General features: G+C 44.9%; 1 protein-coding gene across 1 annotated transcript; it reads left to right on the forward strand.

Moving 5' to 3' along the window:
- The first annotated feature begins 16,036 nt into the window (after positions 1–16,036).
- On the forward strand, positions 16,037–108,530 carry SCN11A (sodium voltage-gated channel alpha subunit 11). The gene is made up of 26 exons (XM_049870798.1): positions 16,037–16,303; positions 19,424–19,542; positions 22,471–22,572; positions 28,825–28,953; positions 31,091–31,185; positions 43,924–44,103; positions 44,879–44,945; positions 50,062–50,203; positions 51,931–52,128; positions 53,476–53,649; positions 57,224–57,353; positions 59,279–59,517; positions 62,618–62,788; positions 65,288–65,653; positions 68,255–68,686; positions 76,093–76,203; positions 76,937–77,051; positions 79,333–79,487; positions 82,428–82,601; positions 86,799–86,900; positions 87,366–87,635; positions 88,235–88,288; positions 91,181–91,322; positions 97,698–97,798; positions 102,466–102,736; positions 107,503–108,530. Exons 1-26 carry the CDS (start codon positions 16,037–16,039, stop codon positions 108,528–108,530), a joined length of 5,334 nt encoding a protein of 1,777 aa, XP_049726755.1.
- The last annotated feature ends 35,649 nt before the right edge of the window (positions 108,531–144,179 follow it).

Below are 144,179 nucleotides of genomic sequence, written 5' to 3' on the forward strand. Positions count from 1 at the left end.
GGGCATATTTTCTGTAGGAGTGACAGGTATAGAAACAAATACACATGTAATATAATCCTAGGCAGTACTATAAAGCCACTATGAGTTGGAATCGACTGGATGGCAAGGGGTTTGGTTTTTTTTTTTCATTTCTTTTCTTTTATAGGCGGTACTCAGTGCTACAGAGGAAAACAAGTCAGGGCAAGGCAATGGAGGATGACAGTGATGCTGGTGTCATTATAAGTATGGGGGTTAGCATTTGGAGAGGATCTGTTTTCAGTGTTTTTCTGCCATTCCCTGGGGAGAGAGAAGAGTGGTGGCCAGGAAGTATAAAGAATAAAGTTCCCTTGATCCAATTTCCCTCCTAAAAGATGAGCTCCTGTGTTTGGTTCCCTAGCCACCCAACCTGCAGACCCCTTGGCAGAAGGAAGACTTTCTTTGGTCACCAAAGATTTACCTTAGAAACCTGAAGTGCAAGTGCTTCACAGGAAAGGGATTCTGTGTGTCCTTAGAACTACGTCCATAGAATCAGCTGCAGCCAGTTCTCCTTGGTTTGCTCACTCAAAGTTTTCCCCAAAATGCGCTGTTCACCTTTGGCTGCTCATACCTTCTGCTGTGGTGTGTATCTCCCCCAGCATTACCCATTAATATCTGCTTATTTATGTGGAAGAAGAATTGATGCATTTGACCATAGTGTTGATGAAGAATATCGAACAAGTCGTAGAAGGAATACAGCCAGAATGCTGCTTAGAAGCAAGGGTGGCGAGACTTCAGTTTGCTTTCCTCGGAGACATCATCAGGAAGAACCAGTTGCTAGAAAAGGACATCATGTTTGGTAAAGTAGAGGGTCAACAAAAATGAGGGAAACTCTCAATGAGATGGGTTGACACAATAGCCACAATGAACTCAAACACACCAACGATCATGAGGATGGTGCAATCTGCTTCTGTAAAAGGTCACCATGAACTGGAGCTGACTTGATGTCAACTAACAACAACAACGATTTATATGGATGCCTTATTGTCAGTGGGCTCAGAGAGCAGTGGTACACGTTAGGAGAACAGAAGACTTGATTATACATCAAGTCATCAGAAACTTAAGATGGTGCCATGCCTATTGTGTGGCTCAGTGCAAGTTCAAGTTGACACTCTTTAGTGTGGTGTTCAAGGTCATGCAAAATATCCTTCAGTTTAGCCTCTTCCTCTGTGGCTGCCCAGTATAGATACTCCATCCTCATGGAGGCACTTGGGACGCTCGACACATGGCCTATGTTTCCAGGCCTGTGCATCCTTGCTCAGGCTTCTCCTGGAAAGCCCATCTCCAGTCTCTGAACATTGAGTTCTTACTCATCCTCTCAGCCTCAACTCAAATCCCACTTCTTGGAAGCCTTCTCAGAAAATGCGTTGCTTCCTGCTCTGTGCTGTGAAGGCTTCTGTCTGTATCTTGTTTGCAGCTCCTTGATACTCTCTTCCTCGGTTTATAGTCCTTTGCCCACTTTTCTTTCCCATACAGTTGACTGCATGCTACTCAAGGTCTCAGGTCTTGTTTTCATATTCCCAGGACCTAGCACAGAGTTCTGCAATGGTAGAAGCTCAGTGTCATCTTTGCTAAGAATAGATGGGAGGTGTCGGTGAAAGCTGATGGCCCTTAACTAGCCAGTGATGCTGAAGCTGGTCTGAGACTGGCAGGGTCTCACTGCCTGCTAGCACCCGAGGGGATCAACATGCTGAGTGGCTCTGGGGCTGTAAATGTAGGGGACACCCTGGTGTTGCAACATGCGGTGTGGCTCTGGGGCTACAAATGTGGGGGACACCCTGGACGTTGCAAGTCACTGTGTTCTGATATTGGCATCCTCTCACTCTGAGGACTCAGCACAGGTGCTCTGCTCTGGTTGTCTCGTGCTCTGCACGTTTGCCTTCCCCATGCTTCCCACAAGAGAGAGGAGTCTGAGGAAAGTCCTGAATGCCAACTTCACACTGCTGGGTGCACTAATCTGGCCTCTGGGGCCTGGATTTCTTTGTCTCTAAATCCTTACACTGGGATTAGTTGCACTTGCCTTGAAGATGGAGCTAGAAGGAGTCTGGAACTTCAGAAGGAAATCCGAATATGACTTAATAGATTTGGAAAATAATATTTACAATGAGTTTTTATTCAAAAGGGCTAGTGCCTTTTAAGATAATGCATTTAGAGGCCTCCTTTACCTTCTCAAATGCACACATGTTGAAAAAGTGTTTATGAACTCTTAAGTACTTTTCCCATTCTTTGGTCTTCTTTTATTCTGAGAGTCATCCTGAAATCAGACAAGAAATTTAGAATTTCTGGTCACCACTTAAGAAAGCCAGGTCAGATAACGTGGTACTAGGCCAGGGATGAATCTTGGATCTGTGGTTTGATTTCCTCTCCATAAGATCATTTCTTCTCCCTGTCGGGCCAGTGGAGGGGGAAAAGCAGACAGGCATTTTCCCTCTTAAAAATTAAAAGAAATGTCAACAGATACTTATGTTTAGTGTTTGCAAAGTGCTTTTTATTATCACATTTGCTCCTTAAGTGTAAGGAGGTTGAACATTATCCCATTTTGGGGGGTAGAAAACTAAGACTCAGAGAAATTAAGTGATTTGTCAGATATCACATAGCTTGTAAATGGTGATGAGACTCAAGTCCAGTTCTTTGGAGTAGTACTCAGTGCCCCTTTGGCAGGACCTTGTCTAAGGCCCATCAGGACCATGGAGAGAGGAAGCAGGACCTTGTCTAAGGCCCATCAGGACCATGGAGAGAGGAAGCAGGACCTTGTCTAAGGCCCATCAGGACCATGGACAGAGGAAGCAGGACCTTGTCTAAGGCCCATCAGGACCATGGAGAGAGGAAGTATGCTGTGATCTTCACCCAACACTCCGCTGAGCACTTTTGCTTCCCTGGAAACGTCCATACTCGTCTTACATCCTTTATCTACGTTGGGCTGTCAGCTGGCCACCTAAGGGTGACGATAGCTGATAGCTCTTAGTGTGACCCTTTCCGGGGATATTTAAAGTCTCAGGCTTGGTGGCCGGTCAGTTGTGGGGTTGCTTTAGTGGCCAAGGCATTTTCTTGGCATCCATTGTGGCCACCACCTAAGCAAGCAGGCTGTTTTCCTGGGCGTGAGCCCCAGTGTTGATAGTGCAAGAGGACGGAGAGGAGGAGGAGCTGCGTGGGTGCCCCACCAGCAATTGTGTGGGCCTCGTCATATGTCTTGGGGTGAGATACCAGACCCTCCGGATAGGCAGCCTGCAGGCTGAGCTGTGTACAACCACAGCCTGACCTTTCAGATCATCTTTTCTTTATTCCCTCACCCACTTGGATGAGGCCAAAGAAAAAAACAACCTGTTTCTTTATTAATGATGCTTTCTGCAGAGTTAGATTAAGCACTGATTAAAGGCAGATGATTGCGAAGTATAAATGTAAGTACTCTCTCAGTCACTTCTCTGGTAACAGGGTTTCCTACGAGGTTCTTTAAAATCACTTTGGCTCCTTTCCCGTTTGCCTTCCTCCACGCTCTCTCCACCCAGCTTCCGAGCCACCCCTCCCAGAAGGACTCAGATTGCCCAGACCAGGAGCTTGGGCTCTGGTGAGACGTGCTCTGTGGAGAACCTCAGGAGGCATTGCTGGGGCAGCTGTCTGGGGTGGCCTTACCCAAGGCAGGTAAGTCCACTGGGCCAAGGGGAGCCTTGCTTTTCAGTTCTTTCAAGGGTTAGACTGCCACTTTGGAACTTGGGGTGTTGTTGTTTTGAACCAGGGTGGAGTAGAGACCTTCTGTAACCATTTCCTGCCCAAATCAGTGGCAGAGACCAGACACACGATACATGGCTCAGGGGATGGGGCATCTCTTTGAGAGGGCATCAGGGCATGGCTGGCAGCCTGATAGGTGCTCCCAACCTTTGGATGTCAGGAGTTGGATCTCTCTAGAAAAGGTGTGCTCTAATCTTGCCTCCATCTGAGGTGTTGGTGTAAGCCCTCCAAATATTTTCTGAATACCCGGTGGCCAATTTACTTAATCATAATTGTTGCGCACAGCCTGTTTTCTGAAGAGCTAGCAAACTAATCTTGGAATTGGCTTCTGATAGAGATCGATTGTGTTAAAGTCTGTTCGTATTTATTTGCTTCTGCTTTTCTTATGAGATCTACGAAGAGAGAGGAGAATATTATTTTTTTGTAACCCACATTAATAAGCATGGCTTATGTGCCACCAAGGTTAAGAAGTTGTTGTTGAGACTACCACCCAAACCAAAGAGAGGGCATCCTGTCAGACATATCTGCCATTGGGCTGTCTGGCTGGGGTGGGGGCGTGGTCATGGTGGGGCAATAGAATGCCTGTGTGCCTGATATATGATTGGGGTGGGGGGTGGAGGCTGATGTCCTGGGTGGCACATCACACACAGTCAGGGTGCCATAGACCCAGCCCAGCTCGAGCTGGAAGCAGTGTGGCTTTCTCCTCCTGACTCCCCTTTGCCCACTTCTTGCGGATGTCTTAGCTTTATGCATAAAGAAGGCGGCTGGTAGGTAGAATTGTATAGAGGCTAAGAGTATGAGGCCTGGAATGGAATTGTTTGGGTTTGAGATTCTCTGGCAGTTGAGTGACCATAGACAAGTTTCTCAATTTCTGTAAACCCCAAAGCCTTCCTTTGTAAAATGCAGACAATGGAAATGGAATTATCAGAGATAATCCATTTAAAGCATTAGGCACAGTGCTTAGCCCATAACTCAATAGCCGGTGACTCTTATTAAGTTCATTTGGACCTTTGGAATTCCAGATTGCACGGACAGATCCATGTCGAATATTCCGGAAGCTCAGTTGCAAGCCTGTTAAGAATTCTCCAGTGGCTTCCTTTATTGGTTCGGGTAAAGCGTGAGGGTCAGGGTGTCCAGTCTGGCTCCCTGAAAGAGACCACCCTCCCTTCCTTGATGGGGATGTAGATAATCATCAAGGAGGAAATATCTGCATGTGTGGGGGACTTCCCACTCAGACTGATGTGAAGTATTCCCCCAGGGAAGCAGTCCATCTGCCATAAAAAGAAGCAGTCCATCTGCCGTACTTGTTAAAAATGCACATTCCTGGACCCCGGAATGTGTGTTTCATTTAATCACAGGTGATTCTGATGTAGGCTGACCAGGAGCCCCACTTGAAGAAAGGCTCCACTCAGCAGGAAGAATCTGAAGTCTTCTGACTTGTACTTTTCTGGAAACTGGAGAGACAATTCTTTCTTTGGATTTAAAAGGTTGTTCTTGGAGCCCAGGGTGAGTTTTGTTTATAAGTAATAGCTTGTTCACTCGACAAACATTTACAGAGTACCCGCTGTGCACTGGGCACCTGATGAGCAGAGGCGGGCCCTTGAGGAGCCCACAGTCTGGTAGGAGAGTTGGGGTGCCAACCAACAATGACATCCTGATGAGCCCCAAGAGGAAAGTTGGCGTGAGTGCTGTGGGAGCCTAAGGGGAGGCTTTTCACAGGAGGAGATGCTTGAGCTGAGTCTGGAAGGATAGTAGAGCCTTGCTGGTTAGAACTAAGGCCTTGGCAATGGGGGAGAAAAGGGAAGCGATCTGAGAGGTGTTTGGGATGAGCAAAGTTGAGGACTTGTTGGTTCTTTCCTATTTGTGGATGGATGGATGGTGGCATCATTAGCCAAGAGGAGAAACCCCAACAAGTTCGAGTAGCTACATTATATTAACCTGACAACTCAAATGGGGGGACTACTCCCAGAGGGCCTCTGCCCATAGATGGAATTGCAATGGAAGCCAGGACAATTCTCAAACCCTAAGGGAAAGCAAGATAACCTCAAACAACCCCAGTCTTACATAATAAAATGAAGATGTCAGAGAAGGCTTACAGTGCCTAGAGAGAAAACTCTAGTCAAGAAGGTATATGGTTAAACTCCTACCCCTTGAGAGGAGGCCACAAATAATTCGTCTTAATTCTAGACGAACATTTCTTTTCATAAATTTCTAAGTTTAGTATTCATCTCATGAGGTTTTCTGAGGATTAAATGAGACAGTGTATTAATACACCTAACATTTGATCTAGAACGGGGTAGATACCATTAAATGAGAGGAGCCCTACGGGGCAGTGGTTAAGAGCTTGGCTGCTAACCTAAAGATCGGCAGGTTGAATCCACCAGCCACTTCTTGGAAACTCTATGGGGCACTCCTACTCTGTCCCGTAGGGTTGCTCTGAGTTGGAATTGACTCCATGGGAATGAGTTTGGTTTTTTTCTTTTGGTTTAGTGGTTCTGTGGTAGAACTTTCACCTTCCATGCAGGAGGCCAGTGCACCTCATGAGTGGGTACCACTCATCCGTCAGGGAGTCTCGAGTGTTGCTATCATGCTAAAAGGTTTCAGCAGAGCTTCCGGAATAAGACAGTCTAGGAAGAAAGGCCTGGAGATCTGCTTCTGAAAATCAGCCGGTGAGAGCCCTATGGATCATAACAGTGCAGTCCCCAGCTGATCGCGAGGTGGCGCGGGACCAGGCAGCCTTTCGTTCTGTCATGCGTGGGGTCTGCGTGAGTCAGGGCCGACTAGACAGCAGCTAGGAACACTACCACTGTAACAACGTTTGTGACATAACATTATGTGACAAGGTCAGGACATAAATTGTAACATGTGACAATGACGACTGTGTAAAAGGTACGCACAAAAAGACTTACTGAAAAGAAATGCATGAAGATGCTAAAACTTGGATGTGTCAGGTGGCTTTGGCTTGTGGGTGATCATTTCCTTGTCTTGTTCTCTAAATTCTGTTTAATGGATGATTCTGTCAGGGCCCTGGCAGGAAACAGATGGAGCATTCAAACCGGGCATTTTTGAGGGATATTTTATTAAAGAGACTTTTTATAAAGGTATGGGCAGAATTTCACAACAGGAAAAAGTGACAGTGAAGCTCTGGGGGCTAGTGAGAGTGGGGTGCCACTACACCCCACATCTGACAGGACGAGGGGAGGGAGGTGCTGCAGAACTGGAGAGAGAGCTGCAGGAAGTGGCCACCTGACAAGAACTAAGGTCCATGGTGGAAGGACACAGCAGTGTTCGGGAAGCGGGGGAAGGAATTCCTGACCTCGCTCTCCTTCTGTTCTCTGGGTCTCCTGCTGAAGCTTCCCATTGGCCAAACCCAACCAGAAACCAGAGTGCAAGGGACCCCAGCAATGGGATCCACGTGGGTCAGCTTCGTGGGCACTGAGCAGGGTGGACAGTTGGGGAAGAGATCTGGAGGGCAGACTGGAGGTGTCCATCAGCACAATGAGGTCATGTAAATTCATAAAAAGAAACAAAAGCCTTTGTGCTACCCTCACTGACTGAACACACACACTCCCTGCTGTCTAAGACCTTTCTCTTCTCCTCCCAGGAAACAAGGCTACTTCCTCTGGACTCCCAGGGCACTCAACACTTACCCATAGAGTAGCCACAAGTGTTGTGTGGCTCCGTCCTCTGTCATTGCTTACTTGATTCCCCACAGGATCGTAAGACCCTGAGGGTTAGCAGGACGCTCTGTATCACTTTGTATACCTAGCACCTAGCACTGTGCCTGGCACATAATAAAACAAACAAAAAACCCAAACCCGTTACTGTTAAGTCAATTCTGACTCCTAGCGACGTCACAGAACAGAGTAGAACTGCCCCATAGGTTTTCGAAGAAGCATCTGTTGGATTCGAACTGCTGACATTTTGGTTAGCAGTCAAAACCTTAACCACTGCACCACCAGGGCCCCTGGCACATACCAGGGCTCAATAAATATTTGAGGAGTGAATGAAGGCACGGGCAATTGGAGTTCAGATCAAAATACCTCCATAAAGCTATAGATCTGAAGTGAGTCCTGTAGCTACTTAACCTTGTCAGTGAATTTCTGAGAAATTTGGGGCCTCTCCTTTGGGAAACGAGGGCCCTGGTCCCTTTCCTAAGTGAATGACTGTTTTGTCTGTTCAGCAGGAGCAGCCTGTGGGATTGCTGGGTATAGCCAATCCTCAGAGGAGCTGGAGCTCCCACCACCTTCCAGTCCAGCCAGTCACCTCGCTGAGGTCTTGTAGAGCCCGCTCATGGCCAGGGGTGTCACTAGGGAAGTGCAGGGGCTGTGGACTATACTGGGTAGCACTGTGTGTGTGTGTGGGGGGGTGACACCAAAATGACTGTCTATAAAATTTATGTGCAGTGTTTCAGCAGAAATTTACTGTTTTTTATAAAAATATCCCTGTAGTTGGTTACAACAAAAACATTTTTCGTAAGCCCAGCTGACATGCATCAATATACCTACAAGGCTAAAACTCTATGTTGATTTACTTTCTGAACCTTCGAATGTGCCCTGGGCAGAGCGGTCATCACCACCCCATTACAATGATGCCTCGAGTCACGTGGTTTCCTCTGCATGCGCTACAGTTGGGCCGTTGTTTTCATTGCACTTGCTGTTTTTCTCGGTTTTCAGAAGAGAATGCTCTTAGCATCTCACACTCTCTAGGACCTCCCCCAAGCTCCCCAGCCTCCTTCCTCCCTGACCTCAGTCTGGGGAGGTGGGTTTTCCATTCTACTCTGTCCTATAGGGTCGCTGTGAATCGGAATTGACTTGACAGCAGTGGAGAGTGGGGGGTGGCTGGGTTCACACAGTGAGAGGATGACCACACGGTCTCCTGACACAGGATGACCCACAGAGGACCGTCTACACAGCTCCAGGCTTTCAAGCAGCCACCAGAGGAGCCCAGAGCTCGTATTCTCTCACTCAGGGACCCCTTTAAGGAATTTTTACTAAGATTTTCCTACAAAAACTACATCCAGGTAGATAAAAGAGCAAGCCCGATGGGATTTGTATATAATCTGCTTGTGCCCACCTGGTTACCATTTTATTAGACTTGATTTATTGAGCTCTTGCTACATGTCGAGTGTTGTCTAGGACTTTGACCTTCTTTATATTATTTGGTAGCCTAGAAAGCCTATTGTCCAAGAGCTTTTCAAGGTAAAACCTTGTTGCTGAAATGGGTATTCTGAACAGTGTCCAATTTTCTGGTGTTTTGGCTACAATACTGTGGTAATTAGTGTTTGTGAGCCTGTATCAATAACTTTTTTGAGAATGAAGTAGTAATTAAAAGAAAAGAAGAAGTGACATAGGGGAATTACAATTTCTGAGTAACGTTAGTACAAAAAACATTCCTAAGGGTTCTGGATCGTCTGATACAGGAGAAGGTCCATGAGGGTGGAGGGTGACACCATGAGTTAGCACACTGGGCGACACCAACCCTAGTGGCCCCACTGCTCATGGCTCTTGGTTTCCTCTTGCTTCTGTAACACAAATACCACAGGTGTGTGGCTTTAAACAACAGAAATTTATTTTCTCACAGTTCTGGGGGCTGGACGTCCAAATCAGGATCTCAGCTGTGTTAACTCCTTCCTTGTCGATAGCCCTAGCATTCCTTGGTTCTTGGGAATCCTCCCATGGCATCTGTCTTCCCCTCTATGTGTGTATGTGTCTACGCTGCTCTTTGCATAACTCGCGAGTGATTAGGGTTAGAACACGCCCTACATTGGTATGGCCTCATCATTAACGCGACAACCCCCGCTGCAGTCGAGTAGATTCCGACTCATAGCACCCTATAGGACAGAGTAGAACTGCCCCATAGAGTTTCCAAGGAGCACCTGGTGGATTCAAGCTGCCAACCTTTTGGGTAGCAGCTGTAGCTCTTAACCACTATGCCACCATGGTTTCCTAACGTAACAGAGAGAACCCTATTTTTAAGCAAGATCACATCCACAGGATTAAGGGTTAGGATTCTAACACGTATTTGGAGGTTGGGCACAAATCAATCCATAACAGTCTCCTAGCTCTGTAATTTCCCCTTGTCAAATCTTAGTTGACATTTCGCTGGCCTCATGATCGAAAATTACAAGTTGAGATTATATTTGTTTCGTTTATGAGTCAAGGATATTTAAAGCCTGTCATTTGTAACTGATATTTTGAGTCAGAGGGTAATTTGAGCCCCTGGAGGATTTTTATTATAAAAGTAGTACGTGCACATAATTCCAATAGCTCAGAAGTAAAAGCTGTTGGAAAGGATGTTGTTGTTGTTAGGTGCCGTCGAGTCAGTTCCAACTCATAGCAATCCCATGCACAACAGAATGAAACACTGCCCGGTCCTGCACCATCCTTACAATCGTTGTTGTGCTTGAGCTCATTGTTGCAGCCACTGTGTCAATCCACCTTGTTGAGGGTCCTCCTGTTTTCCGCTGACCCTGTACTTTTCCAAGCATGATGTCCTTCTCCAGGCACTGATCCCTCGTGACAACATGTCCAAAGTATGCAAGATGCAGTCTTGCCATCCTTGCCTCTAAGGAGCATTCTGGTTGTACTTCTTCTAAGACAGATTCGTTCATTCTTCTGGCAGTCCATGGTATATTCAGTATTCTTCGCCAACACCACTATTCAAAGGCGTCACTTCTTCCGTCTTTCTCATTCATTGTCCAGCTTTCGCATGCATATGATGCGATTGAAAGTACCATGGCTTGGGTCAGGCTCACCTTAGTCTTCAAGGTGACATCTTTGCTTTTGGAAAGAATATAAAATGTCTTCCCCTCCACCTATATCCCCAATCCCACTTTTAACCATTTCAGTTTCTGACTCTTCTGGTCATTGCCTCTCTTATCTAAATCATTCACTTGTATGACTGTTTCTTGATTTATCAAGTCTAAGTAGAAGTTAGCCCTGGTGGTGCTGTGGTTAAAGTGCGCTCAGCTGCTAACCAAATCCATCAGCTGCTTTGCGGAAGAAGGTTATGGCAGTCTCCCTGTAAAACTGCAGCCTAGGAAACCCTATGGGGCGGTTTTACTCTGTCCTGCCGGGACGACGGCAGTGGGTTGAAGTAGAACTTATGCAATCGTTCCTAGGCAAGAGGAAGAATTTAGCCTACGTTCAGAAACCCCTCTCCCCTCCCCAGGCTTCTCCTAGCGTTTGTTACGTGTATATTCTGATTTGGTTATGCATTTGATTGCCTGTATAATTTCAAGTACTGACTTACATGTGAATGGTTTAGTTCATCAACTTCCCACAGAATGTCTCTGCTCTCCAGTGTTTAAGATGAGGAAACTGGTTAGCCTCTGAGCTTCACTACACATTTTCTCGCCAACTCCAGCTTCCAATAAAATTTTATAACATTTGTCACATTTGCGTTGTATTCTGTGGTTATAAAGTCCCTTCTGCTTTGTGCTGGAGCCCTGGTGGCGCAGTGGTTAAGAGCTAGGGCTGCTAACCAAAAGGTCTGCAGCTCAAATCCACCAACCGCTCCTGTGAAACTCTACGGGGCAGTTCTACTCTGTCCTGTAGGGTTGCTATGAGTCAGAATTGAAATGACTCAATGGCAGCAGGTTTCTGCTTTGTCTGTAGGATGATTGTTAAAATTAAAAATTATTAGAAAACCTTTATAATGATTTTGTAGCCACTCTTCTAGTAGGAGTACTGATGGCACAGTGGTTGAAGCATTCAACTTCTGATGGTCGGCAGTTTCAAGCCCCCAGCTGCTCCTTGGGAGAAAGATGTGGAGTCTGCTTCCATAAAGACTTATGACTTTGGAAGCCCCACGGGGCAGTTCTACTCCGTCCTATAGGGTCACTGTGAGTCAGAATCGACTCGGTGAGAGTGGGTTTGGTTTTTTTGGGTTCTTCAAGACCAAGTGCTGTATCTAGACTTAGAGAGAAGGAGATGGACTCTGGTGTCACTGATCTGCTGCTGCATGAAGGAAAACGTTCTAAATGCCAAGGTCAAATGGACCCTCTTTTCTTCTATTCTGATGTCCTTTCAGGCTCTCAAATAATTTAGTTGGCTTCATATGTGGAACATGACTTTCTGAGGAATGTTTTGTTTTGATGGGATTCCTAATTACCTTTCTTTTTATATACTGAGAAATCGGTTTCTTAGTCATATTCTTTGTTACAGAGAATTTACTTTATTCTTAAAGAATTTTTGGCAGGGCCCTCTGACTTCTAATTCTAATTGGACCAATTGCTTGGATGTCTTGGATTCCATGCATCTGACTTTCTTGGATTATCTTTTCATTGTTTGGGAGCACATACTCCAAAAAATTTCTCGGAAAGAGTAATTTAGTGTCTGGAAATTTTCCCTCATACTTGATTATTAGTTAGGTATGGGAATAATTGTGCTAAGCCGATTCAATCCTTCCATCTATATTCTATGCCACACAACCTATTTTCTATACAGAAAGTTTGCAGGACTAAATGTTGTCTGAATAAAGTCACAATAAAGTTTTGAGTCATTAAAAATTTTACCAATTATAGTATCTGCCATATTGATTTGTGTGTGACCTTCATTTTCACATTCCAATTTTCCTGAGTCTAATTTCATTGAAGAAGATTGGGTTCTTCCAACCATTTTTTTTTTTTTTCCACTTAGTAAGAAACTTTTACTGCATGTTGTTTTATGTTGTCAGGTTTATTTGAGTTGATAATCTTTATAAAGTCATCTTTTTTCCTGGGTCGATTTTTTAACTTTTTCTTCAGTTGTTTATCATCTATAACAAATTTTAGTGTGTGCATTTTCAGTCGTTGTCAGTTTTCCTTGGTGTTATTTAGCTTTATCAAGTCTCTTTTCCTCAAAGGAAACCAAAAACTCAGGCAAAGTAGCCCCGGATCAAAATATCCCCATGGTCAAAACAACAAGGTCAGAATGTCCAGCTGCTTCTTTAGCAGTGACATTACTAGGCAGCAGCCTCCCTGGGATCCTTCCTGTAACTTAGCATCAGGCCCAGTGTTTACCACCCAAGATCCTTCTCAGCTCACCCACTGTTACAGGATCAGCTAGCATCCATATGCTACCAGCTACAAAAGCGAGGATGGGGAGTCTTCATCTCATGTACTTTGGACATGTTCAGGAGGGACCAGTCCCTGGAGGAGGACATCATGCTTGATAAAGTAGAAGGTCAGTGAAAAAGAGGAAGACTCTCGATGAGATGGATTGACACAGTAGCTGCAACAATGTGCTCAAACATAGCAGCGATTGTGAGGATGGTACAGGACCGGGCAGTGTTTCATTGTGTTGTACATAGAGTCACTATGACTCGATGGCACCTAACAACAACAACAAATTTTCAATGTCTTTCATAAGCTCTAGAGCCAAATACAGTAGAGTCTCATTACATGCCCATTTCAATTCAATTGTTTATGAGAGAGAGAAGAGAGAACAAAGAGGGAATAATTTAAGTAGTATGGAACACCATCATCCAGTTCTTTCAGTAAAGAGCCTGACCTGAAAAAGGACAGTGAGAATGGTGGCACAATGTGAAGAACACAGACAATGTTGCTGAATTGTACATGTAGAAATGGTTGAGGTGGCGTATGTTTGGTTATGTATATTTTCATCACAATAAAATTAAAAAAAAAAAAAGAGCCTGACCTGAATGAATATGGGATGGAATGTGTGAATCATACTTCGTACATTCCAGGTTTCTATTATTAATGGATGTTTGCAGCTGTTTCTTCTCACTTTGAGTTGTGCTACATCAGCAAGTGAAGATCCCGAAAGCTTGACTCCATCCACGTCATTAAGGTCGACTCTCCTTTGAGGAGGCAGCTCTTCCCCAGTCATCTTTTGAGTGCCTTCCAACCTGAGGGGCTCTTCTTCTGGCACTATGTCAGTGTTCCACTGCTATTCAGAAGGTTTTCACTAGCCAGTTTTTTCAGAAGTAGACTGCTACCTCCTTCTTCCCAGTCTGTCTTAACGTGGAAGCTCTGCTGAAACCTGTCCACCAAGTGTGGCCCTGCTGGTATTTGAGATACCGGTGGCAAAACTTTCAGTATCACAGCAGCATGCAAGCCACCACAGCAGGGCAAACTGACAGACACGTGGTAAGCCTACCCGTTGTCACCAAAGTCAGAGGGATCTTTGAAAATAATAATAATAAAACCTGATAGAGTTACTCCTCTGCGATAATAATAAATTAAAACCACACCCTTCAGCAGCTCTCCATGGTCTTTACCAGGGATTACAGGATCCTACTTGCTCTCCCTCTGTTGACCGGATCCTATCTGGCCACTCCACGAAATCTCCATTCCCAGTAAACAGGACTGGCTGATGGCCACCGTGTTCCTTCTCACCCGAGGAGCTCTATACATGCTGTTTGCTCTCCCTGCAACACTCTAGTGCTCCCTTTTTTTTTCTTGTCTAACTCCTGCTACTCCTTCAAGTCTCAGCTTAGACATTAAAGCTTTGGGAGGCCATCCCTGATCCCCCAAGATGGTGTGCCGCCTCTCCTATGTGCAGACCGAGCACCTCTCCCTATAGTAGCATTTATTCCACTATATTATAATTTCCTGTCTTTTCTCCATCTTTCCCACCACACCAGGGCAGCAGAAATGCGGGACCAGGAGGATGGGGATGACAGCTTCTCACCATTAGGGCCTACTGCTGTGCCTAGAACAGACACTGGGCACGAGTTTGCTGAATGAACAAATCTGTGCTGTGTTGGATTACCCCTGTAATTCCCAGGAGCGGTATGGGAGTTAATCCTAGGGTGGAATTCAGTAAATAAGAAAAGATGAGGGTGCTTGGCATGGGGAATAGAGGCATTCAACCTGAGCACCACTGATTTTCCTTAGAGTCTAGTTTTAACTCTGGGTTCCCTGGGTGGTACAAACAGGTAACATGCTGTCTGCTAACCAAAAGGTTGGAGGTTCGAGTTCACCTGGAGGCACCTTGGAAGGAAGGCCTGGTGATCTATTTCCAAAAAGTCAGCCACTGGAAATCCCATGGAGCACAGTTCTATTCTGACACACACGGGCTCGCCATGAGTGGGAGTTGACTTAAGAGCAGTTGGTTAGTTTTAACTCCGGGCTGTTGAGAAAGTCCTTGCAGAAGGAGCTGTTAGAGATAGGGGCCGAGAGAGTTATTATCCCACAGGAGAGTGACCCTACTAGTTTTGGCAAATCCTTTCTGCTTTCTTGGGGTCTCACTTCTGCCACATCTGGGTTCCAGAAGTAGGAGAGGTGGCACGGGATCATAGGTGGTAATATAAATTTCTGTGCTTGTATTTATGGCTCATTTGTTTTGATTCCAATACATTTTAAGAATTTTGCTGACCAAATGAGAGAAAAGATTGTTGGGGGAATGGTCTGCCTCTACGCCTTCCATACAGGCTGCCTAAGTAAAGGCCTTGGGCCCACAGCATTCTCTGATAAGGAGGCTGGAAATTGGATCACCTTATCTCTCCTAGTTCTTCCTCCTTCCCAGAGAAGTCTTCTTCCTGTTCTGGGCACACAGTAGCCTTCTCTGTCTCTTGCACATGTGGGGGCACCATATGGCACCTGGCCAACCCTACTTCTGTATCTGTTCCTGGTGGGGAGGGAATGGGTCTCTCGTACTACAGCACAAGAGGGGGAGCGTAGGACATCTGCCCTGCACCGGCCACGAGCAGGGTGAGCCCGTTGGCCACGGGAGACCAGTGCCCACTAGTGAAGCTGATCTCCATCTGTCTCCTTTCTTTGTGAGTAAAGTGTTTCCCATGCACTGCTAGAGCGTGTGGGTGTGGCCTTTTCCTGGCGATCCTGAGTGCTGCCTCAACGACAAAGGTTCGCATATTTATAGTCTAGATTTTGCAACCCACTGCTATGGCCACTTGATTCCTCATTCCTTCCCCTCCTGTTCACACAGTGTCCCCTTGTCTCCCATCTGCAGCCCCCACATCAGTAGTTCAGCCGATTCAGCCTTATTGCCTTGCGTGTTGCTTGGGCCTCAGTTTTAAAGACGGGGCTTCCTCTGCCAACTTGTTCCTGAACTCAGCTTCCCACCTATCCCCAGGTACTCTAGGAATAATACCCTGCTTTTTTTTTTTTTTTGGTCTTGGCTGTGCCCGAAGTTCCAGCTATCTACAGTGGCGGTCACCGCTGACCTGTCCCTCAGCAGCGAGCTCCCAAGCCCCCTCATCTCAGTCCCTGCTCCCATAGACTCTGATGGCACTGTCCTTTGAGGGTGGAATCCCAGGGAAGCCTGCATTATTCCTACCTCCTGAAAGCTCTCAGGAGCTGCTGTCTGTCTCTGTCCCAAGGGTAAAGATGGACGACAGGTTCTACACGATCATCTTCCCAGATGAACGGAATTTCCGTCCCTTCACCCCTGACTCTTTGGCTGCAATCAATAAGCGGATCGCCATCGAAAAGGAGAGAAAGAAATCCAAAGATCAGACAGCCACGGAGCCCAAGCCTCGGCCTCAGCTTGACCTAAAGGTCTCCAGGAAGTTGCCCAAGCTGTACGGTGACATTCCCCCCGAGCTCGTAGCGAAGCCCCTGGAAGACTTGGACCCCTACTACAGAAATCATAAGGTACTCCTGTGGGAGGCTGGGTGGTTTGACCATCTAGTTGTAACTAACATTACTAGGTTCTCCAAACATCAATTCCTACCTCTTCTTTGCAATCATACCCTGTCTTTGCCTTCATAGTCCTGAGAACCCTTTTCAACCACCATTTTTCTCTCTGTAATGCATGTTTTGGGGAAGGACATGAGGACAAGGAACATCAGAAAGTGCAGAAGGCACATAGAGGAAACACAAAATGATGTCTGGAAAGAGAACTGGACTAGCAGTCAGAAAAGTTGAGGTGTAGGTCATTTCAAGCGGTTGGCTTTATGACTTTGGGTAAGTCACTTCATTAATCCTCGCTTTCTTAAACTGTAAAATGGGAATAATGCCTGTTTTCCCTACAGCATAGACATGCTAAAGAAGCACTTTATAAATTGTGATGCATTATATTGGTATGCAGGATTAATATCACTGTCCAGGCATACCCATTTCAGCAACAAGATTTTACCTTGAAAAACTCTTGGACAATAGGCTCTCTAGGCTACCAAATAAGGTAATGAAGGTCAAAGTCCTAGACACCTCTTGACACGTAGCAAGAGCTCAATAAATGAAGTCTAATAAAATGGTAACCAGGGGGGCACAAGCAGATTATAGATAAATCCCATGGGGCTTGCTCTTTTATCTACCTGGATGTAGTTTTTGTAGGAAAATCTTAGTAAAATTCCTTAAAAGGGTCCCTGAGTGAGAGAATATGAACTCTGGGCTCCTCTGGTGGCTGCTCGAAAGTCTGGAGCTGTGTAGGCGGTCCTCTGTGGGTCATCCTGTGTCAGGAGACCATGTGGTCATCCTCTGTGTGATCCTAACAGGGAATGGAAAACCTACCTCTCCAGACTGAGGTCAGGGAGAAAGGAGGCTGGGGGACTTGGGGGAGGTCCTAGAGAGTGTTGGATGCTAAGAGCATTCTTTTCTGACACTCATGAAAAACTGACCTCTCAGAGAAAGGTCGTCAGGCTTGTATGTCCTTAAATTGGGGTACTTAGGGATGCCAGCCCAAAAGGGGACCCTGTGTATAGAGGAAAGTGGGGTATAAGTGGGAGGGACAAGCAAAGGGAAAAGAGATGAGGGAGCAAGAGTACTCCTTATGCCACAGAACTCCAGGGGCTTCTTGGAGGCACCGTTGTTGGAGGTGAGTTAACTGCTGGAGGCCTCCGTCTGCCTCAAGGCTGGTTAGGACACCCCCAAGTCAGTCAGCAGCTCGGTGTCGTGCAGGCAGACCTAGCAGAACAGGCTCTGTCCCAGCATGGGTGTATGTCCTAAGACCATCTCTTAGGCTGGGCCCTCCCTTTAGGTCAGAAAACATGGTACTGGTTTTGAGTGTCCACACCCATGATCTCACATGACTGATGCTCCCAACAGTCTCATGGTATATGCGTGGTTGTCTCTAGAGTTCCACTTTACAGGTGAGGAAACTGAAGCCAAGCCAGGCAAAGTGGCTTATGCGTCGGTGGTGGAGCTGGGACTGAGATCCAAGGGCTCTGTCCATAGTCACAGGCCACCACCTCTCCTTAGGGGCTGCCATTTTAGAGATAGCTACAGGGAGATGGAGTGGAGATGTGTCAGCAAGCAGGCACCATGAGCTGCTACCTATCATTTCAATCGTTAAAGCCCTGGCAAGTGTAGTTAAATACACCATTAGTTAAAATATTTAAAGCAGTCAGAAGAAGCATTAATAAAACATCAAAATCAAAGGGCACAGAAGCAGAGCCAGATCACGCCACCTATTAATCTGGGGGTGATTTGTTTGTTCTTTGCTGTAAAATTGTCTCCAAAGGAAGGGCACAGAATCCCCAAGGTGGGTCTTGGGCTCTCGGTTCCTAGCTTTTAAAGAACACTGTGGCCCATTTCGTTTTGTTATGGAGGCAAAGGAAAATATCCTAGTCCACACTTTTCCTTCCAGTCCCCTGGCCACCAGACAGTTGGTTCGGCATGTCACCCAAGGAAGGTTGCTGGTTGGCAGTGGCTGAGAGTCTGGCGCCCCAGTCAAGGCAGCACCCATCCTGCTGTCTCTGGGCTTGGTGATAAGATCTGTCTTTTCTGTCTGAGAGCATGCTGGATTACATGGTCAAGCGGCACCCCCTACAAATCTGAGAGGGGTAGTGAGACAGGAATGACCCTCACTCTGTGAAGGCGTTTGTAACTGATGGCCTGAGGGACAGAGAAGAGGACAAGCAGCCTAGCGTTATGGAGAGAGGGAGGTCTGGGGGTCAGTGTTAGAAGCCTGTGAGTAGTGGGTTGTTGTCTGGGGGATGCTTCACTCCCAGAGCAAGGGGGCGCGACTGGGCACTTTAGGTGGACACCCTGGACCTACCCACCAAAGGCCAAAAGAGTCCTTACTCGTTATGACAAACAAAAGCACCCACGCAGATTTCCAGATGCCTTCTGTAGGGGCAGTATCCCACTCCCCTGCTAGATGGGAACCACTGAGCAGATTTGCCCTGATTTTCATGGGGAGGATGGGATAGCAACTCTGGGAACCTTGATGGCGTCTTGAAGATCCTCGAGGTTAGAGTTGAATGGCAGACTCTTGCCATGTGGAACTGCTCAGACCTGAGGTGTAATAATATGGACTCTGGAGGTCCCGACTATGCTGAGATTCACTACAAAGATTTCACTGGTAATAAAAAAAAATAATAATTTAATCTGCTGAATGTAAATGTTTAACCCCACTTCCATCTCCTCAAATTCTCCTCTAGTCCTTGTCTCCACAGACACGTGCCATAGAGGATACAGAGCCGCAGGAAGGGGCTTGCTCTGCCCTGTTGACGATTCTACACCCCTGCTTCCTGCATTTGCAGGGGCCCTACTCTGCATCTCTGGTGCCTCCAGAGCATCCCATTGGGTGAAGAGTCCACTTACCTTGAGACCCTGAGTGAATCCCAGCTACGTGGGAGGTTGGTTGGCTCCAAAGCAACAGTGTAGGCTGGTCAGAAAGTACTTGGGGCTTCAGAATGCCAGCTCTCCAAGAAGCAGTAGTTTTCACAATCAGCCAAACCGCACCTCTGCCCATGCTTCCCTGACTTTTCTCTAAATGCACTCATGATATTGTCATTCCACTTGTGCGTGTGTGTGTGTGTTTTTTTGCAGACATTTATGGTGTTGAACAAAAAGAGAACCATCTACCGCTTCAGTGCCAAGCATGCCTTGTTCGTTTTTGGACCTTTCAATCCAATCAGAAGTTTAGCCATTAGAGTTTTGATTCATTCATATCCTTTTACTAAGTTGAGCCCCCACGAAAAGTGCATAAGACCCCGGGGTGGAGGCAGGAGTGGCCAAGGGCTTTGTCACAGAGCTGGACCAGGCTGATGGCAGGGGTTCCTGGAGCTGAGGAGAGTAAATCTGCAGAGCTGGAGAGGAGGCTGAGATCTGTCAGCCAGAGAGCAGCAGAGGGCAAAGAGATAATGGGGAAGGCAGACAGATACCCCCTTCCACGGGTGTGGGCTGGCCTGGGCTCTAAGGCTGAGGGCATCTCAGGGCAGTGGGGGGCTCTGGGTGATGCTGCTGCTGAGGCCTTTCTTGGGGAGCAGACAGGGCTGCTTGGGGCAGAATTTGGCAGCTAAAGGAGTTGCTTGGTTAGCATGGGCTCTGCCGTCTCACTGGGTGGGGATTTACCCCAGGAATTCAGGAGCTTTGGCATCGAGTTGCAAAATCAAATTTTTACCCTGTGGCTTGGTTTTACAGCAGGATCTGCACCACCAAGAGGCCCTGAGGGTCGAGTTGAACAACAAAAGCATTAGTCTCCCTCTCTCTCTCTTTTTTGAATGTCTTTCTTTAAGGGATCTGAGCCCTTTTTGGGCACAGCACAGGACCCTGACCACTGGGCTAGGAAATTTCATGGTCCAAATGAGAGGGCCACCACCACCAGGCTGGCACATGGAAACTGCTTTATTTTATAGAGATTTTAGTGAGTAACGAAAGAGGTTCCAGCTGAATTTGATTCGGAGCTGGGGACAGCCCTGTCCTGGGCGGTGGCCCCAGCCTGGGCTCCTCCACAGCAAGTCCGAGTCGAGCGCTCTGAGCTCCCATGCACTCCCGGAGCCTCCTGCGTTTGCTCCTGGTTCTCCTTCTCTGCACACCCAGCCTTGTAAGACCCCGTGTCCCCCACCAGGGTGTAAACAGGATAAGGAGCGGGCCACGGACACCCTGTGTTGTCACAGTCTACCCTGGCCCTTTATGTGGTTGTGTCCAATCGGTCCTTGCTGAATGTGTGGGCGGATGATCAGCTTGCTTCCTGTCCGCATCTCTCCAGAACCTTTCCTCCCCCTTTCACTCCGGGGACACAGCGTTGTTTATGGTTCTCCAGTTCAGTGATCTCTCACGCCTCTGTGTTACTGTTCTCGTTCCCTCTGTCTGGAATGCTCCTGCCACCCTACCTCCACCCCACGTTCCCGTCTGCTCTTCATCTTTCCATGCACCCCCCTTGCCTCTCAGGACCGTGGTCTCTGTCCCCCCCATGCCTGGCCCACCTCCATGCTTGTACGGTTTCCCTGAGGCACTGCGGTGTGTGTACTACAGTTGTTCTTTTCTTACATGTCTGTCTCCTCCACCTCCTGCCACCATCCCTGAGGACAGGGCCCAACTCCTTTCAAAAGAGGAGTCATGTAGGCATGTTCATTGAGTGCAAACAAATTGCTCATCCTTTCAACAAATACGATTGTGTGTCTACTGCTTCACGGTGGGCACTGTGCTAGGTACCAGGGATACAAGGGGGGACCAAGGTATGGCCCCTGCCCTTGGATCCTATGGCTTCAAAGGGAGACAATCAAAAGGCAGGCAGTTTTGTTAGTGAGATGAAGTATGTGGAGAGGCACTGCCATGCTTCGGAGGTATCAGGTATGGCTTCTTGGAGAAACTACACAGTTGCCATTGAGTCAGTTCTGACTCATGGCGACCCCATATTTGTTAGAGTAGAACTGTGCTCCAAAAGGTTTTCAGTGGCTGAATTCTTGGCAGTAGATTACCAGACCTTTCTTTGAGGTGCCTCTGGGTGGACTTGAACCGCCAGCCTTATATGTTAGCAGCCAACCGCAGGTCAGCCATTTGCACCACCCACACATTCTTCTTAGAGAAAGAGACATCTAAGTTGAGACCCAAGCCAAGGCTGTAAACTGGTGACCAGTGAACCACATCTCGCTGGTAGATGTGTTGTGTCAGAACTACAGTGTTTGAAACATTTTTTGAAAATAGTTTGCATTCTGATAAAAGTCCAGATTTCAAGCATTTCTTGAAAAAATGGCACCTCTGGCAAGGCGAGGGCTGCATTCCTGTGCAGCCAACATCAGTGCAGTGGGAGACAGTGGCCTCTATCAGTGGGGACTAGTAGGTTGTGTTTCACATGTCTCCTCACTCTCTTCTGCTCAGCGTCAGTCCCTCTCACCTGTTTGTATTACTTGCCAGACTTCTGAGACGTCTGAGTTTGCGATTTCAGTCTTAAAGCATAAAGACAGGTAGGGATTGTTAACATTTCTGAAGTGTACAAGGGATTAGGGAGAGACTAGGCAGATTTAGACAAGGCGAGGTAAAAAAGATAGTGATTGGTAGAGATGATGAAATGTTGAGAAGGATGTTCAGGAAGAGCTATGGAGGCTGGGTTCCCTAGGAGGATGGCCATGAAGAGCTATGGAAGCTGGATTCCCTAGGAGGATAGTCATGAAGAGCTTGGAGGCTGGGTTCCCTAGAAGCAGAGCCTGAGATGGAGATTCTCGTTCAAGTAATGTAGTGGTGGGGGGGGCAATGCTTGCTGGAAAAGGAAAGAGAGGGAAGCCCAGGCAAAAGGAGGAGCCCCAAAGATGGGCCTCAGCTGGGGTATGCTGTAGCCTGACCCCATGGGGAGCTCCAGAATGTGAATTGCACCCCAGGGGTGTCCTCCCTTGGCACAAAGAGCCAGCATTTGCAAGTCTGAGTCAGTCAGACACATGGGAGGGGGTTTGCAGCCCTCTAGGAGAGGTGATTCCTCTTCACTGAGGACAGTACTCCAGAGAAGGAAGAACTGCGAGCTGTTCTCAGCCAACCTTCCCTGTTAGAGGATGACAAACCTGTGGGAAAGGAGCCCTGGGGGACACTCACAGCCTCCATTACGGTCACTGATGACGCTCACCGTCCAGCGTGTATCTGCCTTAATGGACGCCAGCCACAGTATTTAGCGTGTTCATCATCTGCACGGTCACCGTCAACTGCGTGTTCATGGCCAGCATCCCTGCTAAGCACAACAGTGGCAATGACAGTAACATTCCTGAGTAAGTATGTTTTCTTCACTCGCCTGTCCTGCCTTTTCAAAAAAATACACCTGAAGAATTATGGTTACACTGACAATTTTAGAGACAGCAAAAAAGAAGTCACTCGTAATCCCAATTCCCCAGCACAAATGCTAGCACCAAAAACAACAAAAAAAGACCCGTTGCCATCACATCAATTCTGACTCATAGCAACCCTATAGGGCAGAGTAGAACTGCCCCATAGGGTTTCCAAGGAGCAACTGGTGGATTCAAACTGCCAACCTTTTGGTTAGCAGCCAAGCTCTTAGCCACCACTAGGGCTCCTAAATGCTGACATGGTCGGTTTTATTTTTATTTTTTTACAACCGTCTTTAAACACCTTTTAAAATTATACTTGTAGTAATAACACGTTAAGTTTGGCTTTTAAGTGGTTTTCTTTGTGCTTATGTGGGCTTTATAGGAATTCATTTTTACAGCTGTGTATTTTCTTAGGCGAATAAACCATAATTTACTTAACTGCTCTAGTGTTTTACTACTATAAATAGCATTGCACTAAGCCTCTTTTTGCATAAAGTTATCTTTTAAATTATTATTTTATTAGGATAGACTCTTAGCGATGAGTTTGCTAGGTCAAAAGGTCTAAACATTTTAATGCTTTTGTAATATATATACTGACAAATTATTTCTCACAAAGTTTGTGTCAGTTTACTCTGCCATCAGCAATGTGTTCTAATGACCAGTCATACCATGTGCTTGCCAGGATTACGTTTTTTTTCTTCACTAACTTATGGGGTTAAAATATTTACATTTCCTTAATTTCTTGTTGAGTTGGACTTTTTTGATGCTTATCATTTGTTAGTTACGTATGCCTATTTATATATAGGGTCACTATGAGTAGAAATCAACTCGATGGCATTGGGTTTGGTTTTGTTTTTTGTTTTTTTTTTTGGTTTTATTTATCTAGCCTTAGTGTTTTTCTTTCCTAGTCAGTTTGTGTGAGTTCTTCGTATAATTAAAATATCAACTTTTAGTCTGTGATTTTTAATTGGCTCTTAAGATGTGCAAGTTAATTTTTTAAGCTTGCAGTGTTTCATGTTTTGCTAAGTATTCTCTTATATGTTGTCATAATTTTTCTAATTTGGCATATTTACTGCTTTACTATTTCAGAAATCTATTGAATAATAAACTGAATAAATAATACGAGGCTGTTTATTGAGGTTTAACTCTGAGATAGAAACTGCCACAACTAACATACAGACCACTTCAAACACCCCAGGAAGTTCCTCTGAGCATCTTTGTAGACAATCCTTTGCCCCACTCCCTACCCCAGGCAAACACTGATCTGCTTTTTGTCACTATAAACCAGTTTTGCCTTTTCTAGAATTTAATAGTTATTAAAAAATTTCCCCATGCTTTCTTCCAGTGATTTTATATTTTTTTTAATTTAAAATATTTGATTAATTTGGGATTTATTTTTAAAAAAGGATTTATTAGAATGTGATGAATAGATCTAACTTTATTTTTTCATCCCCAGTGACTCTCCATTTGTGCTATCATTGTTTATTAAATAGTTCATCTTTTCATCACTGATTTAAGATGTTACCTTCCTACTTGGGTTTGTATCTGGACTTTGTCTTTTGTTCCATTTGCCCATATTTTCGTATACCAGAAACAGACTCTTTATCAAGGTTGTCTAACGTTGTAATATCTAGACTGCTACAGATCCCTCTTTGCTCCTCATTTTGAGAGCTTTTATGGCTCTTCTTCTTAGTTTATTTTTCTGCATGAACTTTGTAGTCAGCTTGGTTAGTTTTATTGAAATGGTGATAACATTTCTAAATGAACTAAGAGATAATTTACATCTTCATGAATTTGGAGCTCATAGAGAACATATGTCTTTCATTTGTTAAAAAATTTTTTTTGTATCCTTCAGAATGCTTCAAAGTTTTCTTTATATACATCTTTCACATTTCTTGTTAAATTTGTGTCTGTAGATTTTACTCTTTGCTATTGTAGGTATGGTCTTTTCTTTCATTGTATCTTCTAATTCTTGTTGTTATATGAAAACTATTGTGATGTCCTTGATAAAGTTTGTTGTCAGCATTTGTTTTCTCTCCCTTGATGAGTTGGATGGCTTTCTATTTTTTCCATGTAACATGGGAATGAGACATCCCTTGAAAATTAAATGACAGAGATAGAGAGACAGAGAGAGAATTACCCATTAAATCATTTTATCTGCAAATCTTTTTTGCAGGCTGGGATATAAGAAGTTAGATGGTGGAGTGTGGAGGGATTAGTTTGAATAGCTTCTTTAAATATTTTTTCCCTTGGTAATTGATCTTTTGTTAATTTCAAAAATCCTCTCAATATTTTGCTATATCCTCTTTCTCATTTATAATTTTGTTCATATGTTTTCTTTTTGTGTGTGTCTAGATTTGTCAGGGGCTTGATTTTTTTTTTAATTTTTATTGTGCTTTAAGTGAAAGTTTACAAATCAAGTCAGTCTCTCATACAAAAATTTATATACACCTTACTGTATACTCCTAATTGCTCTCCCCCTAATGAGACAGCACACTCCTTCTTTCCACTCTCTATTTTTGTGTCCATTCGGCTAGTTTCTGACCCCCTCTGCCCTCTCATCTCCCCTCCAGACAGAAGATGCCAACATAGTCTCATGGATCTACTTGATCCAAGAAGCTCATTCTTCACCAGTATCATTTTCTATCCCACAGTCCAGTCCAATCCCTGTCTGAAGAGTTGGCTTTGGGAATGGTTCCTGTCTTGGGCTAACAGAAGGTCTGGGGCCATGACCTCCGGGGTTCTTCTAGTCTCAGTCAGACCATTAAGTCTGGTCTTTTTACAAGAATTTGGGGTCTGCATCCCTCTGCTCTCCTGCTCCCTCAGGGGTTTTCTGTTGTGTTCCCTGTCAGGGCAGACATCGGTTATAGACAGGCACCATCCAGTTCTTCTGGTCTCAGGCTGATGTAGTCTTTGGTTTATGTGGTCCTTTCTGTCTCTTGGGCTCATAATTACCTTGTGTCTTTGGCGTTCTTCATTCTCCTTTGTTCCAGGTGGGTTGAGACCCATTGATGTATATTAGATGGCTGCTTGCTAGCATTTATGACCCCAGACACCAGTCTCCAAAGTGGGATGCAGAATGTTTTCTTAATAGATTTTATTATGCCAATTGACTTAGATGTCCTCAGGGGCTTGATTTTTGTTTTCTAAAATCATCTCTTAAATTCTATTTTAAAATAGAATTTATTTTCTCTTCTAGCTTCCTTTATGCTCTTTATCTTACTTTCATTAGGATGTAATGTTTTCTAAAATATGATTTTAAATGTCTCATTCATTCTCCTTCTGTAAACATTGGAAATATTTATAGAGACAGTAATTATGAGTACAGCTTTGGCACTGTCCCCTAGGTTTTAATAAGTGGCATTTCAATTTTTAATATTTTCTAAATGTCTTTTGTATTCTTGATTTTCCTCCTTCCTTTACTCAGTTCCTTGTAGATTCCTTTTTAAGGATGCTGACATGTAACATTCCTGGTGTTTTATTCAGAAAGTTCCAAGTATTATACTACCTCTCTTGCATTGGTTGCCCTTGTGGATACATATTTCCCTTCGGATTCTCCAGAATTTCAAAGAGACCCATGCAGGTTCAGATAGAGGTAAAAAGCCTCTTGCAGATGGAATGGTTGATCTGATATTTATGCAGTGACTAAGCAGTGGTTCGTCTACTCTGTCTCAGTCTTGAGGGACTTAAGCACACAAGTAATAAAGCCCTTTACCCCAGGGATGTGACAGAGCTGACTGCAAGGTGGTTTGTGTCTCCAACATGGAGTGGGGTTGAGAACTTCCAGACGCTGGAGTAACTGGTCAGGGAATGGACCATGTCATCAGGCTGGGGAAAAAGGGCATTGAGTGAGGTGGGTGCTCCTGGGAAAGATGGGTTGATGACCTGTGGAGACTTTCCTTCTGGAATCTGGGGAATGCTCAGTTTTCATTATGCTTCTTCAGTAAATGTTTTTGTTTTCAGACTGTTCCATAGATTTTTAGAATGGGAATTTGGGAGAGCAGTCTTGTCACTTCCACTTGCTCTACCATCTTCCTAGAAGTATTCTCTGAATCCCAGACTATATCCTTCCTGCTTTATTTGGTTCTAAGGATTTCTGGAACATGGGCTATAGGTCAGACATTGGAAGTTGCCCTTTCTCTGACTGAAAGGTCTGGGCAGGTCCATCTGTCCTTGGAGACAATCCTCCCTCCTTGCTGGGGCCATTGTAGGAAGGGTCCCTCTCTGTTGCTGGGTGGGACCAGGAATCCGGTTAAGGCCAGCCAGCTCTGGGACTGTCCTGGGGAGGGCACAGGACACCACTGGGAACAGAAACCACTCTGGCAGCAACACTAGAGAAAATGGCCTCCCTTTTGGAGAGTTGGCTGTTCGGTGTGGGAGCAGAGTGGGAATGTAGGGGCCACTGCCCATTCTTTATCGCGGCTTCCCTAGGAGGCTTTGTGGCCCATGGAGCAGGACGTGTGGAGGAGACAGAGCCAGGGGAGGGCATTGCTCCTGCAGCAGTGGTTTGCATTGCCCAGCACTTTGCCAGATGCAATGACTTGTCTCCCTCCCTTATAGGAAGCAGTGGCCCAATTAGGAGCTTATTTGCTCTAAGGCCATTTTTACTACTAGAAGACCCATAAGGCAGAGATATGAAAGAACCCTTGTCTCAGCCGTTGGTAGCAGAGAGGCGGTGGGGTGGCAGGGGATATGACTAGGGGGAAGCTGCTGCTCTCCCCAGGGGTGGCATTTGGATGGCTAGAGGCTGCACGAAGGCATTTGGATGGGAGGAGGCTGTTGAGAATGTCCTCTTGAAAGGAGCCATGCGGCAGAATGGCTGAGTCCATGGGCAGTGTTTCTTTATTTTTCTTTGGTTAGAAAGCTTCTAAATGGGGAAATCGATGGCAAGTTATTAGTGCCCAAGAGAATGAATATGAAAGCCCCTTAAGATAGGTGATGAGGTTCTGTTAACCTACCTGGACACCATCCATGGCCCTCATTGGATACCTTAAATATTCTTCAGTTGACAGTGACATGTCCCCCTGGGAGCCCCCACTGAGCTCCCAGTCCCTGTTATGACCTGCCGATGGTCTTGTTCAACTCCATATCAGATGTCATCTGGGCTTCATGTGGAATAGAGAGAATGGGGGGGAGGGGGGCAGGAGATGAGAGACTGAATGGCCAGGCAGAAATGATGGCCAGGGGCGGCCCATCTCATTTGCTTGAGATCTAGAAGAAATTTTGCAAAATACCACAAATCCTCAGTACTGATCTTTTTTCAAAGTACTTATAACTTTATAAATAAACTTGAGTTTAAAAGATGATATTTCATGGCAGACATTGTTTAATCCGGTGCATTTCCATTGGTCACCTAAAAGGTGAGCAGCTCGGAAGAAGACGGAAGCAGGTAGGAGCTCCTGCTTGTGGCAGCCTCATGACCTCATCGGCTCTTGGACTTGGTTACTCTGGGGTTCGCCAAGTTTCTAAGACCGTGGTTTAGCTTTGAGGACTAATAATGGCTGGATAGTCTACCAGAAAATGCCTACGTTTTTTACTCTGAATCAACAGACTGTTTGACCAAATTGATTATTTCTGTCCCCAAAATGGAGCCTGTGTGTGTGTGTGTGTGTGTGTGTGTGTGTGTGTGTAGACCCAATATCTGACAACTTGGGAATTATAATAAGAGAAACAGGGTGTTGTTATTATAATAATTATTGTTTTTTTAGTTGGAGGAGGGGACAAAAAGGAAAATAGAGAAATTGAATAGAGGACAGAACATGATGTAGGTCCCAGAAGAAGTGGAAAGACCCAGCTTTTTGCCTTGTCACTTACTCTCTTCATTGTTCCCTCACCATGGCCTCCTTCTGTACATCAGAGTACCAGCTCTAGAATGGAGTGACGACCTGCACCCCCAGTCCTAGGGCGTCCCTTGTCAGCTGAAACTGGTATCAAGAATATGGCCATAAGGCTAGGCATTGAAAAGGAGCTTTACAAATTTATCCACTGGCCCGCTTCCTCAGAAATTCTAAATACCAGGACTTGCCTGAGGAGCTGGCCTTTCTGAACTTGGGTTTGCTGATGACCAGAATGTTAAATACCACGTTCAAATGGAAGAAAATCTATCTCATCAAGGCCAGACAAGACAGATGGGCTCCTTGCTTTTCTCATCACTTGCCATGCTCTTTCTTGTTCTAAATGATTTTTTTTTTGTAGGTATGTCTTCACTGGGATCTATATTTTTGAAGCTTTGATAAAAATATTGGCAAGAGGCTTTGTTCTGGATGAGTTTTCTTTCCTTCGAGATCCATGGAACTGGCTGGACTCCATTGTCATTGCAACAGCGTAAGAATGTTAAAGATTTTTATTGGAGACACAGGGTGGGAAAGAAGCTCCTTTGCTTCTACCAGGGCACGGTGTCGATCCAGAGTGCTGGAGCCTGGCCAATAATGCCTATAACTCTTAGTGCAGCATTGGCTAGTCCTGAACAGCACCATGCAGCCAATTGGCCAGAGGTCTCCAGGCACACATCTGTTTCCAGGCCAACTCTCATGCGCTTGCTCCCTCAGCTATTCCCTCCCCAAATGCTGGCCTGTTTCAGGCCTGGCTGTGTGAAAGATATAGGGAATGTGACAATGGAAAAGACATAGTTCTCACCCTCTTTCTTAGTTTCCTGTTGCTGCTGTAAGAAAAAGACCACAAACAGGTGGCTTTAAAGAACAGAAATCAATTTTCTCACAGTTCTGGAGGCTAGAAGTCTGGATTCAGGGTGTGGCTCTGGGAGAGGTCCTTCTTTTTCTATCTCAGCATCCCATAGCTGCTGAGAGTCCTTGGCAGCTGTCCCCACCTTGTGTGTGTTTGTGTCTGTTTTGCTCTTTTTATAACTCAGAATTGATTACGTTTAGGACCCACCCTACCCTGGTATGACCTCATTAATGTAAGGAAAGAAAGCCCTATTTCCAAATAGGGTCATGTTACAGGACAGGGGATAGGATTTCTACGTATTTTGGGGGACACAATTCAATGCATAACACCCTCTTAAAGCTCACAGTCCAGAGGGGGAGATACACCACGAATGACTATTACTATATGGCATAAATCTGTTGCTGTTGAGTTGATTCTGACTTATGGTGACTTGGTGTCACAATGGTTCTGTGCTCAGCTGCAAACCGAAAGGTTGGTAGTTCGAACCACTAGTGGCTCCATGGGAGAAAGACCTGGTGATCTGGTCCATGAAGATGACAGCCTAGAAAACCCTATGGGACAGTTCTGCCCAGTCACATGGGGTTGCTATGAGTTGAAATTGACTTGATGGCACCCAGCAACAACAACACTATATGGCATGGTGAGTGCTAGGATAGGGGATACGTATGGATTTGGCTATCAGAACAGGTAGGAAGAACCGAGGAGTCTTAAAAGTCTTTGGCTACTGCAGGGTCACAAGGAGTTTCTCTCATGTTTTCTTCTAGATGCTATCTAGTTTTTGGCTCTTACGTTCAAATCCATGGTCTGTTTTGATTCAGTTGTTGTCTATGGTGTGAGGTAAGGATTGAAGGAGAGGACATCAATTTGGCATCTAAATGATGGACAGAGTCAGCAAGATAAAAGGGGAGAAGGGAGTCCCAGAAAGAAGAAAGACCGTGTTTAACGGTCCCATTGCCATGCAAAGATAATAAACCTAACATTACTTAGTGCAACCCAGGCATCTTGTTAACCCCTTAGCCACCCCAGGTGTCTTGTTAACCCCTTGGCATATGTTTTCATATTTAATATTCACAAAAACTCTTTGAGGTAGGTGCTATTAATTTCAGAGTTTTACATTTGAGGTTCAGCAGCTGGATGCTGTTGTTGCTGAGAGGCAGCATAGTGTAGCGGTAAGAGCGCAGGCCCTGGAGTCAGATCACCAGGGTTCACTTCTGGCCTTGGCTGCCTAGTAGCTTAGAAGACTGTGGAGAAGTGCATTAATACTTGGAACATGGTAACCAGTCAGTAATGTTTGGGTTGGTTTCTGTTATCCATGGGTGTAGCCACAACCAAAAAAAAGACCCAGCTGCTGTTGAGTCGATTCTGACTCATAGTGACCCTATATATAGGACAGAGAAGAACTGCTCCATAGGGTTTTCAAGGAGCAGCTGGTGGATTCGAATTGCTGACCTTCTGGTTAGCAGCCACAACTCTTAACCACTGCACCACCAGCATCCCATAGCCACAATAAAAAAAAATAGCACGAAGTATTTCAAGGAATCCTTATCTATGTCCAACTACAAGGATTAGCTAAGAGCGGGCTCCATGCAGTCCGTAGCAATAAAGAGTGATGTTGCCTGATCCTGAGATTAAGGTGAGTCTGGGAAGGTGGAACTGCAGATTTTGGATTTTGCCTTGATGGACACAGGCCTCAGGATCTTACCTGAAGCCCCGTGACATGCACAATGCAGCTGCAGGACTGAGCAAGCCCAAGCTCTCCCTGTATTTTGTCTTGTAGGTTTGCATCATATTTTCCAGCCACCAAAATCAGTCTTTCATCCTTGCGGACCTTTCGTGTGTTCAGAGCTTTGAAAGCGATTTCAGTGGTTTCAGGTAAGTCACTGTAACTTTCAACGCTGGCTGCTAGCTGGAGAGAATGTCCTTTAATACTTAAAAGTTTAAAATGTCACCATATGAACCCAAAACAAACTTCACTTTGTTCATTTATTTGGTTGTTCAGTGAGTGTTCATTGAGCACCTAATATGTCCAGGCATCATGCTGGCCACTTGAGGTGTGTCAGTGAACAAACAGACCCAGATCCCTGTCCTCATGGAGTTTACATTCTAGGTGGGGATGGGGAGACAGCCACTCATCAATAACCATAATAAATAAGTAAATTATGGTGCATGTTAGAAAGTGATATATGCTACGGAAAAGGAAAAGTAGACAACATAAGGAACACTGGTGGTGCAGTGGTTAAAGCGCTCAACTGCTAACTGAACAGGTCAGTGATTTGGAACCACCAGCGGCTCCACAGGAGAAAGATGTGGCGGTCTGTTTCTGTGGGGTCGCTATGAGTTGGAATTGACTTGACAGCAGTGTGCATGGTTTTTTGGTTTATACAATGTAAGGGCTATTGGAAGTTCCAGGGGTCAGGCGCATTAGGTTGCAGTTTTAAATAGAGTGATCAGGATACATGAGGTTGAGAAGGGGAGAACAGACTTGAGCACAGGAAGCAGTCGCTGCAAGGGCTGAGGAATAGCAAGGGTGCTCGAGCAGAGGGAGCCAGGCGCCAGGGGCTGTGGGAGGACTCAGGTAAAGGGGAGGCTTGCAGGCCCGGGAGGACACGGGCTGCTGTGTGGAGAACAGAATGTAGGGGAGCAAGGGTAGATGGAGGAAGACCAGGTAGGAGGTATGGTGGCTGCTATGGAACTGGTCCACTCAGATCTGCTGCGGAGAGCTTAGTTGACTGGTGGTACCAGCTGGATCCACACGACATTCGCACTCGTGCAAAGGCCACATGTCCCCTGTATGCCAGGGGTAGTAGGGCAGACCCATTCCTGCAGGATGCCAGACCCCTCTAATGGAGATCTGTGGCTCACAGGCTCCCCACCAGCCTACCTGGGACTCTTACACCTGCGCAGTAGTCTGAGACTCTTCCCATTCAATCCCTCTTCTTTCCCTCTTTCCTTTCTCAGATGTCAGATCTGCACTGCAGTCTGAAGCCTCTCCCTGCACACTCCCACTCCCTCCCCTTTATTCCTCGTAGGCATTTCCCCGATAAATCTCTTGCGCATCTAATCCTGTTTGGGTGTCAGCTTCTCAGACAGCCCAGACTGACATAGCAGACTACTGCTATCACCTCAGCAAGAGGTAGCGGTGCTCTCAGATCTGGTGGTAGCAGTAGAGTGGGTGGGAAGTGGTCAGATTCTGCATACATTTGAAGGTAGAAAACCTAAGATTTCCCGATAGATTGATTATACATGTGATGTGAGAGAAAGAGAAGGGTCAAGGATCACTCCAAGGTTTATGGCCCAAGTGGCTGAAAAGATGGAGTCATGACTGAGATGGGGGGACCGGGGAAGGAGCAGGTCTGGGGAGTAAGATTAGAAGCTCGTTTTGGACATGCTGAATTTGAGGTGATTGTTAGATATCCAAGTGAAGTCACTGAGTAGGAATTGGACATATGAGTCCAGGGTTCCAGGGGGCAGTCTGGGATGGAGATGTCAATTTAGAAATCATAAGTCTACAGAAAGTATTTATAAAAACAGTGTGAGGGAGGTGTCTGACCTCCCCCAACCCCACAAGGGGGAAGGAGAACTAAGATCAACAGCGCAAGACTGACTCCCATGAGGTGAAGGCTAGACAGGCCTCCTCTCTCCGCCATCTTTACCAATTCTGACACGAACCGTCCTTCCCATGGCACTCTCTACTTCTCAGCTGGGTTAGATAATTCATTGCAATGGCCACACAGAACTCACAGACCAGACTCACAACTATGGGGTTTATTAGGGAAGCAACAGGTTACAATTCAGGCTCAGGAACACTCAAGGATATAGTTCTTCCAGCAGGACAACCTCCTGCCAGCTGTGCTCACAAGTATGCCTCTCCCTGGCCCTAAGCCTCTGCCCAAAGGCACTCTCTTTCTCTCTGGGAAGCCCACTGCACTGTCTCCTGCTGCCAGGTCTCTGCCGTTGGGTCTCTCCTGCAATGGCTTCTCACCGTCTTCATGGTTACAGCTCCATCTCTCGGTCCCCTGGTTCCAGGAGCTTCTCAGTGCAGGGATCCCAGATCCAAAGGATGTGCTCTTGGCTGTACTTCCTTGGCTGTACTCCCATCTCTGGGGTCACTCATTTCAAGCCCAGCAGGATGGCAAAACTGACCAATCCCTTTGGTGGTCCACTATTACCGTATCTGCACAGTCCCACAGTCCCACCCAATCACTTAGATGGGAATTACAAGACCATGGCTAGAAATGCCACACAAAAGTGATCCATTGCGCAGCAGTATCTAAAGTCACGGAGCCTGATGAGATCACCAAGGAAGTAAGAATAGATGGCAAATGGAAGACATCCAAGGACTGAGCCCCAGGGCACTCCAACATTAAAAGGGAAGTGGAGAAAAGGAGAAGCTAGAAAAGGCGAGCAGGAGCCACAAGTGTGGTCTCCTGGAAGCCAGGTGAGGAAGGTGCTTTATGAATATGCATTCCAGTTTGTCAAAAGAGGTTATTATGGCACATTCGTCTCCTCTGCTTCTCACTTCTTCTTTCTTTCCTTTATTTAAAGAAAAAAATCTTCCCTTTCTGGAAACCACCCATCTTCTCTCTTTCTCTTCCCTCGTGTTCTAGTCTCTTCTATCAAAAGGCTTTGGCAAATCCTGAAAAACCATTGGAATTATTTGCCTCTACCAATTATATAGACTTAAACTCTACCATATTTTCCCAATCCCAAAACTCCAGGCAATTTGGATCCTTTCAAACAGAGGCGGTAGTTTTTTGAAAATCCGGACAATTGTGCATAATGATAAAGAAGCTGTCAGTCAGAGTAGGCTTTATGTAGAATTTATCTCTCTCGTCCTTCTCTTCCTCTTTGCAAGTAGAGTCTCAGTTTCCCAGGTGAATTTAGGAGTTTTCTACGTGATCCAAGTCCTTCATATTTCATACACCTATGATGAGTCGGCATCGACTCGACGGCACAGCGTGATGATATATATTCAGCCAGTCACTTAGCATCAGTGCCTCCTCCTTCATCTCTGAGGAGGTGAACATAGTCTTTTTTGGCTCATGAAACGCACTGAGAATGCTGGATTTTTTTTTTAATTTTATTGTGCTTTAAGTGAAAGTTTACAAATCAAGTCAGTCTCTCACACAAAAACTTATACACGCCTTGCTACATACTCCCAATTACTCTCCCCCTAACGAGACAGCCCGCTCTCTCCCTCCACTCTCTCTTTTGTGTCCATTTCATCAGCTTCTAACCCCCTCTACCTTCTCATCTCCCCTCCAGGCAGGAGATGCCAACATAGTCTCAAGTGTCTACCTGATCCAAGTAGCTCACTCCTCACCAGCATCTCTCTCCAACCCATTGTCCAGTCCAACCCATGCCTGACGGGTTGGCTTCAGGAATGGTTCCTGTCCTGGGCCAACATAAGGTCTGGGGGCCATGACCACAGGGGTCCTTCTAGTCTCAGTCAGACCATTAAGTCTGGTCTTTTTATGAAAATTTGGGGTCTGCACACCAGTGTTCTCCTGCTCCCTCAGGGGTTCTCTGTTGTGTTCCTTGTCAGGGCAGTCATTGGTTGTGGCCGGGCACCATCTAGTTCTTCTGGTCTCAGGATGATGTAGTCTCTGGTTCATGTGGCCCTTTCTGTCTCTTGGGCTCGTAATCGCCTTGCGTCCTTGGTGTTCTTCATTCTCCTTTGATCCAGGTGGGTTGAGACCAACTGATGCATCTTAGATGACTGCTTGCTAGCGTTTAAGACCCCAGACACCACTCTTCAAAGTGGGAGGCAGAATGTTTTCTTAATAGATTTTATTATGCCAATTGACTTAGATATCCCCTGAAACCATGGTCCCCAAACCCCTGCCCCTGCTTCACTGACCTTTGAAGCATTCAGTTTATTCAGGAAACTTCCTTGCTTTTGGTTTAGTCCAATTGTGCTGACCTCCCCTGTATTGTGTGCCGTCTTTCCCTTCACCTAAAGTAGTTCTTATCTACTATCTAATTAGTGAATGCCCCTCTCCCACCTTCCCTCCCTCCCCCTCTTGTAACCACAAAAGAATGTTTTCTTCTCAGTTTAAACTATTTCTCAAGTTCTTGTAATAGTGGTCTTATACAATATTTGTCCTTTTGCAACTGACTAATTTCACTCAGCATAATGCCTTCCAGGTTCCTCCATGTTATGAAATGTTTCACAGATTCCTCACTGTTCTTTATCAATGCGTAGTATTCCATTCTGTGAATATACCATAATTTATTTACCCATTTTTCCGTTGATGGGCACCTTGGTTGCTTCCATGTTTTTGCTATTGTAAACAGTGCTGCAATAAACATGGGTGTGCATATATCTGTTCATGTAAAGGCTCTTATTTCTCTAGGATATATTCCACGGTGTGGGATTGCTGGGTTGTATGGTAGTTCTATTTCTAGCTTTTTAAGGAAGCGCCAAATCGATTTCCAAAGTGGTTGTACCATTTTTCATTCCCACCAGCAGTGTGTAAGTGTACCAGTCTCTCCACAGCCTCTGCAACATTCATTATTTTGTATTTTTTGGATTAATGCCAGCCTTGTTGGAGTGAGATGGAATCGCATTATAGTTTCGATTTGCATTTCTCTAATGGCTAATAATTGAGAGCGTTTCCTCATGTATCTGTTAGCCGCCTGAATATCTTCTTTAGCGAAGTGCCTGTTCATATCCTTTCCCCATTTTTAATTGGTTTGTTTGTCTTTTTGTGGTTGGGTTTTAGCAGAATCATGTAGATTTTAGAGATCAGGCGCTGGTCAGAGATGTCGTAGCTGAAAATTTTTTCCCAGTCTGTAGGTGGTCTTTTTACTCTTCTGGTGAAGTCTTTAGATGAGCATAGGTGTTAGGTGTTTGATTTTTAGGAGCTCCCAGTTATCTGGTTTCTCTTTGGCATTTTTAGTAATGTTTCGTATTCTGTTTATGCCATGTATTAGGGCTCATAACGTTGTTCGTATTTTTTCTTCCATAATCTTTGTCATTTTAGCCTTTATGTTTAGGTCTTTGATCCACTTGGAGTTAGTTTTTGTGCATGGTGTGAGGTATGGGTCCTGTTTCATTTTTTTGCAAATGGATATCCAGTTATGCCAGCACCATTTGTTAAAAAGGCTATCTTTTCCCCAATTAACTGACACTGGGCCTTTGTCAAATATCAGCTGCTCATATGTGGATGGATTTGTATCTGGATTCTCAGTTCTGTTCCATTGGTCTATGTATCTGTTGTTGTACCAGTACCAGGCTGTTTTGACTACTGTGGTGGTATAATAGGTTCTAAAATAAAGTAGAGTGAGGCCGCCCACTTTCTTCTTTTTCAGTAATGCTTTACTTGTCTGGGGCTTCTTTCCCATCCATATGAAGTTGGTGATTTGTTTCTCCATCACATTAAAAAATGTCAGAATTTGCATTGGAAGTGCATTGTATATATAGATGGCTTTTGGTAGAATAGACAGTTTTACAATGTTAAGTCTTCCTATCCATGAGCAAGGTATGTTTTTCCACTTATGTAGGTCCCTTTTGGTTTCTTGTAGTAGTACCTTGCAGTTTTCTTTGTATAGGTCTTTTATGTCTCTGGTTACATTTGTTCCTAAGTATTTTATCTTGTTGGGGGCTACTGTGAATGGTATTGATATGGTGATTTCCTCTTGGATGTTCTTTTTGTTGATGTAGAGGAATCCAACCGATTTTTGTATGTTTATTTTGTACCCGGATACTCTGCTTAACTCTTCTATTAGTTTCAGTAGTTTTCTTGAGGATTCCTTAGGGTTTTCTGTGTATAAGACCATGTTGTCTGCAAATAGAGATACTTTTACTTCTTTCTTGCCATCCTGGATGCTCTTTATTTCTTTATCTACCCTAATTGTTCTGGCTAGGACCTCCAGCACAAAGTTGAATAAGAGCGGTGACAAAGGGCATCCTTGTCTGGTTCCCGTTCTCAAGGGAAATGCTTTCAGGCTCGCTCCATTTAGGATGATGTTGGCTGTTGGCTTTCTATAAATGCCCTTTATTATGTTCAGGAATTTTCCTTCTATTCCCATTTTCCTGAGAGTTTTTATCATGAATGGGTATTGAACCTTGTCAAATGCCTTTTCTGCTTCAATTGATAAAATCATGTGGTTCTTGTCTTTTGTTTTATTTATATGGTGGATTACATTAGTTGTTTTTCTAATATTGAACCATCCTTGCATACCTGGTATAAATCCCACTTGGTCATGGTGGATTATTTTTTTGATATGTTGTTAAATTCTATTGGCTAGAATTTTGTTGAGGATTTTTGCATCTATGTTCATGAGGGATATAGGTCTGTAATCTTTTTTTCTGCTATCTTTAGCTGGTTTTGGTATCATGGATATGCTGGCTTCATAGGATGATTTGGGGAGTATTCCATCCTTCTCTATGCTTTGAAATACCTTTAGTAGTAGTGTTGGCTCTTCTCTGAAAGTTTGGTAGAACTCTGCAGTGAAGCTGTCTGGGCCTGGGCTTTTTTTTGTTGGGAGGTTTTTGATTACCTTTCAATCTCTTTTTTTTGTTATGGGTCTGTTTAGTTGTTCTACCTCTGTTTGTGTTAGTTTAGGTAGGTAGTGTGTTTCTAGGAATTCATCCATTTCTTCTAGATTTTCAAATTTGTTAGAGTACAGTTTTTCATAGTAATCTGATATGATTCTTTTAATTTCAGTTCGGTCTGTTGTGTTATGGCCCCTCTTGTCTCTTATTCAGGTTATTTGTTTCCTTTCCTGTATTTCTTTAGTCAGTCTGGCCAATGGTTTATCAACTTTGTTAATTTTTTCAGAGAACCAGGTTTTAGCCTTGTTAACTCTTTCAATAGTTTTTCTGTTCTCTAATTCATTTAATTCTGCTCTAATTTTTATTATTTGTTTTCTTCTGGTGCCTGACAGTTTCTTTTGTTGCTCTGTTTCTATTTTTTCAAGTTGTAGGGACAGTTCTTTGATTTTGGCTCTTTCTTCTTTATGTATGTGTGCATTTATTGATATAAATTGACCTCTGCGCACTGCTTTTGCTGTGTCCCAAAGGTTTTAATAGGAAGTGTTTTCAGTCTCATTGCATTCTATGAATTTCTTTATTCCCTCCTTAATGTCTTCTATAACTCAGTCTTTTTTGGGCAGGGAATTGCTCAGTTTCCAAATATTTGATTTCTTTTCCCTGGTTTTTCTGTTACTGATTCTTACTTTTGTGGCCTTATGGTCTGAGAAGATGCTTTGTAATATTGCAATGTTTTGGATTCTGCAAAGGCTTGTTTTATGACCTAATATGTGATCTATTCTAGAGAATGTTCCATGTGCAGTAGAAAAGAAAGTATACTTTGCAGCTGTTGGGTGGAGTGTTCTGTATAAGTCTATAAGGTCAACTTGGTTGATTGTAGCAATTAGATCTTCCGTGTCTCTATTGAGCTTCTTATTGGACGTCCTATCCTTCACCAAAAGTGGTGTGCTGAAGTCTCCTACTATAATTGTGGAGGTGTCCATCTCACTTTTCAATTCTGTTAAAGTTTGTTTTATGGATCTTCCAGCCCTGTCATTGGATGCATAAAAATTTAATATGGTTATATCTTCCTGGTAAACTGTCCCTTTAATCATTATGTAGTGTCCTTCTTTATTCTTTGTGGTGGATTTAACTTTAAAGTCTATTTTGTCAGAAATTAATATTCCCACTCCTGCTCTTTTTTGATTGGTGTTTGCTTGATATATTTTTTTCCATCCTTTGAGTTTTAGTTTATTTGTGTCTCTAAGGTGTGTCTCTTGTAGGCAGCATATAGACGGATTGTGTTTTTTTAATCCAATCTGCAACTCTCTGTCTCTTTATTGGTGCATTTAGTCCATTTACATTCAGCGTAATTATAGATAAGTGTGAGTTTAGTGCTGTCATTTTGATGCTTTTTTTTGTGTGTTGTTGACAATTTCATTTTTCCACTTACTTTTTTGTGCTGGGAAGTTTTTCTTTGTAAATTGTGTGTTCCTCATTTTTGTAGTAGTTGAATTTATTTTTGCTGAGTAATTATGTTTATCTTGGTTTTTATTTTGAAGTATGGAATTGTTAGACCTCTTTGTGGTTACCTTAATATTTACCCCTATTTTTCTAAGTAAAAACCTAACTTGTATCACCCTATATCACCTTGGTTTTCTCTCCATATGGATGATCTATGCCTCCTGTATTTAGTCCCTCTTTTTTGATTCTTGTAACCTTTTACATAATGACATCAATGATTCCCTGTTTTGAGAATTTTTTTTTTAAAAGTTAATCTTATTTTGTTTTTGTGATTTCCCTATCTGAGTTGATATCAGGATGTTTTGTCCTGTGACCTTGTGTTGTGTTGTTATCTGATATTATAGGTTTTCTGACCAAAGAATTTCCTTTAGTAATTCTTGCAGCTTTGGTTTGGTTTTTGCAAATCTCTAAGCTTGTGTTCATCTGTAAATGTCTTAATTTCGCCTTCATATTTCAGAGAGAGTTTTGCTGGATTTTTGATTCTTGGCTGGCAGTTTTTCTTCTTTGTACTCTACATGTCATCCCATTGCCTTCTTGCCTGCATGGTTTCTGCTGAGTAGTCCGAACTTATTCTTATTGATTCTCCTTTATAGGTGACTTTTCATTTATCCCTGGCTGCTTTTAAAATTTTCTCTTTATCTTTGGTTTTGGCAAGTTTGATGATAATATGTCTTGGTGATTTTCTTTTGGGATCTATCTTGTATGGGGTTCAATGAGCATCTTGGATAGATATCCTTTCATCTTTCATGATGCCAGGGAAGTTTTCTGCCAACAGATCTTCAACTATTCTTTCTCTGTATTTTCTGCTATCTCTCCCTGTTCTGGAACTCCAATCACATGCAAATTATTCTTCTTGATAGAGTCCCACATGATTCTTAGGGTTTCTTCATTTTTTTTAATTCTTTTATTAGGTTTTTCTTCAAATATATTGGTGTTAATTGCCTTATGCTCCATCTCCCCAACTCTGCATTCCAATTCCTCGATTCTGGTCCTCTGACTTCCTATTAAGTTGTCTAATTCTGTAATTTTATTGTTAATCCTTTGAATTTCTGAGTGCTGTCTCTCTATGGATTCTTGCAGCTTATTAAATTTTTCAGTATGTTCTTGTATAATCCTTTTGATTTCTTCAAGTGTTTTATCTGTGTGTTCCTTGGCTTTTTCTGTAGATTGCCTTATTTCATTTCTGAGGTCATCCCTGATGTCTTGAAGCATTCTGTATATTAGTTTTTTATATTCTACATCTGGCAATTCCAGGAATGTATCTTCATCTGGGAAAGATTTTGATTCTTTGATTTGGGGGTTTGTAGAAGCAATCATGGTCTGCTTCTTTATGTGATTTGATATTGACTGCTGTCTCTGAGCCATCTATAAGATAATGTAATGATTTATTTTATATTTGCTCACTTAGTCTTATTTTCTTGTTTTGTTTTGTTTCAGTATACCCAGATAGGCTACTAGATTGTGCTAACTTGATTGTTGTAGCCTTTGAATCACTTATGTCCTGTACCAGCTGGCTTGAGCTGTTACCAGGTATATGAGCCTATGAGTCCATTCACTATTCTTGAATAGAATCAGCTCCAGTGTTGTGATAGTGGGTCACCTAGTGTGTGGTGTAGGCGCTCACCTATTAACTTAGAGGAATAGTGGTGATGGTTGTATGTGCCAGTTTCTAGTAGCGGCAGGGGGTCACACTCCAAGGAGGGCAGGATGCTGACAGCCTTCCCCCATGTGCCTGTGAGGTGGGAGTGTCTCTATTCTCTAGAGCACTCTGGTGGGTGGGCTCTGCAGCTGTACCTTAGGCACCCAATGCTTGTACCTCTAAAGATTGGTAAGCGTCACTATCCTCCGACCACTTTAGCAGGTGGCTGAGTGGTGTTGATGGAGCTTCAGCCCTCAATTCCCTGCTGTGGATCAGTGAGGGCTCTGTTTAATAAGTAGAGAGGTATCTGACCTCCAAAACTTGCCTTTCCGCTGCTCAGCTAAAAAATTACAGTCAGATCTCTATTAGAATTGTCTTTGCATTATAATAGCCACCTGGTTCCCTGTAGGGGTGAAAGCCAAAGACTGTGGATCTCTTATGCCTCGATGGAGCTGGTTCTGTATTGTTATTCCAGTTTAGGGAAGTCAGGGAAGGATTTTTCCCCTGATGGCTAAATGTTGCTTTTCTCATGCCAGGAGAATGGGTTAGGAAAAAAAAAAAAAACAAGCCACACATCACTTCACTCTCTGGCTCAGGGAATTCCAATGTTAATGAAGCTGGCTGGGGCAGGGAGGGGAGGGATCAGATAGATAGGACAGAGTAGTGTGGCAGGATAGACAAAGTTACTTATCTTGTTTGGTGAGGACTGTTTTATCTGAGATTCCAGAGGGGTGTGTAGTCTGTGTGTGCTGGCTGGGTCCCCACTGAGATTGCCCCAGAGGGTTAGGGTTGTGTCCCATGCTTGCCCCATCTCAGAAAGCTGTGAACAGCCCCACCCTGCTTAGTCCAAAGCCCAGTGCCATGGTCTCCTGCCTGGGACACTGCACTCCAGGCTCCAAAACCAGTCGCTGCTTCCCTGTGGTTTCTCGTTCCCGTCAGCTGCGTCGGTGTGCAGCCTATGTGCACTGGCTGGGTCCCTGCAGAGATTGCTCCAGGGGGTTAGGGCTGTGTCCCGTGGTTGCCCCGTCTCAGGAAGCTGCCATCAGTCCCACCGCACTTATTCCAAAGCCCAGCTCCAAGATTTCCTGGCTGGGATGCTGTGCTCCAGGCTCTGAAACCAGTTGCTCTTTCCCCATGGTTTCTCATTCCCCTGTTAGCCACATCAGTGTGCAGCCTGTGTGTGCTGGCTGGGTTCCCACCAAGGTTGCTCCAGGGGGTTAGGGCTGCGTCCTGTGCTTGCCCTGTCTCAGGAAGCCGCGATCAGCCCCACCACTCTGGCACCAAGGAATCACAAAAGTTCCAGGCTGTGGCATGGCACGCCGGCTCTGGAAGCAGTTGCTACTTCAGCATGCGGCTTTTCACTCCCCTGTCACTCAGGTCAACTCCTTAGTTCTGGTGAGGGTTCGTAGATTGTGATGTATGTAATTGATTCACTTGTTGTTTCAAGTCTTTGTTGCAAGAGGGATCAGCAGAAGTTTCTACCTAGTCAGCCATCTTGGTCCCACCTCCTGGATGTTTTTTGGAAATAAAGGTGTGAGGTACTGTCTTTTATGGGACTACATAAAAATTATCCAGGAATCATAGCTATCTCCCATCTCAATCTTCTTGCTTTGGAGAAGACCTAATCCTCTTATTATATGTTAAAATGTTGCCTGGATGAGGTTGTAGTAACCTCTGGTTTGGCTGATATTGGAGACTTAGAGAATCTCTTAGCTTGGCCTCAAGGATCTTCCCCAACTGGCATCACACTTTGTGGGAAGCCTTATTTCTTAGTGCACGCAGCTGCTAACCAAAAAGTCAGCAGTTGGAACCCTGTAGCCACTCTGCAAGAGAAAAGGCCTGGTGATTTACTCCCGTAAATATTTCAGCCTAGGAAACCCTATGGGGTTTTGTTCTGTAGGGTCACTATGAGTTGGAATGGACTTGACAGCACACAACAACAACAGCATTTCATTGGACACTGCCATGTAGTCTCATCTCCTCTACCTGCAAGTCTGCCATTCATGGTCTACACCAAGGAGTTGAAATTTTGTCATTTAGTGCCGTCCCACATATTACAATTCATATCTGGGAGCTTATCTCTCCAGCTTTTTTGATGTATGCAGGAGCTGGCTTATTCTGGCTCCCCAGATGATTGTGCACATCTTTCTCCAACTCTGTGTTCAATGATGTCATTGAAATTGACCATAGGGGCTGAGGGTAGAGAGTATTAACCCCAATTCAATTCAGTAAACAGGGACACCTGTAACCCTACAGGTCACAGCTCCTCCCTCTCCCAAAGAGCTGACTGTTAAATATTTTCCAGTTCACCACAAGATTACGTCCTTCTTATTTTGTAATTTGGAAGCTTAACAGTGTGCCATGAACATAGTAGGTGCTTAGCAGATACTTCTTCAATAAACGAAAAAAACAAAACAAAACAAAAAACAACCTATTATCACTGGCAAACTGAGTTTTTATTCCAGGACATCTTCATTATTTGGGTCCAGACAAAATTCCTCATTCTTCCTGCCCACCTACCCCCAATTTAGTTGTGTCTCTTGGAACCTCATGTACCTTGATGGAAGTACAGAATGCTAAATACACTGGTCTCGCTCATCATCTAGTGTGGCCTCACTTGGGTCTTAATGCTGTAGACGACCGCGGCTGTGGAGGTGCCTTCACAGCTGTCATCAAGTTACTCCATATGTCCAGATGGGACACTCCTCACTTGCTCCTCAGAGCAACCCTGCTCCAGGCACAGAGCAAGGAAGAGGGGACTGAGTCTCAGGGTGTTTTACCATTTTGAGGACATCCAGCTTCTAAGGCACAGAGTTGGAATTAGAAGTCAGGGCATCAGAATTTTAGGCCAGGCCGGTTTCCAGTTTCAGCTTCCACCTGACAGCTGTCTGGTAGTTCCCTCCTTGCTTCTTTTCCCCTTGTCCGGCGGTGGTGGTGGTGATGGGGCTTTCACACCTGTCATCCTCCTCAGGTCTAAAGGTCATTGTAGGCGCCTTGCTTCGCTCTGTGAAGAAGCTTGTTGATGTGATGATCCTGACCCTCTTTTGCCTGAGCATCTTTGCCTTGGTTGGTCAGCAGCTCTTCATGGGAAGTCTGAACCAGAAATGCGTCAGAAAGGACTGTCTAAATGGAACTGTTTTTGAAGATAAAGGTAAATACCTCACTTTTCACTCCTTGTTTTCTCGTTGTACATGGTTAACTTCATTTATCCCTACTCATACACTCTGCACATCTGCAAAACAGAGTCTTCTAGGAGCAAGAGATGACTTCATCCATCCAGGGTTCTCATGCAGGCAGAAGAATTTATTACAGTTTCTTCGTTTCATGAGTTTCCATGGAGAATGAAAAGCCCAAAGCCATATCCACAAGGATATTGACAGCTCCCATCCTTCCCTGCCTAGATCTCTGCCCCCCTCTTTGTCATGTTTTGCAGAAGTCTTCAGAATGCCAGGAATTGGCCAAAGGGAACCAGCAACTTCCCAGGCACCTTCATTCAGCATTTTCTCTGAGGATATCACTGTTTTCTGTGCCCCACCCTCTCCACACTGAGGTCAACCCTGCACGTGTCCCAGATCTCATGTGGCTACACTTGGTTTATGTGTGTTTTGATTTATGAGCTTCTCATGAGCTGTATCTGCGTCCACCTACCCCCTGAAGGTGATCCCTGGTTCAGTGTTATGTGTCCAAGAGCAGGGTAGTGGTGGTGGTGATGTCACTGCCTCTTCCTCCCATTTCTCCCTTACTTTGCTCCATCCTCTTTTCTCTTGCCCCTTCCGGAGGCTTAAGACCCGGTTCCTCTCTGGACAACAACTTTGATCACCTTAGAGGATTCAAAACCATCTTTGTCCAGCATAATCTGGCATGTTTGCTATTCTTTTTCCTTTCAGTACTTTTGTATCTGAATGTATGCCTTTTTCTTTTCTCAGGCAATTGTTTTGAAAAGAAAGGTAACTCTGCTGAAGACAAACTGTGTAGCATCTTGGGGGATAACAGGTAAGAGGTTTACACTCTCCATTTGTCTCCCAGTTAGAATACCTCTAGACCTTTCCAAATGACGCAGCACACAGTTTTCATCTAATGATTTGTGGAAGCGGTGATGATAGTTCTCAAACAGTACTGACAGTTTCACGCTTCTTAGCAAACGTAGCCCTGCATTACTAAGTTATTTTTAAGTTAGAGCAGTTATAACGTGAATTCGTAGCTTGTGAGAAACATCCTTAAAACTGAGTAATATTTCAGCTTGATGGAATGGATCAAAGGTGAGAAAAGATTTTGTGATGGAGAGCCCCACAGAGTGCTTGTTTCCTGTTCAGTGGCATGGTCCTGAAATAAGACCACCGGAGCACACTTCTTCTCTTTGCTGATCTGTTGACCGCCACTGCCTCTAATTAAGTACATGGGATATGTGCCCTGATACACATGCACCCCAGATATATGGTAGATATATGGCTTTTGGAGGTTACTCTTCCTTCTTCCAGATGTCAGTGGTCTTTGTCAATTGAGAAATTCAGTTCGATTAAGATTCAGATGAAGTTAATATGCTAGGCACTCTGATGAAATAGACTACACCCATTTCTCAGTAACAACTGGTAATCAGGAGCCTACAGTATGCCAAGCTCTGTGTCATGCCCAGGAAACGCACTGACCAACAAGGCAGCGCCTTCCTGTTGAAACCGATGTCTTGCTGGGAAGATCTAAAAACCCAAACCCACTGCTGTAAAGTTGACTTCGACTCATAGCGACCCTACAGGACAGAGTAGAACTACCTCATAGGGCTTCCAAGGCTGTAATCTTTACAGAAGCAGACTGCCACATCTTTCTCCTGAAGAGCAGCTGATGGGTTCGAACCGCCGACCCTTCAGTTAGCAGCTGAGTGCTTAACCACTGTGCCACTAGAGCTCTTGTTGGGAAGGTAGATGTAGAGTAAATGCTCAAAAGTGAGATGAACGTTCAGGGAGAAGAGACAAAAAAAGGAATGTAACCCTGTCTGGAGACTTAGGGAAGACTGCTCTAATGCCACCAGTGGTGGTCAGAGTTTCAGTTTGGATCAAACTCACAAGACCCTGTAGGCTTTGCTCTAATATGAGGTTTACTGAGCTTTCCAGTATGGTGCCTGACAGGACACTGTGCATACACAGGTGCCTTCTTCTTAACGGGAGACCTAGCAGCTGCCACTATACACTGCCTCTTTGACCCCTTCCCTACAAAGGGCATGCATGGTTACTGTGGACAAACCCGAGGTATGTGCAGGCCACCTAGATATGCAGGGGAGCAGCCTTGGTTTCCAACTGGTCTTTTATGTTGTCTTACTCTCACTAGGAAACCCTGGTGGGGTAGTGGTTAAATGCTATGGCTGCTAACCAAAGGGTCAGCAGTTTGAATCCACCAGGCGCTCCTTGGAAACTCTATGGGGCACTTCTACTCTGTCCTATAGGGTCGCTATGAGTTGGAATCAACTTGATGGCACTGGGTTTGGTTTTTTGGTTTTACTCTTACTAAACCTGTGTGCCAGTCACAGCTTTCTCTGTCTGAGTGTAACTCCAAAGCTCAACAGTTTTATAGTCAACAAACTCCTGGTACCCAACATTCCACATTTATCATAACTCAGTAGTCTCTAAAGACAAGGAACGCTGAGAAGGCAGACCCAAGTTCATCTTCCCAGGCTGGCCTAGGTCTGTTCAGAGACCAGGCTTGGTTTTCACCCCCTGCTAATTGCTTCCTTTCCTGAGGACTCAGTGATGGGTGACCTTACAACTCAGATCTGAAGAATGAGTAGGAGATTTAAATAAGGAAGGAATGGAGGAAATAATTCCAGAGAGAAGGAATAACAAAGGTGAAGGACTGGGAGCATGAGGCATGAAAGGGGTAGTAAGAAGCCCAGTGGCATGTTGGGGAGAGGGCAGGAGAGGAGGCAGGACAGGGAGACAGGTGCTGACCATGCTGGGCCTGGTAGCCCATCATGCTGAGAAATCTGACTTTGATCATAGAGGAAATAGGAACATGGAAAGGATTTAATGCAGGAGAATGACCTGAACAAATCAGACGTTTTAAAGGTTACTATGACTGCTGTGTGCAGAAAGGATGGATGGAGTAGACCAGGAAGCTATTTAGAAGGCTGCGTTCACACAGGTGAGAGTTATGAGGTTTACAGTGGATATGAAGAGAAATGGGGCATGAATTCCAAAGATGTTTAGGAGATAGAAAGAACAGGACTTGTAGACTGAAGAAGGGTGTTGGTGTATGTGTGTGCAAGGGTTTGTGTAAGAGAATTGTGTATGAGAATGTAGAGACATTTGTTTTGTTTCTGGCCAAGCAACTGATGATGCTGTTTGCTGAAGGAGGGGCGGGAGGAAGAGAAACTCCATCACCTGTGTATATCAATGAGAAGGAACACCCAGAGAGGAGATTGGGGCGGGGGGAGGTTTATATTTTTAATGGTGGCCAGGCAATGAGGGAAATGAAGTATGGTGGGTTCATCTCCAAATGAAGTATGATGGAGGATGATGGACCCTGGGATTTCACAGAATTTCATTGAGGCTTGGTGGGAAAAGCAACACATTGGCTGCCCTGCTGCTCAGCCACCCTAAAGCAAAGCCTACCACTAAGTCCACCCAAATCAGCAGACCACCAATCAGCTTGTTAGTACTTCTGATTAAATGTGACTAAACACCCAGACTCATCAAGCATCTGAAGAAAGCCTTTGATTTATGTAATCTGGAGATAAAGAAACAAGGTAGCAGTGGGCAAAACAACAAGAACTCAAAAGAGCCAAAAAAGAGCTTTAACAACTTTAAGATCTTCGGTGGAATTAAAAATGACATTGTGTACATAAAACAAAAATAAGATGCTATGAAAAAGGATCAGAGAGCAAGGAAGATCCATTAGAAATTAGACATGACTATAAAAAATCAGTAATAGAATTAAAAGGGAAAGTTGAAGAAATAGCCCAGGAAATAGAAACAAAAAGACAGAGACAGAAAACATGAGAATTAATATAAATCCATAAATTCCAACAGTTGACTTAGTAGAAATTTCAGAAATAATACAAGAGAATTTCCCTGGGATTAAGGATGTAAGTCCCTTACAGCTCACAAAGTCCCATTACAATGAATGAGAACGCCCACGCCAAGTGCGTTATCATGGCATTTCAAAACCTTGAGGGGAAGAGATCTTGAAATCCTCCAAAGAGAAGAAGAAGGTCACCCACAAAGGAACAAAAATCAAAATGGCCTCAGAACTCTCAACAGCTGCAAAGGATATCAGATAATAGCTGAGCAGTGCCTTCCTATTTCTAAGGAAAAATCATTTTCTTTTAATTTTTTTATTGTACTTTAGGTGAAGGTTTACAGAGCAAACTAGTTTCTCATTAACAAATTAATACACATGTTGTTCTGTAACATTGGTTACCAACCCCACACCATGTCAATGCTCCCCCTTCTCAACGTTGGGGGTTCCCTGTTACCAACTTTCCTGTCCCTTCCTGCCTTCTCATCCCAGCCCTGGGCTAGTATGCCCCTTTAGTCTCATTTTGTTTTATGAGACTATCTAATCTTCGGCTGAAGGGTGCACCTCAGGAGTGACTTCATCACTGAGCTATAAGGATGTCCAGGGGCCATACTCTCAGGGTTTCTCCAGTCTCTGTCAGACCAGTAAGTCTGGTCTTTTTTTTTTTTTTAAGGAAAAAATGGTTTTCAATCCAGAATTCTGTTTCTGACCAAAACATAAATCAACTGTGAAAGTAGAACAAACATATGAAAGATTCCCTAATCTTAAGAGGCTACTTGAAGAAGCTGTTCAGAAAAATGCAGAAGTAAACCAGGGAAGAGCCAAGAAAAAGCATATCCAACCCAGGAGGGCCGTTAACATAGGCCACAGTATTTCTCAGCGAAGAGTCGTACAAGCACCATAGTGACACCAATAGTGATGAAGTGGGATGGGGGAGGAAGAGGTTATTCCATAAGGACCAAACTGGGAAATCAAGTATCAAGTATAAGCACCGTTGTAGAGTCATGGAAGTAAAAGAGCTAAAGGTTGTTGAATTTGGGGTGTGTAAATGACGATTGGAGTCCCTGGGTGGCACAGATGGTAAAGCACTTGACTTCTAACTGTTCAAACCCACCCAGGGGTGCCTTGGAAGACAGGTCTGGCAATCTGCTTCCAAAAGGCCACAGCCTTGAAAACCCTCTGGAGTGTAGCTCTACTCTGAAACACACTAGGTCGCCATGAATTGGAATCAACTTGACAGCAACTAGTTTGTTTTGGGCGGGTTTTAAAAGATAGTGAAAAGAGTGATACAGGACAGTCGCAAGTCTTTTGGTCCCATGTGATTTTGTTAAACCACATATGCATATTACTTTGATATGAAAAGGTATGTATTTAAAACTTACAGAAACACATACCCTTAGTCCACAGATACACTTAATGATATGTGTTTTGGTGTTGTGGGCAAAGACCTACGTGCAGAGATGCTCATTGTCCAAATGTTTGTAAGAGCAAAAGACTGTTAACAACTGAAACCTAGATAGATACTCATTAGAACACCAGTTAAATAGCTCATATGACTGTAAGTCACGAAAGGAAATGAGCCATCTCCATGTATGCGGATATGGAAAGACCCCCAAGCTAGAGTGTCCCATGAAAAAAACAAGGGACTGGAAACTGTTGAAGGCATACTCCCATTTGTGTGTTATAAAAAATATGCATTTGAATATATGCTTCTATGTCCATTGAAAACATCTACAAATGACAAAAGTAACTGCTACTTGTCCCTGGGAGGTGGGTCCGGAGGTCTGGAGAGTGAGAAGGACTTAATATTCATTGTCCACCCATCACTCCCAGTTCTTCACTGTATGACTGCACTTAATTTTTCAATTAAAAACTTGCTGATATGAACTTATTTGTCGATCAATTTGAAAAAGAGCCAATGAGAGCTCACTTTAAGGTCTGGGCTGGAAGTCTTGGTAGATGGGAGAGAGGGAACTGCCTCTCTGAAAACACTCCCTTCACCCAGTGCTTCTTGAGTGAGCCCAGGGCCCTTTGAAGAACCAAAGGGGAAGCTGGGCTGTGGGGAAAATAATTCTCTCTCTCTTCCCTTCTTTCCAATGTCTAGTTCCTGTTCCGAACAATTTACATGCAGCCACACCAAATACAATCCTGACTATGATTATACGAATTTCGACAGCTTTGGCTGGTCTGTTCTTGCCATGTTCCGGCTTATGACCCAAGATTCCTGGGAGAGGCTGTATCGACAGGTCATCTATTTATAATATCTGTCTATCTATCTGGAGCCCTGGGGCGCAGTGCTTAAGAGCTCAGGCTGCTAACCAAAAGCTCGGCAGTCCAAATCCACCAGCAGCTTCTTGGAAACCTTATGGGGGCAGTGCTGCTCTGTCCTGTAGGGTCGCTATGAGTCAGAATGACTTGATGGCAACGGGTTTTGTTTTGGTTTTTTATCTCTCTGTTGTCTACCTACCAGTTACCTGTCTTTTTCTCTATCATTTATTTATCACCTACTTTTATGGATTGAATTATGTCCCCCGAATATATGTGTTGTAAATACTAACCTGTAAATGTGATCCCATTTGGGAATAGAGTTGTCTTTGTTATGTTAAAGAGGCCATATAATTTTAGATATAATATTTATGTTTGGGATATAAAAAGAGCAAATGAGGCATAGAAGCAAGCAAGCACAGATCGGGGGAGAGAGATGCCATCTGGAGATCACCAAAGAACAGAAGAGCAGAAACCAAAAAGAGACAAGGACCTTCCCCCAGAGCCTGCAGAAAGACAGAAAGCCTTCCCCTAGAGACAGCACACTAAATTCAGACTTCTAGCCTCCTGAACTGTAAGAAAATACATTTCTGTTTGTTAAAGCCCCTCACTTGTGGTATTTCTGTTACAGCAGCTGTCTCAGTCATCTAGTGCTGCTTTAACAGAAGTGCCACAGGTCGATGGCTTTAACAATGAGAAGTTTATTCTCTCACAGTCCAGGAGGCTAGAAGTCTGAATTTAGGAAGCCGGCTCCAGGGGAAGGCTTTCTCTCTCTGTCGACTCTGGAGAAATGTCCTTGTCATCCCTTCCCTTGGTCTGGGAGCATCTCTGTGCAGGAACCTCGGGTCCAAGGGACACACTCTGCTCCTGACACTGCTTTCTTGGCGGTATGAGGTCCCCATGTTTCTCTGCTTGTTCCTATCCTTTATATCTCAAAAGAGATTGGCATAAGGTACTTCCTAATCTTGTAGACCTCATCAGTATAACTGCCGCTAATCCATTTTATTACATCATGGTGATAGGATTTACAACATATAGGAAAATCACGTAAAATGGTGGACAATCATGCAATACTGAGAATCGTGGCCCAGGTAAGCTGACTGATATTTTGGGGGGACACAATTTGATCCATGACAGCAGGCGCTGGCTAACTAAGACACCTGCTATCTCTCCTCATCTGTGTCATCCGTTCCCCATGTTTAAGAGCTGTGCCGTTGAATTCTGCTTTAGAAGTTCTGTTAGAAATTCCAAGAAAATCGTTTTAAGTGTGGTATTTGGAAGAAAAGTGCAAAACAACTCTTCCTCCTAGAAATGCTGCCTCTCTGATTCCCTGCCGCCTGAAGCTCCCTCTTTAGAGCTTCTCCCTCGTTAGAGCTTCAGTGCTCATAAAGCACTGTCCTCGAGCTCTCTCCTGTTTAATGCATACACCTGAGGATGTAATATAAAGTCTAAGTTTTTCACATGAACATGTGAGGATGTCTCCCCACTGAGATGCAGGCCACTAGAAGGCCCTGGGTGCCTGCAGGGGCCGCAGACTGCTGGGGTTAGCTGAGCTGTCCTTGTATTACTGCCCAGGACTGCCCCACGGAGGGAACCAGTGCTGGGGGAAGACCAGTTTTCTGCCACTGTATAATCTTTGCTTGAGGCGATGGGCAGTCCTCTGTGGAAGGAAGGCTTCAGACGCAAGCATGTTCTCTGTCCTTTGCAGGTCCTGCACGTCACCGGGTACTTCTCAGTCTTCTTCTTTGTGGTGGTCATCTTCCTGGGCTCTTTCTACCTAATTAACTTAACCCTGGCTGTCGTCACCATGGCTTACGAGGAGCAGAACAGGAATGTAGCTGCTGAGACAGAGGCCAAGGAGAAGCTGTTCCAGGAAGCCCAGAAGCTGTTACAGGAGGAAAAGGAGGTAGGAACACGTGGGGCTGGATTGGGGCTCAAGGCTGCCATGTGAGGCCTGGTTTCAGCACTCTCTCTATGGGTGCCTGTCTTAGGCTGAGTTCTCTACAGAAGCAAAACCAGTGAAATATCCATCTATCTCTAGAGAGATATATATCCAGGAAATGGCTCACACGGTTGTAGAGGCTAGAAAGTCCCAAGTCCGAGGGTCAGGGTGGAGACTTCTCCTGACTCATGTAGCTGCCAGGGCTGATGAACCCAAGATTGGTAGGTGAGACAACAGACCTCTGGCTCACAGGCTGCAGAGGCTGATGAATTCCAGGACTGGCAGGTAAGCTGCTAGTTCAAGTCCCAAGAACCAGAGGTCAGACCAACAGGAGTCAGCTGCAGGATCCAGAGTGAGCAAAAGCCCACTAGCCTTGCTAAAAAGTCCACTTATATTCGATGCAGGCCACATGCCCAAGGAAACTCCTTTCAACTGATTGGCTGCTTACAGCAGATCCCATCATGGAGGTGATCACGTTGTATCAGAGCTCATCATGGAAATGATTACGTCATCATACGACTGTCAAACTACGTCATAACTGTCAAACCACTGAGAATCACAGCCCAGCCAAGCTGACTCATAACCTTAACGATCACAGAACTTTTCTGAGGAATTAAGTCCCTTGTAGGTTGATCACCCTGCTCTGTCTCACAGAGATGTCAAGCACAGGGCTCTTGAGAACAGGAGCCCTGGTTTTGATGCTCTTCTTTGACCTTCTGAAGCCTGGGCCTCCTAGTCCGGTCACTGGGTAGAGGATAATAAAGCTGTCCTAGATGTATTAGTCCAGGCTCAGCTCATCTTTTGTGGAAACCCAGAAATGTTTGTGTTCAGTACCTTTGCTTGAGAGAGTCTGGAAGAGCAGTAATGGCGGCTCTGGAAATGACAGTCCATGACTATCTCTCCCTTCTTGAATCTGCTGTTGTATGTACAGGCCATTCTGATGATTTCTCTGGTGTCTTTACATTTTCTCAACTCAAGTGTCAGGTTTTTAGGGCCGAGGCCATGTTTTACACTCCTTTCCGTTCCCCTTGGATTTGTCTGAGTAAGCCCGCAGCCCGGTATCTTCAGGCACAAAGGTTCACTGAGGGCCCAGCACATGGCAGACGCTGTGCTAAGTGTGCATGACACAGAGATATGAAAGAGTCGCTGCTACTTTTCAGGGCTGCAGTCTCCCCCAGATAAATGCCAGCCTATTCTAATGGTCCGACAGCACCAGGAGAGAGAGCACATGCTTGCTGAGATTGGGGTCGTTGGCAGTGTCTCATGGGGAGGCCTAATCTGCTCACTAATTGGTTTTGTTTACTTTCTAAGGCCCTGGTTGCCATGGGAATTGACAGAAGTTCACTTACTTCCCTTGAAGCATCATCTTTTGCCCCAAAGAAGAGAAAGATATTTGGTAGTAGAAAAAGGAAGCCTTCCTTTTTGAGAGAATCTGGGAAAGACCAGGCTCCAGGATCAGATTCTGATGAAGATTCCAAGAAAAAGGTAAGTCTTTGTCTAAGAGACCAATCATACCACATAGCTGCCTAGGGGGAGAGATCGGCTATTAAACTAGTAAATATAAGTGTATACTTAATACCTAAGTAATTTTTTGGTATTCATCCATTTACACATACTTTCATTCATCTACATAGCTATTCAATCATCTGTTTTTTTAAATTGTGGTGAAGTATATATTGCAAAACATTTGCCATTTCACCCATTCTTACGTGTACAATCACATGACATAAATTACAATCCCTGCGTTGTGCTACAGTCATCATTATCTGTCCCCAAAATTTTCGTCACCCTGACGGAAACTTGATACCCCTTAAGCAATACCTTCCCCATCCTCCCCCTCTAGTCAATTATCCATTCAATCCATTTACTTACAAACATCTCCTGAAGAATATTTACAGTGTTTACTAAGGAGACCTCGGGTGGTGCAAATTGTTAAGAGCTCAGCTACTAACTGAAAGGTTGGCAATTTGAATCCACCCAGAGGCACCTCAGAAGAAAGACTTGGAAATCTGCTTCCAAAAGATCATAGCCATTGAAAACCCTATGGAGCACATTCCTACTCTGACACACATGGGTGCACCCTGAGCCAGAATCCACTCATTGCCAACTGGTGTACCGTGTTTACTATCTGCCTGGCGCTGGGTTGGCACTGGGGATGTATGGAGATGTGTAAGACAGCAGGGTTCCTACTTCACAGAATTTTCAACTAATGAAGAAGACACACTAATACATAGGCAGTTACTGCTCAGCATAGTGACGGTTGTGTTGAGGGCTGTGGGAGAAAGGAGCAGGGGCAGTGTCTTAGTGTGGGTTCTCGCAGAAGTGGACCCTGAAACACTGGAGCTTAAGTAGCTCATTTGGGCAGGGGTCCCAGGAGGCTGATATGTGGAAGACAAGGTGGCCACTTAAAGTGCAGCTTCAACCCAGTTCCCACTGAAGGCGGTTGGAGTTTAGTTCCTCTGGAGTGAGAGCACTGGAGTATTTATACTTGCACTTGTCCTTTGTTGGTTAAAGACTTCTGTGAAACCAGAGACTTCAGTTGTCCTGGCTTGTGTGCACTAGGGCACGGGGAACTCAGGTCACCAAAGAAAGCCCTCAGGCAAGGCCAAGGGAATATGGACAGGACAACCAATAGCACCTGCTTCAGAAAAGGGTTCCCAGAGGAAGCAGTGCTGAAGCTGAAAAGGTAGATTAACCAGGCAAAGGGAACGATGTTGCATGGAGAGAACAGCACGTCAAAAGATCTGGAAGCAAAGGACAGCTGGGAGTGTGAACCATTAGAGGAATCCAGAGGTGATTACCAAAGGCCTTGAGAAGCAAGCTAAGGAATTCTCCCTTTACCCTGAGCACAAGGAAGAAGCAGCGTCGAAATGTTGTTAATCAAGAGTGTTACAACCAGATGTGCGTTTTTGAAAGGCTGTCCTGGGTGCATTGAAGAGAAGACATTGGAGGAGGGCAAGGACGGAAGCAGTAATCCAAATGAGAGTTTGCAGTGACTTAACTCGGGTCAGGGCAGTGAGGATGAAGAAAAATCAACAGATTACAGTCATCTGTAGAAGGTAGGGAGCCCTGCTGGCGCAGTGGTTAAGAGCTCAGCTGCTAACCAAAAGGTTGGCAGTTGGAATCCACCAGCTGCACCTTGGAAACCCAATGGGGCAGTTCTTACACTGTCCCATAGGGTTGTTATGAGTAGGAATCAACTCGACGACTACAGGTTTGGGTTTTTTTTTTTGGTAGAGAAGGTAGAGTCTGACAAATGACTGGATGTGGAAAGTGAGGGTAATGCAGGTTTACGGTTTGGGGTCCCTGGATGGCGCAAACGGTTAATTGCTCAACTGCTTTTCAAAAGGTTGGTGGTTTGAACCCACCCAGAGGTGGTTTGGAGCCCTGGTGGTACAGTGGTTCAGAGCTATGGCTGCTAACCAAAAGATCGGCAGTTTGAATCCACTAGCTGCCCCTTGGAAACCCTATGGTGACCCCATGTGCGTCAGAGTAGAATTCTGCTCCATAGGGTTTTCAATGACTGATTTTTTTTAAGTAGATCACTGGGCCGTTCTTCCGAGGTGCCTCTGGGCGGACTTGAACCACCAATCTTTTGGTTAGCAGCAGAGTATGTTAACCATTTCTGCCACCCAGGGACTATTATCATTGAGGTGGGAGGTGTTTGAACGTGTTTTAATTGTAAAGAAGATACAGGCCAGGAACTCATGGCTGGAGCCACTTTCCTGTCATGGGAGCAGGGAGATGGAGTGAGCAGAAGGTAGGTATGCCTGCCTGGGAATGGGGTGGGGAGATGGAGTGGGGAGAAGACAGGTGTGCACACCTGAGAATGGGGTGGGGAGATGGAGTGAGCAGAAGGTAGGTATGCCCACCTGGGAATAGAGTGGTGAGAGGGAGTGAGGAGAAGACAGGTATGCCCACCTGGGAATGGGGTGGGGAGAGGGAGTCCAGGAGAATTTGCACGAGCAGAGACAGGCCCCATCCATTGCTGTATCCTACTCTCAATGCCGTGGCTGGGCAAGACCTCGTGGTTTAGAGAGTTCATTCCTGTCAGACACAGCGCACTGAAGAGATTGCACATAGAGACATCTTTTAAATTTCTCTTTGTCTGGGAGAACAGCAGGCAGAGACCTGGACAGCTAATATAAAATGTCTTTTCCCTTCCACTAAAGCCCTGTAGGCTGCTTTTAGATTAGCTCATCACAAAGGGGCCCCTCTGGGGCCCTGGCTGGCGAGAACTTTTGGGAAAGACGCCAATATGGACACCTGAGTTCTCTGGTAGCTGAAGGTTTATGTCCTTTCATCTCCAGAGTGTGTAGAACTGTAGCTAACGTTAGGGTCAATAAGCTCTTGGGCAGTATATAGATTTTGTGGTATTTATTTTGACTATTCTTTTTGTTACTGACTGTTTTAAAATCTATTTAGGCAGGCATTTAAGGCACTTCACTGTCTTGATCCCACTCTATCAGTCTAAATTTATCCCCTACTTCTGTGCCTTACAAGCGTTGTTTCCCAATTCATAACCTGAGACCTTGCTCATGAGTTTTTTGTAAAATGTTATTTGCTGTTTGTTGACAATGGGTAATGCATGAGGGAGTAAAATTTCTGTGGGTAGGAAAAAAAAAAAAACACACCTGTTGTCGTCAAGTTGATTCTAACTCATGGTGACCCCATGTGTTACAGAGTTGAACTGCTCCATAGGGTTTTCTTGGTTGTCTTTACAAAAGCAGATCGCCAAATTGCCAGGGCTTTCTTCCTAGGTGCCAGTGGGTGGGTTCAAACTGCCAACCTTTCTGTTAGTAGTTGAATACATTTGTGCTACCCAGGGCTCTAGCAATGTACACACATAAGAAATATGAAGGTTGAACCATATTTCTCTATTGAATACAAAATAAGAAAACTGAGTATTTGGCATTCTGTGGGAATAAAGTAAGTTGACACCCATTGTCAAATATTGAGCATCTTTTTTACTACACATGGTATTGAAACGAAGTGGATTGTGAAGCTTTGAGAAGGGGCAGCCCCTACCCTAGCCGGCCCACCATGCTTTGTCTTACAGCCACGCCTCCTAGAGCAAACCAAACGGCTCTCCCAGAATCTGTCGGTGGACCACTTCGACGAGAACAGAGACCCCTCGCAAAGGCAGAGGGCCCTGAGTGCTGTGAGCATTCTCACCATCACCATTCAGGGTAAGTTCCACCCCTAGTCCAAGGGAAAGCTGAATTCAGTGTCCTTCCATCCTTGCCCCAGGCCCCACAACCGTCTTAGTTATCAAGTGCTGCTGTAACAGAAATACCACAAGTGGATGGCTTTAAAAAACAGAAGCTTATTCTCTCACAGTCTAGTAGACAAGAAGTCAAAATTCAGGGCGTCAGCTCCTGGAGAAGGCTTTCTCTCTCTGTCAGCTCTGGAGGAAGGTCCTTGTCATCAATCTTCTGTGGTCTAGGAGCTTCTCAGTGCAGAGACCCTGGGTCCAAAAGACGAGCTCTTCTCTTGGCACTACTTTTCTGGTGGTATGAGTTCCCCCTGTTTCTTTGCTTGCTTCTCTCTTTTATTTCTCAAAGGAGAGCAGCTTAAGACACTGTCTAATGTTATAGAATGAGTCCTGCCTCATTAACATAACTGCAGCCTATCCCACCTCATTAACATCACAGAGGTAGGATTTACAGCACACAGGAAAATCACATCGTATGATAAAATGATGGACAATCACACAATACCAGGAATCATGACCTAGCCATGTTGACAGATTTTTATGGGGGACACAATTCAATGCATGACGGAAACCACCCACTGTACGTTCCTGCAAAGAGTGGCTTCCAGTGACTCCTTGGAGCATTTAAACAATGAGACTTGGAAGAAGTAGCCCTTCCCTGGGCCAGTGCTTGGATAGTGGTGGGAACTGGCTAGACATCAGACCACTGGGTCCATGAACACAGGCCCTGTTGATCTGGACAGGCCATCATGAGAAGTCTCAGTGACAATGACAGTCCAAGAAGAGAAGACACAGGTAGTTCCAGAAAGTGACAGTTGTCATCAAAGTTAGAATGAGGAATCCGTTAAGAACAGTAGAAAGCTTGTGTAGGTAGGTCTGGAGCACCTGATCGACCTGATTAACAGCATGTAACAGGGACCCAGCTAAGGGTTTTGTGTTCAGGGGCAGAACTCAAGTCCCTGCAAGCATGGGGTCAAATGGGAGCCTTAGCATTTTTGAGCCTAGCTGCATCACCTAGCGGGCTGCGTGAGTCCCGGAAAAGTTTCCAGGGGTGCAGCTGCTTTACAGCCTGAACTCAACCAGCTTAACCAAAAAACCCATTGCTGTCGAGTCAATTCTGACTCATAGTGACTCTATAGGACAGAGAAGAACCGCCCCATAGAGTTTTCAAGGAGCAGCTGGAGGATTCAAACTGCCGACGTTTTGGTTAGCAGCTTGAGCTCTTAACCACTGTGCCACCAGGGCTCCTTAACGAGCTGACAGAGTGCCTTGTTTTGTTTCGGTGGTTAGAGCTGTCCCTGCCCAAATAGCTCTTCTTCCCCTGATCCCAGTAGGAAGCCATCACCATGGTCTGTCTTGAGGAAGCATTACTTGGGGTTGTGTCTAGCTCTGTCACGGGCTCATAGCCAGTCAATGTTGACTTCCCAATCTGTACCCTTAACATTACTTGGACTTGTGTCTAGCTCTCTCATGGGCTCATGGGCTCATAGCTCTCTCATGGGCTCATAGCTAGTTAATATTGACTTTCCCATCCGTACCCTTAACTTTACTTGGGGTTGTGTCTTGCTCTTTCAAGGGCTCATAGCTAGTCAATGTTGACTTCCCAATCTGCACCCTTAACAGTATAACCCAGCCCCTAAAAAAAAAAAAAAAAAAAAAAGATGCTCAATAAAAATGCAAGGATGTGGTTTGTTTGACTGTATCACCTAACAGTTGTATGTGGGAAACCTCTCTCCTGCACTGTGACGGTGGAAAAATCATTCTGGCAGCACAAGTGAGTGCCGTTCTTGACTGATCATGTTGTATCACAAGAAATGCTGGGGCGGAGGGAGAGAGGAATGTACTTGGGCAAACAACTCAGAGATAACCCTTAAGCACTCTTTCATTGTCCTTCCCTAGAACAAGAAAAATCACAGGAGCCTTGCCTTTCATGTGGGGAAAGCCTGGCATCCAAATACCTGGTGTGGGACTGTAGCCCCCAGTGGCTACGTATTAAGAAGGTGCTGAGAACTGTGGTGACGGACCCCTTCACTGAGCTAGCCATCACCATCTGCATCATAGTCAACACTGTCTTCTTGGCCTTGGAGCATCGCAGAATGAAGGAAGACTTTAAGGACATGTTGGCTACAGGCAATAAGGTAAGAGTTTTAAAAATATGAAACATATTTCAAGATTTGAATTACAAGTCTTTCGAAGTGTAAGCATTGTGTGAGTGGCCTAACCTGACCTAGGTCTTTGGCCCCCGTAAACAGAGGAGAGAGAGAAGATGACCTATTATCATTTTATTTTACCCAGTTCATTTTTATTGTTCAGTAATTTTCCACGATGACAGGCCATCCGGACTCTGTGTTGGTCCTCTAATAGGTTAAGGAGTCTCTAGTCATCAAGAGGATGTGGGGTAAACCAGAAACAAGAAGGCGTCTTAGAAGGTCAGTTATCTGGGATAATTAAGAAAATATTAACCATATCAAAGACCCACAGTAATGAGTACCGTGGTCCCCCTGACAACAGTACCAACTGTCGTAAGACAATGTGGCTGCCACTGTTGCTGTTAGTTGCCCTCATTGCTAGGTGCTATTCCCCCTGGGGGAAGTCCTCTGTTCCAAGGGAGAGAAGGGGATATGGAGTGTGGGGCGGGGGCAGGAGGCGGGGCTAAGGGACCCTAGGTTTCAGCTGCTCCTGTGCGTGTCTTATCAGCTGGATCCAGTCTAAGTTAAATTGGAAAAACTTAGGGGAGCAGACTTTTCCAGGACTGCCCACTCTAATGCGTGGTTCCTATGAAAGGCATTTTTCTCAAGGAAAATTAGCCCCAAATGTCAGAAGCAACAAATAATTACCCTCTGGGTGCTCCACCCCGATTAGCTAATGGGTTGATGGGCTAGAGTCTTACCAGAGCGTCTAGACTTTTCTTCTTAAAATTGTGTTTTATTTTTCCCATCTAAAAAGCAATATACACTTTTTTTAATTTAAAAAATAAGGAAATACAAAGAGGGAACTAATTTCTCATTGCCTTATCAATAGAGATGAAAAGACACCACTATGGCTATAATATATATATGTATATATATACATTTTTTTTTTTACATTGAGAATCCAGTGGACCTATTGGATCAGGACTTGGTCCACAAAGCTGCTTCTGTGCCTCAGGTTTAGGATGGTATGCAGCTAGAGATAGGTATCTGACTCCTTGGTACCACATCCCTCCCAGGACGACAAGGATACAGTGGGGCTGAGTGTAGGGCCAGGGTGGTTCTCCCTACAAGGAGTCTGCATCTGAGTTCCCTTCCCCGTACTTCCTTTGGAGAGACGCGCCTTGTGGGTGTGAATGGGTCCATCTAGACTCCATGCTGCACAGTGAACAGGACACACAGGTCCTTCTAACAGACCAGTGTCCTCTGGGCTCCTGGACCAGAGCCTTCAGATATTCCATGCTGAGGTTGCCCCAGGGATGGGCTGACAGAGCCGTTTCACTTGGAGGAGGTTGCTGTGTCTGCAACATCAGCTGAGTCCGCAGACCCCCCCCCCAGCTCTGTGCACCTCTTGGTGGGTGGGACTGTGGCTAAATTCCAGAGAACTTCCAAAGTCATCTCTCTGGACAGAGCTTCCCAGCTGCAAAGGGGAAGTGGGAAATGAGAAAAGCTGCCCTCCCAGGTTGCTCCACTGGCTGGGTGTCTTGGGGTGTTCAGGTGGAGATGCGTTTTGCAGTCAGAAGTCAACGGGGGGTGGGGGGACACTTGCCCCCAGGCACAAACCCCAGGGGGTGCCAGATGAGGCATGGAATGACATCCCAAGGCGCCACAAATGAAAGGCACCTGACTGAGGCAGCTGGACAAGAGGGGGGAGGCGTTTCTGCTGCCGCCAGGGCTCTGTTACTGTTAATGGGGGGGGGGAGGTGGTTAATCATTAATAAAGGAGCCCTGGTGGTGCAGTGTTTAAGCCCTTGGCTGCTACCGGAAAGGTCAGTGGTTCAAAACCACCAGACGCTCCGAGGGAGAAAGATGTGGCAGTCTGCTTCCATAAAGATTTACAGCCTTAGAAGCACTATGGGGTCGCTGTGAGTTGGAATCGACTGGACAGTGGTGGGTTTTTAAATCATTAATGACTTTTTTTTCAGAACTGTAGTGGAAAGTGTTATATCTGACAACATTTTTTGAGGATTTAAGTCTTTTTATATTACCTTATTATTTTCATACTATTGTTTTTTTATTTCTATTTCTGTGTGTGATACAGAATATAATATTTGCTATAAGGAAATATAGCAAATGTTTTATCTTCTGCAAATATATAAAAAAAAGATGATCAATTATTTAATTTTTAATTTGGCTATTATTTATTCAAAATTTTGCAGATTTCTTAACCTTGTATTTACCTAATTATTAAAGACAAAGACGAAACAATGACCATTCATTTGTGCCCGTGGAAGACACATATTTAGCACTTTCGGTAACTCTCTCCCCTTTTCTTTATGCTTTCTTACTTATTTATCTTTTTTGGAGTGATGAACCTTGCATTCTGAGTGAATTCTAAGGGCTATATTCCAACTCACTAATCCCTTTTCAGACATAACCTATCTGGGATTTATCTAATGTATAAAAAAAAAAAAATTTTTTTTTTTTTTTATTGAGTTGCTCAAAGACTTTTTCTGTCCCTGGCAGGGTTTTTATTTCTCTGCTTTGGGCCCCTTATTTTATTTTTTTCTGAGCAAGCTGTTGAGGTTGAAGGAAGGATGATTCCTATTTCGGGATGCGTAGTCCTTGCAGTTGTGGTTAGGTGCACGCCTGGATTCAGGTTCATGGAGGAGGGTGATCTTTAGTTTTCAGGTCTGTCATGCATTCTCCCGGCCACCATTCTGGGGTTTTCACTGGTATTTTATAGAGAATTCAGAGAAGTAATTTCCTGGCACTTCCTACCGCTCTGCCATCTTCCAAGAAGCTAGTTGTGCCCTATTTCAACAGAGTGGGAAATTATATTCATTTTGCATCCTGATGTCTGAGAGCTTGGTGACAGTGGGGTGGGCGTCTTGGGGGGCGGGCAGCCGAGAGAGAAGCGAAGGTGAGGTGGGTTCAGCCCCAGCAGTAAGCGGACTTTTAAAATCGTTGTCTTTCAGGCACATTGTGTCAACCGTGAGGGTACATTCTGTTTCTTTGCACCCTCTCTGATTCTCTCCAACCATTCTTAAAAGTGTGTCCTCAAGGGGAGGTGGCTTCCTTTTTCTCATTCTTCTCTGTCCCACCGTAGGTTTTCAGTGGCATTTTTATAGCAGAAGTGTGCCTCAAAATCATTGCACTCGATCCCTACCACTATTTCCATGGAGGCTGGAACGTTTTTGACTTCGTGGTTGCCCTTCTGAGTCTTGCAGACGTGCTGACCTTTGACAAATCAATACCAGTCTTGCGTTCCTTCAGAGTGGTAAGGCGCTTCCGTATTCCACCGCGGAACTCAGCTGCTCGAATTGAAAAGCGTTTTGAATGAGTTGAATGACTGTCTTGGGCTAAGGTTTAGCTCATCCTACATTAATTCCCAGAACCAAAACTACCTCCCCGTTCCCACCCGGGTCTTCAGTAGCCTTGGGAAGCTCCAGGGAATCCTCTCTTAATGAGTCCCTTCCCCCACCCGGGGGCAGCCCTTTAGGTAAACAGAGTCAAAATTGTGTACTTCTGTGCATGACCCACCAGCACTCTCTCCCCACATGGAGCTCTGAGCCAGGTGGCCTCACACGTGAGCTCACCAAGGTTGCTGAAGTCCACGGATCCCAGGGGTGGGCCAGGTGCTACCAGCAGGTGCCGTCTCAACGAGGTGTCTCCTCAACTGTGCTAGTGCCACCTTCCCTTCATCCTACCAGTCTGGAGGCATTTTGCCAGCCTTGGTGGAGTCCCTGATGTAAGCTGACATGGGGGAAGGCACAAAGATGAAGCAAGCAGTGTCTTTAAGGAGTTTGCAGTCCAGGGGTGGTAGAAGACGGGGCCAGAAATGACCATGAAGCCAAGTAGAGTGTGACAGACCCCACAAGAGGTGTGGCTAGAAATCCATAGAGGAATCACAGCTGAGAGCAGAGCTGGGAAGACACCAAGAGAGCCTTTGCCTTCTTTAAAAGATATTTACTGCTTTTGGGAGGCATGAATAGGATTTTTAACCTAGGACATTTGATCCAGTTACCTAAGTGTACATTTTATACCTGGGGGGTGGTAGCAGATGACACTGTTCAAAGCCAGGCATTATTAGGCTGCTCTGTTAAGGATTTTCAGGGTTGCAAAAATGGCTCAGCACTAGACGACCAACCAAGATGTTGGCGATTCAAACCCACCCAGAGACACCAAAGGTCTGCTGATCTACTTTAGAGAAAAATCAAGCATTGAAAATTCTAGAGAGCACAGTTCTACTCTGCAACATATGGGGTTGCCGTGAGTCAGGACTGACTCGATAGCAATTTTTTTTTTTTAAATTACAGTTTTATTGACACTGCGGTGAGCAGAATTACATTTGGTTTACTGTTGTTTAGGCTCACTACAGCGGGCTCTGCGGCAGAGAACTTTGTGGCGTTGCCTACGCGTGAGACCAGAACCGCAGTTTTCCCTGGCCCGCCCTCACCATCCTCTGAGGTGACGGTGCTGGCCCTTCTCTTTGGGCATAAGTCTTACTGGCTTGCAACACTTTTTTGCCCCCAAATAGTTGATACTTACAGAATCGTGCTTTGGAATGAAACTGTCCATTTACATTGGAAGTTAACATAAGCAATTACCCAGGAAACGGGTTGCTGTGCTCTCCCTAAGGTTATCGTCCCCTAAAAGATCTGCGACGTTCCGTACACAGTTTCTCTTTGGAAAAGCCGTACGTACCCCGAATTGCTGGCTGCCTTTTTTCTCCTGGTACAAAACATCATATGACTTTCATCGTTGTTAGTAAAGTTTAGATTCAAATGTGCAGCCTGTATCATATAATGTAGGAGTTGGCTAGCTTATTCTGTGAAGGGCCAAATAAATATATTTTCGGCTTTACAGGCCATACAGTCTCTGCTACAGCCACTCTGCTCTGTTGCCCTAGTACAAAGGCAACCATACCAAGCAAACAAAAAAACCCCCAAACCTATTGCCATCGAGCAGATTCCAACTCGTAGCAACTTCATGTGTTAAAGAGTACAACTGCTCCATAGGGTTTTCTTGGCTGTAATCTTTATGGAAGCAGATTGTCTTTTTTCTGTGGCACACTGGGTGAGTTCAAACTACCAACCTTTACGTTAGTAGTCGAGCGCAAACCTTTTGCACCACCCAGGGACCTAAAAGCAGCCGTACATATTTGTAAACAGCGGGGTGTGATTGTGCTTCAAACAAGACTTTACTTACGGACACTGGAATTTGAATTTCATATAATTTTCACGTCATGAAATATTTTTTTATTATTCTTTTTCAACCATTAAAAAATATAAAAAGCATTCTTAGCCTCTGGACCATATAAAATCAGGCAGCAGGCCAGATTTGGCCAACGGGTTATAGTCTGGTGACCCCTGGTATATCGTGCAGGGTTCTCTGGCGTTCATTTTATATACTAAACATTTTATGTATTAAACATTTTATGTGCTAAACATTTTATGTACTAAACATTTTATGTACTGAACACTTTATATACTAAACAGTTATGTTCAAGGGTACCATCACTATTCCAAAGTTTTTATCATTTCAAAAAGTTAGAGCAAAATATTTCCATTTTTAAAGCGAAAAGTAGATACAGGTGAGTATTAGATTGGGACAGGGAGTTGGTGACTATGGTCAGGATGAATGTGACCTTGAAAAGATTTTTGGAAGTTGTAGTTGCTTGGTTTGGGAACATGTCATGTGCTTTATAGCTGGGCAGGTGGGATTTGTCCTTGACTGGATTTTCTTCCATTTCCGTTTATTGTTTGTTTTTTTGCAGCTGAGGGTCTTCAAGTTAGCCAAATCCTGGCCAACTTTAAACACGCTGATTAAGATAATTGGGCATTCCGTTGGCGCCCTGGGAAACCTCACCGTTGTCCTGGCCATCGTTGTCTTTATTTTCTCAGTAGTTGGCATGCACCTTTTTGGCGCCCAGTTCAATTCCACGAGGACTAAACAACCGTGTAGCTCCAAAGCGCCCTGTCAACGCCGCTGGCACATGGAGAACTTCTACCATTCCTTCCTGGTGGTGTTCCGTATCCTCTGTGGGGAGTGGATAGAGAGCATGTGGGAGTGCCTGCAGGAGACAGGGACCTACCTGTGCGTCTTCGTCTTCCTGCTGATCATGGTGATAGGGAAGCTTGTGGTGAGTGTCTCAGACAGACAAACAAACAAGTAAAAAACATGTGGAGAAAACAAATGCAGTGGCTTCTTTTGCAGCATTTCAAGAGTGAAAAATATGATTGCAAATGTAATGCCCAAGTAGATACTAAAAATTGCTGCTTGAATTTGGTTTGAGAAGGTAAGATAAGCTTGAGACGAAACCTTCTTGTCAGTTAGTGATCACTGTGACCAATACCCAGTACACAGTCCCCTCCAGAAGGTTATTCTGACAATCATGTCCTCTTTGCCAGGACTTGGCTGAGGTAGGGGCTTCCGGTTTAACCTGGCCAGCAAGGTACAGAGGGATGCCCATGGGGAAAAGTTGGTTAAGGTTTCTTGCTCTTTAAAAAAAAAAAGGAAAAAGAAATGTGAAAGCACTTGTACTTTTACTCCCCTGGACCTTTTTATGACTAACTCTCAGAAGAGCTGTGGGCGTATGTGAAAAGAAGCAGCCTAAGACAAAACCGGCACCAAGGAGGCAGAGTGAAGGGAACAGCCTGCCTTCATGTCAGAATGGACCCCTCTTTAGTTTCAAACTTCTTTTTATCACACATTTTCTCATGGTCTAAGTTGGCTTGAGTCTGTTACTTGCAGCTGGACGCACAGATATTTATAGAGAAGCTAAATGGTCCCTGGGGGCACAAAGGGTTTACGGGTGACTACTAACTGAAAGGTTGGCGTTGGGAACCCACCCGGCGACTCCTCAGAAGAAAGGCCTGGCGGTCTCCTTCGGTGAAGATTTCAGCCGAGGAAACAGTTCTCCTCTGTGACACGTGGGGTCGCCATGACTCAGAATCGACTAGATGGCAACTATGACTCAGAATCGACTAGATGGCAGCCATGACTCAGAATCGACTAGATGGCAACGAGTTTGTTTGTTTTTTAAACTAGGCGTAGACCAGTGAGGATATGAAGAGACAGGAGACACAGGATTCTTGAGCACAAGACCTTCAAAATCAAGTTGGGACTATGGTGTAAATGTAGTTAACCATCTACACGTGATAGCTTTATCCTAACCAGTTGCCATCGAGTCGATCACAGCTCATGGGGACCCCGTGTGTGCCAGAGTAGAACTGCTCCATAGGGGTTTCCATCGCTGATTTTTTGGAAGTAAATGGCCAGATCTCTCTTCGAGGCACCTCTGGGTGGGTTTGAACCACCAACCTTCTGGTTAGCGGTCAAGCGTGTTGACCATTTGTGTCACCCAAAGACACCAGCTTTATCCTAAGTACCTAATAAATGGCTGTTGTGGATTGAATTGTGTCCCCACTGCCACCCCCACCCCCGGTACCTGTAAATGTGGCCTTACTTGGCAATAGGGTCTTTGCAGATGGAATCAAGTTAAGATGAGGTCACAATGGATTAGGGTGAGCCCCAAATCCAATGACAGGCATCCTTATAAGAAGAAAAGACAGACAGACAGACAGATGCACACACACAGGGGAGAAGGTCACGTGAAGATGGAGGCAAAGATTGGAATGACGCGCCTCCCAGCCAACAAGTGCTAAGGATTGCGAGGAACTGCCAGAAGCTAGGAAGAGGCAAGAAAGGATCTTCCCCTAGAACCTTTAGAAGGAGTCCGGCCCTGCCGACGCCTTGAAATCAGACTTCCAGCCTCCAGAACTGTGAGACAGTAAATTCCTGTTGTCTTAAGCTGCTCATTTTGTGGTGCTTTGTTATGGTGGCCCTCGGAAATGAGTGCAGTGGTGTAGACAGCGACACACAAGTCCAGAGGAGCAGGTCATCCCCGACGGGAGGGGAAGGAGCGTGGATAAAGGGTTTTTGGAAAATCTGGTACTTGAGAAGGACTTAGCCAGAGGAGACTGAGAGGAGACCTTAACCTCCAGAGGTGGAAGTTTTCATTGTGAAGCTGAGGAACAGTGACAAGACCCCTTCATGCCCACGAGACCCTTCTGTCTGAAGGCTGGTGAGAGTCACAAACAAAGGAATGTTTCACAAAGGTAATGGAGATGAATTGGAGGCTGCTGGGATAATCTGAATTTCAAGTGGCATGTGATTCAATAGAGGAGTGGCAGATTTGGTCCAACCCTCTCTGCTTGTCCTCAATACCTCACAGAGTTTAGGGCTGCGGGACACACACCACAACATACACCATCCCCCAAATCGTGCAGACAGGAGAGAGGACTACACAGCGACCTTGGATATCAGATTCACATCCCTGTGGAAAATTCCAGCCAAAATTCAAGCTCATGGTCCTGGCCAATCCCCAGGGAATGTACACTTTTGATTTTGCCACATCCCATCCGTTTCTGCTTTCCCGTGGCCAGGGACTGCATGGCCATGTTGCTTATGTGTAGACAAGCTGGATTTGGCTGTTTGTACCCTTTTCACTTTGGTTTTTCTTTCATCTCATCTTGCTGTCTCTATTTCTTCCCCAGTCTTCTCTCTTTTTACTCATTTTATAGATGAGCTTTCACAGTAGACAGAGGACACAGAGCTGTCGTTTGGCTCTGTTTTGGGTCTTGGGAGAAAGTTGTCCTAGAAATCTACAGTATCCTTTCCTTTGCTAACTTTTCCATTCTCCTTGCCGCCCCCCACCCCCCACCGTCCCCACCCTTTTCAGGTGCTCAACCTCTTCATTGCCCTTCTGCTCAATTCCTTCAGCAACGAGGAGAGAGACGGAAACTCGGAAGAAGGGGCCAAAAAAACCAAAGTCCAGCTGGCCCTCTCTCGGTTCCACCAGGCTTTTTGTTTTGTGATGCATACTCTTAGACATTTCTTTTGCCACTGGTGCAGGAGGCCAAACTTACCAAGGCAAAAAGAGCTTATAGGAAGCCCTGCTTCCAGGAGCAAAGACATCATTCCCCTGGTCATAGAGACAAAAATAGGCCCAGAGACCGGGGAGGAGTTTGGTGCACTGACCTCTCCACGAAAGGCCATTGATGATGGATATGAATGGACTCGGCTGGCCCCACTTGCAGAGGAAGAATATGACATCGAATCTCCTGATGAAGATAATGTACACCCTGACACACAACCTGAGACCGCGAAACAGGTAGGGAGGCTCACGTATAGACTTCGAGGTCATACGGAACTGGAGTTACCTTGGGACTGACTGCCTGCCCTGCTCGCAGCACTGTGCTGGGCTAAGAGGGGTATAAGACGTGGTAGCTGCCCGCAATGCCGTCGACATTTGTTTGCCAACCTCACCCTTACGAAATTATCTCTAGGAGGGAGGGCATGGTCGGCAAACAAAGTAGAAGGTGCACAATATTTGCATAAAGTGGTTATCATGGCTCCGCACACATGGTACAGAGAGGAGGTGTCTGAGGAGCTCAGAGGGGGGCAGGATGAGAGTGGGCTGGGGCCACAGGGGAAACATGTCCCCTTGGCTAAGCCTGAAAGAGGTATAGTCTTGATGAAGCGTAGTGTTTGGATTGGCTGAAAGGTGAGGGAGTGCGGTGAGTGAAGGGAACCTAGTTGCCTCCCAGTCAACTCCAATTCATGGTGACCCCAAGTGTGTCAGAGTAGAACTGTGCTCCATAGAGTTTTCAATGGCTGATTTTTTGGAAGTAGATCATCAGGCACTTTCTTCTGCTATGCGAATAGGTGGATTCAAACAGCCAACCTTATAGATTGTAACCAAGCACAAACTGTTTGCACCACCCAGAAGTGAAGGGGATAGCATGCAAAAGGAGACAGTAGTGTGAGCAAACTGTCTCTTCAGGGACCAGTGGTGTGCTCTTGGGTGAGGGGCAGTGGAAGATGAGGGCTGCCAGGGAATGGGGAGGTGATGGACACCCTAAATAAATGACTGGGGACTGGGGACTTGGTTCTGAATGCACCAGGAGCTATTCATGTATGCTCAGCAGAGCAGTGCGTCGATTAGAAACATTTATTTACCTGCCAAAGAGGGTTGTCTCTTTTTTAATAGTAAGTTTTTGTTTTGATATAGTTTGAAAAGTACAGAAAAGCACAAGAAACTCCCCTAAACCCTTTACCCTGATTCAGCGATTGGTAGCATCCTCTGTTGCTCCGTGTCTCTCTGTATCTGTCTGCTAATTCCTATGATTAGATTCAGGTCACGCATTTGGCAGGAACACCAAGAAGTCAAGTGATGCCTTCCCAGGGCATCTTTCAAGCAGATGCAGGACCCTAATTTGTTCCACTCCTGGAGATGTCAACTTTGATCCCTTGGTTAAGGTGGTGTCCCCAGGTTTCTTCACCATAAAGTTACCATTTTCCCTTTTGTAATTAATGAGTATCTTGAAAAAAAATTTTTTTGTGTGGGGAGATGTTGTTTCTCGTCAAACTTTCACCCACAGTTTTAACATCTATTGACAATTTTTGCCTAAAATAATTAATACCATGGCAGTTGTCAAAGGTGGTTTTCTAAATCCCATCACTTCATCCACATTTATTAGTTGGAATCCTGCGGTAAAGTAGAATTTATGTACGCTGGAATGTACACATTTTAAGTGTATTATCTGACGAGTTTTGACACGTAACCTGCATCCGTACAGAGATATAAAAGATTTCCGTCACCTCTTCCCAGACTGCTCCAGGGGGCCACCCCTTTTTTAATTTTTTGCCATAGATTCCTTTTTCGTTTTTGAAAGACTTCATATGAATGGGATACTATATACTATTTCATAGCTGGCCTTTGTTGCTCCCCCAATGTCTGTGAGATTAACCCATGTTACTGACTTGTTCTGTTTATTGCTGAGTAATAACCCTTTATCTGACTGTACCACAGTTTGTTTACCCGTTCTCCTGTCGAGTGACTGTTCCCAGTATTTGGTTATTATGAATAAATTTGCCATGAACATTCTCTGTACAAGGCTTTTTTGGGAGACATATGTTTTCACTTCTCTTGGGTAAATAGCTAGGAGTTGAGTACCTGGGCTCTACAGTAGGTGTGTGTTTAACTTTGTAAAAACAAACAAACTAACAAAACTAACAGTTTTGCGAAGTTGTTGAACCATTTTACGCTCATGTTCGCAATATATTGGTGTTCTCATTGCACCACATTTTACCAGTGATTTTTTTTTTGAGGGGGGGTAAATTTCGGCGTTTCCAGAGAGTGTTTAGTGGTATCTTGTAGTTTTAATGTAAGTGCCGTTAATCACTAATGATGTTCAACTCTTTTCATGTGCTTGTTGGACATTCATACAGCTTCCTTTGTGAAGTGCCAATTCAAGCTTTTTTGCCTATTTTTTTTTAAAGTTGAATTATCTTCTTTATTACTGAGTTGTTCTTTGGATACAAGTCCTTTGTTAGATATATGTACTGAAAATATTTTCTTTCAAACTGTGGCTTGACTATTCATTTTTTTTTAAAGCTGTCTTTTTGGTTTTGATGAACGGAAGTTTTTAATTTTCATGAAATATAATTTATGAACATTTTCTTTTATGGTTTTTGCTTCCCATGGCCTAAGAACTCTGCCTACCCTCAGGTGGCAAAGCTGTCACTCTGTCATCCTTTCTAGAAGTTTCATAGTTTTAGCTCTTATACTTAGGGGTATGATCTACCTCACATTAACTTTTGTGTATGATGTGAAGTAGGGATACGGCTCTTTTTTTTTTTTAATTGTGTTAAATATATAAATAACAACATTTGCAGTTAAGGTTCATTTTTAAACTCAACTTTATTGCTGTATAATTTATATGCAATAAAATGTATCAATTTTAAGAGTACAGCTCAGTTTGAGGAATGAATGCACCCACATACTCACCACCACAAGCTGGAGAGACAGAAACTTCTCTTCCGCACCTTTCTAGCCAATGGCCTTCCCCAGCCACAGCCATGAGCAGCCCTGCTTCTGCTTTCCTTTGCTACAGATCAGATAGGCCTTTTCTAGAGCTTCATGTAAGTGAAATTTTACATTGTGTATTATTTTGTAACAAGCTTCTTTTGCTCAGCATAATTATTTTGAGGTTTATAAGTGTTTTTGCATATATGAATGTCTTAGTTTTCTAGTACCGTTATCAAAGAAATACCACAAATGGATGGCTTTAACAAAGAGAAATTTATTCTCTCACAATCTAGTAGGTTACAAGTCCAAATTCAGGGCGTCAGCTCCAGGGGAAGGCTTTCTCTCTCTGTGGGCTCTGGAGGAAGGTCCTTGCCTCAATCTTCCCCTGGTCGAGGAGCATCTCAGGCGCAGGGACCCCGAGTCCAAAGGGCGTGCACTGCCCCCAGTGCTGCTTTCTTGGTGGTATGAGATCCCCAACTCTCTGCTTGCTTCCCTTTCCTTTTATCTCTTGAGAAATAAAAGGTGGTACAGGCCTCACCCCAGGGAAACTTCCTTTACTGTGAATCAGGGAGGTGACCTGAGTAAGGGTGGTGTTAACAATCCCACCCTAATAATCCTTTCAACATAAAATCACAATCACAAAATGGAGGACAGCCACACATGGCCGAACCAAGTTGATACACACATTTTTAGGGGGACGTAATTCAGTCCATGACCGTGAACATTCACATATAAATACACATTTGTATGAACACATGTTTCTGTTTCTCTTGGGTAAATACCTAGGAGTTTGATTGTTGGATTGTTCCGCAACTCTATGTTTAGCTTGATGTGAAATTGCCAAACCGTCTTCCAGAGTGGATGTAACATGTTGTATTCCCTCGGGCAATGTATGAAAGCTGCATTTGCTCCACACCCTTGACGACCTTTAGTTGTTTCTGCCTTTTTAATTTTAACCACGCGAGTGGGCGTGGAGTGGCATCTCATCATGGCTGTAGTTTTCATCTCTCTGATCAGTAAAGATGGCGCACATTTTTTTCATGTGCCTCTTGGCCGTTCACATACCTTCACTGGTGAATGTCTGTTGTCCATTTTTATTGAGGGATTTGTCTTCTTATTATTGAGTTGTAAGCATTCATTACATATTCTGAATACAAGGCCTTTGTCTGATATGTGTGTTGTACATGTTTTCTACTAGTCTGTAGCTTGCCTTTTTATTTTCTTGGTGGTGTCTTTCAATGCACAATAGTTTTTTATTTCAATGAAGCATAATTTATCAAAATCCCTCCTACGTTTCATGGTTTTATTTCCTTCCTAAGAAACCTTTGTATACCCCAAGACAGAAAAGATTTTCCCATATGTTTTGTTTTAGAATTTCATAGGTTTAACTCTCAGGTTCGAATACATAATTCCTTTCATTTTAATTTCTGTATGTGCTGTGAGTTCCCCGGTAGATACACCCAGTGACTCCAGCACCAAGTATTGAAAGGTCTGTTCTTCTCCCAGTGGATCAATTGGTATCTTTGTCAAAAATCAATCAGCCGTCTATATTCAGGTCTGGTTCTGGACTCTCTTCTGTTTCATGGATCTATCTTTATCAGGCTGTTTTGGCTGTTGTGGGACCTTTGCATTTGCCTATGCATTTTAAAATCAGTTTATCAAATTTTCACAAAAAAGGTGGTATGATCCCACTTACGTGAAATATCTAGAATAGGCAAATACCTAGAGACCAAAGTTAATTAGTGGTTATCAGGGATGGAAAGGAGGAGAAAGAGTCAGTGCTTAGGGGACACTGAGCTTAGAGGTGATGGAAAAATCTGGAAACAGATAGTGGTGACGGCTGTACAACGTGATAGATGTAATTAATGTCACCGAATGGTACATGTAAGAAATGTTGAAATAGCCAACAGTTTCGTTATATATATACTCGACACGATTAAAAAGAAGGCTGCTAGGGTCTTGGTTGGGGTCTCATTGAACGCATGGTCACTTAATAAACAACGGGCAACTTAATGATGTTGTCTTCTGATTCTTGAGAGGCGTCTCTCTCCACTTACGTGGATCTCCTTTAATTTACCTTAGGTAACGCTTTGTAGTTTTCAGTGTACAAGTCTTGACATATTTGGATAAATCTATCCCTAAATAGTTAATGTTTTTATGCTATTGTGTCACTTTTAATTGTCAATTTCCAGATTTTATTATTAGTATATAAAAATGCGGTTAACATTTCTATATTAACCTTATATCCTGCAACTTTGGTAAACTGACATTAATTCTAACAGCTTTTTTTTTTTTTCTGAGATTCCTTAGGATTTTCTGTGTATACAGTTATTCCATCTGTGACTAAAGAAAGTTCTTTCTTTTCGACCTGAATTATTTTTCCCCTGCCTTGTTAGACTGGTTAGGGCCTACGGTATCACACTGAATAGAGTGGTGAGAGTGGGTGTCTTGCCTTGATCCTGATCTTAGGTAGAAATCGTGAAGTCTTCCACCATTAAGTAGGATCTTAGCTGAGGAAGTTTTTTGAGTTTTTTTTTTTTTTTTAATTTTGAATGTATATTGAATTTTCCGAAATAAATTCTCTGCATCTGTTAGACAATCCTGTGGGTTTTTGTTTATTCTGAGTGCTAAATCACCTTTGCTTTCCTTGGATTAGCGTGCTGGCTATGGCATATTCTCCTTTTACACATACCTGGCTGCTTGAGTGTCCTGTTTGGGGAAGTGTCTGTTCATGTCCGTCTTAGTCCTCTGGTGCCGCTATAACAGAAATGCCACAGTGGATGGCCTTTATCCTCTCACAGTTGAGGCAGCTAAAAGTCCCAGTTCAGGGTGCCAGCCCTAGGGGAAGGCTTTCTGTCTCTGTTGGCTCTGGGGAAAGGTCCTTGTCTCCTTTCAGCATCTGTGGGCCTGGTGTTCCTTAGAGATCTCCGTGTGTCTTCACTTAACAGGTTACAAGTCAGGATCAGAAACGACTCAGGATACAGTTCTTTGGTCAGGACGGCTTCTCAGCCATGTCTGCAGACGGGAGTCCCTCTCTCTCTCTCTCTCTGTATTTCTGTCTCACTCAGCCCTCAGCCATCGGCCCTTTGGCCCCTCAGGCCAGCCAGCCCTCTGCTCAGGCAGGTGTTAACAAAGCTCTTTTGCTCTGCCAACAAGTGCCTGGAGGCACCCCACTCAGCCAGCAAGCCTCCTGCCTGAAGGTGCTCAGGTCCCTTGCTCTGTGGGTTGGCACACCCACTGTGCCGACCCCGGCTAGTCTCCTGGTACTGCTGCTGCTAGTTCTCTGTTGCAGCTTCCCCCCATCTTACACTGTCTTCAGTGTTACAGCTCTCTGTCTCCTGGGTCTAGGAGGTTCTCGGTACAGGGACCCGGGGTTCAAAGGATGCCCTTCACTCCTGGCTCTTCTTTTTTGGTGGTGGTGAGGTCCCTTCCTCTCTGCTCACTTCTCTCTCCTTTTATTTCTTGTAGACAAAAGGTGTGATCCAAGCAAGGATGTGACTTGAGTAAGGCCAGTGCTGTGACCTTACTAAAGGGTGTGACTCAGGGTATACCTGCACTAATCCTGCCTCGTTACATAGGGAGGTTGAGGATTTACTTTATTTTTATGTTCTGTTTTGGGTCCATAGAGATGTTTACCTGCTTGTGTATGTGTGTGTGTGTGCCATTGTCTTCTTGTGTGTGTGTGTCATTGTCTACTTGTGTGTTTGTGAGCCATCGTCTACTTGTGTATGTGTGCTGTTGTCTTCTTGGATGTATGTGTGTGTGCCATTGTCTACTTGTGTGTGTGTGTAACTCTATATATTCAAAGTAGAGAAGTGTTCTGAAATCATAGCCTTATGAGTCAAATTCACAGAAACTCTCACAAAGACTGTAGGATGAACCCTCACTTAAGTTGAGACTTAGCACATCCTTCCTGGGTATTCTCAGAGGCCATAAGACCGAATTTCTTTTACATTTTGAATGTAGCAATATATTTTCATATTTTCTTTTAGGTCTTGGAGCCTGGTGGTACAGTGGTTAAGAGCTTGGCTGCTAACCAAAAGATTGGCAGTTCAAATTCACCAGCCTCCTTGGATACTCTATGGGACAATTCTACTCTATCCCACAGGGTTGCTATGAGTCAGAATCGACGCGACGGCAACGGGTTTTTGTTTTATGCCTTTTGGTCTCTCATTTTGCTAAGGAAACCCTTCTGTACTTCAAAGGGTAAAAAATTATTTTCCAAATTTTTTTCTAACACTTTCTCATTTATTTTTATAATATCAAAATATCAAATGATAATGGATTTTATTTTTATTCTATTCTGGCACAGTATTATTTGGAGGAGATAGCTAATTTTATCATTTATTAAATAATTTATTATTTAGCAATTGAAAGGGCACATTTTGAAAATATATCAGATACCCATATGTTTCATGTCTTTTTATCTTCCTCTGATTTATTTGTAAATTTTACACCAGAACCATGCTGTTTTGATTATATGACTTTTCAGTAAGTTTCAGTATCTGTTTCCTGTAGTAGTTTTCCCAGAATGATGTCACAGTAAGTTTTTACAAGAGCAGTTCTAAGAAGTAAAAAGAGAATGGGTTATAACGTCACAGATTACTCTCATGACAAACAAAACTCCAAATAGAATTTAGGCTTTTTCATCACAGGTGAGATGCCCAGGAAGAATATTAACTTTGTTTTGGGCTTCTCTGTGTCAGGCCTATGAACTCCATCAGAAAACCCTGAAGTCTTCCAGCCCAGAAGTTCAAAGCGTGGAAATTGACGTGTTCCCTGAAGATGAGCAGGCGACAGTACACAATCCCCGAAAGGTAACCCCCCAGGGTGTTGTCTGAAGGAACACGTGGTTGATCCACGCGCCTTCTCCGGGATAGCCATTACAGAGAAATGCCGGGATTGATGTGAAGAAAACTGCTGCAAGTGGGTCTTCAGCCAAGGTCTGGGCCAGGGTTCCTCCGCCTCGGTCCCGTGACATTTTGGGCAAGGTAGTTCCTTGCTGCAGTGGCTGCCACATGTGATGTGAAGGCTGTTCAGCAGCATCTGTGGCTTATCAACTAAATGCGAATAGAGCTCCCCTGCTGTGATGATGAAAAAACGTCTCCAGATGGTGTCAAAGTGCACTCGGGCGGCGGGGAGCAAAATCCACCCTGGTTGAGAACTGCTGGTCTAGACAGATCATGCCACGAGTTGGGATAGCTGAAAATTGCAATCCCAGGAAAGTGGCCTTTTCCACATGGCCTGGCTTCTCTACTGGGGTTAGGCAGCCTATCAGGGGTGTGGCTTGTAGGGAAGAAAAGGTGAAGTTATCGTGTCTTCATTTGCCTTTCCTCGGTCAAGGAAGAACAGTTAGAGAATTCTTTGCTGAAGTCAGAGCACTTAGCGAAGGACCCAACAGGGCACTCTTCCCAACACCTCTTGCGCCTAGAAGCCTATGTCTGGCTAGATGTGTCTCTAACAAGCCTAATGATGAAGAATTAGGTACTACCAAGGTGAGAGAGGGTCTTGGTAAATGACTCTGTCCCTTTCCTCTGTTCTGATGTGCAGAAGTCTGATGCTACCAGTGTGCTATCCTACTGTAGCACCATTGATCCAGTAGATCCCTTTAGGTGGCTACCTGAAATGGTTCCCAAAAAGCAACCAGAGAGATGTTTGCCCAAAGGTAAGTGGCAGGATTTCTGTTCTTCACTGAAGCCCTGCAGCTTTGGGAGATGTCTTCTTTCTACTTCTACTGGGGAGAAAAGCAAAGATAGGTCGCTCACAGACTCTTGGGGACCAGTATCAGTTCCAGGAAGAGGCAATTTCAGGAAATTCTTGCTTCAGGTGGGCTCAACCTACATAGTTCACCAACCAGGACAGACACGCTAGAAAACTTTTCTAGGAGTCGCTCTGGGCCAACATGTCTGCCGCTTTGTATAGTCCCAATACATCCTCTGCCAGTATGTAGTTGAGGTTATGTACCAAGAGAACGCCATAGCCCAGGGTTGATGGGAGCCGTTGCTGAGCCTTCAGCTTGTCCCTTAAGATTCTTCTCTGGGAGGCAGGAGAGCACTGCAGTTAAGAATGTCGACTCTGGAGCTATCGACTCTGGAGCTACTGTCTACGCTCCCATTCTGACCTCTCCACTAGCTGTGTGACTTGCTCAAGTTACTTACCCTCTCTGTGCCTTATTTATAAATGGTGATAATAATAGTACCTGCTGCAAAGCACTGTTGTGAGTATTAAATGAGAATATAAATTGCTTTGAAGAGTGTCTGGCACAAAATTAGCAATCAATAAATGCAGCCTTTCCTGACTCTCTAAGTGGATGTAATGGCCCCTTCCCAGCTGTATTCATTATTTCCTGTATTCATTGTAGGGAATTTATTTGTGTCTGTCTCCTCCTCCCGCCCCCATGAGGCTCTTAAAAACAAAGTTAGTGGCTTATCCAGAATTGTATATCTAGTGTGAGCGCCTGGGTGCACAGATGTTAAATGCTCAACTTCTAGTCAAAGCTGTCGAACCCACCTGGAGACATCTTGGAAGATAGACCTGGCACTCTGCTTCTGAAAGGCCACAGCCTTGAAAACCCTATGGACCAGTTCTACTCTGCACACATGGGGTCACCATGAGTCAGAGTCAACTTGATGGCAACTAACAACGACATTTTTAGTGTGAGAATAGGACCTGGCCCAGATTATGGGCTCAACAAATGTTGACAAAGAAATAAATAAATGACTTAACAAATGAGTGAATGAATCTAAAAATTTTAAATTTCTCCATAAGTTTCGGGCTAAACTGGGCCCAGAAAGAACACCAGGAATGGGTTTCAAACTCATATTTTTGGTTGTTTGAAAACCCCATAGCTGCCCACAGGGAACAGAGGCCAGACTAGGGATTTCCAATAGACATGAGCTGGAATCAACTTGACCACAATGGACTTGGGTTTTTGGTTTTATGGTTCTCCTGACTTACATCTGGCCTGGTCCTTGAGGTATGCATAGGATGTCAATAGTGGAGATGGCAAAGAAAGGTGAGCTTTCTAGGAGAAGGGAGGAGTGGGATAAAAGACAGAAAAACAGTGTTTTAGGAAGAATAACCTACTGATGTTTTGAAAGATGGAGGGAGGAAAGGGTCAGAGTGAGAAGACCTCGCTACAGCTTAGGAAGAAGATGAGGAGGAACGGAGTGGAATGTTGTGACCACCATGAAGTAAGGGTCAGCAGGATTTGGGACAGGGGAGGGGGAGACAAGGTGGAAAGGTGATGCGATTCATGCTGAAGACTTGTGTGTTGAGAACAGATGCTCCGCTGTTTGTAAACAAGGCACCAATTGATCAAATTCTTCCATGTACAGCTTGGGTGGTTCACAAAGCCTGTACCTATCCTAGCTCATTCCCTGGAGTTCTTTGGATACTGTCTGTTTACTGTAGCCCCCTCTCCCCGCCCCCAAAAATTGTGACATAATAAGCAGCCACAAAACCTCAGTGGCATGCAATAATAAATGTTTATCGCTCATGTCTCTGTATGACTCAGCTGATCTAGGCTGGTATCTCTGTTGATTCATTCACACATGTGGTGTTGACTGGGGACCAGTTGGTCTAGCCTGGGCTCAACTGAGCAGCTTGGCTCTGCTCCACATCTCTATCATTCTCCTCCTGGAGCCTGTGGGCTAGCCCAGGTTTGCCCTTCTCATGGAGAGAGTGCAAGAGAGCAAGGAGAAACGTGCACGGTCTCGAGGCCTAGGCTCAGAGCTGGCACACTGTGACTTCCAATCCACTCTGTCGACCAAGTCAATGGCTGAGCCCAGATTCAAGTGTTCGGAAAAGAGACACAACTTCTTTAGTGGGAGGGACTGCAAAGTCACATGGCGAGGGTCATGTGTACAGGGAGGGGTGAAGAACTGGGGCTATTAATGGGATTTACCACAGAGACTAACGGTTGTGCCACCGCTGATTCCTCCCAGGCCTGGGTCACTGCTTTCCACGCTGCGGCATGGACAAGGGAAGGCCCCTCTGGGTCACGTGGTGGAAGCTGCGGAAGACCTGCTACCAAATAGTGAAGCACAGCTGGTTTGAGAGCTTTGTTATCTTTGTGATTCTGCTGAGCAGTGGGATGCTGGTAAATGACCGTGGTCTCATGGGGACATTGGGAATCAAGGCAACTGAGGGAGCTGTGTTTGGGCCTGTGGACGTGGGGAGAGCAGGCAGAAGTAGAATCTTTGCTGCTGGTTCCCCTTAGGGGTCAGGGTTTTTCACAATGTCTTCTAGAGTCATGCTCCCCCTGGGGCATCTCTAAGCTGAAGACACTTTCCCTGTGAGGAAGAGCTCCTGGAGTCTGGCCCTTGGGCCCAGGCCTGTCCACCTACCCCTCACTCTTGGAGGATTGCTAGCTATTTTCACTGAATCCTACATGTTTCCTCCTCTAGATCAGAAGTACACCTTCCCTCCCTTTTCCTGAAGGCCATAGTGCTGCTTCCTAAAATGTAAAATGCTAAGGGACAGGGCTCCATGGATGAGATTAGGATATACTAAGTTGCCTTGGCAGTTGCCATCACTCATGTTTCCTTGAGAAAAGGAACAAGGAGATACCATTTTCTGGGCATGACAGAGCCTTCCAGATAGAGGTGAAATCAGAAACCCCAGTGGGGTTGGGAAGTAACTCTGAATGTATCAGTTTCCGTAGGCATACTTTCTGCTCTCTCTCTCTCCTCACCTTTGGTCCTTCTCTATACAACTCCCCCCCCCACCTTCTTCCTTGGGGGACAGTATCTTCTCTCTTGTCACCTACACATCTCTTTCTCTCCCCCTCCCCTTCTATCTTGGTCTCTCCTTAAAATGACCATAATATAGAACTAAACTGTCTAACTCTTTGTCGTATCAAGTGAATGGCGTTCTGGGTTCTCCCTTATTGATTTAGAGTGACGGAGCACTTCACGGTAAGTCACTAGCAAATGGAAGGGACAAGGAAATGCTTTGCTCCCACACACCCTGTCTTTTCTGGTGGTGCTTCACACCTGTGTGACCTGTAGCTGGAAGAAGAGGAGCACATGCTGGGGCCCACCTGGGCCTGTGGTCCCCCTCTGTCCTCGCTGATCCGTTTACTGGAGCACAAATTATTCCTCAAACAAAACTAGCCCAAGGAGCTCCCTCAGTTAATTTTTATTTAACCCTTAGTCTAGGGTGCTGTCTACTCTTATTCAAGTGGTAGAGTTTCTCTCATTTATTTCACAAATGGTAATTGGTGTCTACCAAGCCTCGTGCTAGCCAGTAGAAAACAGCAATGTTGTTAACGGGTCCAGGCACATGCTCCGTGGTGCCATGGAATGGAAACTTACTATCAGAGACTTAACAGAGGGCACACAATCCCCACGTTCTCATCTTCAGAGAGCCAAGTGTAGGCTGAGCAGAGTGGGACTGAAAACAATGCAGAGGACTCCAGAAGGACCCAGTCCCTGTGTCACTATACTATTTACAGAGAAATGGGGACGTGAGACATTGAGTGCCCTTGGCACTGTCTGATGCTGTATGAATGAGCAGCGTCAACATCATTGGGAAGCTTGTCAGAAATGCAGTCTTGGGTCCATTCCAGATTTACTGAGTTAGAATCTGCATTGTAACAAGCTCCCGAGGTGACTTGGAGCTCATTAGGGTTTGGGAAGCCTTGGTCTAAGGAACTACATAATAACAGGAGCTTCTTGGAATAGGAAACAGCCTAGTTATAACATAGGGGCCTCCAAAGCTCAATTGCTGGTATCAGCCTGTTCTTCCATTGAGTTCAGATCTGCTGAGCCAGCTTGTTGCTCAGTTTCCAAAATGAGGGAGGAAATGAGCCTCCAACGCCATTCAGATTTGTCTCTTCCCAAAAGGCAAACAGACAAGCCCTTGACCTCCAGGAGCTTGGAGTCTAGTAGGGAAGACAGATAAAGTCCAGGCAATTATAGACCAGGGTCATAAATGATACACTCAGAGGAGCAGAGGGTGACATGGGGGCAGGTAGGATGGGGACCTAACCCAGTGTTGGTGGAGCAAGGACAGTTTCAAAGAGACAATGTCAGCTAAGTTGAGATCTAAAGGCTGACAAGGAGGTGGCAGAGGAGGAGGTGAAACGCCCACTTTGAAATTGGAAGAGAGACTGTTGAACTCTTTTGCATTCTTTTTTACCAGGGCCTGTGGGGGCTGTGGGATTCCCTTCGTTCCCTACAGCAGGATCAATTTCCTTCCTACAAGTCAGTGCCTTCAGTGTTGGCTCAAATGTCTGAGGCAGGCTGGCAGGGCCCCTTATATCCTTTCTTTCATCCTCAGTGACTCTTTAAAGGCCAGAACATACCGTAGTTATATAGACCCTGCAGAGTTGCACAAACATTTTGGGAGGGGAAAATGTTTGGAAGTAGCATGAAAAGGTTTGCTCTGAGAGCTGGGATGCCTCGTTTTTGTAATCACACTTATAAATGTTTAATATTCAAAGGAACGCACACTGGAAACTCTAGCCCAGAGTTTCCAAACTCTTTTGCATGTCATGGTGTACATATAAAGTGACCATATTTGCTGGGAACATTGCTGTAAATGGATGAGGCTGCTGGTGGTGGAAGACGAGGGTCTTAGGGTTAGCAGGATCTGGAGTGTGGGCTAGAGAGGCTGGACTTGGAATTGTAGGCAACGGAGAACCACTGAATAGAGCCTGTTGGGTTAGTAGGAGGTGAAAGAGAAAGAGTATGCCCCTGGCTGGTTCTGGAAAAATCATAATGTTGGCAAGAGCTGAAAGGATTAGAGAGTCCAGGAAATGGTGTGGTGAGACTGCAGGCAGGAGCTTCTGTATCCAGAGGAGTAGTGCTGAAAACTTGGGGGGCTACAGAAGTGCAGAAATGGGCCTTTCCTTCCCAATTTTCACTCACCCAAGGAATTGATCCCATTGGAAAAGTTCAGCCTTAGCACCTTTTAAGCAAAACCTTAATTACCAAGAAAGATACTAATTGGTTCACACAAGGAAGACAAATAAAAAACAAAGTCAGGAAGAAGGTCTGTACTCAACCCAGCCCAAGTCTATGCTTTATCATTTCAGGTATTTGAAGATATTCATCTTAAGGAACAACCCAAAATTCAAGCATTACTTAATTGTACTGACAGTATTTTCACATACATTTTTATCCTGGAGATGGGTCTGAAATGGGTGGCCTTTGGATTTAGCAAGTATTTCACCAGTGCCTGGTGCTGGCTGGATTTCATCATTGTGATTGTAAGTTTGTCATCTGTGTCCCATGCGGGTGGGGGTGGGGAGTGGGGATCATAGAGGAGCTACTTTTGCTGTGTCTCATATACTCACCCCTTCAGCATATTTTCCTTGCTGTCACTGCATCTTCACAGTGCTTGTAAGTACTTGTCATTTATTCAGCAGCTGCCCAACCTTCCCTGGGTTCTACCATAATATACTGCCCTTCGTGTGCTCATTACCCAGCCCCTTCCATGAGTGGCACTCATCCACTTCACTCCATAAGCACGGCTCGTGTCTGGTATACACCTAGAATACTTTTGAGTACCCTCCATTTTCACCTCTCCTTCAACTTTCCATTTCTTTTCAAGATATCTTAGAGCAGGTCAGGAGCTCACAATTTGGACTGCTCCCCATCTTGACTGTCAAGCAACATAAGAGGATTGTTCACACACATTCTCTCGTTCGGTCTGCATGACAGCATCCCAGATAAGCAGCGTTATACAGCACCTACCACCTTATAGATGAGGAAACCTGAAGCTCAGAGGATTAGCAACTCCTTTCAGGTCACAGAGTTGATAAGTGGTGAAGTCAGGATTCACACCTTAGCCAGAATGATGCTGAGGCTAATAATAGCAGTGTGGTGGTTGTTGCTGTTGTTATTTTTCAGTTGCCATCGAGTTGATTCTGACTCATGGTGACCCCATGTGTTGCAGGGCAGAGCTGCTCCATAGGGTTTTTAAGGCTGTGCCCTTTCAGAAGCACATCTCCAGGCACGTCTTCCAAGGCACCTCTGGGTGGGCTCGATTCACCAACCTTTTGGCTGGTAGTTGAGTACTTAACCATTTGCACCACCCAAAACCAAAACCTGAACCGTCGAGTTGCCGTTGAGTTGATTCCAACTCATACTGACCCTATAGACAGAGGATTTCCAAGGAGTGGCTGGTGGATTCGAACTGCCCGTCTTTTGGTTAGCAGCCTGAACTCTTAACCAGTGTGCTACCCTGGGCTACATTTATTGATGCTTTATGTGTGCCAGGTACTCTGCTGTGTGCTTCACATGCACCATCTCTTTTAGTTATCGCAGCCGTCTTGTGTGGTAGGTACTACTGTTTTTCCCATTTTCAGAGGAAGAAACTAAGTCACAAGAAGCTAAAAAACGTGTTCAAGACTAACCAAGTAGAAGTGGTGGAGAGAGACTCAAACTTAGCAAGTCTCACTCCAGAGCCCTTGATTTTAACATCTACACCCTTTCTAAGGAGCCCTGGTGGCACAGTGGTTAAAGTGCTCAGCTTCTAACCAGATTGATGGTTCAAACCTACCAGCCGCTCAGTGGGAGAAAGATATGGCAGTCTGCTTCCGCGAAGACTTACAGTGGTGGAAGCCCGATGGGGCAGTTCTACTCTGTCCTATAGGGTCAGTATGAATTGGAATCAACTCAATGGCAGTGGGTTTTTTTTTTCTTTTAGTACCCTTTGTACCAGAGATAATTAGTTAGACTTAGTCCCTGCTATGTAAGAAAGTAGATGCAACAGATACAAGAGCAAAAGTCTTGTCATTGGCCAACTCCGCTGAAGAACCATAATGTTATGATGGACACACAGAGGCCATGTGTGGTCTGAAAGGCATCAGTGCCATAGGAGCGCCAACAGGGATCAAAGAAAGGAACAAAAATATCCACATGTTTTTCAGTCCTATCAACCTCCAGAGTACAAGTCACTCTGTACCCATCATCTTATTAGATTACAATAAAAAACCTAAGTTAGGTGGAAAGACGATTGTTACCTCCATTCTAGGGGACTGTGGTTTACTGGAGAAAAGCCCTGGACTTAGGAGACCTAACTTGTCTGCTCTCATTCTGTCAAACCTTAAGCAAAGCATTTCCTCTCTTTTGACATTAGTTTTCACAAATGTAAAAATGAAGATGTGACTATAAATTACCCAAATACAAAATGAAAAGCATAAATACAGCAATAACCATTAAAAATACCAAAACGTTTCAAAACTACAGTCAAAAAAAAAAAGGGCACCAGGCCCAGATGGTTTTACAGACAAGTTAATCTGGATATTTTCCGAATTGTTACAAAGACTAGAAAAAGAGAAGAAGCTTGAAAACTTACTTAATAAGACAAGTATAACCTTGATTTAAAAAAAAATTAATAGAATAAGAAAAGAGAATGGTCAGCCTTTTTTATGAACAAAAATGAAAATCTTAAATAAAATGTTAGAAAATTGAATGCAACCATTTATTTAAAAATACATGAGACTAAGTTGGTTTATCCTAGGAAATCGAAGACTTCTCACCCTGAAGAGTGCAGTAGGGTGGGAAAGAAGCAAAAAAAAAAAAAAAAAAAACCACACCTGTTGTCATATGGCCAATTCCAACTCATAGTGACTCTGTAGAGTGGGAAAGGATGTGGGTGTTTTGTTTTGTTTTTTTAAATAATTTTTATTGTGCTTTAAGTGAAAGTTTACAAATCAAGTCAGTCTCTCACACAAAAACCCATATACACCTTGCTACATACTCCCAATTACTCTCCCCCAATGAGACAGGCCGCTCTCTCCCTCCACTCTCTTTTCGTGTCCATTTCGCCAGCTTCTAACCCCCTCCACCCTCTCATCTCCCCTCCAGGCAGGAGATGCCAACATAGTCTCAAGTATCCACCTGATCCAAGAAGCTCACTCCTCACCAGCATCCCTCTCCAACCCATTGTCCAGTCGAATCCATGTCTGAAGAGTTGGCTTCGGGAATGGTTCCTGTCCTGGGCCAACATAAGTTCTGGGGGCCATGACCACAGGGGTCCTTCTAGTCTCAGTCAGACCATTAAGTCTGGTCTTATGAGAATTTGGGGGTCTGCATCCCAAGAATGTGGGTGTTTTTATGTCTGAATATCTTATGTGCACCTCCCAGTTTGGTGGGACAGGAACTGGGGGATGAGGCTCTAAGTGAAAAAGTGTACAATGACTTTCTAGGAACACTTCTTCCCCACCAGTGACAGCAGTGATTTGGGAAAACTAGAAGAACTGCTAAGATTTGCCATCCTTTTCCCTCTAGCCAGGACCTAGGTAGATGGAGTATTTGTGGAAAACCTGCTTAAATAACTCTTCCAACAAATAACAATATGACAAAATACTTATTTAAAAAGCCAGTATACTATAAAAACCATCAAAATATTTTGAATTGATAATGATTTTAAAAAATTTAATTACAAATTTTAAAATCTTGTTATACTGTCATATTAACTCACTTAATTAACCCTCTTAACTTTCAAAATATTTACTACAATGGAGCTGGAAGAGTTAGTGTGGGATATTTTTAGATAATAATGAACTCTGATGTCAGCTTGTCAGGAGTATCACAATTCACTTCCTGTCCAGATGAGCAACTCCCCTTCCAAGTAGAGCCTCTGATGACTCCCTTTATAACCAATGACAATGGCTGAAGATCTGCAGAAAGTGGTCTTTGACTTAAGCTCAGCATGCTGTTAGATTTCTATTTCGTGTACTTATAGAGCTCTCCAAAACTCAGCCCTGTCTTTCTGGGGAAAAGTATGTTGGGAGAGAAAATTGCATTTAATTCCCCGAAAAGGAGCTATTTGAGTAAGGAGAAGTATTAACAAAGAATTTATTATTTATTGTAAATTTTTATTTTGATATCATTTCAAACTTACAGAAAATTTGCAAGAAATAGTATAAAGAACCCATTATGCTCTTTTTTGGGTATTCACCAATTGTTAACATTTTGCCCCATTTGTTTTGTCTTTTCCTCCCTCTAATTTTTTTCTAAACTAATTGAAATCAAGTTGCAGACATCGTGCCCCTTTGTCCCTGAACATTTCAGTATTTCCTAAGTCCAAGGACATTCTTTCACATAATTGCAGGAATTATCAAAGTTAGGAAATTTAACTTTGCATCAATACCACATTTATTATCACACCTCCCGGTTTTCCTTTAATATATCCATCCTTCCGCCTTTCGTCTTTCATTAAACAAGTCATGGAAATGCAGCATTCTCACCTTTCTGAGCGGTAGCTTTGCCAAACAAGGAGACTAACGGACCCTCCAGCTGCCCTCCCCTTTCCAGCAAGGTCTGACAGGCTAATATCTGGATAGTCCACATGGACACCACACGTTCTGCCTCCTCAGGATCAGGGCTCGGAATCCCCCACCAGCTTCCATAGGCGTGCTGTTAGGTGCAGTACCTGTGGCTTCTCTTCCTCGTAGGTCTCTGTGACCAGCCTCATCGACTTAAAGCCCTTAAAATCCTTCCGTACTCTGCGAGCACTGAGGCCCCTTCGTGCGCTGTCCCAGTTTGAAGGAATGAAGGTATGTTCTTCAGGCAGATAGGAGAAAGCTCAGCTAGCAAAGGAAAGATATTAGCTCCTCTTGGACTTGCATTTCCTTAAATTCCCAAGATTTTCCTGGGCTCCTTCCCACCCAGCTCGATACTTAGAATTTGACAGATGGAGGGAAGTCTAAGTCTATGGTCTCTACCCTAAGAGTTTCGGGGACAGCCAGGATGGGCTCTAGTCCCCCTCAGATCCTAAGGCAGGAGTCCCATACGCCCATCATTAGAGGACACTTCTCAGGTTATCCTCAGCGGCAGCAGAAAGGAAACACTATGGAGAACGTATGAGTCATCGAGCTGAGAGAGGTGGGGAGGGTGTGGAGAACGAAGGCATACCTTGAAGAAATCCAGCCTCACACAGTGGACCCAGCCTGGGGAGGTCAGGAGCTGGGTGACTCCTACACACCTCTTGGAATGTTTTTCTTCCATTTTGTTTCCTTAAGGTGGTGGTCAATGCTCTCATAGGTGCCATACCTGCCATTCTGAATGTTTTGCTTGTCTGCCTCATTTTCTGGCTGATATTTTGTATCCTGGGAGTAAGCTTGTTTTGTGGAAAATTTGAAAGATGCATTAATAAAACAGATATGAACTCAGTTATAGATTATGAAATCATTGCAAACAAAAGCCAGTGTGTCAGTAAAAATTTCTCCTGGGTCAACCTGGACGTGAACTTTGACAATGTGGGAATGGCTTACCTCGCTCTGCTGCAAGTGGTAAGTGTTGTTGGCACATTTTTTACTTAGAAGAACTATAAATCATTTCTCAGCTAATAAAAATAACCCTCATATGGGAGCCATTGCCCTCTAGAATTGCCCCCTACTGAACATCTCCAGGTGATATTCCTTTGAAGGTCTGTATGTCTCACCTTGTCCTACACGGCACCTTGCTCTCCAGAGCTCAGCCAGAGAGGGGTGGAACCTGAGATGCCAGGTCATCCATTAAAAAGGGTTCCCTGTTGAAGTCAGTCCCAGGTCAAACCAGAGTACCCAGGTCTTGGACAGACAGTACAGACACAAGTGACATCAGGGAAGAAGAGACAAGATTTAACCAGGGGAACAAAACAGTCTAAGCATCTCTAACAACTCTCCAAGGTAGAAATTTATTTTGGTTTAAAACTTTTATCTTGTGCAAATGAAGAAGAAAACCCATCCTTGAGCTCCCTTCTCCTGTCCTTTTATTTGGATATTCTGTCCTGAAGGGTGGGGCATTATCTTAAGTATATCTTCCCACTGGGCCTTGCTTGCTTTGCATGGCACGTGTCTGTGGACAGCAAGTGTACAACTACACTCATGTTTCTTTGCTTTTGTTGCAGGCAACATTTAAGGGCTGGACAGATATCATGTATGCAGCTGTTGATTTTAGAGGGGTGAGTTTGCGTTTTACCTACCGTGTGACAAAGCGCTGGGGTCAAATCAGGCACATCATGTCACGGATAGCCCAGAGCTTCCTGCATCCCAGTCCCAGTAGCCAGGGTTCTCCTTCTTGTTTTCCTTGGAACAAGGCACCATGAAGCAACACTGCTCAGTTAAAAAGGTTCTTATGTGTCCGTCAGTGAGAATCTGACACCCCCACTTACCCTAGAGTCTAGTCCTCTTTCACCATGACGACCAAGGAGAAACCACCCATGTAGGTGATGGAGCCAGAAGCAACAGAATCACAGGAGGCTTTGGTTTTCCTCTATCTCACCTCTTCTCCAAATAAGTGGACAGACAGAAGCCAACTTTCAAAGGGCACTTGCCCTTGGCTATGGGAAAACCTTAAGACTGGACTAAATCTGAGCAAGAAAGATCCTCCCATGGCCCAGGATCTCCAGAGACTGAAGGGTTTCTGGTGATTGCCAGCTGTTGAACTCTAGCTAAATAGAAAGTGATCAAGAGTTTACAAAGTTGGAAAAATACTCAGTAATCTCATCCATTTCTATTTCCCAGTTGGTAAAACTGAGAGATAAAGAAAGGGAGTTGCCCAAAGCCATCAAGTGAGCAAATGGTTGAGTCAAGGATGGAATCAGGATTGCTAAGGTTTTTCCTGTGGTAACACGTGTATGTGTTGTTTGAGAATCTGTAGTTGATTTCTGGTGCACAGTAAGTGTTCAATACATGTGAGCTGGCGGCAGGAATAGAGGTGTGTGAATAGTGCTATAGAAGTAGTGGAGATAATTTATTTTAAGACGATTGATGTGCACATTTCCTTTGTCTTTCTGAGTACGTGATTTTCACCCTAGTTTGCCTTAGGCATCCTTGAGGTGGTGATGAGGGGTGGGGAGGAGATCTTACCCAGATGTGTGGGAGAAGAGGTAATTGGCTTAAACATGCTGCCAGAGTGAGTGATGGGTAGGGGAGGTATGTGAAGGGCCCTAGCCCTGATGCCGGTCTTGGGATGTACTCGCTGGTGTATTCTGGCTTCTAGCTTGATGACCTTTGTCTGTGTAGTCACAGAGCATCCCGTTGGTCTTCTCAAATACTGAATCTGTGACTGGTGAAACCACGAACTATTCTCCACCTCAACAACTCCTGGCCTCAAGTAGAGGCTTTTTTTTTTGTTGTTGTTGTTGCCATATCTTCCACATGGTTCCCTGGCACAACAGTGTACTCCCTCTTCTTGGTTTGAGGCCCACCATGGCTATCACTTCCATGTCCAAGGCATGTGGGAACTGAGGGACATTCAAGAGACTAAGCTACGCTAGCCTCCTAACTAAGCCTGCCTGCCTGATAAATCCCAGGCCTTGCCAACACAGCCATCTCCTCCCAGAGAATCAGAAATGGAACACAAACCCCTTTCATACCCTCCATGTTCCCCTCAAATCACTGTAGACCCAGAGTGGGAGAATCAGGACATACTTCTCAGGTCTCCACTCTTCTCCATCCCCTGTTCCTTCTCCCACGGTTCCCTAGGGACAAGTTGGCAGGCTTTTGTCCTCTCCTACCCCTGTCTGAACATCTCAGGTCTCTGCTCTTCTCCATCCCCTGTGCCTTCTCCCACGGTTCTGTAGGGACAAGTTGGCAGGCTTTTGTCTTCTACTCCTATCTGAACCTCTCTGACACAAAACTCTATCCCTTCAAGCTGTCGATATACCAAAGAGGGACACAAAGGAATTTAAACACACCTATATCTCAAGGTGACAACCTAGTTTGCAAGACTATCTTATTTTAACTGTCAGATGCTGAACATTAGTTCTTTCTTTCTGCTACACCATTTCTGTAATAAGCATACCCTTTGCTCAAACAAATGGATACCTCAGGTCAGCTGAGACTAAGATCAGCTACTCTCTAAGGCAAAAGAGAAAAGTGGTATTTTCAAATTCTTACCTTGGTTACACTAGTATATATGATAGGTGTTGAATAGCAAGTATCGTAAATACATTCAACAGATGGCAGATTCATGAACGCTCACAGCTGTATCTTGGAATGAGATCGGGGAAGGAGAAGCGAAATCTTCCCATCACTTTCCCTAAAGTGCATGGAGCTGATGACAGTGTGAAGAGTTTGGACGAGAGGGATCTTAGAGGCTTCTGGCAGCACTTTGAGCTGGGAGAGCTTGATCGTAATAATTCGTATCCATTCTGGAGCTTGATCATTCACTCATTCACTCAATGTGTGTTGAGAATCGAGTTGATTCTGGCTCCTGGCAACCCCATGTTTTACAGAGTAGAACTGAGCTCCACAGAGTTTCCTCGGCTGTGATCTTTATGGGAGCAGATTGCCAGGTCTTGTTTCCTGGTGCCACTCAATAGGTTTGAATAGCCAACCTTTCAGCTAGCAGCAAAGTGCAAACCGTTTGCACCACCCAGGGACCCATGAAGGTATTCTAGGCACTAAGAATTGAACAGGGAACAAGACCCAACTACAGGTTAGGTGGAACAGTGAGAATATGAAGGCTGGGGCAGTTCCTCAGCAACTGGTGTTCAGTCACCTTTGCCTGAGGCGACCTCGCCCTCTCCCTGGTGTCCTCGCCTCCACCTGGCCTCCTTCAGGTGCTTTCCCACACAGAGATCCGAGACACCTTTTCAAGGGACATGTGATTGTGCCACACTCTGTCTCCATTGCTTCAAAGACAAAGCCCAGCCTTCCCATCCCCTGAGAGCCAAGCTAGATGACATGGAAAGACGCCTCCTTCTAGGGGCCGTGCCTGTTGAGGATGGGGGTGGGGGCGTAGTTGAGGCTGCTAAGAAACACTTTGGTCTTCTAGATAAGGCAGTTGGGATGGCTTATATATTTTTCCAGTAATTGTTGTTGTCTCTTATTTTAAAAAATCCTAACAGGATATGCAACAGCCAAAGTTTGAGGAGAATCAATACATGTACCTATACTTCGTAGTTTTTATCATCTTTGGCTCATTCTTCACTCTGAATCTCTTTATTGGTGTTATTATTGACAACTTCAACCAACAACAGAAAAAGATAAGTATACGCGAGTTGTCCTGACTTGGTAATATCATCTCTGCTCTCCAAAGGGCTTGAATGGAGCCTAATTCTGGTCCAGATTTTTTGTGTAAAGCAGCATTTATCAGCTGCCTAAGAACAAAGAGGGAGCCTACCATGTCCTACTGGAGATTCTCAAAGATGAGGCTGAAAGGAACTTGAAAATGCTTGGGTTTTATTAAATCATTGTTCTTTACCCTCTATCTGTCTTACCCTCTTAATCAATAGACATTGTTACTGTCAAGATTAAGCCTGATAGTAATTGAACCTCAATAGGACAACAACCACTAGGATTAATATTTATGACTCTGAGGTCACATTTAGAAAGTGTTTTTCTTTTCAGCTGAACTTTCCGTGGACTTAAATCATTTTATTTCGCGGGAGGTAATTTAAGTGCACATTGTTGTTGTCGTTAGTGCCATAGAGTTGATTTCGACTCATAGCCACCCCATGTGTGCAGAGTTCCTGTTGCCATCGAGTTGATTCCGACTCATGTAGGGTCGCTATGAGTTGGAATATGTGCAGAGTAGAACTGTTTAATAGTCACGTTTTAATAACCTTTCAAGTGTCCTTTGATATCCAGGGTGAAAAGAACATATTCTCCTCTTTCTGCAAACATGTGTCCCGACCCCCAGCACCTAAACCTCAGCAGATCTACAAAACCTACTTGGAAAGATGGTTGGGGAAGAGGCAGGGCTAGGGATAAATTTTTCGTGAGTTATAATTTATTGTTTTTATTAGGTACCGTTGAGTCAACTGCAACTCATAGCGACCCCATGCACAACGGAACGAAACACTGCCCAGTTGCGGGCCATCCTCACAATTGTTATGCTTAAGCCCATTGTTGTAGCCACTGTGTCAATCCATCTCATTGAGGGTCTTCCTCTTCTTCACTGATCCCCTACTTTACCAAGCATGATGTCCTTCTCCAGGGACTGATCCCTCCTGACAACATGTACAAAGTATGTGAGATGCAGTCTCGCCATCATTGCTTCTAAGGAGCATTCTGGTTGTACTTCTTCCAAGACAGATTTATTCATTCTTTTGGCAATCCATAGTATATTCAATATTCTTCTCCAACATCACAATTTCAAAGGCATCAACTCTTCTTCAGTCTTCTTTATTCATGGTCCAACTTTCACACGCATAGGAGGAGATTGAAAACACCATGACTTGGATCAGGAGCACCTTAGTCTTCAACGTGACATCTTTGCTTTTCAACACTTTAAAGAGGTCCTTTGCAGCAGATTTACCAATGCAGTGTGTCTTTTGATTTCTTGTTTGCCGCTTCCATGAGTGTTGATTGTGGATCCAAGTAAACTGAAATCCTTGACCACTTCAATCTTTTCCCTATTTATCATGGTGTTGCTTATTGGTCCCGTTCTGAGGATTTTTGTTTTCTTATATGTTGAGGTGTAATCCATACTGAAGGCTGTGGTCTTTGATCTTCATCACTAAGTGCTTCAAGTCCTCTTCACTTTCAGCAAGCAAGGTTGTGTCATCTGCATAACGCAGGTTGTTGAGGAGTCTTCCTTCAATCCTGATGCCCCGTTCTTCTTCATATAGTCCAGCTCGGAATATTTGCTTAGCATAGAGATTGAATATGTATGGTGAAAGGATACAACCCTGATGAACACTTTTCATGACTTTAAAACACACAGTATTCCCTTGTTCTGTTTGAACGACTGCCTCTTGACCTATGTACAGGTTCCTCATGAGCCCAATTAAGTGTTCTGGAATTCCCATTCTTTGCAATGTTATCCATAATTTGTTATGATCCACACAGTTGAATGCCTTTGCATAGTCAATAAAACACAGGTAAACAGCCTTCTGGTATTCTCTGCTTTCAGCCAGGATCCATCTGACATCAGCAATGATATCCCTGGTTCCACGTCCTCTTCTGAAATCGGCCTGAATTTCTGGCAGTTCCCTGTCGATACACTGCTGCAGCCACTTTTGAATGATCTTCATCAAAATTTTACTTGTGTGTGTGATGTTAATGATATTGTTCGATAATTTCCACATTTGGTGGGATCACTTTTCTTGGGAATAGGCATAAATATAGACCTCTTCCTGTCAGTTGGCCAGGTAGCTGTCTTCCAAATTTCTTGGCATAGACAAATGGGTACTTCCAGTGGTGCATCCGTTTGTTGAAAAATCCCAGTTGGTATCCCGTCAATTCCTGGAGCCTTGTTTTTCACCAATGCCTTCAGTGCAGCTTGGACTTCTTCCTTCAGTGCCTTTGATTCCTGCTTATATGGTACCTCCTATAATGGTTGAACGTTGACCAATTCTTTTTGGTATAGTGACTCTGTATTCCTTCCATCTTCTTTTAATGCTTCCTGAGTCGTTTAATATTTTCCCCATAGAATCCTTCAATGTTGCAACTCAAGGCTTGAATTTTTTCTTCAGTTCTTTCAGCTTGAAAAATGCAGAACGTGTTCTTCCTTTTTGGTTTTCCATCCCCAGCTCTTTGCACATGCCATTATAATACTTTACCTTGTCTTCTTGAGCTGCCCTTTCAAATCTGTTCAACTCTTTTACTTCATCATTTCTTCCATTAGCTTTAGCTACTCAACATTCTAGAGCAACTTTCAGAGTCTCTTCCATTTTGGTCTTTTCCTCCTTTCCTGTCTTTTAAATGACCTCTTGCTTTCTTCATGTCCTTGATGTCATCACACAACTCATCTGGTCTTCGGTCATTAGTGTTCAACACGCCAAATCTATTCTTGAGATGGTCTCTAAATTCAGGTGGGATATACTCAAGGTCGTACTTTGGCTCTCTTGGACTTGTTCTAGTTTTCTTCAGTTTCAACTTGAACTTGCATATGAGCAATTGATGGTCTGTTCCACGGTCAGCCCCGGCCTTGTTCTAACTGATGATTTTGAGCTTTTCCATCAACTCTTCCCACAGAAGTGATCAATTTGATTCTTATGTATTCCATTTGGCAAGGTCCACATGTATAGTCACCATTTACGTTGGTGGAAAAAGATATTTGCAATGACGAAGTTGTTGGTCTTGCAAAATTCTGTAATGCAATTTCTGGCATCATTTATAATAAACATGTTTTATTTTTCTCATTCTGAAATCCATAGGATTTCCTTTGGAAAACAAAGGAAGATACAAAGGAAATTTAAATTACTCACAGACAACCACCACATAAGTCTTTCCTCAATGCCTCTTGTCATTTTGATACTATCCCTTCCAGTTACTTTTTACCCAAATATTTTACCATGTTGGGATTATGCTGTATTTTTAGTTTTGTAGCTTTCTCCCTCCACATCATGAAATCATGTCTAATACAAGAATTTCCAGGGCTGAACTACACCCCATCTTATGGATAAACCACAGTTTATCCTAATCAATCCTCTTTTTGGACATTTAGGTTGTTTCTAAATTTCTTGCTCTTCTAAACAATCATAACCATTTTTGAAACTCCCTCTATGCATCTCTGATTGTTTCTTCAGGGTAAATTCCTAGAATTAGAATATAAAAAATATATATATAAGGCATTAAAAATGTGTTGTCAGCTCACCTTCCAGAAATTCTGTGCTGTGCCCTTTCCTGTAGGCTGTGGGGATGCCTGTTTATTCTGTTCTCATTATTCTGAGTGTTTTAACTTTCATCATCTTTTTTAGTTTGATGGGCACAAGTGTTATCTCATTGTTTTATTTCTCATTTATTTGATCATTTCTGAGGTTAAGCATTTTTGCACAGGTTGATGGCCATCAATATTTCTCCCTTTAAAAATTATCTTTTTATATCCTTTGTGTATTTTTAAACATATTTTTTTACTGTGGTAACAAAACATTTGCCATTTCAACACCTTTTACATGTACAATTCAGGGACATTAATTACGGTCATCATGTCATGTGACCACCACTGTCTGTCACCAGATTTTTCCGTCACCCTTAACAGAAGCTTAGTGCCATTTTTTAAATTGGAATTATCATCATTTTCTTACATGTTTTTATGTAGTTAGTGAGGTTTGTGACTTGCTTCTTAGATTTTTGTAATGATGTTTTTGACTTGTAGACATTTAGAATCAATCAAACTGCCAATCTCGTCCTTTTTGGTGTCTTTTCTTTTGCATTTATATCCTGAAGGTATTTCTCAATCTCAATATCAGGGGACTAAATATTCACCTCTGGTTTTCCTAACTGTTTTATGGCTTTTTTTTTTTTTATTATTATTGGACTCTTGTAATCCGTTTGCAATACACCTCAATACCGACTAGCCTTCTCAGTGTCTGCTGGGAGCGTCATTCACGGCCCTTCTGCGGCTCTCTCACTGCATGACTCAGGAGTGTGTACTTATAGGTCACTCTGTGGATCACCTCTAAGTGTGGATGTCAGCCCTTGAGTTTTTAGATTTAGGCTTACATTTGAAATCACTGTTTTGGTCAGTTCACAGCACACTTTGGTTTGGTTTGGTTTTACTTTTCATTATGGAAGTTTCAAACATGTACAAGAGTGTAGTAGCAGGAGCCTAAAATACCTATCACCCAGCATAACGTTTGTTGACTTCAGAAAGTCTTTGTGACCTCTAAGCCCTTACCCAACACTGACATCAGATTTTTTTATAGAGCAAATTACAGACATCACAGCATTTCTTCTCTAAGTATTTCTTATAAAATATCTCTTTTTAAAACACAACCACAATTCCATTATCACACCTAAAAAAATTCAACACTAATTCATTAATATCATTAAATAATACCCAGTATTCAGATTTCCCAGAGTTTTTATTTTTTTTAATATTTATTTATATTAAAGGTTTTTTGTTTTGTTATTTATTTATTTCATATCAGGATTCAAATAAAGTCCTCTGACTTCACAGCTTCCTTGTTCTTGGGAATGACAAGGTGTCCCAGGATCAGGCAGTTATCTTTCCTATCCCAGATCAGGAATCAGCCATTCTCTGAGGAGTGCGTGCTGGCTTCTTTAGTGGGAAATGCTGTTCCAAGACCACAATCTTGCTCGTCGTTTCTGAGCTTTTCAGTGGACAGAGCTGCTTCATTCAGGATTACGAGGAGACGTATCTGTGGGATTGCAGATACTGATAATTCAAATTCAGGACTAGAAGGTTTTCACTTCATCTCCCCTCCACCTCATCTGTGTCTCCTCTTTTCCACGCTGAGAAATCAGGGCACAGGAGGTGATAGGATTTAAAATTTCCACAATTGCTCATTTTCTTTATCCCACAAAGCACACAAAACAGCCTCAGCACAACAGTATTACAGTCATCATGACGCATACGATTACTGAAAACACTTGTTACCGACACACTGTCAAAACAACCTGGTTAATTCCTGGGGTCCAGACTGGTGATGTCAATTCAAACTCCAAACCTTCATTGAGAAAGGCCTGGGGTCACGAATTATCAGAGGAGTCCAGGTTGAGGCAGACACGTTTCCTCACGGACTTCTGTTCCCAGTGGACGGGGTCTGTTTTCTTTCCGCCGTCGCTGAGAATGCAGCCCTTGAAGAGCTCCAGATTCCTACAGGGACTTCTGCTCCACCCTTCCTTCCATATAAACCCACTGCCTTGGGGCTGACCCCCTTGTGGTTTTTAAAACCCAGGGGTCTAGTTTATAGCCAGTTGCTGTTGAATCAATTCCAACTCATGGCAACCCCTCACGTTGCAGAGTAGAACTGCTCCATAGGGCTTTCAAAGCTCAAATCTTTCAGGAATCTGGTTTATAGAGATTAGCAAATGTCTTTAGGCCAGCCATGGCTTCAGGGCTAATGTACTACTTCGTTTTTATTTTATTTTTCAAATCTTTCTTGTTTTCCAGACCCTGGAGATTTTCCTTCCTTTTGTGCAAGTTCAGCTATACATTTAAAGGAAATTCTGTTTTGTTTTACCCAGTGCTTCTAGATAGTTTGTCCCTGAATTTCCAGAAACTAAAATCCTTGTTCATTTTTTTATTCTCTCAGTATTGAAAACATTTAAAACTTTTTTTTATTTTCCCCTGAGAATGGCTCTGGGCAGGTTTTATGAAATTGTTAGTAATGTTTTACGTATTCATTATTTAGGAGAATTTTATTTGGCGTTTTATGGGACTTTTATCTAAATGTTTGTAAAGATTCCATAAACGTTTGCAAAAAAAAAATTGTAACCTTTGTTTATATTATAAAAAGTGAAGCGTAGCTGATGAGAGTGACCTATTCCTCCCCGTTCTTTAATTTAAACCATTTCCTTCCAGCCCTTCCCTAGAGTTCAGCCTCGTACTCTCCATTCAAATTTCAAGAATCATTAATAAAAATGTAATATAACTTTAAAACAATTTCTAAAAATTCAGAACTCGTCTCCAAAAAAACTATTAATTATCTCTCATATTCTCCATGTACTTAGGTGGCCAAGACATTTTTATGACGGAAGAACAGAAGAAATACTACAATGCAATGAAAAAACTAGGATCCAAAAAACCTCAAAAACCCATTCCAAGGCCTCTGGTGAGAACAATTGAATAATTCTAATTACATACATCATAGACTGATTAAGTGGTTATGAGGAACTTGGGTTTCTGCAAACTCCTTTATTCTTTAAATTCACAGACATTACCTAAAAACTCAATAAAAACCCAAATGTACTGGTAATTCTACATCCTTAGGAAAATAAGACATTCAAATTCAACAGTAAGACCCTGGACAATGGCTTTAATTTGCATTTTAGTGAGCGCACAGTGAGTGCTGAGTATATATTCATTGCAATGATGTGAAAGCAGTTTGTTTGAACTTCATGTTGCCAACACTTAAAATGTATTTGTAATATTTTCACCAGAATTTTGTGGTGTTTGAGATTGACATCATGCCTACTTCTTTGTACTTCACAAGAATTTATGATCAACTTTCTACATCAGGAGTCAGCAAACTTTGTAAAGGACTACATGAAAAGTATTGTAGACTTTGCGGGTTAAGTGGCCTCCTGCCATCATGCTGCAAAAGAAGCCTTATGCAATACATAAATGAATGGACGGGGCTGTGTTCCAATACAATTTTATTTATGGACACTGAGATTTGGATTTCACATAGTCTTCACATATTACAAAGTAATATTCCTCTTTTGAGTTTTTCCCAGCCATTAAAAAATGTGAAGATCATTCTTAGTTCATGGGCTGTACAACAGCAGGAAGTAGGCCAGGTCTGGCCTGCGCGCCTTAGCTAGCTGAGCCCTGCTTTCCATGAGTCCTGCTTCTCCAGGTACTAAGGGCAATGTCAACGTGCCATCCAGTGCTGCTCTGTGCTTGCAGCCCATTTGAGAAGCATTCAGATTACAAAACAGCACCAAGGCACAGTTGATGGCTCTGACAAGGCAGGGAGGGTCGGGGGGGGGGGGCTGAAAAGTCTGTAAAGCAGCAACAAAGGGGAGTTTGAGATTTGACACATGTAGAGGGCTTAGGGATTTTCATTCTAGACGCAAGACCCAACAAGAACCATCAAACAAGATCCAAAAAAAAAAAAAAGATCCAAGGTATGTTTAATTGACTGCTGGATTCCTGCAGTCAGAACAAACCTGGCACATAGTATATTCTCAGCAATTATTTGTTGAATGAAAGAATGTGTTTTAGGCCATGAACAATAGCCCATCCTGGTAGGATAAATGTTTGTATTGCACTAAAGATGTCTGTAAATATCAGGGCAAAGTGTTCAGAATTTATCCTGTATACAGGGGATTTTTGACCAGGAGTTAATGATAAAATTATATTTGGGAATGTTTGATCTACCAGCAGTCTGTGGGACCTCAGTTTACCTAAGTCCAGTCTAGCTTTTAAGTACCACTCTCACTTTCCAGTACTAATTTCACTTTGGAGTTCTTATTTGAACTTGAGTCAACAAAAAAGACAAAGGATTTTTGTTTACTTGTGATCTACACAGCCACTGACTCAATACCAGTTGGTCCTAGGTTAGGAATGAATGATAAGACTCGTGCGATGCAATACGTTCCTTCATGTTTACCAGTTTGGTTCATAAAGGATATGAAGTGAGCAACGTAGCACACAGCCAAACAGAGGCTGCAACATCACAGAGGCAGTTTCCACACCCCTCCACTGCACAAGGCATGCTTGGCAGCAACAGATGAACTTGAAGTTGGCGTGGACTGCTTTGCCACAAGGAAGCTACCACCTCCATTCCTTCCCTGTCTTTTATAACATGTTTGTTGCGTGGCTCATCTGGAGTAGGCGCCAAGCCATAGCCTTCCCAGTGTAGCTACAACCTGCCAATCAAGTTTTTGCAGTGAAAATTCTGATACCCAAGTTCATTGTCACCAGTTAACCCTGTACTGTATCTTAACCTCCTGTATTCCAGAGAGCAGTGCTGGTGAGACGGATCCAGTGTCATTTCCCTGGATGTGTCTGAGTCTGGGCTAAGACTACTCATCAGCTGCTAACCTTTTGCCCTGAACTATACCTCCCCAGAGGTTTTTTAAATCTCTGAAATCTAAATATTATCTTTTGACCTTTGGAGCAAATGACTAGTAATTGCATGGGGGGAGGGGATTCAGCTCTTTTAAGCTTGAGAAGTGATGGTTTTCATTTCCAGCAATAGAGCAGGGGGACTGGAATAATTTCTGATTCCTCCTGAAGCATCCCCACAGGGTGACTTCATTTCTTGATTTAAAAATCATACTGAGATGCAGAAGTCAGCGTACAAGCTGAAGTGGCACAGGCTGACACAGAGTGCTTCTGGATCATCTACCACTTTGGGTAATTTATACTCTTAACCTCCTCCGTTTGTCTAAATATTAAACTAAAGGCGAGGACCTTTATTCTTGCCCCTCATTCTGCTTCCCTGGAGAATAGTCTTAAAACTATCTTTTCTCCTGGGTCTTTTCTGGCTTCTCAGATATATTCCTATATAGGAAATGCTCTGACTTTCGAGTATCTTCTCCAAGCTCCTTGATAAAAGTCTTAGGGCTCCCAGCTCATGGTTTGAGAAACACCCGTTTAAATGGAGTGTCCCTCCAGTGCTGTCCTCACCTCTTTCTTCTCACCACCGGTGCCCTACCTGAGTGGTGTCATTCACTCTCCTGGTTTCCATTCACATCAGTATTGATGCACGGAACTCTGTATCTGTAATCCAGCTTCTGCACCTGAGCTCCAAGCCCACACCTCCACCTGCTCCATGGCCCTTGCATGTCCTGCTGGGGCTCAACATACTCAAGACAGATCTCATCGCCTCCCTCCAAAACTGTTCATCCTCTGGGTTCTCTGGCCAGTAGAATGGCTCCACCAAACAGAAATGAGAGCCTCGGCTTTCATTACATTCAAACAGTCTATGATTCCTCTTGTTCCTACCTCCGTATTAGCTCTTAAATCTATAAGATTTAAATCTATAAGTCTTTCTCTGCTATCACCCCGCAAGCCACCATCATATTTTTCCTGGACTAGCACACAGACCCCTAGGTAATCCCTAGGTTGCCACAACTGATCTTTAGATGTCTTCTACATAGAATCGTGTATGCACACTTTGATTAGATAATGATACAATCTAAAATATACATATATACTAAAACTACCAGTCTATAGTTAAGAACGGTGACACAATTTCAGTATCTGAGTTTGTGTTTAAGAAGTTTTCCACCCAGTGAAGGACGAAGTAGTGTTTCACAGCAGCTAGACTGAAGTAACCGGTAGAATAACTGTGTCATTTCACTGCCTGTGGTAGATCAGGCAAACTGGAGCTAGAACCTGTGCAGAAGCAATCAGCAGATGCTTACTTTGGGACAGTATGGCCGTCTCTGCACAAACCAATATGTAAATTTGCTGTCAGTGATAATAAGAAATAATGAGTTTTTATGTTTCCATTTTTAGTAATCGTTGGATCATAGTCCCATTTATCTAGCTTTATCCTCAAGTGAACAAGAATTAGAAAATAGACATTCAAGAATTGCCTAAATACATAATATAGTTTATAAAGAGAATGTGCTACATTCTGCTTTGGCGAGTAACGTCTGGGGTCTTAAAAGCCTGTGAATGACCATCTAAGATATTCCACTGGTCTCACCCCTTTGGAAGCAAGAGAGAATGAAGAAAACTAAAGACACAAGGGAAAGATAGGTACAAAGGACTAATGGACCACAACTGTCACGGCCCCCACCAGTCTGAGTCCAGTATTACTAGATAGTGCCTGGAAACTACCACTGACTGCTCTGACAGGGATTGGAGCGTCCCAGTCAGAGCTGGAAAAAAAATGTAGAACAAAATTCTAGCTCACGAAAGAAAGAAAGAAAGAAAAAGATCAGGCTTACTGGCCTGACAGAGAAACCCCAAGAGTGTGGCCCCCGGACACCCTTTTAGCTCAGTAATGAGGTCACTCCCAGGGTTCACCCTTCATCCAAAGATTAGACAGGCCCATAAAACAAAATGAGACTAAAGGGGCACACCAGCCCAGGGGCAAGGACTAGAAGGCAGGAGGGGACAGGAAAGCTGGTAACAGGGAACCCAAAATCAAGAAGGGAGAGTGTTGACATGTCATAAGGTTGTTAACCAGTGTCATAAAACAATATTTGTACTATTTCTTGAGAAGCTAGTTTGTTCTGTAAACCTTCATCCAAAGTACAATAAAAAAAAAAAAAAAAAGAGTTGCCTAAATAAGAGTTTTGGTTAATACAAGTTCTGATTATTCTGAACTGGCAAACAAAGCCTTGGAGATGTTAATTTCATTTTGTCCAACATACTTAGGTGAACAGGTATTCTCTGGATTAACATTATTGAAGCCAAATTACAGAAACAGATGAAATATGGAGATCAAGGTTTATCTTTTCTTCTTAAATCCAACGTGAACTACTTTATTTCAGCAAAACGACATTATTCATCTCATCAGAATTATGTTAATAAGAATTTTTTTAATGGAATTAAAGTTGTAAGCCTAAGCAGCTTATAACCAGTTACCTAATTAGGTAATTAGCTACCTAATTAAATTTAAAGGAAAGTATGCAAGACAATACCGGGAATCTATAAGAATTTCTTGTCCTTTAAAAAGTATTTCTGCCTTTTTCAAGAAACTGCTTTAATTGTAAGAGAGAACACATTCTGTCGTATTCATGTGCCTTTTTTTATGTATGTGATTTCATTCTTGCAACTCAAAATAATCTATAATTTCTTTTTTTCCCCCCTCAGAACAAATGCCAAGGTCTTGTGTTCGACCTAGTCACCAGCCAGGTCTTTGACATCCTCATCATAAGTCTCATTGTCCTAAATATGATCAGCATGATGGTGGAATCGGAAGACCAAAGTGATGATGTGGAAAGCATCCTTGAGACTCTCAACCTGGCCTTTGTGGCTATCTTTACAGTGGAGTGTCTCATCAAAATCTTTGCTTTGAGGCAGTACTACTTCACCAACGGCTGGAATTTATTTGATTGTGTGGTCGTGGTTCTTTCTATTGTTAGTAAGTAAAATCACCAACCAGAGGGGCTTTAGACAGAGAGCCAGAAGTAAAGTTCTAAATCACCATGAGTCATCCAAATTTTTCACAAACCCACAAATTTGTGTGTCATGCCATTTCTGAAATAATAGGCAGACATACGAATGCCACTCTCTAGTAGGATGTTGCCAGGAGATGTAGTGTAATTTCTGTTCTCTAGACTGTCTACACAATTGATGTAGAGAGTTAAATCATTTGTGGATAGTTTGAGATAGAAAAAAATTAAAACCAAACCTGTTGCAGTTTGAGTCGATTCTGACTCATAGCGACCCTATAGGACAGAGTGGAACTGCCCCATAGAGTTTCCAAGGAGCAGCTGGTGGATTCGAACTGCATACACCTACAATAAGACCAGTTAATACAACTATTATTCAAATTTACACACAAACCATGAATGCCAAAGATGAAGAAATTGAAGATTTTTACCAACTTCTGCAGCCTGAAATTGATCAAACATGCAATCAAGATGCATTGATAATTACTGATGATTGGAATGCAAAGATTAAAGATAAAGTATCTGTGGGTGGAAAATATGGCCTTGGTGATAGAAACGACATTGGAGATGACATGACAGAATTTTGCAATACCAACGACTTCTTCATTGCAAATAACTTCTTTCAACAACATAAACAGTGAGTATACATGTGGGCTTCATCAGATGGAATACACAGGAATCAAATTGACTACATCTGTGGAAAGAGATGATGGAAAAACTCAATATCATCAGTCAGAACAAGGTCAGGGCCGACCTTGGAATAGACCATCAATTGCTCATGTGCAAGTTCAAGTTGAAGCTGAAAAAAACTAAATCCATGAGAGCAAAAATATGACCTTGAGTATACCCCATCTGAATTTAGAGACCATCTCAAGAATAGATTTGACTCACTGGACACTAATGACCAAAGACTGACAAGTTGTGGGAGGACATCATATATGAAGAAGGCAAGAAGTCATTAAAAAATGAGACAGAAAGAAAACACCAAAATGGATGTCAGAAGAGACTCTGAAAATTGCTTTTGAAAGTAGAGTAGCTAAAGTGAATGGAAGAAATGATGAAGTCAAAGAGCTGAACAGAAGATTTCAAAGGGCAGCTCCAGAAGACCAAGTAAAGTGTTATAATGACATGTGCAGAGACCTGGAGTTAGAAAACCAAAGGTGAGGAACAACGCTCGGCATTTTTCAAGCTGAAAGAACTGAAGGAAAAATTCAAGCCTCCAGTTGCAGTATTGAAGGATTCTGTGGGCGAAATATTAAAAGATGCAGGAAGCATCAAAACAAGATGGAAGGAATACACAGAGTCACTGTACCAAAAAGAATTGATCGATGTTCAACCATTTCAGGAGGTAGCATATGATCAAGAACCAATGGTATTAAGAAGTCCAAGCTGCACTGAAGGCATTGGTGAAAAACAAGGCTCCGGGGATAGACAGAATACCGACTGAGATGTTTCAACAAATGAGTGCAGCACTGGGGGTGCTCACTCGTCTATGCCAAGAAATGTGGAAGACAGCTACCTGGCCAACTGACTGGAAGAGATCCGTATTTGTACCCATTCCAAAGAAAGGTGATCCAAATAGAACGTGGAAACTATCAAGCAAAATTATTAATATCACACACAAGTAAAATTTTGTTGAAGACAATCCGAAAGCGGCTGCAGCAGTATATCAACAGGGAACTGCCAGAAATTAAAGCTGGATTCAGAAGAGGATGTGGAACCAGGGATGTCACTGCCGATGTCAGATGGATCCTGGCTGAAAGTAGTGGATACCAGAAAAATATTTACCTGTGTTTTATTGATTATGCAAAGGCATTGGACTGTGTAGATCATAACAAATTGTGAATAACATTGCAAAGAATGGAAATTCCAGACACTTAACTGTGCTCATAAGGAGCGTGTACGTTGACCAAGGGGTAGTCTTTCAAACATAACGAGGAGATACTGAGTGGTTTAAAGTCAAATAAAGTGTATGTCAGGGTTGTATCCTTTTACCATACTTATTCAATCTGTATGCTGAGCAAATAATCTGAGAAGCTGGACTATATGAAGAGGAACGGGGCATCAGGATTGGAAGAAGACTCATCAACAACCTGTGTTATGTAGAAGACACAGCCTTGCTTGCTTCAAGTGAAGAGGACTTGAAGCACTTACTGATGAAGATCAAAGACCACAGCCTTCAGTATGGATTATACTTCACCATAAAGAAAACAAAAATTCTCACAATTGGACCAATAAGTACCATCATGATAAACAGAGAAAAGATTGAGGTTGTCAAGGATTTCACTTTACTTGGATCCACAATCAACAGCCATGGAAGCAGCAGTCAAGAAATCAAATGATGTATTGCATTGGGCAAATGTGATGCGAAAGACCTCTTTAAAGTGTTAAAAAGCAAAGATGTCACTTTAAGGACCAAGGTGTGCCTGACCTAAGCCATGGTATTTTCAGTTGCCTCATATGCATGCGAAAGCTGGGCAATGAATAAGGAAGACTGAAGAAGAATTGATGCCTTTGAATTATGGTGTTGGTGAAGAATATTGAATATACCATGGACTGCCAGAAGAATGGAAACCCTGATGGTGTCGTGGTTAAGAGCTACGGCTGCTAACCAAAAGGTCGGCAGTTCGAATCCACCAGCTGCTCCTTGGAAACCTATGGGGCAGTTCTACTCTGTCCTGTAGAGTTGCTATGAGTCGGAATTGACTCAATGGCAACGGGTGTGGTTTAGTTTTTTTTGGCCAGAAGAATGAATAAATCTGTCTTGGAAGAAGCACAGCTAGAATGCTTCTTAGAAGCAAGGATGGTGAGACTTCACCTCATGTATTTCGGACATGTTATCAGGAGGGACCAGTCCTTGGTGAAGGACATCATGCTTGGTAAAGTAGAGGGCCGGTGAGAAAGAGGAAGACCCTCAATGAGATGGATTGACACAGTGGCTGCAACAATGGGCTCAAGCATAACAATGACTGAGAGGATGGTTCAGGACCTGGCAGTGTTTCGCTCTGTCTACATAGGGTCCCTGTGAGTTGGAACTGACTCATAGCACACACAGTACAAATATAGCACACATAGTACACAGCAAAGGAGAGTTTAGAGAAAGGACAGATTCCTGTGGGCTGTGTTAGTCAAAGAAGTAATTTTGGAAGAGGTGGGACATAAAGGATGCATCTCCAACAGTGACTGCCAAATTGTCACTTAATCTATTCCACATCTTGCCCGGGTTAGGTGCCCAGTTAACGTATGAATTAAACTTCTTTGATACAATTGAACAGTGAGTGAAGTATCCCATCATCTAGTTCTCTTAAGTCATTAGGTGATGGCAGATGCATTTTGGCTGCCTGCACTACAGTGATCCCTAAATGACCTTAGAGGACGCCCAGGGCAAGAACAAGGCCAAGTCTACACAAGGCAAGCATGTTCCAGACATCCTGTAATATTTGGGCCAAAAATGTGACTTGTTTTAAATCCGTGTATCATTTGCCTGCAGGGCAGGCAATGAAAACTCAAGGTAACATTTTAGGCCAAATATTCAGTTTGAAAAAAACTTCTGCTTGAGATGCCGCTTTGGGTTGTCAACAACAGAGAAAGTAGCTTCCAAGTTGATTATTAAGCTTCTTGAGTTTGGACCTTGGGGATCCCTGAGTTGAGTGTATTTACAGATATTAAGAATCCCTAGTCCAAAACTGAGTGTCCCAACACGCCATGTCCCCTCAGCCCTACCCACATTGAGGCTCTTCTGGCAAATAAGCTGTCCTTGCCTGTGTCAGGGCTGTGTTCAATTCTTCCACTCAAATAAGAACCCATTTATTTTAAAGATCTTTGGAGGTAAAAAAACCAAAAAACAAACCCATTGCCGTCCAGTCGATTCCGACTCCTGGCAACCCTATAGGACAGAATAGAACTGCCCCATAGGGTTTTTCCACCCATAGCCCTAGCTCAAGCCAAACTTGAATATCAGAAATTTCTCCTTTCTCTCTAATCTAAAAGACTCAAACTGTAGTTTATCTGTTTTTCATTCTATATACCGTATTCAGTAAACATAGGAACCTATTATATTTGTTACCCCATCCCAACCCAAACCCACTGACGTCGAGTCAATTCCAACTCATAGCGACCCTATAGGACAGAGCAGAACCGCCCCATAGAATTTCCAAGGAGCGCCTGGTGGATTCGAACTGCTGACCTTTTGGTTAGCAGACGTAGCACTTGACCACTACACCACCAGGGTTTCCTGTTACCCCGTAAGTGGCTTTAAATACCCAGAGTAGATAATGTACATCAAGTGCATGGCATAGCTCACAAAATACCCTTTCACAAACCACTTAAGCTTCCCTTCTGGCCTCTCTTTTCCTTTGTTGTCCTTCTTCAATATTTTAGACATTCTCTGAGTTCCTCTCAGCTCTCACATGACTTTCCACATTCTGAGAACAGGAATTTTCTGTGCAAGGCACAAGTACAGATCAAACACAGTGATTTGTGTGGAAGTGAGCCTTTTTCGTTTAATCTTGGTCTCTTTCACACTCTGAAACTTTGTGGCCTTCAGAAATTATTTTCCAAGTTAAGGCACAGATAGATGTTTTCCCCGATATTAGTAAAGAAAATTCTTAATTTTGTGTATGAATGGCAAAGCACTGAAAAAGCTGGCCTCTTTAGGATTCTGAGACACGAGGGGCAGCCTGGGTCTGAATGCAGTGTGACTACTGGGAACTCACTGACCGTTCTTTCTCCTAAGGTACAATGATTTCTTACTTGAAAAGCAAACAGAACATTCCTTTTCCTCCAACGCTCTTCAGGATTGTCCGCTTGGCTAGAATAGGCCGAATCCTGAGACTTGTTCGAGCAGCACGTGGAATTAGGACTCTTCTTTTTGCTCTGATGATGTCACTTCCTTCTCTGTTCAACATTGGTCTTCTGCTCTTTCTGGTTATGTTTATTTATGCTATTTTTGGTATGAAATATTTTTCCGAAGTGAAACAAGAGTCTGGAATTGACGACATGTTCAACTTCCAAACATTTGTCAGCAGCATGCTGTGTCTCTTCCAGATAACCACATCGGCAGGCTGGGACACCCTCCTCAACCCCATGCTGAAAACAAATGACCCGTGTGACTTCTCCCTGGAGAACTGTTACCTCCCTGCCATAGCCATAGCCTACTTCGTCAGCTACATCATCATCTCTTTTCTCATTGTGGTCAACATGTACATCGCTGTGATTCTAGAGAACTTCAATATAGCCACTGAAGAAAGTGAGGACCCTTTGAGTGAAGATGACTTTGAAATATTCTACGAAGTCTGGGAAAAGTTTGATCCAGAAGCGACACAGTTTATCAGATATTCTGCCCTTTCTGACTTTGCTGATGCCCTGCCTGAGCCTCTGCGTGTGGCAAAACCAAATAGATTTCAATTTCTAGTGATGGACTTACCCATGGTGAGTGGGGATCGTCTGCACTGTATGGATATTCTCTTCGCTTTCACCACTAGGGTGCTTGGTGACTCCGAGGGCCTGGATAGCGTGAAGGCAATGATGGAGGAGAAGTTCATGGAAGCCAACCCTTTCAAGAAGTTATATGAACCCATAGTCACCACCACCAAGAGGAAAGAAGAGGAAAGATGTGCTGCTGTTATTCAAAAGGCCTTTCGAAGGTACATAACGATGACCAGGAGTGCCTTGGAAGACAGGCCTCACCCACCACTCCAGACACTCTGCAATGGAGATTTGTCCAGCTCAGGGGTGACTGAGGGCAAGGTCCACTATGACTGAGCCCCTGGCCTCCACCCTTACCTCACAGGCTCACAGCCTTGCCTCTAGCCTCTAGCTCCAGGGGTCCACAGCTCAGTGTATGAACAAGCAATGGACTCACTGAACTAGCCATTCCATTTTTCCTGGCTAAAGTCAAGAAGTGATATTTCAATGTTCATTTCAAATAAATCTTACAGAGATATAAGATAAAGCTATCTGACTATCAACCACTGGTACTACTTTAATAAGGACGAAGACACTGTAAAGGGTCATTTATGTTAGGATTGAAACACATTTCAAATTATGTCAAAATAAAACCACAAAAAGACAAAACAGCACATTGAAAGTTTTAAATTGTGTTTTTCTGTATGTTTCTAGGTCCATTACCCAATACCTTGGCGTGATGTTTTTACCTGTGCAAGTATGTGGCCCGTCCCATATGGGTCTTTTGCATGTTAAATGAAAATTCAAAAGCTGCTAATAAAGGAATGGTTTATTGCAGACATTTTTAGCAACATTAAATGTTTTATTTCATACTTAAAGGCATGATCTTGAGGTGCCAGTTACTACCTATCTTTTGTCAGCTATAATCTCTGTTATAAATATTTGAAAAATAAATAAATTAAATAAGTTACAGTTTGTAGTTCTCTGAGATAGTACACAAACGACTCTGCTGTTGTTCAGGGGCTGTGTAAGCAGTGGTTTACATGAGGTGCTTTGCTTGGAGCTAAAGGCCGCAGCCAGTGGTGTGCTGATAAGTATTTAACAATCGCCTCTCCAGGGAGGGAAGGAAAGTCCTTTTTGTAGCATTCACTGACCTCCATGGTGTAAGTGGGGCTTTGGTGGCGTAGTGGTTAAGAGCTACGGCTGCTAACCAAAAGTCAGCAGTTCAAATCCACCAGCTGCTCCTTGGAAACCTTACGGGGCTGTTCTACTCTGTCCTACAGAGTCACTATGAGTTGGAATCGACTCGATGGCAACGGGTTTGGTTCTTTCGGTTATGGTGTAAATACTCTCATCATGGCTGATCTCCAGCTACTGACATGGTGTCACTGAACATGGACTTGGGAAAACATGCTGACAATGGGTTCTCACAAGCTGGCCGGAGCCAGTAAAAAAGTCTCACTTGACTTTGTTTAAGATATCTGCGTGGACACCTTGGATGATGACCCCTGGGCCATCGGGTGGGGACGGCATAAGACAAACTGGCTAGCCAGTTACTAGTCACTTGATGAGCCTTAGACTCGGCTCTGGTTGAAGAGCATGAAAGAAATGCACACTTGTGAAAAGCACCCCAGAGAACAGCCCAGGCCTGTCAAGAGGGCTTGTCCCCAGGAGTAGACCCAGGGCTTCCCTAACAACTAGAGGTGTACAGAAGCCAGAGAGGGCAGTGGTGGTACATGGTGGAATTCATGCCTTCCAAGCCAGAGATTTGGGTTCGATTCCTGGCCAATGCAGTTCAAGCACAGCCACCACCTGTCTGTCCGTGGAGGCTGCTCTGACGCTGAACAGGTTTCAGCAGAGCTTCCAGGCTGAGACAGACTAGGAAGAATGGCCCGGCAATCTACTTCTGAAAATCAGCCAATGAAAACCCTGTGGATCACAACAGTTCAATCTTGTTGGGCCTGAATGGAGTTGTTGTGAGTCGCAGGTGACTTGATGGCAGCTAATAACAAAACAGAGGCCAAACAAGGCATTATTGTTGTTGTTAGGTGCCGTCAAGTCAGTTCTGACTCATAGCAACCCTACATACAATAGAATGAAACGCTGCCCGGTCCTGCGCCATCCGCACGATCACTGCTGTGTTTGAGCCCATTGGTGCAGCCACCGTGCCAATTCATCTCGTAGAGGGCCTTCTTTTTCACTGATCCTGTACTTTACCAAGCATGATGTCCTTCTTTAGGGACTGGTCCATTCTGATAACACATCCAAAGTACGTGGAATGAAGTCTCACCATCTTTGCTTCTAAGGAGCATTCTGGCTATACTTGTTCCATGATAGATTTGTTCATTCTTCTGGCAGTTCATGGTATATTCTTTACCAACATCACAATACAAAGGCATTGATCCTCCTTATCATGTCTTCCTTATTCATTATCCAGCTTTCACATGCATATGAGGTGATTGAAATCACCATGGCTTGGGTCAGGCACACCTTAGTCCTCAAAGTGAAATCTTTTTAACACATTAAAAAAGTCTTTTACAGCAGATTTGCCCAATGCAATGCATCGTTTGATTTCTTGACTCTTCCTTCCATTGGTGTTGATTGTGGATCCAAGTAAAATAAAATCCCTAAGGACTTCAATATTTTCTCTGCTTATTGGTCCAGTTGTGAGGATTTTTGTTTTCTTTATGTTGAGGCGTAATCCATACTGAAGGCTGTGGTCTGTGATTTTCATCAGCAAGTGCTTCAAGTCCTCTTCGCTTTCAGCAAGCAATGTTGTGTCAACTGCATAACCCAGGTTGTTAATGTGTCTTCCTCCAATCTTGGTGCTGCGTTCTTCTTCATATAGTCCAGCTTCTCCAATTATTTGCTCAGCATACAGATTAAGTATGGTGAAAGCGTACAACTCGGATGCACACCTTTCCTGACTTTAAACCAGACAGTATCCCCTTGCTCTGTTCCAATGACTTCTGTGCCATGGAGTCAGTTCCCACTCAGTGACCCTATATGACAGAATAGAACTGCCTCATAGGTTTCCTAGGCTGTAATCTTTACAGGGAGGAGCCCTGGTGGTGCAATAGTTAAGTGTTAGCTGATAACTGAAATGTCAGTGGTTTGAACCCACCAGTGGCTCTAAGGGAGAAAAGACTTGGTGATCTGCTCCCATAAAGATTACAGTCTGTCTCATTACGGGGAGAGCAATTAAGAGTATATAGCAAAGTGTATATAAATTTTTGTATGAGAGACTGACTTGAGTTGTAAACTTCCACTTAAAGCACAATAAAAAAAATTTTTTTTAATAATAATTAAAAAGATTTCAGCCTGAAGACACTATAGGGCAGTTCTATTCTGTCGCATAGGATCACTATGAGTTAGAATTGACTTGGTGGCACACCACCACAGCCACAACAGTCTTTACGGCCGAGCTGCTGGTGGGTTTGAACCACTGACCTTTCGGTTAGCAGCCAAGTGCTTTAACCATTGTGCCACCAGGGCTCCTTCTCATGGTTCCTGAATCCAAAAGTCCAAAATCAAGGTGTTGGCAGGGCCACACTCCCTCCAGAGGCTCTAGAGGAGAATTCTTCCTTGCCTTTTCCAGCTTCTGGTAGCTTCTAGTGTCCCTTGGCTCATGGCAGTTAAACATCAGTCTCTGCCTTCATCTTCATGTGGCCATCTTCCCTGTGCATCTATGTCTTCTCCTCCTCCTGTGAGGACGCCAGTCATACTGGGTCAGGACCCACTCCAGTTCACTATGGCCCCATCTTGACTACATCGGCAAGGACCTTGTTTCCAAATAAGGTCACATTCATGAATACTGGGAATTAGGACTTCGACATTTTGTGGGGCCACAATTCAACCCATGACACAGCCTGCAGAAATAACCGTGGAATCCTATACCTCAGACAAGGCTGGGTGTGCCGAAGTGTCCATCAGCAGCATGGAGCTTCTTCGGAGCCCCTGACCCGCCCCACATTCCAGCGGAGGGAAGGACAGCAAAGACCCTGTGACGGGCTGAAATGATCATATTCAAATGTGCACAAGATCTAACCGTGGCTTGATGCATTCTTGTCTGGGGTCTGAGCTTTTTGAGCTTTGTAGGCAGTCTGGTGCTCTGGAGGGATGGCAAAATAAAAGTAATATCATTAGCTAATATTTAGTGGTTGCTGCGTATCGGGCTGGCTGAGCAGTTGCCATGAAGAACCTCACTGGTACCTCACAACAGTCCAGTGAGGAAGGGACACCTTTTTTTTTTTTTTTAATAATTTTTATTGTGCTTTAAGTGAAAGTTTATAAATCAAGTCAGTCTCTCATACAAAAACCCACATACACCTTGCCACACACTCCCAATTACTCTCCCCCTAATGAGACAGCCCGCTCTCCCTCCACTCTCTCTTTTCGTGCCCATTTCACCAGCTTCTAACCCCCTCCACCATCTCATCTCCCCTCCAGGCAGGAGATGCCAACATAGTCTCAAGTGTCCACCTGATCCAAGAAGCTCAGTCCTCACCAGCATCCCTCTCCAACCCATTGTCCAGTCCAATCCATGTCTGAAGAGTTGGCTTTGGGAATCATTAAACTTGAGAAAACTGAGGCTCAGAGAGGTTGATTAAATTGCACAGCTTCACCCACCAAGTGGAGTCAGAGCCTTTGTGCTGTGCTGGAGAAGGGGGAGTCCGTGATCTCAAGATCAGAAACTTCTGAGACAGGGGTCCGCCCTGCAGGGCTGTGAGGGTCTTGTGGAAATGATCAGTTCTAAAGCCATGGTCCAGTTCTGCTTGAGGCATTAGTGATGACGTGTGGCTCCCCTAAAAGATGCCCCCGATTATGAATTTTCGGTGTCTTGTGGAACTCTACCAAGTTTTCTGAAAAAGATGGCTGGCCGTCATTCCAGTAGAGATAGTTACTGACTGGAGAGAGAGAAGGGTCTGGAAGGACATGGTCTTGCTCATTCCAGGCTATCATCTAGGAGCTTAGATGTGATCCGTTCTATGCAGAAGCTTTGTCCCTCCCCACCAACACACACACACACACACACACACACGAACTGTGCACCCCAGACAGTCCCATTTGGCCAGAGCTGGATTCCTGGAGCCACCTCCTGGGGAGAACACAAGATCCGCTTGGCTTCAACAAGACGCTGCACCACTCTCCCTTTGCTAGATCGCTAGGTGGCAGCAAACGCACGGCACGTTCTTTTCTGAGCAAAGCCAGCATCTCTGTGAGCCTGGAACTCAGAGGGCCAGAGGACTGCAGGGAGGAGAGCCAAGGCAGGAAGCCCTGAATTATCCAGACCTAGATGGAAAAAAAAAAAAAAAAATTTTTTTTTTTTTTAGATGGAAACTGGACAGTTCACATTCCTCCAAGGCAGCCGTCACTGCGAAAGGACCAGGGTACCATCAGGAGGCAGACATGTTGGTCTGTGCTCTGCCCTCCTGGGGTCATACTGAATTCCCATGGCTAACAGCCCTTCAAGGACTCAGAGCCAGGCCCCATGTCCTGAGTCTTCTCTCTTCCAGAAATCAACCCCTACTCAATTCAATTAGTAGACATGCCCTTGAGAACCAATGCAGTATAAAAGCCTGTTGCTATTGAGTCGATTCCAACTCCTGGAGACCCCAGGTGTGCTCCACAGGATTTTCAATGGCTGTTTTTTGTTTTTTGTTTTTTTTTTACCAGGCCTTTCTTCTGAGATGCCTCTGTGTGAACTAGACCTTCAACCTTTCAGTTAGCAGCCAAGCGTGTTAGCCATTTGCACCACCCAGAGATACCCCCATGCAGTATACCTTGTGTAAACTGCTACAAACAAAAGACGTGGCCATTAACCGCTACAAACAAAAGACGTGGCCATGAACCTCAAGAGCATATATACCCATTGGGAGGGAGGAGAATCAGATATGTGTTAACGGGATGATAAAACCCATTGCTACCAAGTTAATTCCGACTCAGAGCTGCCCTACGGGACACAGTAGAACCTCCCTATGGGGTTTCCAAGGCTGCAAATCTTTACGGAGCAGGCTGCCACATCTTCCTCCCACAGAGCAGCTGGTGGGTTTGAACTGCTGACCTTCTAGTTAGCAGCCAAGTGCTTTAACCACTGTGCCACCAGGACTCCTTGATCATACACTGCAATATGACTAGTACCATAAATCGGGGCTACACCACTGCTCTGGGGGTATGCATGGAGACAAGCTCACAGGAAAGCCTCACAGGAGAGGGACATCTGAGATGAGCTTGATGGACATGCAGGACTTTGATGGAAGTGATTTGGGGGGTGTTTGAACTGAAGGAGATGGCACAGGCAGCACTGTGGAGGCTAGGATACCATGGAGGCTAGAATACCGTGGAGGCTAGAACACACCAAGGAGGCTAGAACACCATGGAGGCTACAACACACCATAGAGGCTAGAACACCATGGAGGCTACAACACACCATAGAGGCTAGAACACCATGGAGGCTAAAACACCATGAAGACTAGAACACCCCATGGAGACTACAACACCACAGAGGCTAGAACACCATGGAGGCCAGAACACACCATGGAGGCTAGAACACCAGGGAGGCTAAAACACCATGGAGGCTAGAACACACCATGGAGGCTAGAACACCAGGGAGGCTAGAACACTGTGGAAGCTAGAAGACCATGGAGGCTAGAACGCTTTGCTGGAGAAATTCACCATCAACAGGGTGAGACACACAGTGTCCCTCTGCATCCCTTACACTGACAGTCACACAGGAGCCAGGGTACGCCAAGGATGTGTTCCAGGAAAGAATTCCACCCCCTACTCACTTATGTTTTTGCAGGGCAAGGATGAGAGCTCGCCTTATGAACAATCAGGGCTCAGGTTCCTGCTGTCCTGGGGAGATGTTTTGGAATGTCAGCTATTAGCACCCAATGCCTATGGGGAAGTTAAATAATCATATACAGCTCTTCCTGCTCAAGGAGGGGGAGCCACTGGTCCCAAATAGCTTGTTGCCAGGCAACTCAGATAGAATCTCCAGGGTCATTCAGTGGGCAATCCCAGCCCTTGCTTCACAAGGAGTAATCAAAGAGGCAGTGAGAAAATGAGCTGACATTTATTGAGCACTTATTCTAGGCCAGGTAGCCACTTTACCAGCATTAACTCATTTGATCTTCACAATAGACCTATTAGGTAGAAACTATTTTTAACCTTCATTAGACAGATGTGGAAACTGAGGCATGCAGAAGAAATAAGAGGCTTGTTCAAGGCAACATAGCTAATGAGTGACCTTGTCAGGATTCAAATTCAGGCAGCCTGACTCCTCCTAGCTCAAGCATCAACCACTACACTCTGCATTGCCCCACAGATAAAAAGGGGTACACGGTGAAGGTGGAATAAGGTTACAGTGTTTTCTGGGTCGTATTTGTGAACCTCTCACCACCCGTTTCTTCTCTGCAAAGAATGCATGTTTTTAAAGTTCTTATAATGTGGAAATCTGTTTGGGGAAGATGCTGTGTTCCCACTCCAAATTTAACACCCTAAGCCTGCTACCTAAGTATTCTAACGTAGTTCCTACCCTTTTACCATTCTCCCCCTCCTTCTCCAGGAGAACTCTGGTTAGTCCAACTCCACTTAAACCAGGTAGCCAGGGGCAGTAGGACTATCCCCATCCTTTGGAAAACATATTTCTATTAAGACAGACTACAGGTGTGCTAGTAAGATGTAGTGATACCAAGAGGTGTCCTGAGGGTGCGAGTTTAGCCTCCCTTCATCTTCATCAATCCCCAAACCCAGGTCCCTGAATGAGAATACAGGCTGAGTAAAAACATTGTGTCTGCTATGCCAATGCACCTTCAAGTCCCCTTACTCCCTTCCCAGACTCTTCCTGTATTTTAAATCTTCTACATTTTAAAATCATGCCTGGAGCCAAATGACACAGACAGATTATACAGTATTGATTCCTGAGCCCTCGTTAAACTTCCAGATTTTTTTTTTATCATAAATTAATGTTTAAAAAAAAAAGTATGCTTTAAAATACAACACTTAAATTTTCGAATCTAAATGGAGGTCTCAACTACACCTGAATCAGCCATTTTAGCGCTAAAGTTTGAAAGGAGAGGTTTCTGATGTTCCAGGGGAGGGCAGCAGAGCCTCAGGGGATGGCCCACCCATTCTGGGAGGCACATTAAACAAAGGCGTTGCCCTGCCTGTTTCGGAATTGGCAGCTCCAGCTCTGGATAAGAATGTAGAAGAGTATAGAAGACTTGAACAACAGAGTCAACCAACTGCTCTGATATGTATAGAACTCAGCAACAGCAAAATAAACATAATTTCCACGTACACATAGAATGTTTACCAAGATAGGGCCATAAAATTTCTCAGTAAATTTAAAAAATATTCAAATCATAAAAGTATGTTCTTAGATCACAATGGAACTGAATTAGAAATCAGCATAAAAATCCTTAAATACTTGGATACTAAAAACCAACGTCTAAATAACTCATGAGCCAAGGAAGCAATCAAAAGAATAATTAGAAAGCATTTTGAGCTAAATGGAAATAAAAACTGAGCATATCAAAATATGTGGGATACAGCTAAAGCAGTATTTAGAGGAAAATGTACAGCACTAAATGCCTAGGTTAGAAAAAAAGGAAGGTATCCGTGATGGTTAAGATTGTGTGTCAACTTGGCTGGGCCGTGATTCTCAGTGATTACCCCCATGATGGGATCTGCTGTGAGTAGCCAATCAGTTGAAAGGGAGTTTCCTTGGCCATGTGGCCTACATCCGAATATAAGTAGACATTCTGGCTTTTGCCCTCTCTGGATCCTGCAGCTGATGCCTGTTCATCTGACCTCCAGCTCTTGGGACTTGAGCTAGCAGCTTATCTGCCAGTCTTGGGATTCGTTGATCTTCACAGCCTGTGAACAAGAGCCCTGTTCTCTGACCTGCTGATCATGGGTTCACCAGACACTGCAGCTACATGAATCAGGAGAAGCCTCTATCCTGATCCACAGACTTGGGACATTCCAGCCTCTACAATCTCGTGAGCCATTTCCTTGATGTAAATCTCTCTTCTTTGTATATTTATATGCTTTACTGGTTTTGCTTCTCTAAAGGACCCAGCCTAAGACAGTATCAAACCAGTAACCCCTCTGCTTCCACATCAAAAAGCTCGCAAAAGAAGAGTAAAATAAACCCAAAGTAAGTGGAAGAAATGAAATACTTAAGATGAGAGAAATTAATAAAATAGAAGGTAGAAAAAGCATAGAGAAAATCAATGAAACCAAAAACTGACTCTTTGAGAAAAATCAATAAAATTGATAAACCTGTAGCCAGACTAATGAGAAAAAAATGAAAAAATACATAATAACCAAGATCAGGAATGAGAGAGATGATATTGCTACAGATTCTACCAATATTAACAGGACAATAAGGACAAATTTGTGTCAATAAACTCAACAACTTAGATGAAGTAGACGAATTCCTTTAAAGATACAAACTACAAATCACACTCAAGAATAAGTAGGTAACATAAACAGTGCTATACCTATTAAAGAAATTGAATTTGTAGTTACAAATCTTTCCACAGGAAAAATCTCCAGACCCACCACATGGCTTCAGATGGTGAATTCTATCAAATATTTAAGGAAAAAATAATAACAGTTCTGCAAAATCCTTTCAGATAATTGAAGAGGAGAGAATAGACAAAGACGTTTCAAGAAAACTACAAACCAGTATCTGACATCAACACAGATTCAAATATCCTTAGCAAAATTTAGCAAAAAAATCAAGAAACATATAAAAAGAATAATACATCATGACCAAGTGAAGTTTATCCCAGGAACACCTGATTTGTTTAACACTGAAAATTAATACTTGTTGTTAGGTGACGTTGAGTCAGTTCCAACTCATGGGGTCTCCGTGTACTACAGAATGCAACACTGCCCTGTCCTGCGCCATCCTCACCATCGTTTTTATGCCTGAGCCCATTGTTGTAGCCACTGTGTCAATCCATCTCATTGAGAGTCTTCCTCCTTTTCGATGACTCAATGTCCTTCTTCGGCAACTGGTCCCTCCTGACAACATGCCCAAAATACATGAGATGAAGTCTCGCCATCCTTGCTTCTAAGAACCATTCTGGCTGTACTTCTTCCAAGACAGATTTGTTAGTTCTTCTGGCAGCCCATGGTATATTCAATATTCTTCACCAACACCATAATTCAAAGGCATCAATTCTTCTTTAGTCTTCCTTATTCACTGCCCAGCTTTCGCATGCATATGAGGCGATTGCAAATACCATGGCTTAGGTCAGGCGCACCTTGGTCCTCAAAGTGACATCTTTGCTTTTTAACACTTTAAAGAGGTCCTTTGCATCACATTTGCCCAATGCAATACATCGTTTGATTTCTTGACTGCTGCTTCCATGGCTCTTGATTGTGGATACAAGTAAAGTGAAATCCTTGACAACCTCAATCTTTTCTCTGTTTTTCATGATGTTACTTGTTGGTCCAGTTGTGAGGATTTTTGTTTTCTTTATGTTGAGGTGTAATCCATACTGAAGGCTGTAGTCTTTGATATTTATCAGTAAGTACTTCAAGTCCTCTTCACTTCCAGCAAGCAAGGGTGTGCCATTTGCATAATGCAGGTTATTAATGAGTCTTCCTCCAATAGTTCAGCTTCTCAGATTATTTGCTCAGCATACAGATTGAGTAGGTATGATGAAAGGATACAACCATGATGCACACCTTTCTTAATTTTAAACCATGCAGTGTCCCCTTGCTCTGTTCTAATGACTGCCTCTTGGTCTATGTACAGGTTCCTCATGAGCACAATTTAATGGTCTGGAATTCCCATTCTTCTCAATGTTATGCATAATGGGTTCTGATCCATACAGTCAAAAACAAATCAGTGGCTCCCTATAGATGGAGGGTGGAGTGAGATGAGATAAAGGGAGGGGCATGAGGAAACTTTTGGGGATGATGGGTTATGTTCACTCTCCTGATTGTGGCGATGGTTTCACAGGTAAATAATGTATGTCCAACTTTATTAAATTGTGCCTTTTAAATAAGTGCAGTTCATAGTATGTCAAGTGTACCTCAACAAGTCTGTAAAAAAAAGAAGTTCAGTTCTTCAATTTTATCTTAATGAAGGTCTTGATAACCCTCCGGATCCCTTATTTTAGCATGGAAGTCTGAAAAGGAAGGCTGCTGCTCTTCCAGGGAGGAGTGCTGAGCCTTGGGATGCTCCCCCCTGCCCCGCTGCGTGGGGAGATCACCTAGCAAAGCCTGCCTAGGAGTAGGGAGTGGCTGCTCCAGTTTTCAGAAAGAAGTCCTTAGGATAAGTATTAGGATAATGCCCTTATCAGGGAATGACAATGCTCAGAACACTTCGGGACAGAGTCTTGTCCACCCCCTTATGACACAGATAAGAAAAGTCATGCCCAGAGATTGGTAGTGACTTATCCTGGGTCCATCATTGATGGTATGACAGAGTTAGGAACAAAATTGAGTGAGCATGGTCAGGGGAGGGAGGGGTGCTCCCTACGAGCGGGAGCTGAGGTCTGTTTCTTCTCCCCTACCTCCTCAGGGGTCATTCACTGTTACGGATGGAATCGTGTCTCCCAGAAATACGTGCTGGAATTCTAACCCCTATACCTGTGCATGTAAGCCTGTTTGGAAATAGGGTTTTCTTTGCTGTGTTAATGAGGTCATGTCATGTAGGGTGTGTCCGAAACCTAATCACTCCTGAGACATAAAAAGAGCAGATGAGACACATAGAGAGCAAGAAGTACAAACAGGAAAAGGTAGATGCCATGTAGAGGTCACCAAGGAACCCAAGAAAGCTGAGACAAGGATTTCCCCCCAGAGCAGATGGAGACCGAGCCTTCCTACACAGCCAGTGCCCTGAATGTAGACTTCTGGCCTCCCAGTCTGTGAGAAAATAACTTTTTGTGCTTTAAAGCCACCCCCTCGTGGTATTTCTGTTACAGCAGCACTAAGAGACCAAGACAGTTACTGAACAGCTGATGACTGTTTGCATGAGTGGCCTAGCCCCCACAACCCTTCTACCCCACTCCCCAAGTTGGTGAAGGCCAGCTGGCCATGGACACTCTATCCTGCTGCACCCTCTCCTGGGGTCCCAGCCCTCCCCTCCCTCCCAGGAGAGGGCTCCACCCTGCAGCCTGGAGGACAGGCTTTTTGAACCCCAGACGCTACCCCAGGAGGCAGGAAATGCCAGGCACTTTTCCTCTCCCTGCAGACCCGTGTGAGGTCATTCTGCTAAAAGTTTAATGTCTAAAAGTCAATTACACTTAAGAATGCTCTGATGAGCCCAATAGCAGCATTTTCTCGGAGCCGCTGGGGCCTGCTGCTGCTTCCCGCTCCCTCTACACGATGCTGAGAAAACCTCCTTGCTCTTCACAGAGCGGCAGGGCCTGATCTCGGCTTTGTCAATTTGCTGTGTGAACTGGAACAAGGCAGTGACCACTCTGGGCCCAATTCTGACACTGATAAAGTGGGAGGGCTGACTCCAATGCTCTCTTGTCCATACAGCTCCTCATCTCCAGGTGGGCAACAGGACGATTCCCAGAAGAGGGAGAACAGGGAGCACACCCCAGGTTGGAGGTCCATGGGGGGATGGTCAGGGGCAGAAATGCCAGGAAGCAGAGCTACTGGAAAAGAGGGAGAAATTCTAGTTGGATCTCTGCTCATTTGGAGCGTAAACACATTGAAACAGACATACAAAGTGTTACGGATTGAGTTGTGGCCCCTAAGAATACTTGCTATGTATTCTAACCTCTACGCCTGTGTTTATAATTCCATTTGGGAATGGGTTTTTTGTTATGCTAATGACAGGATCAGTGTAGCCTGTGTTTTAAAGTCAGTCTCTTTTGAGATATAAAAAAGATTAAGCCAGCAAGAGAAGCAGAGATGGGGTGAAATAGTTGCCAAGATGCCTGGAGATTTCTAAGGAAGCAGGAAGCAGAAGCTGAAGAGACGAGGACCTTCCCCCAAAGCTGACAGAAAGAGAAAGCCTGAATTCAGACTTCTAGCCTGCTAGGCTGTGAGAAGACACATTTTTGCTTGTTAAAGCCATCCACCTGGGTATTTCCGTCACAGCAGCTCTAGATAACTAAGACAGTTTGGTGCTGAGAAGTAGGGTGCTAATCTACCATACTACAATGTGGAAGTGGCTTAGGAATTGGGTAACGGGTGGAGGCTGGACGAGTTTTAAGGTTCCTAACAGCATGGTTTTTAATAGTAAAAGCCTGGAGCCCTGGTGGCTCTGTGGTTAAGAGCTTGGCTGCTCACCAAAAGGTCACCTGTTTAAACCCACCAGCCACTCCTTGGAAACCCTATGGGACAGTTCTACTCGGTCCTATAGGGTCGTTATGAGTTGGAATTGACTTGACAGGAACGGGTTTGATTTTTTTTGTTTTTTTACTAACCAAAAGGTTGGAGGTTCAAACCCACCCAGTGATGTCATGGAAGAAAGATCTGGTGATCTGATTCCATAAAGAATACGGCCAAAAACACCCTGAGGGCAGCACCACACAGAGCTACCATGAGTCGGAATCAACACAGTGGGTTTCTGGTTGTACCAGTGTGTTCGGCCAAGAACACCCTGGGGGCAGTACCACACAGGGCTGCCATGAGTCGGAATCAACACAGTCGGTTTCTGGTCGCACCAGTGTGTTGGGCCAAAAACACCCTGAGGGCAGCACCACACAGAGCTGCCATGAATCGGAATCAACACAGTGGGTTTCAGGTTGTACCAGGGTGTTGGGCCAAGAACACCCTGGGGGCAGCACCACACACAGCTGCCATGACTTGGAATCAACAGCGGTGGGTTTCTGGTCGTACCAGTGTGTTGGGCCAAGAACACCCTGGGGGCAGCACCACACAGGGCTGCCATGAGTCGGAATCAACACAGTGGGTTTCTGGTCGCACCAGTGTGTAGGGCCAAGAACACCCTGGGGGCAGCACCACACAGGGCTGCCATGAGTCGGAATCAACACAGTGGGTTTCTGGTTGCACCAGTGTGTTGGGCCAAGAACACCCTGGGGGCAGCACCACACAGGGCCGCAATGAGTCGGAATCAACACACTGGGTTTCTGGTTGCACCAGTGTGTTGGGCCAAGAACACCCTGGGGGCAGTACCACACAGGGCTGCCATGAGTCAGAATCAACACACTGGGTTTCTGGTCGCACCAGTGTGTTGGGCCAAGAACACCCTGGGGGCAGCACCACACAGGGCTGCCATGAGTCGGAATCAACACAGTGGGTTTCTGGTTGCACCAGTGTGTTGGGCCACAAACACCCTGGGGGCAGTATCACACAGGGCTGCCATGAGTCGGAATCAACACAGTGGGTTTCTGGTTGTACCAGTGTGTTGGGCCAAGAACACCCTGGGGGCAGCACCACACAGGGCTGCCATGAGTCGGAATCAACACACTGGGTTTTTGGTTGCACCAGTGTGTTGGGCCAAGAACACCCTGGGGGCAGTACCACACAAGGCTGCCATGAGTCGGAATCAACACAGTGGGTTTCTGGTTGCACCAGTGTGTTGGGCCAAGAACACCCTGGGGCAGCACCACACAGGGCTGCCATGAGTCGGAATCAACAGCAGTGGGTTTCTGGTTTCAGCAGTGTGTTGCATCTGAACATTCTCTGGGCCATCAGCCAAAGATCTGGGGAGACTGAGGTGGAGCCCTCACCCTTAGTGAAGGTCTGGACAGAGCCCAGGGGTTGAGGAGTGAATAGAGCAAGGGACAGAAGGGACTGTAAGGGTAAGCCAACGGGGAACTAGGTGGCAGAATAGAAGATTCAGGTCTGAGTGAGTGTGCAAGAAAACAGAAGGGCTATCTTCTAGGTCTGCATCTGCTCTGCAAGGGATCCACCTAGCTCATCAGATGGGATCAAGGTGAGAACCAGAGACAGCCCAGTGCAGCTGAGAGTCCCTGGGCTGGCAGTTCTGGGTGGGTAATTTTGCCTATTTCAAGGTGAGTTTTTCTTGAGGCATTAAATTCTGTCTGTCCGGTGCTCAGCCTCACAGCCTTGCTCCATCTCTGCCAGCAGTCTGGAGCCCCCGCAGAGTAGCCCCCTGCCTGGAGGAGATGGGACGGCCCCCTCGTGGGCGGGGCCTTTCCTCCCAGTGGTTGGCCTGCAGCTGAGCATTACTGCCCAGGGGGCCCCTTTGTGCAGCTGAGCGGCCTCAGGGTGCCCTGGGTGAGTCATTTCCTGCTATTCTTCTCCAAGGAGTCCTGCCATTCTTTAAAGCAGGATTTGACATTTTTACAGAACTAACTTCTAGAGCCTTTTGGTCAAGAAAAGAAGCAGGGATCCTTTCTTTTATATTTACAAAACCATTAATTGGCTTCTTTATAAAATTAGACTCCATTATAAGCTCAACTGGAGTGGGAGCGTAGCTTTATTTAGTCCAAAACCTCAAACTCTTTCAAAGGATGCTTTTTAACAACCAGGTGTTGGGTGGCGAGGCAGACTCCGCTTCTGTCTGCTGCTGCAAGCAGACGGCATGAACTCAATGGCTCCCCTAGGCACCTGGGCATACCCACCTACACCTGAGGCTTACAGCATCCACAGGGCATAGCCAAGCCAAAGTATTTATTTTCCTCATTTTCAGGTGAATTCCTACCTGAAACCAGCCCAGAAAGAAACCCTGCTGTTGAGGCTGCTGTCAGAAAGAGTTTAGAGCAAGACCACACTTACCTCAAAGTTTCCGATAGTGGAAGTCACTTATAGCTTGATATCTATGAAAATGTTCCCTAGGACTGTCCTTGGCTACATAGATCAAAGCTAGGCCACAGCAAAGCAAAGTTGTGGCAGAGATGATGAGGGGTTTACCCAGTGTTCACTCTCACTTCTCTCTAGTAAATGAAATCTGATTTTATTGGAGATATCAAAGTGCCCAGTAAAAACAAATGCAGGCCCCTTGGTCCCTAAAGCTAAAGGAAGACTTGTACTGAGTTCTGAACGATGAGTTAGTTAGTTCTAAGTGGCCATTGCTGGATGACTTTTCCAGAAAAGCTCCTTAAAGGAGGGGACCAAATAAGTTGGTACCTGCCTTTTTATTCTTCACTTACTTCCTCCTTCCTGTCTGGAATGAGTATAGGTGTGATGGTAGGACTCCAGTAGCCATCTTGTGGCCATGAGGCTCCCTTAAGAATGAAAAGCACACCTTAAGGATGGCAGAGCAGAAAGAAAGAGTGTTGGACTTGATGGAATCACGGACTTAATGCCCTGTTCCACGTACTTCTGGACATCACGTTACATTAGGAAAAAATACTCAAGTATATTCTTCAAGCCACCATTTTGTGAGTCTCTGTTTCTAGCAGTTGTAGAGAATCTCGAATGCAATGGTTCTGTCATCAACCCTGGATGATGATGCAACATCCCTTCATGTATTCCATTGCAAAATGAAATAATAGAGTTGAAATTGGATTTAAAATGACCCAAAATGGACAGGTTTGGGTGGGGCGGAGCTATAGAGGGTGCCCCTGGGTCTGCTCCCAGCCCTCTACTGTCCTCCTTGCACAGGCTTTTTGTTGTTCTCTCTGGGCTGAGAACATGGCAGGCAGCAGAGGCTGTTTGGGTCTCAGATCTACTCTACCAGATGGCAGCTGGGTGACCCTGGACACACCCCTCACGCTGTCTGAGGCTTAAATCGTCTAAACAACGGAGATGATAATGACAACACTGACTTCCCAGGGTAGTCATGAGCCTTAAAGGAGGTGTAGCTCAACTAACAGTAACAGTCGTTATTTATGAAATATTTGTTGTGTGTATACATGTTAGATTTTATAGGACTGGGTTGGGGGCATGAAGATAATGAATGAAGGCCCATTCCCTCAAGGAATTCCCAGCATCATTCCGTGAAGACTTTTAGGAAAGTTTCATGCCTTTGACTTTCAGGAAATCACTCAGATGCTGCCAAAGAAATGGGGGAGGCTGTATCCTCGGACCCAGCACCTGGGCCCTCCACCAGGAATCAGTGTCCAAGAGCCCCTGAGGGCTCTCACAGAGAGAGTTCTGGGGGGTTTCCCCACGCGCCCTACAGTGCAGGGTCTTCAGGGAACTGACAGCCTCCTCTGGCCTCCCTCTGTGGCGCCGAAAAGTCTGCTCCTGATGCAGTCTCCTCTGCGTTAAAACAGGAAAGATGAGACCCCTTGTCTTCCGGGGTGCTGTGAGCACTGCATGAGGGCTTCTCCGTGAGAGTCCCGGGCCATTGCCTGACATCAGGTCCCCTTCACTGGTTGCTCGTTGCCTGGGCTCCCTGGGACCTCCTTCTCTACACCTCTCTGGCTGAGGGGTCCACCGCCAGCGCCACCAGCTGCCTTCCAGCGGGTTGATCATGGAGAAATGGAGTACCCCTCCCGTTGCCGGGCCTGGAGGAGTGGAAGGAGGGGAACCACGTGAATAATCATGGCAAACCGACACTTACGCAAATACACAAGTCACGTGCTCTGCCAGCAGTGAGGGTAGTGGCTCCTCCGAGGCCTGACTGCCTGACGCCGGTCCGGGCCGTCCCCAGCACATGCCTTCCAGAGAAACAGCTGGACAAAGTGAGCCTTTCTCCCCCTCTCTTTTCCCAGAGATGACTCGTTCTGCCTCAGCTCCTGGTGGCTACCTCCTCAGACCCAGCCCAGGGCAGAAAGAGCTCACCTGATACAGGTTAAGAGCACATGGTTTGGGGGCCAGAGTCAGACAGGGAAGGGGTCCCTGAGAGCAGCCCCCTTCCCTTGCCCTCCTTCCACACTAGCTGCGGAACTGTGGCCAGTGGGGCATAAACACACTTGCTCTTTACCAACCAAAATGGCGCCCTGCTAATGTCAAAAGGGTTCAGGCATAAGCTCAGGGGAAGACCCCGAGCTCACTTTGGATATTTTCTCAGATGAACCTGGGAGCCACTCTTGGCTTCTCTCTTCTTTGTGCTCTGTGTTGGTCTATCAGTGAGCTCTGCCAATCCCAGACCCCCAAACGTCACACATCAAACCCATCCAGCCCCACCATCCTTGTCCACACCTCCATTCTAGAAATTAAATGAGATAATTGTACAAGGCTCTTTGCACATAATAAGTGCCAATAAGTGTCAGTTATTTTTATTGCAATAATAATAATCAAAAACCCTCAAAACTGGACCAATAAACATCATCATAAATGAAGAAAAAATTGAAGTTGTCAATGCTTTCGTTCTAATTGGATCAAAATTCAACCTCCATGGAAACAGCAGTCAAGAAATCAAATGACAATATCGCATTGGGCAAATCTGCTGCAAAAGACCTCTTTAAATTTAAAAAGTAAAAATGTCACTTTGATGGCCACTTTTCAATTGCCTCATATGCTTGTGAAAGTTGGATAGTGAAAAAGGAAGACAAAAGAAGAATTGATGCGTTCAAATTGTGCTGTTGGCAAAGAAATATTGAACATACCATGGACTGCCAGAAGAATGAACAAACCAGTCTTAGAAGAAATACAAACACAATGTTCCTTAGAAACAAGGATGGGAAGACTTCGGCTTGCTTACTTTGGACACGTCATCAGGAAACGCCAATCACCAGAAAAAAAGATCATATCTGGTCAGTGAAAACAAGGGAAACCCCCAATGAAATGGATTGACGCAGTAGCCTCAACAACGAACTCAAATAATAGCAGTGATTATGAAGATGGCGCAGGACCAGGCAGTGTTTTGTTCTGTTATATAGAAGGTCTCCACAGTTGGCGACAACGTTATTATTGTTAGCCTTGGAATTATTCTCCCTTGTCCTTACCTTCTTTTGTGGCCTCACCCTTCTGCTTAGACCAGAGCAGCTCACTGCAGAAGGCTGGTGCTGATCACGGAACCCAACACCACACCCAGTCTCTCCCCTTCCTGCCTTGGCTGCAGCGTGCCCAGGGTCAGGACGCACGGCTGCCATGATGCAGAGAAAGACACCAGGTACCTCCCCACTCTCTTAATGGATCATGTATTCCGGGCTGAGCATAGTGCATTTAGCGGCCCTGAGGTGGATGGAGTCTCTGGCCCTGCTCTGCCCACTCTGGTCTGGCAGCGTCCCCTTGGTAGACACTCATTCCTATTCCAGCCTCAGTGTCAAGAGCTGGATGCAGCAGTTGAGACCCTTGAGGTGAGGAGGACACTGTGACAGTGAAGTGTGAATGCTGCTTCCCCTAGCTGTGTGCTATGCCCTGGAAGAACACGTCCCAAAATGCCAACATGGCTGCCTTGGATCAAGGGGATTGGGGGTGAAGTGTGTGTGTGTGTGTGTGTGTGTGTGTGTGTGTGTGTGTGTGTGTGTGTGTGTGTGTGTTTCTCTCTGGGCTTTTAGCTGTTCTGCAGATTTTCTGATGAAGAATATGGTAATTTCATAGTTAGTAAAACCAATTCAATTACAAGATTTAGTTGAGCAGAGGACTCAGGCCCACACAGGTGAGGGCAAGAGGAGCAGGGCCAGAATGGGAATCAGGGATCTTAGGGACTCTTCCCTGACCTGACACTGACTCACTGAGTGACCTTGGGCAAGCCCCTTCCCTCCCTTGACCTCTGCCTCCTCACCTAAGAAATGAGGAGACTGATTAAATGAGAGCTAAGTTCCCTCCGGGAGCCCCTGGCAGTGCAAACGCTTAAGCTACTGGCTGAAAGGTTGGCAGTCCGAACCCACCCAGAGGTGCCTCAGAAGATAGGCCTGGTGATCGGCTTCCGAGAAGTCACAGCCTTGGAAAGCCTACGGAGCAGTTCTACTCTGCACACGTGGGGTTGCCAGGAGTCGGAACTGACTTGATGGCTCCCAGCACCGACATTCTAGGATCTACTTGTCCTTGTGAGACACTGTGGATCTCTTTCAGCCATTCTTTTCCAGACAGTTAAGAAATATGCCCACTGGCCCTTTCCTGCCTTCTAGGGATGAGTGATAACTGTGTATTGTACGGGAGCTCTGGAGACCTGAACACAAGGGACAGGTGAGGGGTAGATCCTTAACTGGTCTTCCTTATAGGCATATGGATGTCATTCTATCACTGACAACGTTCTTCTTCAGGATAGATCTTGTAATGTTCTTAATGACGATGAATATGATGCCTTTTTTTTTTCAGTTTGTCATTCCCTACATGGTAGACCACATGATTGTCCAATTCAAAATGGCCAATACCAATCCATTTCAGCATTCTGTTGTACGCGGGGCTGCTATGAATCGGAACCCGCTCAATGGCACCTAACAACAACGGGTCGTTACGGTCTGCAGGCACCGGCTCTCAGACTTCCTCCACCACAGCCAGCTGTAGTCAAGTTGACTCTGACTCATGGGGGCCCCGTGAGTGCCGAGTACAACTATACTCTGTAGGGTTTTTGGTGACTGATTTTTCACAAGTGGATCACCAGGCTTTCCTCCAAGTCACCTCTGGGTAGACTTGAACCACCAACCTTTTGGTTAGCAACCAAGCACTTTAGCCATTTGTACCATCCAGGGACTCTTCTCAAACCTCAGTAGGCACCAAATCGCCCACTTTCAGGCTGTCCTCCCCCAAGCCCATCCCCAAGAGGGAGGGGCAGCACATCGCATGACGGGCCTCAGGAGCACAGACTATGGGGCCCCCCTGAGCTGGAGGTGTGGAATGGTGGAGCATGGACTGGCCAAGCCTAAGGAACAGGTGGATACCCCTTAGAGCAAGGAAGGGACTTGTCTTCACTGCTAGGGACCTCATTAGTCTGTGCGTCCTATTAAACGTGGCTGGGGGGAAATTTTGAGAAAGTAGCACGGGAGTGTCCAGGGGAGGTGGCAGAACCAGAGTGAAATGGCCTCGAGATGTAAGAGGGAAGCTGGATTCTAGGCACTGGGTGTCCCCGCCCTGGAGGAAGTTGTTTTGCTAAGCAGGACACCAGGTAGTAACCTCGAGGCCCTCAATAGCCCATGCAGGTTCAGACCTTGAGCAAGGCCACGAGCAGTGTGGGCCCAAGGCCAGAGAGCCTTCCCCAAGTACTCCAGACTTTGCACAAGAGGCCTGGACACCTGCCTTTGGCCCCAGGAGGAGGTGGAGTGAGGAAGCTCCAGTGATGATTGATGTGAATTTCTCATCCCCAGGAGGGATGGGCCTCAGAGAGAGATTTAACTGAATTTTAGGAAAGTACACTTTAGAATAGTGTAGCATTACTTGCACCTGAGCGCGGCAGGGAAGTGGAATCTCTACTTGTTGCATGTAGGTCCTTGAGTGATATGACAAAGGTTTCCGTCACCTTCACGCACTAGATCCTTTCCCAGGGACTCGGCCCCATCACTCACCTCCCTCTACCGTCCTCTTCCAGGTGTTCAGGCCCCCTCTTCTACAAGAGTGGTAAGAAAACCAGGTGCTGTCGAGTGGACTCCTACTCACGGTGAGCGCATATCTATCACAGTAGAACTGTGCTCCGTAGGGTTTTCAACGGCTGATTTTTCAGCAGTAGTTCACCAGGCCTTTCTTACAAGGTGCCTCTGGGTGGACTGGAGCCTCCGGCCTTTCTGTTTTGTATTACCCAGTTGTTGTTGTTAGGTGCCATTAAGTTGATTTTGACTCATAGAGACTCTATAGAACAGAGTAGAATTGCCCAACAGGGTTTCCTAGGCTGTAATCTTTACAGGAGCAGATCACCAGGTCGTCTCTCCCGCAGAATAAACTCTGATCTTTCAGTTAGCAGCCCAGCGCTGAACCATGGCAACACAGGTCTACTTCCCCAGCCAGTGCTCAATGTGTAATGCTTGACCCCTGCGTCAGAATCACCCAGAGAACTTGTGAGAAATACAAATTCTTGGGACAAAGTCAGAACCAACCAAAACAAAACAATAGGGCTCTGGGGTCTGCATTTAGGACCACCCCAGGCAATTCCCAAAGTTTGGCAAGTGCTGCTGGATGGCTCAGTCCTTTCCAGACCTTAGGCCGCCCCTCTGGCCCTTCCGTGGCTGGGTCTCCTGACCGCTTTTCCCCCATCCCCATCTGGGAGCCCAGATACAGTCTTACCCCTTCCAGGAAAGCTGACACCCACCCTGACCCCCCAAACCCCAGTGAAATCCTGGAGTGGATTTTCTGCTCCACATACCAGGAAGCGTGCCACAGGGGGAGCTGAGACAGTTTGCCAGTTTCAGTCATCTCATCCAGGAGAGGGGCCCTGAGGCAGGAGGCATACTTCTCCTTCACAGCAGCCGCTTCTCAATGGACACTTTCCCACCCATCTGTCCACTTTAGCTGTTTCCTTGCGTCACTGTCTTTACTGGCCACAGGCACAGACAGCTGTTAGAGGGTTCCATGTGGGGAGTGAATGAGCCTTCACAGCCAGACCATAAGCCCTTTTAGGGAGAGGCCATGTCAGTGTCCCCTGGAACGCCAGCTCCAGGCACAACTTCCAGTTCATAGGCACTCTTCCCCCGCCCAGCCTTGCTGACCAGCAGCTGTCCTTCTGTTCACTCCCTGGGTGGCTCATGGGTCAGGGGGGCACCATCTCTGTCCCAGGAGAGTGGCATCTCACTGCCCCCCACGATATGCTCCCTCTCAAGAGAGCAGTTTCCAATCCAGTTCTCCCACCCAATTTTTTTTTTTATCATATTCTACTTATCCAAGTAATATATTTTCACTGCAGAAAACTTGGGAAACACCAGAAATTATCTCATTATTAAAACCACACTCTCTAAACCTCTCCTGTCGATTTCAGCTCCACTCATTCATTCACTCATCCCTTCAGCAAACATTTGAGCTAACAGTTCTTTCCCCAAATAAGTATTAGAGAGGGGAAGTGAAGGTCATGGAGCAATTCTCACTCGGCGTGGGATTGCTAACATCATTTTTGATTTAAGATACGTAGTTCATTTCAATTAAATATATATTCTATTAAAATGCTCCTTGGACTCATTTTTCCACTTGAATTGAAATATCCATTAACGTCCATCCTGTATTTCCTTTGTCCATTTAGAGCAATTCGTATTCCAAGCTCCCAATTCTCCTGGGCACAGCCCGGCTCTTGGAACACACCCTGCGTCTCTCAGCCCCTCTCAGGGCTTTTCTCTTGCAGAGGTCTAAGGGGTTTGCAGTCGTGAAGGTTTTTCTTCTTACAGAAATGTCTTCATTCAGCTCACACTGAATCCCCCACCAGGTCATGTGCTTCTTACAGCTATTGTGGAAGAACTGCCACGTGGATTTCACCGCCGTGGCCAATTTAGGAATCTTGTCTTCTTCCCCCCACCTCTTCCTTTGAAATTATGAAAACAGGTATCAGTTATGACTCTAAAACAATCGTCATTTAAAAGAGTGTGAATCCACTTCAAAGACGATGTCAGCACAGGGCCTCCCCCTCCACTCCTATTGTCACTAGGAGCTTGGGGGACAAAATAAAATCACAGCTCTTTTAATATTCAACTTAATATGACTCCGAGCTCTGTTCTGTTCACTGTGAGGGCGTCTTTCTTCCCTAGAACTGCTTGTTCGTGCAAAGTTCAGGAACCCTAATGGTGTGTTCAGGCCCGGCTACCGTTACCTGGCAGAGAAGAAACCAGGAAGTCTGTTCAGTGTACTTGGTCCATCCATTTTCTGACCATTTGGAACCTCAAGGGAAGAAGTCATGGTCTCGATCCATTTCCGCCCCATGGCCCCTGGCCGCCATCTAGAATGTTCCTCTTTCATCCTGGGGACCCTCTTGTCTCAGGAGGTTGGGGCAGGGGTAGTTCAAAACATTTCATGCCACAGAGCCCAGGCCTCCTGTCTCAGTTATCTAGAGCTACTGTAACAGGAATACCACAAGACAGAAATTTATTCTCTCACAGTCTAGGAAGCTAAAAGTCCGAATTCAGGGTGCCATCTCCAGGGGAAGGCTTTCTCTCTCTGTTGGCTCTAGAGGAAGGTCCTTGTCATTAATTTTCCCCTGATCTAGGAGCTTCTCAGGCAGGGACCTCAGGTCCAAAGGACACGTTCCACTCCTGGCTCTTCTTGCTTGCTGGTAGGAGGTCCCTTCTTTCTCTGCTCACTTCTCTCTTTTGTATCTTAAATGAGATTGACTCAAGATACAACCTAATCCTATAGATTGAGTCCTGCCTCATTAACATAACTGCCTCTAACCCTGCCTCATTAACTTCATAGAGGTTAGGATTTACAACACATAAGAAAATCATATCAGCTCACAAAATGGTGGACAACCACACAATACTGGGAATTATGGCCTAGTCAAGGTGACATACATTTTGGGGGGGACACAATACAATTCATAACACCTCCAAAACAGTATTTTGCTACACCTTCCTCCAGAGCAATGGATCTTCATGGTCATGAGAGTTGATGTGAGCCCACCTTGGCAGCTACGCTTCGGCCCCTTGGGTCACAGTGAAGCTCAGGGATTTAATCCTGGCTCTAGCACTTACTAGGTGTGTAACCTATGAGATAAGCTATCTGAGCTCCAGGTTTATTATCTGTAAAGTTGGCACAAAAACATATACCAAGTGGCATCAACTCTCAGTCATGGTTCCTGAGCAAGAGGGAGGCTCTTCTCTGCTTGCTGAACAAGTAGACACCATCCTTAGAAAGGGAGGACCCTGTTTAGGAAGGCAAGCTGGATCCTCATGGTGTGGTCCGGTACCTGCAGCATCATATTGCCTGTGGGCTTGTTAGGAAGGAGAACCTCAGACTTCACCCCAGACCTCTATCAGAATCTTTGGGTAGGGCCCAGGAATCTGTTTCAACCAGCTCGCCACGTGAAGTGAAGGGTCAGCCAAAAAGAGGAGGACCCTCAACGAGATAGGCTGACACAGTAGCTGCAACAATGGGCTCAAGCATAACAATGACTGTGAAAATGGCGCGGGAGCAGGCGGTGTTTCGTTCTGTTGTAGGTGGGGTCGCTGTGAGTCTAAACTGACTCAACAGCACCTAACAACAACCACCAGGTGATACTAACACGCACTAAAGTTTGAGAAACACTGGTCTAAACCATTCCATCTCATTGCACTCCCATTTTGCACCTGGGAACCTTGAGACCCATACATGAGAGAGACCAGGTCTCCTAAGCTCCTAGGTGGGCATCATTCAGCATTGCTTCCCTGCTTAAACGGACTCCTTTCAGCCCTCCAGGACACAGCCCAGCTCTCAGCCTTCCAGGACACACCCCAAGCTCTCAGCCTTCTGGGACACAGCCCAGCTCTCAGCCTTCCAGGACACAGCCCAGCTCTCAGCCTTCCAGGACACACCCCAAGCTCTCAGCCTTCCAGGACACACCCCAAGCTCTCAGTCTTCTGGGACACAGCCCAGCTCTCAGCCTTCCAGGACACACCCCGAGCTCTCAGCCTTCTGGGACACAGCCCAGCTCTCAGCCTTCCAGGACACACCCCGAGCTCTCAGCCTTCCATGCGTGGCTCGATGTGGGGCTTCTGCTCATTTGCCCAGCTGGCTGCACCCCTCTTTCCCCTCTTTCCACTCCACAGAGAACTTTGTTATTCCACAGAGCCTGTTGTTTTGCTTTTCTGTAGGCGATGTTCCCTCTACCTGGAATGCCTCCCCTCTGAAACTTTCCCAGAATGAACCGATTCCCCTCTGGTTCTTCTCCCTGGTTCCACTGTCATGCTGTGGTGTGATTACCAGCTCGATGCCCACCTCCCACGGCTCCTTAAGGGCAGACCACCATGTCAAAGAAGGCCTACCCTGTATACGAAACAGAACAGGAAGCCCATGGAGTCCCCAGTTCTTAAATCCACCTTTGGCTACAGGGGAGTAGGAATGAGGTGCCGAGGCACCCAAAACTCAGCTTTTCTCCCAAAGGCCCTGTGCCTAGGAGGAGCTAACTGAACTGCAGGGCAGTTTTGCTTTGGGCATCTGACCATGGGCAGTGTGTGCCCACAGCCGTCCCCATGGGAACCATGTCAGGCAGAGAGCCAACCCGGAATGAACAGCCTGCCCAGGGTCCAAACTCTCTCCCACCTGCTGTGGCAGTGGAACCCTTGGGGGCCAACTTGGGCACGGGGCTGGCATGGTGCACCTGCAGCCCCCACCTCAGAGGCCTGCAAAGGGCTGCAGCTGTGGGGACTGGGTGGACAGGTTACCATGGAAACCGAGCTGCTTGCCTTTCCGTGGTGTTTGGAGCTCTGACAGGGAGGCCAGGCTCCACCAGAGCATCCTCATCCCTGAGCTCCTTCTCGTCCCCTCAGCCCGTGTCCAGGGCACATCAGCCCACAGGGGTGGTTAGTAGGAGCTCAGAAGAGCAGAAGTGACCCTCTTCCTTCCGCCTCACTCAGCCTGTGTCCAAGGCACATCAGCCCACAGAGGTGGTTAGCAGGAGCTCAGAGAAGAAGGGGAAGTGACCCTCTCCCTTCCGCCTCACTCAGCCTGTGTCCAGGGCACATCAGCCCACAGAGGTGGCTAGCAGGAGCTCAGAGAAGCAGGGGAAGTGGAGGCTGGCAGTGACCCTCTCCCTTCCACCTCACTGGACTATGGCCACAGTTCCTGGGGACAGTTACTGCGTGAAGGGAACTGGTTCTTGTTTCACCCAAGGGGAAGCAACCAAAGAAGGCAAGAGCCACATCTGGGAGATTTCTTCATTTCAAGGGCCTTGAGCCAGGAGACCTTGATCTTCATCCTAGCTCTCATGCTTCATAAAAACATGGCTGGGTGTTATTGGTGAGACCTCAATCTCTGAACCTTGTTTCCCCACATGTAAAACAAGGTCCATTTTATCCACCAGGTATCCTTCACGTGGAGTCCCTGGGTGGTGCACACGGTTAACATACTTGGCTGTTAACCAAAAGGTTGGAGGTTCTCCCAGAGGCACCTTGGAAGAAAGGCCTGGTGTTCTACTTCCAAAATGTCATAGCTGTTGAGAACTCCATGGGGGTCAGCTCTACTCTGACACATCTGGGGTCACCACGAATCAGAATCGACAGCAACTGTTTTGTGTTTTTAATTTTTTAGGTGTTATTATTCAGAAGTAAAGCGTAAGCTCTAAAGTCCTTGCATATGTAAGACAGTGTTACTACAAAAACCAAACCCAGTACCGTCGAATCAATTCCGACTCATAGTGACCCTATAGGACAGAGTAGAACTGCCCCATAGAGCTTCCAAGGAGCACCTGGCAGATTCGAACTGCCGACCCTTTGGTTAGCACTCGCAGCACTTAACCACTAGGCCACCAGGGTTTCCAGTGTTACTACAGCAGGTTAAAAAAATAACATGGATTCAAACGAGTTAGATAAACGCATGTATGACAAATCACCAATGGGTTATAAAAAGAGCAAGCAATTCCTTCACTCCTTCGACAAGCCTTTACTCAGCACCTCCCTGCCTAGTCACACAGCCCAGCCCTCAGCCTTCCAGGACACAGCCCAGCTCTCAGCCTTTACTCAGCACCTCCCTGCCTAGTCACACAGCCCAGCTCTCAGCCTTTACTCAGCACCTCCCTGCCTAGTCACACAGCCCAGCCCTCAGCCTTCCAGGACACAGCCCAGCTCTCAGCCTTTACTCAGCACCTCCCTGCCTAGTCACACAGCCCAGCTCTCAGCCTTTACTCAGCACCAACCTGCCTAGTCACACAGCCCAGCCCTCAGCCTTCCAGGACACAGCCCAGCTCTCAGCCTTTACTCAGCACCAACCTGCCTAGTCACACAGCCCAGCCCTCAACACAGCCCAGCTCTCAGCCTTTACTCAGCACCTCCCTGCCTAGTCACACAGCCCAGCTCTCAGCCTTTACTCAGCATCTCCCTGCCTAGTCACACAGCCCAGCCCTCAGCCTTTCAGGACACAGCCCAGCTCTCAGCCTTTACTCAGCACCAACCTGCCTAGTCACACAGCCCAGCCCTCAGCCTTTCAGGACACAGCCCAGCTCTCAGCCTTTACTCAGCACCTCCCTGCCTAGTCACACAGCCCAGCCCTCAACACAGCCCAGCTCTCAGCCTTTACTCAGCACCAACCTGCCTAGTCACACAGCCCAGCCCTCAGCCTTTACTCAGCATCTCCCTGCCTAGTCACACAGCCCAGCTCTCAGCCTTTACTCAGCATCTCCCTGCCTAGTCACACAGCCCAGCTCTCAGCCTTCCAGGACACAGCCCAGCTCTCAGCCTTTACTCAGCACCTCCCTGCCTAGTCACACAGCCCAGCCCTCAGCCTTTACTCAGCACCTCCCTGCCTAGTCACACAGCCCAGCCCTCAGCCTTTACTCAGCACCTCCCTGCCTAGTCACACAGCCCAGCCCTCAGCCTTTACTCAGCACCTCCCTGCCTAGTCACACAGCCCAGCTCTCAGCCTTCCAGGACACAGCCCAGCTCTCAGCCTTTACTCAGCACCAACCTGCCTAGTCACACAGCCCAGCTCTCAGCCTTCCAGGACACAGCCCAGCTCTCAGCCTTTACTCAGCACCAACCTGCCTAGTCACACAGCCCAGCTCTCAGCCTTCCAGGACACAGCCCAGCCCTCAGCCTTTACTCAGCACCTCCCTGCCTAGTCACACAGCCCAGCTCTCAGCCTTCCAGGACACAGCCCAGCTCTCAGCCTTTACTCAGCACCAACCTGCCTAGTCACACAGCCCAGCTCTCAGCCTTCCAGGACACAGCCCAGCTCTCAGCCTTTACTCAGCACCTCCCTGCCTAGTCACACAGCCCAGCCCTCAGCCTTTACTCAGCACCTCCCTGCCTAGTCACACAGCCCAGCCCTCAGCCTTTACTCAGCACCTCCCTGCCTAGTCACACAGCCCAGCCCTCAGCCTTTACTCAGCACCTCCCTGCCTAGTCACACAGCCCAGCTCTCAGCCTTCCAGGACACAGCCCAGCTCTCAGCCTTTACTCAGCACCTCCCTGCCTAGTCACACAGCCCAGCCCTCAGCCTTTACTCAGCACCTCCCTGCCTAGTCACACAGCCCAGCCCTCAACACAGCCCAGCTCTCAGCCTTCCAGGACACAGCCCAGCTCTCAGCCTTTACTCAGCACCTCCCTGCCTAGTCACACAGCCCAGCTCTCAGCCTTCCAGGACACAGCCCAGCTCTCAGCCTTTACTCAGCACCTCCCTGCCTAGTCACACAGCCCAGCCCTCAGCCTTTACTCAGCACCTCCCTGCCTAGTCACACAGCCCAGCTCTCAGCCTTCCAGGACACAGCCCAGCTCTCAGCCTTTACTCAGCACCAACCTGCCTAGTCACACAGCCCAGCCCTCAGCCTTTCAGGACACAGCCCAGCTCTCAGCCTTTACTCAGCACCTCCCTACCTAGTCACACAGCCCAGCCCTCAACACAGCCCAGCTCTCAGCCTTTACTCAGCACCTCCCTGCCTAGTCACACAGCCCAGCCCTCAGCCTTCCAGGACACAGCCCAGCTCTCAGCCTTTACTCAGCACCTCCCTGCCTAGTCACACAGCCCAGCCCTCAGCCTTTACTCAGCACCTCCCTGCCTAGTCACACAGCCCAGCTCTCAGCCTTCCAGGACACAGCCCAGCTCTCAGCCTTTACTCAGCACCAACCTGCCTAGTCACACAGCCCAGCCCTCAGCCTTTCAGGACACAGCCCAGCTCTCAGCCTTTACTCAGCACCTCCCTACCTAGTCACACAGCCCAGCCCTCAACACAGCCCAGCTCTCAGCCTTTACTCAGCACCAACCTGCCTAGTCACACAGCCCAGCCCTCAGCCTTCCAGGACACAGCCCAGCTCTCAGCCTTTACTCAGCACCTCCCTACCTAGTCACACAGCCCAGCTCTCAGCCTTTACTCAGCATCTCCCTGCCTAGTCACACAGTCCAGCCCTCACCCTTCCAGGACACAGCCCAGCTCTCAGCCTTTACTCAGCACCTCCCTACCTAGTCACACAGCCCAGCCCTCAACACAGCCCAGCTCTCAGCCTTTACTCAGCACCAACCTGCCTAGTCACACAGCCCAGCCCTCAGCCTTTCAGGACACAGCCCAGCTCTCAGCCTTTACTCAGCACCTCCCTACCTAGTCACACAGCCCAGCCCTCAACACAGCCCAGCTCTCAGCCTTTACTCAGCACCAACCTGCCTAGTCACACAGCCCAGCCCTCAGCCTTTCAGGACACAGCCCAGCTCTCAGCCTTTACTCAGCACCTCCCTACCTAGTCACACAGCCCAGCCCTCAACACAGCCCAGCTCTCAGCCTTTACTCAGCACCAACCTGCCTAGTCACACAGCCCAGCCCTCAGCCTTCCAGGACACAGCCCAGCTCTCAGCCTTTACTCAGCACCTCCCTACCTAGTCACACAGCCCAGCTCTCAGCCTTTACTCAGCATCTCCCTGCCTAGTCACACAGTCCAGCCCTCACCCTTCCAGGACACAGCCCAGCTCTCAGCCTTGACTCAGCACCTCCCTGCCTAGTCACACAGCCCAGCTCTCAGCCTTGACTCAGCACCAACCTACCCAGTCAGGCATGGTGTTAGGTGCTGGAGACCCAGGAATAAGCTATGGATATTGCCTGGCAGGAACATCCTACCTCACACAAGTGTTCTTGGTTGACCTGCTGTGAGCCTAGCTCTGTGCCTGATGCTGGAAGCATGCCAGAATCGACATGGTCACCCTTTTCTCAAGGAGCAAAAAATAAAACTCCTTAGGGTGTGAACCCCAGACGCATACCTGTGAAACACAAAAGGAGGCTGTAACTTATTGGAGAAGGCTTTTTTGGATGTCTTTATTAGGGCAGGAGATTCCCAGGAAGGAGCATGGAAAGAGGGGAGTAAGTCAACAAAAACCAACCGAATCATAAAATTCTCTGGTTGTCGGGCAGCAGAAGAAATCTTTGCAAAATGCGTTGCTTTCTGGAAAATAACTCTGTTCCTTTAACAGCGTTTGATAATTTGTTTAACTGCTTGTCTATATCTCCTCTTTGGAGATGTAAGCTCCACGAGAACAGAACTTTGTCTTTTCCTTTCTGTATCCTCAACACCTAGCACAGTGGCTGGTACATAAAAAAAATTTTTTTTTTTTTTAATGTAGTAGCGTCTTATTCAGCACGAGTTACAAAGTAAATGGTAGGGAAGACAAACATTAAACAAGCAGCTGGAAGAAGTGCTTTATCTCCTCTGTGGTACAAATGCTTCTTTCCCTTTGCTTTTTTCAAAATAGGTTTTATTTTTCAGTAAATCTGATCACACAGAGACATTGTGCGAAGGGTACAAGTTCCCATGCGCCCTCCCAGCCCTGCACACCTTTCTACCATAACTGACATCTTTGTCACAATTGCTGAACCAATATCGATTCACTAGCTAAAGCTCGACGTTTACATTAGGGTCCGCTCTTTGTGCTGTACAGTCCTGGGGGTTTTGATAAATGGGTAATGTCATGTGTCTCCCATTACTGTCTTATACAGAACAGCTTCACTGCCCTAAAAACACCCTGTGTTCCACTCGTTCATTCCTCCTCCTCCCACCCTTCCCTCCCCCATCCCCCCGTCCCTGGAAATCACTGGCCTTTTTATTGTCTCTGTAGTTTTGCCTTTTCCAGAATGTCATATAGTTGGTGCTATGGATTGAATCGTGTCCCCCAAAAATGTGTGCCAACTTAGCTAGGCCACGATGCCCAATATTGCATGATTGTCTGCCATTTTGCCACCTGATGTGATTTTCCTAGGTGTTGTAAATCCTACCTCTATGACATTAACGAGGCAGGATTAGAGACAGTTATCTGCAAGATCAGGTTGTATCTTGAGTCAGTCTCTTTTGAGATATAAAAGAGAGAAGTGAGCTGAAGGGAGAGGGACCTCATTATCACCAAGCAAGAAGAGCCAGGAGTGGAGTGTCCTTTGGACCCAGGGTCCCTGCACTGAGAAGCTCCTGACCAGGGGAAGATAGATGACAAGGACCTTCCCCCAGAAAAAGAGAGAACGAAAGCCTTCCAGAGCTGGCATCCTGAATTCGTACTTCTAGCCTCCTAAAATAAACTTGTCTTCGTTAAAGCCCTCCACTTGTGGTATTCCTGTTATAGCAGCACTAGACGACTAAAACAGTTGGAATTATACATGTGGCTTTTTCAGACTGGCTTCTTTCACTTAGCAATATGCTTTTAAGTTTCTCCACATATTTTCATAGCTTGATAGCTCATTTCTTTTTACCACCGAGTAATACTCCAGTGTATGGACACTCCCTTTACTTTTCCTCCAATACTCTTTTTTTTTTTTTAATAATTTTTGTTGTGCTTTAAGTGAAAGTTTACAAACCAAGTCAGTCTCTCACACAAAAACCCATATACACCTTGCTACACACTCCCAATTACTCTCCCCCTAATGAGACAGCCTGCTCTCTCCTTCCACTCTCTCTTTTCATGTCCATTTCTCCAGCTTCTAACCCCCTCCACCCTCTCATCTCCCCTCCAGGCAGGAGATGCCAACATCATCTCAAGTGTCCACCTGATCCAAGAAGCTCACTCCTCACCAGCATCCCTCTCCAACCCATTGTCCAGTCGAATCCATGTCTGAAGAGTTGGCTTCGGGAATGGTTCCTGTCCTGGGCCAACAGAAGGTCTGGGGGCCATGACCACAGGGGTCCTTCTAGTCTCAGTCAGACCGTTAAGTCTGGTCTTATGAGAATTTGGGGTCTGCATCCCACTGCTCTCCTGCTCCCTCAGGGGTTCTCTGTTATGTTCCCTGTCAGGGCAGTCATCGGTTGTAGCCAGGCACCATCTAGTTCTTCTGGTCTCAGGATGATGTAGTCGCTGGTTCCTGTGGCCCTTTCTGTCTCTTGGGCTCATAATCGCCTTGTGTCCTTGGTGTTCTTCATTCTCCTTTGATCCAGGTGGGTTAAGACCAATTGATGCATCTTAGATGGCTGCTTGCTAGCGTTTAAGACCCCAGACACCACTCTTCAAAGTGGGGGGCAGAATGTTTTCTTAATAGATTTTATAATGCCAATGGACTTAGATGTCCCCTGAAACCATGCCCCCAGACCCCTGCCCCTGCTATGCTGGCCTTCAAAGCATTCAGTTTATTCAGGAAACTTCTTTGCTTTTGGTTTAGTCCAATTGTGCTGACCTCTCCTGTATTGTGTGCCGTCTTTCCCTTCACCTAAAGTAGTTCTTATCTACTATCTAATTAGTGAATACCCCTCTCCGACCCCTGCTCCCTCCCCCCTCTGGTAACCACAAAAGAATATTTTCTTCTCAATTTAAACTATTTCTCAAGTTCTTATAATAGTGGTCTTATATAATATTTGTCCTTTTGCAACTGACTAATTTCACTCAGCATAATGCCTTCCAGGTTCCTCCATGTTATGAAATGTATCACAGATTCCTCACTGTTCTTTATTGATGTGTAGTATTCCATTGTGTGAATATACCATAATTTATTTAACCATTCATCCTTTGAGGGGCACCTTGGTTGCTTCCATCTTTTTGCTATTGTAAACAGTGCTCCAATAAATATGGGTGTGCATATATCTGTTTGTGTAAAGGCTCTTATTTCTCTAGGATATATTCCGAGGAGTGGGATTGCTGGATTGTATGGTAGTTCTATTTCTAGCTTTTTAAGGAAGTGCCAAATGGATTTCCAAAGTGGCTGTACCATTTGACATTCCCACCAGCAGTGCAGAAGTGTTCCAATCTCTCCACAGCCTCTCCAACATTTATTATTTTGTGTTTTTTGGATTAATGCCAGCCTTGTTGGAGTCAGATGAAATCTCATTTTGGTTTTGATCTGCATTTCTCTAATGGCTAATGATCGTGAACATTTCCTCATATATCTGTTAGCTACCTGAATGTCTTCTTTAGTGAAGTGTCTATTCAAATCTTCTGCCCACTTTTTAATTGGGTTGTTTGTCTTTTTGCGTTGAGTTTTTGCAGTATCATGTAGATTTTAGAGATCAGGCGCTGATCAGAAATGTCATAGCTAAAAACTTTTTCCTAGTCTGTAGGTAGTCTTTTTACTGTTTTGGTGAAGTCTTTGGATGAGCACAGGTGTTTGATTTTTAGGAACTCCCAGTTATCTAGTTTTTCTTCTGCATTCTTAATAATGTTTTGAATACTGTTTATGCCATGTATTAGGGCTCCTAACATTGTCCCTATTTTTTCTTCCATGATCTTTATCGTTTTAGATTTTATATTTAGGTCTTTGATCCATTTTGAGCTCGTTTTTGTGCATGGAGTGAGGTATGGGTCTTGTTTCATTTTTTTGCAGATGGATATCCAGTTATGCCAGTACCATTTGTTAAAAAGACAGTCTTTTCCCCCATTTAACTGTTTCGGGGCCTTTGCCAAATATCAACTGCTCATATGTGGATGGGTTTATGTCTGGATTCTCAGTTCTGTTCCATTGGTCCATGTATCTGTTGTTGTACCAGTACCAGGCTGTTTTGAATACTGCGGCAGTATAATAGGTTCTAAAATCTGGTAAAGTAAGGGTGCCCACTTTGTTCTTCTTTTTCAGTAATGCATTATTTATCTGGGGCCTCTTTCCCTTCCATATGAAATTGGTGATTTGTGTCGCCATCTCATTAAAGAATGCCCTTGGGATTTGGATCAGAATTGCATTAAATGTATCGATCGCTTTTGGTAGCATAGACATTTTTATAATGTTGAGTCTTCCTATCCATGAACAAGGTATGTTCTTCCACTTATGTAAGTCTCTTTAGGTTTCTTGCAGAAGTGTCTTGTAGTTTCCTTTGTATAAGTCTTTTACATCTCTGGTAAGATTTGTTCCTAAGTATTTTATGTTCTTGCGGGCTACTGTAAATGGCATTGATTTGGTGATTTCCTCTTCGATGTTCTTTTTGTTGGTGTAGAGGAATCCAACTGATTTTTGTATGTTTATCTTATATCCCGATACTCTGCTGAACTGTTCTATTAGTTTCAGTAGCTTCCTTGAGGATTCCTTAGGGTTTTCTGTGTATAAGATCATGTCGTCTGCAAATAGAGATACTTTGACTTCTTCCTTGCCAATCTGGATGCCCTTTATTTCTTTATCTAGCCTAATTGCTCTGGCTAGGACTTCCAGCACAATGTTGAATAAGAGTGGTGATGAAGGGCATCCTTGTCTGGTTCCCGATTTCAGTGGGAATGTTTTCAGGCTCTCTCATTTAGGGTGATGTTGGCTGTTGGCTTTGTATAAATACCCTTTATTATGTTGAGGAATTTTCCTTGTATTCCTATTTTGCTGAGAGTTTTTATCATGAAGGAGTGTTGAACTTTGTCAAATGCCTTTTCTGCATCAATTGATAAAATCATGTGATTCTTGTCTTTTGTTTTATTTATGTGATGGATTACATTAATTGTTTTTCTAATGTTGAACCATCCCTGCACACCAGGTAAGAATCCCACTTGGTCATGCTGAATTACTTTTTTGATATGTTGTTGAATTCTATTGGCTAGAATTTTGTTGAGGATTTTTGCATCTACATTCATGAGGGATATAGGTCTATAATTTTCTTTTCTTGTGGTGTCTTTACCTGGTTTTGGTATCAGGAATATGGTAGCTTCATAGAATGAGTTTGGTAGTATTCCATCCTTTTCTATGCTCTGAAATACCTTGAGTAGAAGTGGTGTTAACTCTTCTCTGAAAGTTTAGTAGAACTCTGCAGTAAAGCCATCTGGACCAGGGCTTTTTTTGTTGTTGGGAGTTTTTTGATTACCTTTTCAATCTCTTCTTTTGTTATGGGTCTATTTAGTTGTTCTACTTCCGTCATTGTGTGCATAAATATTTAATATGGTTATATCTTCTTGGTATATTGTCCCTTTAATCATTATATAGTGTCCTTCCTTATCCTTTCTGATGGGTTTAACCTTGAAATCTATTTTGTCAGAAATTAATATTGCCACTCCTGCTCTTTTTTGATTGTTGTTTGCTTGATATATTTTTTCCATCCTTTGAGTTTCAGTTTGTTTTGTGTCTCTAAGTCTAAGGTGTGTCTCTTGTAGACAGCATATAAACGGATCTTGTTTTTTAATCCATTCTGACACTCTCTGTCTCTTAATGGTGCATTTAGTCCATTTACATTCAGGGTAATTATGGATAGGTGTGAATTTAGTGCTATCATTTCGATGTCTTTTTTTTGTGTGTTGACAGTTTCCTTTTCCCACTTGATTTTATATGCTGAGTAGATTTTCTTTATATATTGTCCTTTCCTCATA

Source organism: Elephas maximus, chromosome 27 (genome assembly GCF_024166365.1).
Source record: "Elephas maximus indicus isolate mEleMax1 chromosome 27, mEleMax1 primary haplotype, whole genome shotgun sequence".
NCBI lineage: Eukaryota > Metazoa > Chordata > Mammalia > Proboscidea > Elephantidae > Elephas > Elephas maximus.

Coding starts and splice junctions, on each gene's coding strand:
- SCN11A (XM_049870798.1), top strand. CDS start 16,037: ATGGACGACAGGTTCTACACGATCATCTTCCCAGATGAACGGAATTTC. Junction 31,186..43,923: donor AGCGATTTCAGTGGTTTCAG/GTAAGTCACTGT, acceptor CATCCTCCTCAG/GTCTAAAGGTCATTGTAGGC. Junction 44,104..44,878: donor AACTGTTTTTGAAGATAAAG/GTAAATACCTCA, acceptor TTCTTTTCTCAG/GCAATTGTTTTGAAAAGAAA.